The sequence below is a fragment of the Heterodontus francisci genome, chromosome 18 (assembly GCF_036365525.1).
Source record: "Heterodontus francisci isolate sHetFra1 chromosome 18, sHetFra1.hap1, whole genome shotgun sequence".
Classification (NCBI taxonomy): Eukaryota; Metazoa; Chordata; class Chondrichthyes; order Heterodontiformes; family Heterodontidae; genus Heterodontus; species Heterodontus francisci.
The window spans coordinates 6,186,030-6,300,386 of NC_090388.1; the positions used below are offsets into that span (position 1 = coordinate 6,186,030).

General features: G+C 43.3%; 4 protein-coding genes across 5 annotated transcripts in view; 1 reads left to right on the top strand and 3 right to left on the bottom strand.

Annotated features, from left to right (window-relative positions):
• Nucleotides 1–16,588, bottom strand: part of LOC137379403 (serine/threonine-protein kinase 38-like) — a 106,575-nt gene extending 89,987 nt beyond the window's left edge. Inside the window, exon 1 of the mRNA XM_068050167.1 lies at nucleotides 16,541–16,588. Within this exon, the coding sequence (XP_067906268.1) occupies nucleotides 16,541–16,573 (33 nt within the window). The 5' untranslated portion in view covers nucleotides 16,574–16,588. The remainder of the gene's footprint in view (nucleotides 1–16,540) is intronic.
• On the bottom strand, nucleotides 13–15,778 carry LOC137379778 (uncharacterized). 2 transcript variants are annotated; one of them, XM_068051145.1, is made up of 2 exons: nucleotides 15,731–15,778; nucleotides 13–2,269 (listed from the first exon to the last, which is right to left on the bottom strand). In XM_068051145.1, the coding sequence occupies exon 2, from the start codon at nucleotides 1,965–1,967 to the stop codon at nucleotides 1,344–1,346; it is 624 nt and encodes a 207-aa protein (XP_067907246.1). In that variant the 5' UTR covers nucleotides 1,968–2,269; nucleotides 15,731–15,778; the 3' UTR covers nucleotides 13–1,343. The 2 variants fall into 2 exon arrangements, with proteins under 2 accessions (XP_067907246.1, XP_067907247.1); XM_068051146.1 differs by lacking the exon at nucleotides 15,731–15,778 and adding an exon at nucleotides 3,011–3,093.
• Nucleotides 16,589–33,908: 17,320 nt separating the features above from the next.
• On the bottom strand, nucleotides 33,909–65,740 carry med21 (mediator complex subunit 21). The gene is made up of 4 exons (XM_068050170.1): nucleotides 65,637–65,740; nucleotides 64,457–64,571; nucleotides 62,696–62,796; nucleotides 33,909–34,473 (listed from the first exon to the last, which is right to left on the bottom strand). The coding sequence occupies exons 1-4, from the start codon at nucleotides 65,676–65,678 to the stop codon at nucleotides 34,297–34,299; spliced, it is 435 nt and encodes a 144-aa protein (XP_067906271.1). The 5' UTR covers nucleotides 65,679–65,740; the 3' UTR covers nucleotides 33,909–34,296.
• A 4,995-nt stretch (nucleotides 65,741–70,735) lies between these two features.
• Nucleotides 70,736–113,981, top strand: tm7sf3 (transmembrane 7 superfamily member 3). Its single transcript, XM_068050168.1, has 12 exons — nucleotides 70,736–71,823; nucleotides 86,232–86,383; nucleotides 88,607–88,754; nucleotides 94,445–94,562; nucleotides 98,592–98,763; nucleotides 100,199–100,376; nucleotides 104,583–104,669; nucleotides 105,441–105,521; nucleotides 107,313–107,465; nucleotides 107,697–107,794; nucleotides 108,444–108,606; nucleotides 112,461–113,981. The coding sequence occupies exons 1-12, from the start codon at nucleotides 71,739–71,741 to the stop codon at nucleotides 112,721–112,723; spliced, it is 1,698 nt and encodes a 565-aa protein (XP_067906269.1). The 5' UTR covers nucleotides 70,736–71,738; the 3' UTR covers nucleotides 112,724–113,981.
• Nucleotides 113,982–114,357: the final 376 nt, after the last annotated feature.

Genomic DNA, 114,357 nt, shown 5'->3' on the forward strand with positions numbered 1-114,357 from the left:
AGCAGGCTCAAGGGGCCGAGTGGCCTACTCCTGCTCCTAATTCATATGTTTGTGTGTAATTCTTTTATTATTTACAAAACACTATTTACACTCTCCTCAAACCTCTTTCGCTAGCACCCTATGTGCTGTGACTCACTTCTTCCAAGCCCAGCACCAAGTGACTGTTGCATCATTACCCTTACAGTGGGAGGGGTTGCTCACCCTTTCTCCGGCATTAACCCTTACATGCCCTTATACTAAATCTCCCCCCCAAGTTTTTATCCAACATTTTCTTAAACATATATACATTCTTGATTTTCTCTACTACCCTTTCTCCCCCCAAGTCTCTGACTTCACAGATTTAGTTTGTTAGGAGGTTTCACGACTCTCCCCGATCTGGTTCTAGTCTGACTGGGATGATCAGTAGCCTTCCTTGTAAATCTGGATTGCTAATTTGGTTGTTCTTTACTAAAGATTGTAGTGTGCTGTTTGATTTGGATTTGTTCATCTTCATCTGGGTCTTCTGAATAAATGATTGACTGTTGCTTCTGGGGGATAGGGATGATGTTTCTCCTATTTCGATGTATGTTTCCTTCAGTTGTGTGTATGACCTATGATCTCTGATAGTTTTCATCTCTGTGGATTACAGTACCTTCCCTTTCTAGGTCATGTAGCCATTATTCAGCTTTGGCAAGTCTCTGGCATGAAATGTTTTGTTGTAATTTCAAGTTTGTTGCCTTCTATAAGAATTTTCCTGGTCTCTTACTCTCTCGTAGTCAAGGACATTCAAGCCTGGAAGCAATTTTTTAGGCAACACCGGAATTTGTGTTCTTATCTTCCTGCCCATCAGTAACTCTGCAGGTGATAGTCCACACATCAACAGTGTAGATCGATAAATTAGAAGTGAGTTTGGAAGATCTTCATTCTTCTTCAAGAAGGACTTTATGATTCTTACACCTCTCTCTACTTCACCATTCCACTGTGGATACCATGGTGAACTTGTGAGATGCTGAAATCCCATTCTTGTCGCAAACTGTGTGAAATATTCATTTGCAAACTGTGGTCTGTTGTCTGACAATACTCGTCAGGGATACCGCGTGTCACGAAGATGCCTTGTACGACTCTTATAACTGCTTCAATTGTAGTTGAATGTAGCCTTCTCACTTCTATCTACCTTGAGATATAATCACTGATGATTATGTAGGATTTCCTGTTGAACATGAATAAATCCATACCGAGACGTTTCCGAGGTCTGGTCAGAAATTGAGTAGTTGCAGAGATCTGAGAGTTTTGGGTCAGATTTTTGACGTCTTTGGATATTCCTGGCCACCACACTGATGATTGTGCCCTTGCTCTTTACTTCCTTATTCCCACATGGCCTTGATGTAGACGTTCGAGTGAAGTATCTTTCTGGGTGTAAATATAAACACTGGCCTGGCATTGTCCTTAAGTGTGATTCTATACTCTGTTTTGAGTCTTCTGAGACCTGTGAAAAGTTTTGGATAGTCTGCTTGAAATCGCCTGTTTACCTGTAGCTGTTTGACTTCCTCAATCTTCTTGATCATCTGCCGGTCTAAGCGCGCTCTTCTGCTTAGGAGGGAAAATTCCTGGTTTTGCAAGAGGTATAAGATTTCGATAATTTGTCTCCCTCTATATTGGAGAGTTGCTTGAAGCTTACCCTTCACTTTCAGTTGAGTTCTGCCTGGACCATGCAACCGTGTGTCCGCTGGTTGTAGGCAATATCTCATCAACCATGGTTTTTGGTCTGACAGAACTGTGACTCTAGCACCTGTGTCCAGTTTAAAATTCATCAGGTGTCCGTTTACGTAGATATCCACCATCCAAAATCCTTGATTTCGGTCATTAATTTCTCCTAGGAACTCTCCTGGTTCCCTTTCTTCTGGAAGTTTATACACTTCATTCACTGCTCTTTGTGCGAAGGTCTTCTGCTTCACGACTTTAAGTGAAGGGGTCTTGCTCTGGCACATTTTTCCATAATGCCCAGTCTTGTTAAAGATGAAGCATTCCGCTTTACTAGCAGGACACTGCTCCCGTCTATGGGTCTTCCTGGCTCCACAGCGCTGGCACAGTTTCCTGGTGTCATGCAGCTTCTCACCTGTCTGTGTGTCTCCTTCTCTACAGAAGTCTTTGGCTTCAAGACCTGTACAGTTATTGGATTTCCTCTAATCCAAGGCTTCTCTTCAGCCCACAGAAAGGCTCTGTTTTGTTTACAGACTTCAGCCTGTCGTACGATCGGAATTGCCTTCTCGAGTGTAAGCTCCTCTTTTGACTGTAAAAGATTTGACAAAGATTTATCAGTTATCCCGACAACTACTCAGTCCCTTATCAGTTCCATCTTTAATTCTCCATAGTCACATCCCTCAGCCAATCTGTACAGATCATTTATAAAAGAATCTTCGGATTCGTCTATCTGCTGGATTCTCGTCAAATTTTGCTCTTTCCAGAATTTTGTTGCTGCGTAAATTGAAATATTTGTCAAAGGCTCGAAGCACATCCTCAAATTTATCCGAAGCCTCATTTATCCCTTGCCTCACAATCAGGTCATCCATGATTGAACCCAAAGAATAAAAGGGTATTTACTTGTTCCGTTTCTGATCTATTATGGAGCTGCAAAGCAATCTGAAATTGTAGGAATCTTTTTCTCCATAAGGACCAATTTTGTATCTGATTGGGTCCTTCCTGATCATAGAAGCTTTCAGGCCTTCCCAATTTCTGATCCATTTTTCTTCCCTAGGCTTTGTTCAGCTTTTATTTTCCTTTATTTTTATTTTAGGGTATTCCCCTGTCTCTTTAAGTGGTTGAGGCTTTGCTGGAGGTGTTTGCCATCTTTCTGGGGATTTCCTATGCTTTCTGACTGTTCCCTTGCTTTCTCTCCATGGTCTGGTTGAGTAATGGCTGCCGACTGCGCCCGACTCCCAAATCGCCTTATCGCCCGATCGACCTCTCTCCCTGCTTTTTTCCTGACCCAGTGTGCCGTTAGTCAAGAATGGCCCCTTTGAAATTCTCTCACCTGATCTTGGACTCGCTGGACCCGGGTGTTTTGTTGCAGAGCACCACATTTCTGTGCTGCAGTTTGAAAGCCTGCACGGCTGACTCACTGGCTGCCTCTTCTTCGGGTGCGGAACAGCTCTGGAGCTTGTTGCAGTCCCCCGACGAGATCTGCTGTTCTCTTGGTGAGGTGCTTTTTCATATTTTCTGGTCATTTTCACCAAAAACTCAAGCAAGTTAGTTAAACACTATTTGCCCTTTACAAATCCATGCTGGCTTTCATTTATTAATCTGCATTTTTCTAAATCATTGTTAATTCTGTTCTGAATTATCATTTCTAAAAGCTTTCCAAACACTGAGGTTAAACTTACGGTCTTTAGTTGCAGGGCTTATCCTTACACACTTTTTTGAACAAGGATGTAACATTTGCAATTCTCCAGTCCTCTGGTACTACTCCTGTATCGAAGGAGGATTGGAAGATTATGACCAGTGTCTCCACAAATTCTACCTTATTTCTCTCAGTATCCCCAGATGCGTCTCATCCGGTCCTGGTGACTTACCAACTTTAAATACAGCCAGCCTATCTAATACCTCCACTTTATCAATTTTCAGCCCATCTTGACTACCTTCTCTTTCATTATATTTTCAGCAGCATCTTCTTCCTTGGTAAAGACAGATGCAAATTACCCATTTAATACCTCAGCCATGCTCCCTTTTTAGTCCCTAATCAGCCCCAGTCCTCCTTTTACCACAATTTTACTAGTTATGTGCCTATAGAAGACTTCTGGATTTCCTTTTAAGTTAGCTGCCAGTCTCTTCTCATACTCTCCCTTCGCGCTGAATTTTCTTCTTCCACCACCAGGAGCGACGTCAGCTGAAAAAAATGGCGGCCTGCACCATGTGGGCTGCGTGCTGCCATGATCTACCACGCAGGGGCTCAAGATAATACGCCAGTCAGGCAGCAACCACTTCCCACCATGTGGTGAGAGCAGGCTCAATGACACTGGCAACGGCATCAGCTGCCTCTGGGCAGGTGCTGGCGCTGGCACCATTTTTAAAGAGCAGCCAGACCTGCTGCTAAATTTAAATATTTAAACCGGTACCCTTCCCAGTACACCACAAAAAAAATCACCCCCTTCCCACCCCGCCCCCCACCACCAATTACACTTACATATAATAGTTGCTCTTTCTGCGCCCCAAAGCACTTACCTGGAAGATTTGACCTTCCAGCCTTCAATGGTTCAAAGTGCAGAGGGCACCCCTTACCCCGCTCCCCTACACTAGAAATGCACATTTCACCCCGTACCCACCCCACCCCCTCACAACAATGAAAATCCTAAGTACACCCATTCCCCTCCTCAGTGGCGGCAGCTTTCCCTGGACGGGAAAGTGAAGGTGCACGAGTGCCGGCCGCCACTCAGAAGATCCCGGGCAGCCAGTAAGGTAGCTGTGAATTTTATTTAAATTTATTCAGGTACTTCATTTAAATATTTAAACTCAGGTCCCGTCGCCGAGTGGTGGGGGGCTACCATGGAGCCTTGCCGCCGCTGGGAAGATCAGGCCCGGCACTCCCGGCATCAGCCTCCGTAGCGGGCCACTGCCGGTACAATCTTCCAGCGTCCCCCCCGGCCACGGATCACACGTCAGGGCCTCAACAAAATCCAGCCCTTTGTTTCTCCTATTTTTTCATCTCTGAACCTTCTATTTACACCCTGGTTCTCAATTGTATCATCCACCTGACATCTGTCATATGCACCCTTTTTCTGCTTCATCTTACTCTCTATCTCTTTCTTCATCCAGGGAGGTCTGGCTTTGTTTGTCCCACCTTTTCCCCTCATGGGAATATACCTCAACTGTGAACAAGCTATCTCTTTTTTAAAGGCAACCCATTATTCTGTTACAGTTTTGCTTGCCAATCTTTGATTCCAATTAACCTGGGCCATATCTGTTCTCCCCACATTGAAGTTGGCCCTCCCCAGTAATTACTGTTACTCTGGATTTTTCCTTATTCAGAAACTGTTCCCCCTCTCTGCCTTTTACACTAGTACTATCCCTGCCTATATGAGGATAATTTGCGTCTCCCTTAATAACTAATTCTTGCACCTCTCTGTAATTGTTTCTTAACTCTAACCAAATAGGTTCTGTCCTTGATCCCTCTAGAACAACCTGTCTCTCCCCAGCACTGCAATGCTCTCCTTAATCAATACTGCTACCCCCTCCTCCTTTCTTTCCTTCCCTATCTTGAAGAGGAGGAGTTTAAAACTAAGGGTTTTGATAAAAAGTTGTCAATCTGAAACACTAACTCTGTTTCTCTCTCCACCGATCTGCCAAACATCTTGACTGTTTACAGCATTTTCTTTGTTTATTTCAAATCTAATCTACAGAAACAATATTTCAGTCAGCAAGTCGTCAATCTATGGAACAGATTCCCTCTGGAGATGGTGAAAGCAGTTAGTATTGACTCATTCAAATGCAAATTAGAGAGATTTCTTCCACAAAATAACATTAAGGGATCCAGTTTAAGAGTAATTTGCGACATGACGTGTGGAGAGTGTAGCGTGTTTGGGAGGAACAGGTGACTTTGAACCTCTGGTTCCCAAAGCTCTCCAGCACTGGGGGTTTTCCTCACCTCATGTCTGAGTCTGTTGTAGACTCATTGATAGAGATTGATCGCTGTGATTGGTCAACAACTCCATTATCATTGTATCATGTGACTACCAGGATGACAGAAGGTGAACGAAATGAACCTTGGTTAATTTTTGTCTAGCAATTCCTATGTTCCAATAAAAGGGGCGGCACAGTGGCACAGCCGTTAGCACCGCAGCCTCACAGCTCCAGCGACCCAGGTTCAGTTTTGGGTACTGCCTGTGTGGAGTTTGCAAGTTCTCCCTGTGACCGCGTGGGTTTTCACCAGGTGCTCCGGTTTCCTCTCACAGCCAAAGACTTGTGGGTTGATAGGTAAATTGGCCATTATAAATTGCCCCTAGTGTAGGTAGGTGGTAGGAGAATTGAGGGGAGGTGGGGATGGGAGAGGGAAATGGGATTAATGTAGGATTAGTATAAATGGGTGGTTGATGGTTGGCATAGACTCGGTGGGCCAAAGGGCCTGTTTCAGTGCTGTATCTCTCTCTATGACTCTAAAAACATGTTGTATGTTGAATAATAATGCATTGCTGTGAGAAGCTGAAAATTAGATGAATTTGGATAAACCTAGTAATAGATTACAGATAGAACATTTTGTTGTTCTTTTGCCAACATTTTTCAAGCGTCATAATGATGCTTTGCAGAATAGGAAAAACACATTCAAATAATTACTCACCTTGTGAGATTCTAATCCGATTCTTCCAATAACTTGATCCTGTGGAGAAACAGGCGCTCCTCAATCTAACTTTTATTAATAAAACAAACCTAACTCTGTCTTTGCTTCAGTGTTTTAGCGTGTGTTCAGAATGGCTCATTAGCTCATTTGATTCACCCAAAATGCAAGATCTTTAAAAGAATTAAATAATCTCCAGTGGGATTGAGGGGCAAAACGTTTGAGGAATTGGTGCTTTTTTTGTTAGTGAAAGTTAATCATTGCTGTCTTATTTTTTCCATCCTCAAGGTAAAAGGACAGAGAGAACTGGTCACAGTATCAAAATAGATTACCAGCATTAGAAAAAGAATCTGATAGAACCACTGCTATTGTATAAGGCACCCATCCAAACATACAATAATTCTATCCGTATTCCTATAATAGTTTCCAGCATTACAACAGTGACTTGCACTGCGATCCTGCACTGCAGTGAGACAATCCATCAGCAATGCTTTCGTCACATCTTCCGGATTCAATGGGAGGATCGTTGAGCAAATGCTAGTTTCCTTCTTGAAGCCAGATTCACAAGCATTCAGGCAAAACTCCTGCAAAAATCAACTCCAATGGACTGGCCACTGTGTCCGCATGGCTGAAAACCGTTTCCCCCCCTAGATCCTGTTTTCACAACTCTCAAATGGTCAATGTTCAAAGGGAGCACAAAGACATTGAAACTTCCTTGAAGTGCAGCTGCATTGACCTTAACAACCGGTAGGAGCTTGCTGCCCGTCGTTCAGAATGGCGACAACGTGTCCACCAAGCTGCATCACACTTCGAGTCCCAACACCTTAATGGTGGGGCAATGTGACAGCAGAGAAGGAAAGAATGGGAAGCAAATCCTGCACCCTGGATCCCACTACCCCATGGGATGTCCTGCCTCAAGTTCCCAAAAATCTGCTGGTCAAAAACCAGCCAGCTCAGTCACAGGAGGATCCATGGCGGAAACTCATGACCTTGATTAGCTATTGTCCTCGAATCAAGGGACAGTAGACGGACAACAGTGATTATACCTCAAATGTATTTACAGCCATTCATTGCCCTTGGGACATCCTGAAGTTGTGGAAGGCACTATATAAATGCAAGTCTTTCTTTCCTTTCTAACAATATTTGTTTTTCTTTGACACACTACAAAGTCACTTCCTCAAATACATAATAGGCACTATTAAAATTGCAACAGCTCTATTGACAGTATTGGGTGTTACATTGTCATGTGACTGAATCTGTCAAAATACCTACACCGAGACATGCAAATTTCAGGATGAACACAACCCTTCAGGATTGGGTGAGGAACAATTTGGGCCCTAACGTCTTTCATCAGCTGTGGTAAAATCCCAGAAACTGATTAAGCTTGTGGTGTGAAAGATGTGTCTGAATTGGTCTCATCCTGGTTCCAAATTCCCTTGGCATGCAACATAAGGAACAGGAGGAGACCATTCAGCCCCCGCAAGCCTGCTCCAACATTCTATAATCATGGCTGACCCCTACTAACCCACCTTTACTCCATGCCATTTGATTCCCTTACCCAACAAAAATCTATTGATCTCCGTCTTGAAAGCTCCAATTGACCCCAGCATCCACAGCCTTTTAGGGGGAGAGAGTTCCAGATTTCCACCACCCTTTCTGTGAAAAAAGTGCTTCCTGATTTCACTCCAGAATAATCTAACTCTAATTTTACAAACATAGAATCTGACAACACAGAAAGAGGCCATTCAGCCCATCGTGCCAGTGACAGGTCTCTGAAAGAGCTATCCAATTAGTCTCACTCATCTGCTCTTTCCCCATAGTCCTGTAAATCTTTCCTTTTCAAGTATTTATCCAGTTCCTTTTTGCAAGTTATTACTGAATCTGCTTCCTCCGCCCTTTCAGGCAGCGCGTTCCAGATCACAACAACAACTTGCTACTTAAGAAAACCTATCTCCTCTCTGAAGTAAAAACAGAAAGTGATGGAAATACTCAGCAGGTCTGGCAGCATCTGTGGAGAGAGAAGCAAAGTTAACATTTCAGGTCCGTGACCTTTTATCAGAACAGTCCACATTAGACCCTGGCTTACCGAGAATACCTGCACCCCTGGAAGGTCACCAACCAGGAACTTCACGGACCTCCACGCCCACCCTCTGGCAGCCTTCACATCCCTTCTTTGAACTGAAATATACAAAATTCTGAAAGGGCTTGACAGGGTAGATGCTGAGAAAATGTTTCCCTTGGTTGGTGAATCTAGAACAATGGGGTCACAGTCTCAGAATAAGGAGTAGCCATTTAGGACTGAGATGAGGAGAAATTTCTTCACTCAAAGGGTGGATCTTTTGAATTCTCTACCCCAGAGGACTGTGGATGATCAGTCATTGAGTATATCAAGACAGAGATCGATAGATTTTTGGGTACCAAGGAAATTAAGGGATATGGGACTAATGTAAGAAAGTGGAATTGAGGTAGAAAATCAGCCAAGACTGTACTGAGTGGTGGAACAAGCTCAAAGATTCAAATGGCCTAATCCTGCTGCTATTTCTTATGTTCCTGTCAAGCTTTGAACACAGTGGCCATTGATACAGCTGCTGCTAAATAGGTAATTACACAAGCAAGCAATTAGGAAGGCTAATGGTATGTTAGCCTTTATCACAAGAGGATTTGAGTACAGGAGTAGTGAGGACTTACTTCAATTGTATGGAACCTTGGTTAGACTGCACCTGGAGTACTGTATGCAGTTTTGGGCCCCTTACCTTAGGAAGGATATTATTGCCATAGAGGGAGTGCAAAGGTTCACCAGACTTGTTCCAGGGATGGCAAGACTGTCCGATGAAGAGAGATTGGGGAAACTGGGCCTGGGCGGCACAGTGGCGCAGTGGTTAGCACCGCAGCCTCACAGCTCCAGGGACCCGGGTTCGATTCCGGGTACTGCCTGTGTGGAGTTTGCAAGTTCTCCCTGTGTCTGCGTGGGTTTTCTCCGGGTGCTCCGGTTTCCTCCCACAAGCCAAAAGACTTGCAGGTTGATAGGTAAATTGGCCATTATAAATTGTCACTAGTATAGGTAGGTGGTAGGGAAATATAGGGACAGGTGGGGATGTTTGGTAGGAATATGGGATTAGTGTAGGATTAGTATAAATGGGTGGTTGATGTTCGGCACAGACTCGGTGGGCCGAAGGGCCTGTTTCAGTGCTGTATCTCTAATCTAATCTTTATGGGGCGGCACAGTGGCGCAGTGGTTAGCACCGCAGCCTCACAGCTCCAGGGACCCGGGTTCGATTCTGGGTACTGCCTGTGCGGAGTTTGCAAGTTCTCCCTGTGTCTGCGTGGGTTTCCTCCGGGTGCTCCGGTTTCCTCCCACATGCCAAAAGACTTGCAGGTTGATAGGTTAATTGACCATTATAAATTGTCACTAGTATAGGTAGATGGTAGGGAAATATATAGAGACAGTTGGGGATGTGACAGGAATATGGGATTAGTGTAGGATTTGTATAAAATGGGTGGTTAATGGTCGGCACAGACTCGGTGGGCCGAAGGGCCTGTTTCAGTGCTGTATCTCTAAAACTAAAAACTATTCTCTAGAGTTTTGAAGAATGAGAGGTGATCTCATTGAAACCTACAAAATACTTAAAGGGATAGACAGGGTAGATGCAGATAAGATGTTTCCCCTGGTTGGGGGGTCTAGAACCAGGGGACACAATTTCAAAACAAGGGGAAAGCCACTTAGGACAGAGATGAGGAGAAATGTCTTGACTCAGAGGGTTGTGAATCTTTGGAATTCTCTACCCCAGAGGGCTGTGGAAGCTCAGTCATTGAGTATGTTTAAAGTACAGATTGACAGATCTCTAAATGCAAATGACATAAGGGGATATGAGGATAGTGTGGGAAAAAGGCATTGAAGTGGTTGATCAGCCATGATCATACTGAGTGGCGGGGCAGGCTTGATGGGCTGAATGGCCTACTCCTGTTCCTTTGTTCCTAAACCCGCCCACAAACCTGAGTTCCAACAAGGAGTTTGCCGGAGTCTTGATTTTGCTGCCCACAGTTGCAGAAACAAAGAAAGCAGAGGTGAAGGAGCATATAGGCTCGTACACGTAGAGAGAGAGCGAGAGGCACATGAAGGGGAAAGGAGGACAGAAGTTGCAGGAGCTTCTGATGCCATGATCCAAAGTTCCAAGTAATGCAAAGATCTTTATAAAACTTGTTAGGCCTCATCTGGAGTATGGTGTTCAATTCTGGGCACCACACTTTAGAAAGGATGTCAAGACCTTAGAGAGGGTGCAGACGAGATTTATTAGAATGGTACCAGGGATAAGGGACTTAAGTTTTGTGGAGAAACAGGAGAAGTTGGGGTTGTTCTCCTTAGAGCAAAGAAGGGTAAGGGGATATTTGATAGAGGCGTTCAAAATTCTGAATGGTGTTGCTAGACTAAATTAGGAGAAGCTGTTTCCAGTGGCAGAAGGGTCGGTCACCAGAGGACACAGATTTAACATCATTAACAAAGGAAACAGAGGGAAGGTGAGGAGACATCTTTTTACACAGTGAGTTGTTGCAATCTGGAATGTGCTGCCTGGAAGGACAATGGAAGCAGATTCAATAGTAACTTTCAAAAGAGAACTGGATAAATATTATGGTGAAAGAGTAGGAGAGTGGGATTAATTCGATAACTCTCAAAGAGAGTATCACAGACACGATGGGCCAAATAGCCTCCTTCTGTCTCTATCAATCTATGATTAAGGAATTTCATGTAGCTTTTAATCTCCTGCACTCAACAACAATTTACTTGCATGTAGTCCACTCATGGCCCAATCCACTTTCTCGAGAAGAATGGACATGTCTGATTTATGTCAGGGAACATTTTGTGTTCGACATTTCCTTGACATCAAAGATTTTGGCATATGTTACATCTTTGATGCTGAAGTTTTAATGTTTGGATATTGTTGTTTCCTCCATTCCTTTCTCTTAACGGTTTCATCAGTGAGAGAGATTAGAATCTCTCCTTTGTTTTATTAATTCTCAGCATACGGGCATCACTGGCAACGCCAGCATTTATTGCCATCCCTAACTGCCCTTGAGAAGATTGTGGTGAGCCCCCTTCTTGAATACAACTGAGTGGCTTCCTTGGCCATGATCTACACAAGTCAACCACATTGCTGTGGCTCTAGAGTCACGTGTAGGACAGCAGATTTCCTTCCCTGAAAGGGATCAGTGAACCAGATGGGTTTTTATGACAATCTGGTAGCTACATGGTCACCACTACTGATACTAACTTTTTATTTCAGATTTGTTTAATTAATTGAATTTAAATTTCCCAGCTGCCACAGTGGGATTTGAACTCATGCCACTGGATCCTCAATCCAGTTCTCAGGATTACTCGTCCTATAACATAACCTCTATGGTACCATCCCTATAGCATGATGGGACAATTATTAACATCTCAAATCAGTGTTTCCAGTAATCAAGCAACTTTTTGATTTAAGGGGAGGCGGTGGCGTAGTGGTAATGTCACTAGACTAGTAACCCAGAGGCCCAGGCTAATGCTCTGGGGACATGGGTTCGAACCCCATGGCAGATGGTGGAATTTGAATTCAATTAATAAATCTGGAATTAAAAGGCGAGTCTAGTGGTGATCATGAAACCATTGTCCGTTAACCCATCTGGCTCATTAATGCCCTTTAGGGAAGGAAATCTGCCGTCCTTACCTGGTCTGGCCTTCATGTGACTCCAGACCCACAACAATGTGGTTGACTCTTAACTGCCCTCTGAAATGGCCTAGCAAGCCACTCAGTTGTATCAAACAGCTACAAAGTCTAAGAAGAGAAATGGAACTGGACGGTCCACCCGGCATCGACCAAGGCACCAGAAACGACAATGGCAAACCTTGCAAAATCCTCCTTAATAACACCTGGGGGTTTGTGCCAAAATTGACTAGTCAAGCAACAGCCTGACATAGTCATACTCATGGAATCATACCTTGCAGACAATGTCCCAGACACCACCATCACCATCCCTGGGTACGTCCTGTCCCACCGGCAGGACTGACCCACCAGAGGTGGCGGCACAGTGGTATACAGTCGGGAGGGAGTTGCCCTGGGAATCCTCAACATTGACTCTGGAACCCATGAAGTCTCATGGCATCAGGTCAAACATGGGCAAGGAAACCTCCTGCTGATTACCATCTACCGTCCCCCACCATCCCGCCCCCTTCCCCCTCCCCCCACAGCTGATGAATCAGTACATCACCAAGAGTGGCTCAGTAGCACCACTACTGACCAAGCTGGCCGAGTCCTAAAGGACATAGCTGCTAGACTGAGTCTGAGGGAACCAACAAGAGGGAAAAACCTACTTGACCTCATCCTTGCCAATCTACCTGTCGTAGATGCATCTGTCCGTGACAGTATTGGTAGGAGTGACCACTGCACAGTCCTCATGGAGACGAAGTCCCATCTTCATGCTGAGGGTACCCACCATCGTGTTGTGTGGCACTACCGCCGTGCTAAATGCGATAAATTTTGAACAGATCTAGCAACTCACAACTGGGCATCCATGAGGCGCTGTGGGCCATCAGCAGCAGCAGAATTGTATTCAACCACAATCTGTAATGTTACAACCGAGGCGGGAGGAGCGAACTGTTTTTCTAGTTTCAGTTCTCCACAGGTCACAACATATATTTACCGTTTCTCCCAGTTACCGATACGGTCAACCATAGTCTCTATTTTAATCCCAACACAGACACTCACACACACACACAGACACACACCCCCACCCCCCCAAAAAAAGAGATTTACTCCTTAGAGCTCTATTACAAAAAAAAGACAAAAAGAATACTTGCTAAATCTTGAAGAAAAAAAGGGAAGATATGGAAAGATGTCAGATGTCCTTTGTTTTGTTTTGGTGTCCCAAATACATGTAAATGGCTGTCACTGGGATCTTTCTAGAACAGTTCATGTCAAGCAATGTTGAAGATCAGTTTGGGCAGGCTTTCCAGGCAAAATGCAGCAACAGTTTCAGTCTGTTTCTTATGCTTGCTTCTTAGCACTTCTTAAAGGGATGGAAAAGTTGGCCAGCATTTTAAAAGACATGGAACAAGCTGAGTTGGGGTTTGCTCCCTTGGCAAGTTTTCTCCAACTGTCTTTTTTAACACTGTCCATGTTCCAACTCACTGTTCAAAGTGAAATCAAAAACAATGTCACAAGAGTCAAGCCTCTGGACCCCTATATATCTTGACCTGTCACTTCTTTGTAAACATCTTGCCTCCAATCAAAAAAATCCCTGCTGAGTAATTATCTGAAGACAGGTGACTTCCATTAGTTGCTTGTTTTTCGCACTCCTTGATTCTTCGAATAACTGTTTGTTTACAAGCTCAGTCCAAAAGACCTGTTGATAATCTCTTTTATAAAAAACACAAAGTTCCAGCATCGATGGAATCCTTTTCAGTTTTAAAACCCAAGTCCTCTAAAAAAAATTAACAAAAAAATGGAAGCAGTCTTAACAGTAACCTCATGGCCCGGCATATCCCGCACTCTACCATTACCATGGGGGGGACCAACCCTGGTTCAATGAAGAGTGCAGGAGGGCATGCCAGGAGGAGGACTAGGCATACCGCAAAATGAGGTGTCAGCCTGGTGAAGCTACAACCCAGGACTACATGCATGCTAAACAGTGGAAGCAGTGTGCAATTGACAGGGCTAAGCAATCCCAAATCAACAGATCAGATCTGAGCTCTGCCGTCCTGTCACGTCCAGTTGTGAATGGTGGTGGACAATTAAACAACTAACAGGAGGAGGAGGCTCCACAAATATCCTCATCCTCAACAATGGGGGAGCCCAGCACATCAATGCAAAAGACAAGGCTGAAGTATTTCCAACCATCTTCAGCCAGACGTGCTGTGTGGATGATTCAATTTGGCCTCCTCCTGAGGTCCCCAGCATCACACATGCCAGTCTTCAACCAATCTGATTCACTCCACGTGATATCAAGAAATGGCCGAATGTACTGGATACTGCAAAGGCTATGGGTCCTGACAACATTCTGGCAACAGCACTAAAGACCTGTGCTCCAGAACTTGCTGCGCCCCTAGCCAAGCTGTTCTAGTGCAACTACAACACTGGCATCTACCCGGCAATGTGGAAAATTGCCCAGGTATGTCCTGTTCACAAAAAGGACAAATCCAACCCGAGCAATTACTGCCCTATCAGTCTACTCCTAATCATGAGCAAAGTGATGGAAGAGGTCGCCGACAGTGCCATCAAGCGGCACTTGCTTAGCAATAACCAGCTCAGTGATGCTCAGTTTGGGTTCCACCAGGGCCATTCAGCTCCTGACCTCATTACAGCCTTGGTTCAAACATGGACAAAAGAGCTGAACTCAGGAGGTGAGATGAGAGTGACTGACCTTGACATCAAGGCAGCATTTGACAGAGTATGGCATCAAGGAACCCTAGCAAAACTGGAGTCAATGGGAATGAGGGGAAAACTCTCTGCCAATTTGAGTCATACCTAGCACAAAGGAAGATGGTTGTGGTTGTTGGAGGTCAATCATCTCAGTCCCAGGATATCACTGCAGGGGTTCCTCACGGTTAGTCGTAGGCCCAATCATCTTCAGCTGCTACATCAATGACCTTCCTTCAATCATAAGGTGAGACGTGGGATGTTCGCTGATGATTGCACAATGTTCAGCACCATTCGCGACTCCTCAGATACTGAAGCACTCCATATCCATATGCAACAAGACCTGGACAATATCCAGGCTTGGGTTGATAAGTGGCAAGTAACATTTGCGCCACACAAGTGCCAGGCAATGACTATCTCAAACAAGAGAGAATCTAACCATCTCCCCTTGATGTTCAATGGCATTACCATTGCTGAATCCCCCAGCATCAACATCCTGGGGGTCACCATGGACAAGAAACTGAACTGGACCAGTCACATAAATGCTGTGGCTACAAGAGCAGGTCAGAGGCTGGGAATTCTGCAGCGAGTAACTCACCTCTTGTCTCTCCAGTGTCTGTCCACCATCTACAAGTTACAGGTCAGGAGTGTGATGGAATACTCTCCACTTGCCTGGATGGGTGCAGCTCCAACAACACTCAAGAAGCTCAACACCATCCAGGACAAAGCAGCCCGCTTGATTGGCACCCCATCCACAAACATTCACTCCCCCCACCACCGACACATAGTGGCAGCAGTGTGTACCATCTATGAGATGCACAGCAGCATTGCACCAAGGCTCCTTCGACAGCACCTTCCAAACCCACGACCTCGATCACCTAGAAGGACAAGGGCAGCAGATGCAAAGGGAACACCACCACCTGCATGTTCCCCTCCAAGCCACACACCATCCTGCTTTGGAACTATATCACTGTTCCTTCACTGTCGCTGGGTCAATATCCTGTAACTCCCTTCCTAACAGCACTATGGGTGTACCTACCCCACATGAACTGCAGCAGTTGAAGAAGGCAGCTCACCACCATCTTCTCAAGCGCAATTAGGGATGGGCAATAAATGCTGGCTTAGCCAGTGACACCCATATCCTCCGAACGAATTTAAAAAAATGGTTTTGAAACAAAACCACTGTAGCAGGAAAGAAAGCCCTTGAGGTCAGAAATTTCTCAATGGCTTGGTCTGATTGCATGCAGCCAATTACGTACCTTAATCATCCTGTACCAACAAAGGGCACCGCCCAGCCACACAGCTGGCTGCAGTCAGTATTAAAATCAGATTTGCCCCATCCAACATCACATCAAACGTACAGAGATCTCAGTTTGTCGCACAGGGAGACTGGTTTAGAGAGTTGTAAGGCTGTGGAATTCACTTCTAGGGTTAGTGGGTGAGGCAGGCTCTATGTCAACATTGAAGATTAGTTTGGACTGGAGGCTGAAGGGAAAGGGGTTGAAGTGATATGGGAACAGAGCAGATAAGTGAGATTATGTGTACTTGCTTATGTGTACTGGTTGGGCCGATAGGCTCGTTTCCCTATTGTAAATTCTGTGTATAAGTTTATAATTCATTCAATTACACAGTGGTTAGCAAATTCTGCTTCCTTGGGTCCACGGTGACGGACAATCTGTCCCTTGATGCACAGCTCGATACATACATAGGGAAAGCAGCTACCACCTTTAGCTGACTTGCGAAACGCACATGGGATAACACCAAGCTGACCCTTAGGACCAAGCTGATGGTTTATAAGGCCTGTGTTCTCAGCACCTTGCTGAATGGCTGTGAAACATGGGCGACTTACAGCTACCAGGAAAAGAAGCTCAATAATTTCCATCTTCACTGTCTCCGCCACATTATGGGTATATTCTGGCAAGAAAAAAAAAATCACAAAATTAGGCAGTCCTCTCAAAGGCAGAGCTCCCAAGTACATTGGCACTAATCAAACAGAGGTGGCTACGGTGGATCAGACATGTCCGCAGAATGGAAAATGGTCACATACCCAGGGACCTTCTGTATGGTGAGGTAGCCAGGGCCAGATGGCCAGTCGGACACCCAAAGCTCCAAGGATATTTGCAAGCTATGACATGAAGGCCCTAAATGTCGGCCATCAGACTTGGGAGTCACTAGCTGGTGAAAGAGGAAAATGACAACACATCTTGTTGACTGGTGTTACGATCGCAGCAGGAGCAACGCACTGTTAATTCAGTCCCGTCACTCCACAGGTCACAGCATATTTATTAATTTTTACCAAAATCAGAAAAACTGCCAAATTAAACACTCCAGTTTCCCCAGAATGAAACAAACCGAACCAGGTATCTTTAGACAACAAGAAGTTAACTATTTATTTAAAAAACTAAATCTTAAACACTATGTCTAAAGATCTTATAACTGCTTAAATTAATCTAACTCCCGCATTCATGCACACACATTTAAAAAGAACAGTGGTCCGGTTTTAAAGGTAGAGTTTTTTAAAATTAGCTGTCTCTTGAGAATAAAATAAATAGGTTTTTTGCGTTTTATGTTCCTGGTGACCGAGGCCTTCTGATGTGAAGATAATCAAAGTTCACTTGAAGTATTCACTTGGATTTAATGAAAAATACTCAGTTCTTGATAGGCAGATAGTTCGGCTGCAGTAGCATTAACAGTTCCTTCCACGATAAGCACAGCAATACAAATAATGTGTTAAGAAAAGCTTTTCTTATTTACTTAGGAATTAATTTGGTTTGTAGCCTTGTAGAATTTTTCTTGAGAGAGAGAACAGAACAACTTCTTTCTCCAGATGGCCACGCTGGAAAAGCTCACAGAACCAACTGCTTCAAACCGGTTTCTACCAGTTCCCCACATAGTCAAAATGGACACACCATAACATGTGACCTCTCTCTCTCTCTGCTGCTGTTGGGCGGTAACCAAAATTCAGCTGTGGTACACTGTTTCTCCAGAATGTTCTCCGCCCTTAAAGGTGCACTCATATTCGCATGCCTTATGCATCTGAACTTTAACCTTTTTGTTTTATTGCTAAGATAAGGCAAAAAGCAGCATGTGTGTGTGTTTGCGAGTGCTTTAATTCCTTGGTTAATTAATGGCAACAGATGTTTGTTAAGTAAATTTACATGGGTGAAGTACATTTACCTGTATTGTGTAAGTGTATATGAAACGTTTCCTACCAAAATTAGTGTATGTGGCTAAAACAGTGTCAGTGCAGTTACACCTGTAGCTAGTCAGAAATTTCTACTAAACAACACTGCTGTAGAGAAGTGTACAGAGGACAAAGGTTTGCTAGACTCGCAGTTTGGTGTTCTTTGTCAGGTTCTTGTTGTTCCACACTCTCTTACTCAGCTTGGACATAACAGCTACAGCTTTTGCAATGTGTGCGTTGATTTCATCATCAAATAACAGATTGCTAGCAATTGTGAAGCCTAGATAGGTGAAGCTAACAACCTTCCAGCACCACATTATTAATAAGAAATAGGAGCAGGAGTTGGCCATTCAGCTCCTCGAGCCTGCTTCACCATTCAATGAGATCAAGGCTGATCTGATTGTGGCCATAACTCCACTTTCCTGCCAACTGCCATACTCCTTGACTCCCTTGGAGATCAAAAATCTGTCTAACTCAGCCTTGAACATATTCAATGACCCAGCCTCCACTGCTCTCTGGGGAAGAGAATTCCAAAGATTAACGACCCTCTAAGAGAAGAAATTCCTCCTCATCTCCATCTTAAACGGGAGACCCCTTATTCTGAAATTGTGGCCCCTAGTTCTAGATTCCCGCAGGAGGGGAAACATCCTCTCAGCATCTACCCTGTCAAGCCCCCTCAGAATCATTTATATTTCATTAAGATCACCTCTCATTCTTCTAAACTCCAGAGTATAGGCCCAACCTGCTCAACCTTTCCTCATTAGACAACCCTTTATTCCAAGAATCAACCTAGTGAACCTTTTATGAACTGCTTCTAATGCAAGTATATCCCTCCTTAAGTAAGGAGACTAAAACTGTATGCAGTACTCTAGGTGCAGTCTCACCAGTGCCCTATGCAGCTTTTTAAAAAATTCATTCATGGGATGTGGGCATCACTAGTTAGGCCAGCATTTAATCCCCATCCCTAATTGCCCCTTGAGAAATTGGTGATGAGCTGCCTTCTTAAACCACCACAGTCCATGTGGGGTAGGTACACCCACAGTGCCGTTAGGAAGGGAGTTCCAGAATTTTGACCCAGCGACAGTGAATGAACGGCGATATAGTTCCAAGTCAGGATGGTGTGTGACTTGGAGGGGAACTTGCAGGCGGTGGTGTTCCCATACATTTTCAGCCCTTGTCCTTTTAGTTGGTAGAGGTCACGGGTTTGGAAGGTGCTGTCTAAAGAGCCTTGGTGCATTGCTGCTGTGCATCTTGCAGATGGTACACACTGCTGCCACTGTGCGTCAGTGGTGGAGGGAGTGAATATTTGTGGATGGGGTGCCAGTCAAGCAGGCTGCTTTGTCCTGGATGGTGTCAAGCTTCTTGAGTGTTGCTGGAGCTGCACCCATCCAGGCAAGTGGAGAGTATTCCATCATACTCGTTACTTGTGCCTTGTAGATGGTGTAGCAAGACTTCTCTACTTTTATACTCCATCCCACTTGCAATAAAGGCCAACATTCCATTTGCCTTCCTAATTACTCACTGTACCTACATGCTAACTTTTTGTGATTCACATAGCAGGATACCCAGATCCCTCCATACCGCAGCCAAAGTTTTGCCCACTCACTTAACCTATCTATATCCCTTTGCAGACACTTTGTGTCCTCCTCGTAACTTGCTTTCTTACCTATCTTTATAACATCAGCAAACTTGGCTACAATACACTCGGTCCCTTTATCCAATTCATTAATATAGATTGTAAATAGTTAAGGACACAGCACTGATTCCTGTGGCATTCCACTCGTTACAGTTTGCCAACCTAAAAATGCCCCACTTATCCCAACTCTCTGTTTCCCGTTAGTTAGCCAATCCTCTATCAATGCTAATATATTACCTATGAACTCTTATCTTGTGTGATAACCTTTTATGTGGTGCCTTATTGAATGCCTTTTGGAAATCCAAATACACTACATCTACTGGTTCCCCTTTATCCACCCTGTTTGTTACATCCTCAAAGAAATCTAATAAATTTGCCAAACACGATTTCCCTTTCATAAAACCACGTTGACTCTGTCTGATTGTATTATGATTTTTTAAATGTCCTGCTACTACTTCCTTAATAATGGATTCTAGCATTTTTCCAATGCCAGAATGGTAGGCTAACGGGCCTACAGTTTTCTGCTTTCTATCTCCCTCCTTTCTTGAACAGAGGTGTTACGTTTGCAGTTTTGCAACCGTTGGCACCTTTCCAGAATCTAGGGAATTTTTGAAGATTACAACCAATGCATCCATTATCTCTATAGCTACTTCTTTTAAGAGCCAGGGGTGTAGGCCATCAGGTCCAAGGGACTTGTCAGCCTTCAGTCCCTTTAGTTTTCTGGGTATCTAGTATCCTAATGCCGATTGATGTACGATATGGCAACGTCCTGGACCATCTTCCTGATCCTGATAGTCAAACCAAACTCTTTACAGGTGTCAGAGAGCCTCTGAAGGTGTTCCTCTGTATGGAATGCTAGTACGCCATGATTTGCACATTTATCTTGGATCTCAGGCAGGCAAGGCTGAACAGCTTTCTGTCAGTTCTGGTATGTAAGTAGACACCCTTTGTAGATGAATTGAAGGCATATGACAGATCTTTATGTCGTCATTGTTGACAGGAATAGTGCCGGAAGACTGGAGGATAGCAAATGTTGTCCCCTTGTTCAAGAAGGGGAGTAGAGACAGCCCTGGTAATTATAGACCTGTGAGCCTTACTTCGGTTGTGGGTAAAATGTTGGAAAAGGTTATAAGAGACAGGATTTATAATCATCTTGAAAAGAATAAGTTCATTAGTGATAGTCAGCACGGTTTTGTGAAGGGTAGGTCGTGCCTCACAAACCTTATTGAGTTTTTCGAGAAGGTGACCAAACAGGTGGATGAGGGTAAAGCAGTGGATGTGGTGTATATGGATTTCAGTAAGGCGTTTGATAAGGTTCCCCATGGTAGGCTATTGCAGAAAATACGGAAGTATGGGGTTGAAGGTGATTTAGAGCTTTGGATCAGAAATTGGCTAGCTGAAAGAAGACAGAGGGTGGTGGTTGATGGCAAATGTTCATCCTGGAGTTTAGTTTCTAGTGGTGTACCGCAAGGATCTGTTTTGGGGCCACTGCTGTTTGTCATTTTTATAAATGACCTGGATGAAGGTGTAGAAGGGTGGGTTAGTAAATTTGCGGATGACACTAAGGTCGGTGGAGTTGTGGATAGTGCCGAAGGATGTTGTAGGGTACAGAGGGACATAGATAGGCTGCAGAGCTGGGCTGAGAGATGGCAAATGGAGTTTAATGCGGAAAAGTGTGAGGTGATTCACTTTGGAAGGAGTAACAGGAATGCAGAGTACTGGGCTAATGGGAAGATTCTTGGTAGTGTAGATGAACAGAGAGATCTTGGTGTCCAGGTACATAAATCCCTGAAAGTTGCTACCCAGGTTAATAGGGCTGTTAAGAAGGCATATGGTGTGTTAGCTTTTATTAGTAGGGGGATCGAGTTTCGGAGCCACGAGGTCATGCTGCAGCTGTACAAAACTCTGGTGAGACCGCACCTGGAGTATTGCGTGCAGTTCTGGTCATCGCATTATAGGAAGGATGTGGAAGCTTTGGAAAGGGTGCAGAGGAGATTTACTAGGATGTTGCCTGGTATGGAGGGAAGGTCTTACGAGGAAAGGCTGAGGGACTTGAGGTTGTTTTCGTTGGAGAGAAGGAGGAGGAGAGGTGACTTAATAGAGACATATAAGATAATCAGTAGGGTGGATAGTGAGAGTCTTTTTCCTCGGATGGTGATGGCAAACACGAGGGGACATAGCTTTAAGTTGAGGGGTGATAGATATAGGACAGATGTTAGAGGTAGTTTCTTTACTCAGAGAGTAGTAGGGGCGTGGAACGCCCTGCCTGCAACAGTAGTAGACTCGCCAACTTTAAGGGCATTTAAGTGGTCATTGGATAGACATATGGATGAAAATGGAATAGTGTAGGTCAGATGGTTTCACAGGTCGGCGCAACATCGAGGGCCGAAGGGCCTGTACTGCGCTGTAATGTTCTAATTCTAATTCTAATATGTCAAACGATATCGGTGCCAGAACGCAATCCTGTTTGACCCCAAAGGGTTCCGAAGTTGCCCCATCATTGCTTACTTCACCCCTCATGCTGTCATGGAAAGAGGAGATCACCTTGAGCAGCTTCAGTGGACAGCCAAGTTTCCTCAGCAGTTTAAATAGATCACCTCTGCTCATATGGTCAGATGCCTTGGTGAGGTCAATGAAGGCAATATATAATGGTCTCCTTTGTGCATGGTGTTTCTCTTGCAGCTGCCAGACTGAGAAAATCATGTCGATTGTGGACCCCCTGATTCTGAAACCACACTGGGATTAGGGACAGATACCTTCAGCTAAGATCTGCTGGCAAATACCTTTCCCACAATGCTCAGCAGGGAGATGCCTCGATAGATGTTGCAATTGCTGTGGTCACCCTTGTTCTTGAACAGGATCATGATCACGCATATCCTGGGCACTGTCCCCTCCCTCCAGCAGAGACAGAGATATTTGTGCATATCCTGTCAGAGTGATAGCATCATCAGCTGGAGCTTTGCCAATGGCAAACGAGTCAATAGCTTTGTTAACCTCCTCCACTGTGGGTTCAATATCCAGCTCTTCCATGCCAAGCTGGCTGTCTATGGTGTCCAGAGTTTAGAGTCATAGAGAGATACAGCATTGAAACAGGCCCTTCGGCCAACTGAGTCTGTGCCGACCAACAACCACCCATTTATACTACTTCTACATTAATCCCATATTCCCTACCACATCCCCATCATTCTCCTACCATCTACCTACACTAGGGGCAATTTACAATGGCCAATTTGCCTATCAACCTGCAAGTCTTTGGCTGTGGGAGGAAACCACAGCACCTGGCATACACCCACACGGTCACAGGGAGAACTTGCAAACTCCACACAGGCAGTACCCAGAACCAAACCCGGGTTGCTGGTGCTGTGAGGCTGTGGTGCTAACCACTGCACCACTTTGCCGCCCTCGATGATGCTTTCCCTGGTACAACTCAAGGTGGTGTTCCACCCATCTCTCCAACTGTTTATTGAACTCTCCTGCCTTTGGTTTCAAAGGAACTGTCTTCTTTGCTGACGGACCTGTTGCCTTTTTTGATCCTATCATACAAGCCTCTAGCGTTCCCTGTGTCGTAAGATGGCTGGATATTCTGGCAAAGTTGTAACCCAGCAGTCATTGTTTCAGTGTCTACCAGTCCGCTGGACTTTACTTTGAGCAGCCCTTAGTGCATTCAGATCTTCTTGCTCAGATTTATCTTGTAATTAATGAGAACGGATTGCTTGACTTCAACAACATTCTATTACAGCAATGTTAGCCTTGAAACAGTCAGTGTTTCTCTGATATTTTGCTTCCCATATGTTGAGAATGCAGTATGGTAAATGGTGTCTTGAAGTATGTTCCATTTTGCTTCTCCACTCTGTGCAGCGCATGTTCAATGGAGTCGAGGAACTGTTGGTTCTTATCTGAGTAGTCAGAATGGCTGACATTGATACAATTCTGCTTTGAATGGAAAAGCTTCAAGAGTTGCAGCCTGACCCTAGTGCACACCAGAGAGTGATGTGTCACAGTCAGTGCTATGGTAACGACGTTTGTTGAGGATGCTGTTTGGCACTGGCCAGGCTGCAGGGGTTTAGGCATCAGTCTGCCTTTGGGCTCCACTGCAGATTCGTTTTGTCAGGATTTACTTCCTTAATTTTCATCACCCCTAAAATCAACGCTGGCTCAGTTGGTAGCACTCTTGCCTTTCAGTCAGAAGGTTGTGGATTCAAGTCTCACTCTAGGACTCGAGCACAAAAATCAGTGCTGCCTGTTTAATTATAGTAAGTACAATTGTTGAGATTTCTTTACTCTTATACTCAAATCCCTTTGTAGCAAAAGCTAACATACCATTTACCTCAACTTGATTAATTTACAGGTTCGGCATTAGTGTGCATAAACACGAGTAGAACTACTTGCTTGAATAGAGTAAATACCAACATGGTCTGTTTCCATGTTGTAACTTCCTGGCCAATATTTATCCCTCAACCAAAATCACAAACAGATTATCTGTTCATTATCTCATTGCTGTTTGTGGACCTTTCTCTGTGCAAATTGACTACCAGGTTTCCAACATTATAACAGTGACTACATCTCAAAAAGTTCTTCAATAACTGTGACAGGTGCTGGTCTTTCTTTCTCAGTATCAATTGAAAGACAATTATTGTATTGTTCATTGGCCAAAATGAATACACACCCAAATTTAATGGTTTCATGTGTTAATAAGTAGCTCATAAGTCCAGGCACACAAAGCTGAGGTTTAAGTGTACTGTATTTCCTACTCAATGATTTGCCCATGTGGCTCAGGAGCTTTGCAAAGAGCTTTCAGCAGTGCTGCCTCATTGGTGCATAAATCCTAAACCAAAACTCCCAGTGCCTGTTAGCATAAATCTGAAAATTAATGAGAATGTTGATTGCCTATCAATTAGATGGTCCACAGTGTTGGAGGCAAAGACAAAAAGCTTGGGCACTAAGGAAATAGAGCTGTGCAGATTCTATTCCATATAAACCTACTGGCAGATAAATAATTAAACTGCAAACTCAAAAGCAGCATGAGCAAATCTTTATAGATGTGAAAAGTACAGAATTCAGCATCCATTTTAAGTGCCTTTAAATGGACTTAAACCTCATTAGTACAGTTCCAGAAGCTGGCAAAAAAGTATCATTTGCAGTTTAGGTTAATAGATATGAGTAGCTTAAAGAATAAACTTTAAAAAGATCTTGGAGAAATTAGTCAAATGAAACAAAAGGTTTAGTTGCTCACAGCTCCAGCGACGCAGCGATTCTGGGTACTGCCTGTGTGGAGTTTGCAAGTTCTCCCTGTGACCGCATGGGTTTCCGCCGGGTGCTCTGGTTTCCTCCCACAGCCAAAGACTTGCAGGTTGATAGGTAAATTTCCCCTTATAAATTGCCCCTAGTATAGGTAGGTGGTAGGGAAATATAGGGACAGGTGGGGATGTGGTAGGAATATGGGATTAGTGTAGGATTAGTATAAAATGGGTGGTTGATGGTCAGCACAGACTCGGTGGGCCGAAGGGCCTGTTTCAGTGCTGTATCTCTAAATAAAATAAATAAATAGAATGTATTCTGTTGCGCAAAATGCGCAAATAACAGCAATTCATTTTTTAAAAATTCTCAATGTTTGTTCCCAACACAGACATGATGGGCCAAATGCCCTCCTTCTGTGTTGCAACATTCCATGGCCAGCATTTATTGCCCATTCCTAAATGCCCTGAGGTGCTAGTCGACCTTTATCTTGAACCCCCATGTGGTGCTGGTGCTCCCACAGGTAAGGAATTCTAGGATTACAACCCAGCAATGGTGAAGGAATGGCAATAATTGGCCAAGTCAGGAGGTGATGATGTTCCCACACTGTTGCTGCTCTGGTTCTCTTTGACAACAGAGGTCACAGGGAGGGAGGTGCTGTTGAAATAAACTTAGTGAGTGGCTGTAGCTTTATAGATAGACACACTACAGCCACGCTGCACTGCTGGTGGGCTGGTGCATAGAGAGTCCAGTAACTCAGGGACTGATCGAGTGAACGGCTTTGTTCCTGGATGACATTGAGCTTCTTGTGAGGTAGTATAGCTGCCTCCAGACAAGGTGATGATTATTCCATTGCACTCTGACTTGAGCCTGGTAGCTGCTGGAGCAGCATTAATTGGTCAAAGGGTAAATCACTCCTCCCAACTGTGGTAGAATTCAACCACGTGGTTGTGGTGCTGGAATCACATGGACACCAGACTGCATAGGGCAGCAGGTTCTTGTCTTTACAAAGGGCACCTTAAACCAGTTGGGCGTTTATGACAATTTAGCAGCTTTCGGAGGTACAGGCCACAGGTTACTCAATTCCTTCTTCTTAACGTCATATCTTACCATCGTGGGATTGGAACGCTATCTGGATTTGCTAGTTTAGCTCCATAATCCCTAGGCTACTGTGTGCATTATTAAACCCCATCTCAGATTTGCAATCAAATTTAACTAGACTACACAATGGAAATAAAACTGAGTGTTTCATATGTGGCGAGACTAGAGAAGCTGGGATTTGATAAAGGTGTTCAAAATCATGAATGCTTTTGATAGAGCAGATAGGGAGAAACTGTTTCCAGTGGCAGAAGTATGACACAGAGTTAAGGTGATTGGCAAAAAAAAGTGGTAATATAAAAAAAGATTTTTTTTTAAAAAACAGCAAGTTATGATAATCTGGAACTCACTGCCTAAAGGATGGTGAAAGCAGATTCAATGGCAAATTTCAATAGGGAATTGAATAAGAACTTAGAGAAAAAATTCTGTAACTATGGGGAAAGAGCAGAGGAGTAGGAGTAATTATATAGGTCTTTCAAAGATGCTATGATTCCAAAACCAAGACTGGCAGATTCATCTCAACAACAGTTTGCACTTATATAGCATCCTTAATGTAGTAATGTAATGCAGCGAAGTATTTTACAATTCTTACAGGATAAATTTTCAGGATGGAAACATCTTTCTTCATTTCAAGGAGTGCCTGAAGAAAAAGCCCATAAATATCCCAAAGATCTGGGGTCGTTTTTTGATGAAACCCTTACACAGATGTTGCATTGGCAAATACCATAGACAGCTTGCACAGAACAAAACAATAGACAGGAAATGGCCATTAAATTCAACATCCCACCCACAGAAATACTCCCCTTGCTGTATTTCATTCTCTCTTTCGACAAATGCATCCGTTTCTCTCAGGAACCAATTTATACTGTCCATTGCACCGATAACTTGTGCAAACTCCGGTATCTTGCAGATGAGAAACTGTCACTAACTTTCCTTGTAGGATCTCCCTAATGTTTTTAAAACATGTGCACCATGGTAATTGTACGCATTAATATTGTGTCAATTCCCTTCGGAATACTGAAAACTTCAATTAGATCATCACTTCCCCGAAGAAAATTTCCTTAACCTTTCCTCATTCTTTAAAGTTTTTTACCCCCTTAAAAAAAAAACCCTGCTCCCTTCTGTACCCTCTCAGGGATAATTATAGACATGGCTAATAGGTTTATATTTTCATTTGCGCATTATACCTTCATCATGCAGTTAAAACTTTTATTCCTTCAAGGCAATACAAAATTGGCACATGAAATCCTATTAGAAGGCGACTCTAAACTAGAAGATAGGATGTAAATTATCCAGTTACATCCATCATCACACTGCTGTCTACGCCAACTCAAGCTAATGCTTAAAGTCCAGTGAATTCCCACACTATTACAGCTCACTTAGCTCCTAACTGCTAAGCTGTTTCTTTTTCTCCTGAATGGAAAGATTGACAGACAAATCCCAGCATTATTTACATAAAAGGAACTGCTGTTAGGAAGCTGACATTGTGATTAAATCCAATTAACCTTTTCAAAAGAACTGTGATGAAATCACTTTTCTATTCATGGCTGAGATATTACTGTACAAATAAAATCCATAAAATAAGTCTGCAGATTTCATGGAGTGCTATTTGCGTATGAACAATCCAGCAGCATTTATGCTGATCAGTGAACTTCTCAAATAAAAACAAAAAGTTCTAGAAATACTCAGCAGGTCTGGCAACATCTGTGGAGATAGAAGCAGAGTTAACATTTCAGGTCAGTGATCTTTCATCAGAACTTATTCTACTCCTCTCTCCACAGATGCTGCCAGACCTTCTGAGTATTTCCAGCACTTTTTGTTTTTATTTCAGATTTCCAGCATCTGCAATATTTTGCTTTTAGCGAACTTCTCAAACTGCTCGACAATAAACTTACCAGTCCATCACCCACAAAGTGGCAAGGTTTTGGGAGAAATTAAATTTTTCCTGCAACCATCACTGTTCATCTCCTGAGGCTTTGGTTTAACATTTCACCTGAAGGATGGGAGCTTTGGCACCGTAACAGCCCCTTGGCATTGCGCTGAAGTATCCACCTAGATTATGTCAAGTGTGTCAGCTGTGATTCATTGGGTAGCACTCTTGTCTCTAATTCACAAGGTTATGAGGTCAAGTCCCACTCCAGCATTTGAGCACAAAAACAAGACTGGCACTACAGCACAGTACTGAGGGGACTCCTTTCAGATGAGACGTTAAACTGAGTCTCCATCTGCTCTCTCGGGTGAATGTAAAAGACCCCCATGGCAATATTTCAAAGAGGAGCAGGGCTGCTGTCCTTGCCACTATTTATCCCTCAATTATCAACGAAAATTATCTGGTCATGATCACATTGCTGTGTGCAAATTGGCTGTCGTGTTCCCTCCATTACAACAGTGGCTATATTTCTAAAGTGTTTCATTGACCGTAAAAGCACTTTGGGACAGCTGGCTGTTATGAAAGGTGCTATATAAATGCAAGTCTTTCTTTTCAGTATTAGTAGTAGGGTTTGAACACTTGACCTTCTGCCTCTGAGAAGAGTGTGCTACCAACTGAGCTACTTTTAAAGTCATAAACCAACTCCTGTATTAAACTAGTAAGGGTTCACAGAATAATACAGTGCAGAAGAGGCCCTTCGGCCCATCGAGTCTGCACCGATGCATTAAAGACACCTGACCTGTCTACCTAATCCCATTTGCCAGCACTTGGCCCATAGCCTTGAATGTTATGACTTGCCAAGTGCTCATCCAGGTACTTTTTAAAGGATGTGAGGCAACCTGCCTCAACCACCCTCCCAGGCAGGGCATTCCAGACCATCACCACCCTCTGGGTAAAAAAGTTCTCCCTCAAATCCCCCTTAAACCTCCTGCCCCTCACCTTAAACTTGTGTCCCCTCGTAACTGACCCTTCAACTAAGGGGAACAGCTGCTCCCTATCCACCCTGTCCATGCTCCTCATAATCTTGTACACCTCGATCAGGTCACCCCTCAGTCTTCTCTGCTCCAGTGAAAACAACCCAAGCCTATCCAACCTCTCTTCATAGCTTAAATGTTCAATCCCAGGCAACATCCTGGTGAATCACCTCTGCACCCCCTCCAATCCAGCTGTGGCCTTACTAAAGTTCTATACAACTCCAACATGACCTCCCTGCTTTTGTAATCTATGCCTCGATTGATAAAGGCAAGTGTCCCATATGCCTTTTTCACCACCCTATTAACCTGCCCTTCTGCCTTCAGAGATCTATGGACAAACACGCCAAGGTCCCTTTGTTCCTCGGAACTTCCCAGTGTCAGGCCATTCATTGAATACTTCCGCGTCACATTACTCCTTCCAAAGTATATCACCTCACACTTTTCAGGGTTAAATTCCATCTGCCACTTTTCTGCCCATTTGACCATCCCGTCTATATCTTCCTGTAACCCAAGACACTCAACCTCACTGTTAACCACTCGGCCAAGCTTTGTGTCATCCGCGAACTTACTGATCCTACCCCCCACATAGTCATCTGTCGTTTATATAAATGACGAACAATAAGGGACACATCACAGATCCCTGTGGTACGCCACTGGACACTGGCTTCCAGTCACTAAAACAGCCGTCTATCATCACACTCTGTCTCCTACAGCTAAGCCAATTTTGAATCCACCTTATCAAGTTACCCTGTATCCCATGTGCATTTGCTTTCTTGATAAGTCTCCCATGTGGGACCTTGTCAAAGGTTTTGCTGAAATCCATGGAAACTACATCAACTGCACTACCCTCATCTACACACCTGTCACATGCTCATAAAATTCAATCAAATGTGTTGGGCATAACCTCCCTCTGACAAAGCTATGCTGACTATTCCTAATCAAATTTTGCCTCTCCAAGTGGAGATAGATTCTCTCCTTCAGAATTTTCTCCAATAGTTTCCCAACCACTGAAGTGAGACTCACTGGTCTGTAGTTCCCTGGCTTATCTCTACAACCTTTCTTAAATAGTGGGACCATATTAGCTGTTCTCCAGTCCTCTGGCACCTCCCCCGTGGCCAGAGAGGAATTAAAAATTTGGGCCAGAGCCCCTGCAATCTCCCACCCTCACCTCCCACAGCATCCTGGGACACAAAACATCCAGACCTGGAGATTTGTCCACTTTTAAGCCTTCCAACACCTCAATACCTTGTCACTCCCTATGACAATTTGCTCAAGAACCTCACAATCTCTGTCTGAGTTCCATATCTACATCCTCATTCCCTTGGGTGAAGACAGATGTGAAGTATTCGTTCAACACCCTACCAATGTCCTCTGGCTCCACCCACAGATTTCCCCCTTGGTCCCTAATGGGTCCTACTCTTTCCCTGGTTATCCTCTTCCCATTGATATACTTATAGAATATCTTGGGATTTTCCCTACTTTTACCAGCCAGAGCTTTCTCATATCCCCTCTTTGCTCTCCTAATTGCTTTTTTGAGCTCCATCCTACACTTTCTGAACTCAACTAATGCTGTTCTTTGCAACATAGCTGACACTGGTACAGTAGCGTTTATCCATCACTAGTTGCCATAGGACATTAACTCAACCCTGTAGTATGAACTGAAAAGAAACTCATTTATATAGCACCTTTCACAATCTCAGGATATCCCAAAGCACTTCACAGCCAAAAATTACTTGAAGTGTAGTCACTATTGTGACATAGGAAACATGGCAGCCAATTTGCGCACAGCAAGCTCCCACAAATAGCAATGTGATAACCAATATTAACAAACATTGCTTAAGTGTTAGTGGAGACAGTGTCGCAGTGGCAAGGTCACTGAACTAGTAATCCAGAGGCCCAGGCTAATACCCTGGGGACAGGTTCAAATCCTAAGGCAGGTGGTGGAATTTAAGTTCAATTAATTAAAAAAAAAATCAATCGATGACTCAAATATCTGGAATTGAAAGCTAGTGCCAGTAATGGTGCCATGAAATCATTGATTGTCTGAAAAACCCATCTGCTTCATTAATTTCCTTTTGAGAAGGAAATGTGCCTCTTTACCCGGTCTGGCCTATATGTGACACCATATATAGTCAGTCGTCAAAGGCAGTTAGGGATGGGCAACAAATGCAGTCCTTGCTAGCATTGTCACATCCCATGAAAGAATACAATTAAAATTGGGCAGGACATCAGAGAGAACGCTCCTTTGAAATCTTGTACATCCACCCAAGATGGCGTGCGCACACACACACACACAGAGACACAGAGTTGGCAAAAAAAAGAGGGGGAATGGGGAGAAACTTTTTCAGAGGGTTGTTAACATCTGGAATGCACTGCCTTAAAGGGTGGTGGAATCAGATTCCATAGAAACCTTCAAAAGACAGTTGGACATGCACTTGAGGAGAATGGTTGTGGGGAATAAGCTGGGACATAGGACTAAACTGGACAGCTCTTTCAAAGAGCTGGCACAGGCTCGACAGGCCAAATGGCCTCTTCCTGTACTGTAAGAGTTTATGACTCCAACTAGCAATGACAGAGAGAACATTAAAATAAAAGCAAAATACTGCAGATGCTGGAAATCTGAAATAAAAACAAAGTGCTGGAAAATACTCAGCAGGTCTGGCAGCATCTGTGGAGAGAGAAGCAAAGTTAACATTTCAGATCAGTGACCCTTCATCAGAACGATCAGGATATCATGGTTCTGATGAAAGGTCACTGACCTGAAACGTTAACTCTGCTTCTCTCTCCACAGATGCTGCCGGACCTGCTGAGTATTTCCAGCACTTTCTGTTTTTATTGCAGAGAGAACAGTAGTCCACTTCACTCTGGACCAGACACTAAACTTGGGAGCTTAAAGCAGTCAGGTGCAGTTTTAAGATTACACTGGATCTAACTATTTGCAGGCCCAAAAGTTCCACAGACACTGCTCAAATGTGCAAGATTTCCCTGTTTCAAACTTGTACTGCAGGAATCTTCACACAAATTCAAATCAGCACACATATCAAAATATCCTGCAGGCATGAAAGAGTCCTTTGTTCTTTCTGAATAATTACTCAGATAATTGTGCAAACACCCACACATTAGAAACAGGTGTTCTCTGCTTAAAGTGAAACTGTGAATGGGAGAGGGAGCCTGTAAGTTTAGCAAGACATATCCTAGTACGTACCTTAGAGAAAAGTCAGTAAGTCAGATACAGCTTAAATAAAGGCAGCTCTCCATACAGCAGCAAACAAAGACACCACCTGTTAATGCAACTAAGAGACCAGAATGATTCCAGGTTCAATCCCTGGTGTAGGCAGAGTTAGCTGCTCGCAATTATAACACCATTGGTCTCCATCATGAATAAAGAAGCAAGCACTCAATCCAGAATAGCATCTGTACACAACTGTACTGCATTACACCTTATCCTTACTTAACAAAAATATATCAACCCCAGTTTTGGGATTTTCAATTGACTCCCAGCCTCAGTAGAGGGGCAAAGGGTTCCAGATTTCCACTACCCTGAACGGCCTGGCGCTAATTTTAAGGTTATGCCCCCTTGGTCTGGACTTCCCCCTCCAGAGAAAATAGTTTCTATCTACCCCATGAACCCCTTTAATCGTCTTAAACACCTCAATTAGATTACCACTGAATCTTATATATTCAAGGAAATACAAGCCTAATCCACACAACCCGTCCTCATAATTTAACCCTTTTAGCCCCAGGACCATTCTAGTGAAACTCTGCTGCAAATTCAAACCACTTCATAATGTGACAAACCTCTATCAAGTCTAGAGCAAAAAGCCTCAGCCTGCTCAATCTTTCCTGATAGGGGAACCCTCTTGGGTCAGGTATTATGCTTACGATTTTTTTTTTTTTTTTGCACTTTTTCCAGTGGCTCGAAACCCTTTTCATAATATGGCAACCAGAAATGTGCACAGCGCTCCAAGTGTGGTCTAACCATGGTGCTATACAGGTTTAACATAACTTCTCTGCTTTTGAATTATTTTCCTCTAGAATATCTCTTGACGCATGAAAGTAGAAAGGTTGGGTTCAAAACAAGACTATTTATAGCAGTGGAGAAGAAAAGAATCTGTTCAATCTTTCACATGGACAATGCTTCCCATTTCCTCCCCATTTATTGCCAGATTATTTGCATCTGGAAGTTGAACAAATAAACGTGGGCACATATAGTATTGAGAGCCATGCACAACGACTTCTATATTGTGGAGCTGAACCTATCTGGTCGTGTGAATGCAGGAAAGAACAAACATTTTTGTGCCATCAATGGCCATCCTATAAAACCCACGTGTCAAGTGTAATTGATTGTGTTGCGCAATTTCTTTAATCTTTAACTTGTATTCTCTTCAACAAAATGTCAACGTGCCACAAATGCTTAACCATGTATAACCATGGAATATAGAACATTATTCATGTGTGCAGTGTAACCTAACTGGAACTAGTCCATGAGCTAACCCTGTGGGAAGGGAGGAGGAGTAAGATTCAAAGCAGCTGCATAGTCACATCAACTGCGAGTGTAACTCCTCCCTCCCACTGCACATTCACAACTTTATTAAACTAAAAAACTCAACCACTAAATCAGCAAGACCATTTCAAACAAAATACAAAGCGTGCAAATGGAAGAGTGGACTGGTAGTGGAGATACAATCTGGGTTCTGCTGGTGGAGAAGACTTACAGCACTGTTTATGGCACTCGGGTCACCAGCTCCTGTAGCGCGTGGGCCTCTATCAGCCCGAGGGAGACCCATTTTTGCCAGCAGTGGGAACAGGTTTCACGGAGGACGTGGGGATGCAGGGGTTGCACTGTTATCTCCTCGTTGACGCACTATATTGCCCATAGTGTCACTGGAGGCTTCATATATGATCGATAGCCCCCCACCTACAGCACAGCTGGTATTCAGGAAAACCATTAGACAACAGAACATGGGACAGTCAGTTAGCTGCAAATTTAAAGCCGTTTATAACGACATGGTCACAGCCACTTTTAGCATTGGATTCCTATACAGTGCTTTACAGAACACAGGGATAAATGTTACCCATTGAGCGGCATCCAGTTTCAAAACTGAGAATGCAACATCTGGAAGGACACCTTTCAGGATGAAATTAGAGAAGACCACACAGTATGGAAGCACTGAATTTATTCATTAACACAGATCCCAAAGCAGTGGAGACACCTTCAACCCAACATGCATCTTTGAATTTAAAAAACTGAGCACAGAGGAAAACTGGTGGGGGGAGGGGCTGGGAGAAGGGTAAGAATACTCCAGATTTACTCCGACATTAAATTGCATCACCAGATTATGTCACACAACCAAAGTGTTTACTCTTTTCAAGCTCCTTGGAAAACACCAATAAATGTTAAACATCAGCACTGAGGTTAAAAATTTTACGAAAACCCTTTTCTCTCCTTTTCCCCTCCTTCCGCTCCACAGAAAAAAAGCTGCAGTTGTTTTTGCATAAGAGTGTGGTTTGCACCACCAGTTTTTGAGCAGCACACTGCCTCCTGCTGCTAGGAATCGGGGGCATGCTGACTCCGACTATTGCTTCTTGTCCCAAGCTGTGACTGGGCAATGTCCGCTAATGCACTCTGTATCTTCTCCAACAGCACGTCTCCCCGGTAAACAACTTCTTCCAGCCGAGCTGCAGCCTCATGGTTCTCCTCTTCCAGTTGACGCAAGCTCGCAGCCTAGATGTTGGGAGACACAGGGTTATCCCAGTATGGCAGGAATGTATACTGAATGCATTTACTCTATGAAAATATTTTAAAACCAGATGACTACACTCAAGCAGACACAAATTCAGGCTCCTCTATTAAACATAGCAAGTCAAGCTGGCATGGACTCGATGGGCTGAATGACCTCCTTCTGTGCTGTGAATGACTCTAAATAAGTGACTAAGTAGCACTCAGGGAGTGCTGCATTGTGGTGGTGCCGTTAGTTGAATGAGAGGTTAAACCAAGGCTCCTTCTGCCCTCTTAGGTGGTGATAAAATGATTCCACGGGACAAAGTAGGGAAGCTCTCAGTGTCCTGACCAATACTTATCCCTTAACCAACAAACTGCTGTTTGTGGGATCTTGATGCGTGCAAAACGGTTGCTGTATTTTCCACATTACAACAGTGACTACACTTCAAAAGTTCAATGGTGACATCCTGAAGTTGTGAAAGATGCTTTATAAATAGAAGTTCTTGCCTTCTGCGTTTCTTATTGTATTAACCTTTCTCCTGCAAGTGAAGTGGTTCGTTTCTGACATAATACAGCAATGGAAGTTGCATAATTTTAACTTTCACAACTTTTCTGCTTGGTTCCTTTTATGCAAAAATATTTCATTTATTGCATTTATATAATATTTAATGAAATATTTAATTTATTTATGGCAGTAGAGCTTGCAATTTATATAACATTATTTCTTGCATACTTACAATCCTCCTTGATCAATCTACAACCAGCTTATGGAAGTGCCTGGAACTTGCTGCCGGGGGAGGTGGTGGAAGCAGGAACGATAGAGACGTTTAAGAGGCATCTTGACAAATACATGAATAGGATGGGAATAGAGGGATACGGTCCCCGGAAATGCAGAAGGTTTTAGTTTAGGCAGGCATCAAGATTGGCGCAGGCTTGGAGGGCCGAATGACCTGTTCCTGTACTGTTCTTTGTTCTATACTGAACACATGCAGAACTGCCATAGCATTGCTAATATTCAGTCTGCTGTCCTTGTTGGTCCCACATTTAAACTTCAGCTTATCTGAAACGCTGCTGCCCATAGCATAATTTGCAACAAGTCCTGTTCACCCTTTACCTATGTTAGCGCCCAGTCCAGGAAAACCTCAATTTTAAAATACTCTTCCTAGTTTTCAAAACCTTCCATGGCTTCAATGAAAATTTTTTTTTAAAAACTTGTAAAAAATGCCATGATTTTTCACCTGATTTTCTTGCAGCAGTGCCCTGGAGATTAATCTTTAACTCTTGGAGACTTAAGGGCAGTCCCACAAAATTGACAATGATTTTTTTGTCATTCTTTCATGGGTTGTGGGCATCGCCAGCAAGGACAGCATTTATTACCCATCCCCAATTGCCCTTGAGAAGGTGGTGGTGAGCTGCCTTCTTGAACAGCTGCAGTCCATGTGGGGTAGGTACACCCACAGTGCTGTTAGGAAGGGAGTTCCAGGATTTTGACCCAGCAACAGCGAAGGAACGGCAATATAGTGTCATCAGGATGGTGAGAGACTTACAGGGGGAACTGCAGGTTGTGGTGTTCCCATGCATCTGCTGCCCTTGTCCTTCTAATTACCTAGAGTAGATTCTCTGTGCAAACAGGAGTTCAAGACTATTCAAAACACGACTTCCTGAATCATGGACCAGAATAGGGTTAATTTCTACAAGCTATGACAAAACTGTTTTCTTTTAAAGGCATAGTTACCAAGTTTCTGTAAAAAACTAAAATTTAGACAGCCGTTTTAATTGCCTCAAATAAAAGAGCACTCTGCAGGCTGTGAAGGGTGCGAAATAGATTTCGGTCTCCCATGCTGTCATACATTTTCCTAACTGACACCTCAGTAACAGCACAGATTGCTCTGTAATCCAAACTATTTAACAGGAAAATAATTTACAGTTTCCATGGCAAATAAGTAAATATTTGTGGTACTGAGACTCTAAACTGATCATCAGTTTACAAGTGATAATCAATTACAATCTAGCACATTAATAAAAGGCACTTGTAAGTGTTTTATTGGGTGATTCAAGGAAGAACCTATTTATATATAGCACCTTGAATCAGGTCTAAAAAGTCACAGAGCACTTTTGAAGTGCAGTAACAATTACCATGTAGGTACGGGTCAGTGATTTTGCTCACACCAAGGTCCCACAATCAGGTAATTTACTTTTTTTGGTGGCAGTCGGATAGAACAAATTGAGCACTTGATGCAATGAATTACTTTTGGGGCACAGTGACTGCTATCAGCAATGACAGGAGCCATTCCATAACAACAAAACTCCAGTCCCTGCACAGAGAGCCAACAGGAGCTAGTACTTTTGTTTCATTCTTTTTCTCAAGAACCACACAGAATCAGGCTAGAGAGCATCCTGTTTCTCTTCAGTTACTGGCACAAGATCTTTGAACATCCACTGAACAAGTGGACAGAAGCTTGGTTTATACAACTTAGCTGAAGAGACTGTCATGGTACAAATACTTTTTTGTAAAATTTGTGCCTTTTCCCAAAATAAATCACCATCTTACAAAATCATTCTTAATTTTACACAATGTTATGTCGATAACGGTAGTAAGTGGAGGCATGGGGCCTATTAGGGATAGAGAGGACAATATCTGCTTAGAGGTGCAGGGCAAGGCTAATACACTTAATGAGTACTTTGTATCAGTGCTCATTAAGGAAATGGAGGCTGACAAAGTATCAGTAGAAGCTGGGAGAGTAGAGGCAATGGATAGGATAAAAAGGAGGGGGTTGGGGGGAGGGGTAGGTAGTAAAATGGCTGGCTATGCTTAGGGTAGATATGTTACCTGCCTGGATCGTTTGCATCCCAGCTTGCTAAAGGAAGTGCAGATGGAGATAGCAGAAGGGCTTGCCATAATCTTCCAATCTTCCCTGGATACAGGGGAGGTACCAGAGGATTGGAGAGCAGCAAGTAGAGTTATAAAGCACAGAAACAGGCTCTTCGACCCACAGTGTCCATGCCGGCCATCAAGCACCTATCTATTCTAATCCCATTTTCTAGCACTTGGCCCATTGCCTTGTATGCTATGGCGTTTCAAGTGCTCATCTAAATGCTACTCAAATGTTGTGAGGGTTGCTACCTCTACCATCCCTTCAGGCAGTGTGTTCCAGATTCCAGCCATCCACTAGGTGAAATTTTTTTTCCTCAAATCCCCTCTAAACCTCCTGCCCCTTACCTTAAATCGATGCCCCCTGGTTAATGACCCCTCTGCTAAGGGAAAAAGTTTCTTCCTATCTATCCTATCAATGCCCTTCATAATTTTGTATACGTCAATCAGGTCTCCCCTCAGCCTTTACTGCTCTAAGGAAAACAACCCCAGCCAATCCAGTCTCAACTGAGATGCTCAAGCCCAGGCAACATCCTGGTGAATATCCTCTGCACCCTCTCCAGTGCAATCACATCCTTCCTATAGTGTGACAACCAGAACTGTACCCAGTACTCCAGCTGTGGCCTAACTAGCGTTTTATACAGCTCCATCATAACCTCTAAAATAAAAGCAAAATACTGCGGATGCTGGAAATCTGAAACAAAAACAAGAAATGCTGGAATCACTCAGCAGGTCTGGCAGCATCTGTGGAAAGAGAAGCAGAGTTAACGTTTCGGGTCAGTGACCCTTCCCAGAGTTCCGAAGAAGGGTCACTGACCCGAAACGTTAACTCTGCTTCTCTTTCCACAGATGCTGCCAGACCTGCTGAGTGATTCCAGCATTTTGTGTTTTGGTCCATCATAACCTCCCTGCTCTTATATTCTATGCCTCAGCTAATAAAGGCAAATATCCCACATGCCTTCCTAACCACCTTATCTACTTGTGCTGCTGCCTTCAGTGATCTATGGACAAGTAAACCAAGGTCCCTCTGAACTTCCTAGGGTCCTACCATCCATTGTATATTCCCTTGCCTTGTTAATCCTCCCAAAATGCATCACCTCACACTTCTCAGGATTAAATTCCATTTGTCACTGCTCTGCTCATCTTACCAGACCATCCATATCGCCCTGTAATCTAAGGCTTTCCTCCTCACTATCTGCGACACCACCAATTTTCGTGTCATCTGCGAACTTACTGATCATACCTCCTATATTCACGTCTAAATCATTAATGTACACTACAAACAGCAGGGGTCCCAGCACCAATCCCTGCGGTCCACCACTGGTCACAGGCTTCCACTCGCAAAAACAACTCTCGACCATCACCCTTTGCCTCCTACCACTAAGCCAATTTTGGATCCAATTTGCCAAATTGCCCTGAATCCCATGGGCTCTTACCTTCTTAACCAATCTCCCATGCGGGACCTTATCAAAAGCCATACTGAAGTCCATGTAGACTACATCAACTGATTTACCCTCATCTACACACCTAGTCACCTCCTCAAAAAATTCAATCATCAAGTTAGTTAGACATGATCTCCCCCTGACAAAGCCATGCTGACTGTCCCTGATTAATCCCTGCCTCTCCAAGTGGAGATTAATCCTGTCCCTCAGAAATTTTTCCAATAGTTTCCCTACCACTAATGTTAGACTCATTGGCCTGTAATTACCTGCTTTATCCCTGCTACCCTTCTTGAATAATGGTACCACATTCGTTGTCCTGCAGTCCTCTGGCACTTCTCCTGTGGCCAGAGAGGATTTGAAAATTTGTGTCAGAGCCCCTGCTATAATTTATCCACTTTTAAACCTGCTAAAACCACTAATACCTCCTCCCTTTCAATACCAATTTGTTCAAGTACATCACAATCCCCCTCCCTGACCTCTACACCTACATCGTCCTTCTCTATAGGGAACACAGATGAAAAACAATCATTTAAAACCTCACCTGCACCCTCCAGCTCCACATACAGATTGACACTTTGGTCCTTAATGGGTCCTACTCTTTCCCTTAATATACTTATAAAACGCCTTGGGATTTTCCTTTATCTTGCCCACCAGAGTTTTTCATGCCCCCTCTTCGCTTTCCTAATTACTTTAAGTACCCCCCTAAACTTTCGAAACTCTTCAAAGGCCTTTGCTGTTTTCAGCACTCTGAATCTGCCAGCAGGTTCCTTTTTTTTCCTTTCTGCTCCTCTCTATCCCTTGACATCCAGGGTTCCCTGGACTTGTTGGTCCTACCCTTCACCTTTACGGGAACATGTTGGCCCTGAACTCCATTTCCTGACTCCCACTGGTCTGATATAGACTGTCCTACAAGTAGCTGCTCGCAGTCCACTTTGGCCAGATCCTGTTTTATCATATTGAAATCTTTATTTCCAGTCCATCTTTGTCCTTTTCCATAACTACCTTAAATCTTAGTTATGGTCACTATCCCCAAAATGCTCCCCTACTGACATTTCTACCACTTGTCTGGCTTCATTTCCTAAGATTAAGTCCAGTACTGCCCCTTCTCTTGTAGGACTTTCTCCGTACTGGCTCAAAAAGCTCTCACGGATGCACTTGAAGAATTCCGCCCCCTTTAAGCCTTTTGCATTAAGACTATCCCAGTTAATATTGGGGAAGTTGAAGTGCCCAACTATCATTACCCAATTATTTTTACACCTTTCAGATTTGCCTACATATCTGCACCTCTATCTCTCCCAGACTGGAGGCCTGCAGTACACTCCCAAAGTTTTACCCATATATCCTTATTTGAGGAACCCAAGATATCATCCCTCCTTACTGCAGTAATTGACTCCTTGATCAATAGTGCAAAGCCACATCCTCTTTTACACAGCACCCCCCATCACGCCTGAAGATTCTATACCCTGGATTAAGCTGCTAGTCCTGCCCTTCCCTCAACCATGTCTCTGACAGCAATATTATTATATTCCCATGTATTAATGCCCTCAATTCATCTGCCTTACCTGCAAGACTCTTTGCGTCAAAATAGAGGCAGTCCAGACTTGTATTATTCGCTTGTGCTTCAACAGGTCTACATTTGCTCTGCCTTCCAGACTGACTTGGTTTCTCTTCTATACTTGGCTGAGCATCACCCCCTATTGTACCTCCACTCTGTATCCCAACCCCCTGCCAAATTAGTTTAAATCCCCCCCCCCCCCACTCCCCCCCAACAGAACAAGCAAGCCTCCCTGTAAGGATGTTGGTCCAGTTCTGGTTCAGGTGCAACTCATCTGACTTGTACAGGTCCCACCTTCGCAAGAAACAGAACCAGTGATCCAGGAAACTAAAGCCTTTCCTCCTGCACCATCTCTTCAGCCACACATTCATCTGCTCTATCCTCCTATTCCTATATTCACTCACACATGGCACCAGGAGTAATTCAGAGATTACAACCTTTGAGGTCCTGCTTTTTAATCTGCTACCTAGCTCCCCAAATTCTTGTTGTAGGCCCTCATCCCTCTTTCTACCCATGTCATTGGTACCAATGTGAACCACGACCTCTGACTGTTCACCCTCCCCCTTCAGAATGTCCTGCAGCCACTCAGTGACATCCTTGACCCTAGCACCAGGGAGGCAACATACCATCCTGGAGTTACATCTGCAGCCACAGAAACGCCTATCTGTACCCCTTACGATAGAATCCCCTATCACTATAGTTCTCCCATTCTTTTTCCTCCCTTCCTGTGCAGCTGAGCCACCCTTGGTGCCACAGACTTGGCTCTTGCTGCATTCCCGAGAAGCTGCCTCCCCCAAAGGTATTCAAAGCAGAAAATCTGTTAGAAAGGGAGATGGACCCAGGGGACTCCTGCACTACCTGCCTAGTTCTTTTACTCTGCCTCGTGGTCATCCATTCCCTTTCTGCCTGAGCAGTCTTTACCTGCAGTGTGACCACCTCCCTGTACATGCTATCTACGATGATCTCAGCCTCGCGATACTCCAGCATCCCCAGCCACTGCTCCAGATCTGAAATGCGGATTTTGAGTAGCTGCAGCTGGAGACACTTCCTGCACACTTGTTCGCCCTGGACACTGGAAGTATCCCCGATTTCCCACAAATATGACACCCTTATCCAAGAAATAGTGTAAGGACAGTCACAAGAACACAAGAAATAGAAGTAGACCACATGGCCCATTGAACATGCTCTACCATTCAATACAATCATGGTTGATCTTGGGCTTCAATTCCACTTTCCTGCCCGCTCCCCATATCCTTTAATTCCCTGTGAGACAAAAAAAAATCTATCCCAGTCTTAAATGTATTCAATGATGGAGCATTCACAACCCTCTGGGATAGAGAATTACAAAGATTCACTACCCTCTGAGTGTAGTAATTTCTCCTCATCTCAGTCCTGAATGATTGGCCCCTTATCCTGAGACTGTGCCCTCCTGTTCTAGAGTTCCTGACCAGTGGGAACAATCTCTCAGCTTCTACCCTATCAAGCCCTTTCAGAATCTTGCATGTCTCAATTAGATCGCCTCTCATTCTTCAAAACTCCAGAGAATATTGGCCCAATTTACTCAGCCTCTCATCACAGGACAATCCCCTCATCCCAGGGACCAATTTAGTAAATCTTCACTGCACCACCTCCAGTGCAAATATATCCTTTCTTAAATGTGGAGACTAAAACTGCACACAGTATTTTAGGCGTGGTATCACCAATGCCCTGTACAATTTTAGTAAGACTTCTTTATTCCTGTACTCCAATCCCCTTGCAATAAAGGCCAACATGCCATTTGCCTTCCTAATAACCTGCTGCACCTGCAGGTTAACTTTCTGCATTCCTTGTAAGAGTACCCCCAAATCTCTCTGATCAACACTTACCAGTCTCACACCTTTAAAATATTCTGCTTTTCTATTTTTACAATCAAATTGAACAAATTCAAACACATGGGATCCAGGGTGAGCTAGCAAACTGGATATAAAATTGGCTTGGTGATAGGAGGCGGAGGGTGGTAGCAGAGGGTTGTTTTTCAGATTGGAGGCCGGTGACCAGCGGTGTGCCGCAGGGATCGGTGCTGGGCTCTCTGTTGTTTGTCATATATACTAATGACTTGGATGTGAATGTAGGGGGCATGATTAGTAAGCTTGCAGATGAACACCAAAACTGGTGGTATACTGGACAGTGAAGAAGGTTGTCTAAGGTTACAACAGGATATAGATAAACTGGGAAAGTGGGCAAGGGATTGGCAAATGGAATTTAATGTAGACAAGTGTGAAGTGATGCATTTTGGGAAGTTAAACCAGGGCAGGACATATACAGTGAATGGCAGGGCACTGGGGAGTGTTGTTGAGCAGAGAGACCTTGGGGTGCAAGTACATAGTTCCCTGAAAGTGGCAACACAGGTAGACAGGGTGGTGAAGAAGGCATATGGCATGCTTGCCTTCATCGGCCGAGGCATTGAGTACAAGAGTTGGGACGTCATGTTACAGTTGTGCATAACGTTGGTTAGGCCGCATTTGGGGTACTGTGTGCAGTTCTGGTCGCCGCACCACAGCAAAGATGTGATTAAGCTAGAGAGGGTGCAGAAACGATTCACAAGGATGTTGCCTGGTTTGGAGGGCTTGAGTTATAAAGAGAGATTGGATCGGCTGGGTCTGTTTTCCCTGGAGCGAAGGAGGCCGAGAGGAGACATGATAGAGATATATAAAATTATGAGAGGCATAGATAGGGTAGATAGCCAGAGTCTGTTTCCCATGGTAGGAGTGACTAAAACTAGAGGGCATAGATTTAAAGTGAGAGGGAGGAGGTTTAAAGGGGATCAAAGGGGTACATTTTTCACACAAAGAATGGTGGTATCTGGAATGAGCTGCCTGACGAGGTGGTGGAGGCAGGAACAGTAGCAACATTTAAGAGGCATCTGGACAGGTACTTGAATGAGCAAGGCATAGAGGGATATAGAATTAATGCAGGTAGGTGGGATTAATATAGATAGGCATTATGCTCGGCATGAATGCGGTGGGCCGAAGGGCCTGTTTCTCTGCTGTATGACTAACTTCACACTTCCCTGCATCATACTCCATTTGCCGTCTTGTTGCCCACTCACTTAACCGGTCTATATCTTTGCATCCTCCCCACAGCTCACCTTTCCACTGAAGTTTGTATCTAAGTTTGCTGATGATACATTGCTTTCTGTCTCTCTTCCTCCAAGTCATTAATATGGAATGTAAATAGCTGAGACCCCACCACTGATCCTTGCAGCACCCCACTATACACTGCCTGCCAACTTAAAAATGCCCCATTTATGCCCACTCTCTGCTTCCTGTCTGTTAATCAATCCTCTATCCACGCGATATATTATCCCCAACACCTTATCTTGCCCATTAATCTTTCGTGCAGCACCTTGCCGAATGCCTTTTGAAAATCCAGGTATACTACATTGTTACGACCGACCGCTCAAGACAAAACCTCCAATCAAAATATGTGATTCTGATAGTGCATTTCTCCTACTAGTCAATTCAGTCTCGTCCTTCCACAGATCGCCTAACATATCACTTTAAACTTTCCAAATTAAAAGAAAACCACAGACAAATTGAACCATCTATTAACTCCTGAATGAGCCTAACCAAACCAGGTGTCTTTAGATCAACAAATTAACTGTTTAATTAGAAAGACTAAATTCTTAAACACTACTAAGATATAAATAACATTTAAAAAAAAAGTTCTTGCAGATTTTCACTCCTGAAGTGGAATCTTCCAACGTGGAACAGTCCAAGGTTGCTTGTCGTCCTCGCAGCCCCATCCGATGGGGAAAAAAAGGTTCTCCAACTGGAGGACAGTTCAACGACGAACACAGCAATTACAGTTCAGTAGTTAAAGTAATTGGTTATTTTCCTTTCAAGAAATTAATCTGGCTTGACTTGTCAGAATTCTGAGAGTATAATAAATAGGGTTTAAAACAGACAGAAGGAGAGCTCTCTCTTATTTCCTTCAGTATATGCTGGCAGACAATCTGTGTGTCTCTGTCTGTTAGACAGTCTGTTTCCACTAAAAGCCAGTTCAAAAATGTAATGGCAACATTGTATATTTTATCCTTGATCTCCAAATGACTGTTGCCGGGTAACCAGGATGTATTCTTTGAAGCTGGTTGGTTCCCTCTCCGTATGGATGTATCCAACAGCAACCAAAATGCATCATCTTAATAATTCCTGAGGCTTGCTAGCTAGTTCTTAAAACAGTACTGATCCTTTAACAGCCTTAAAGGCACACCGGATACTTCCCAGAAAAGAAAAAAAAACTACAGGATCATAACATCTACTAGTTCCCCTTTATCTACCGTACTAGTTACATCCTCAAAATACTCTAATACATTTGTCAAACAGGGTCTCCCTTTAGTAAAACCATGCTGACTTGTTCTAATAATACCAAGCTTTTCCAAGTGCAATGTTAAGACCTCTTTGATCATAGTTGCCAACATCTTCCTAACGACTGACGTTAGGCTAACTAGCCTACAGTTCACAGTTTTCTCTCTACTTTTTTTTTAGTTTCGGTGACTGCAGCTTTGATAGCAACGGAGGTGCGTGAACGGGCTTACAGCTGTGAAGTCAATTTCAGTGTAAGTTTAAAAGTGAATTCCCTTTTGTTTTCGGAGGACCAGGGGACTGCTGGGCAAGGAAAAAGGTATATATTTGCGTGGTTCAAAATCTCTTTCTTTTAGTTTTGGTGACTGCAGCTTTGATAGCAACGGAGGTGCGTGAACGGGCTTACAGCTGTGAAGTCAATTTCAGTTTTCGGTGACTGCAGCTTTGATAGCAACGGAGGTGCATGAACGGGCTTACAGCTGTGAAGTCAATTTCAGTTTTCGGTGACTGCAGCTTTGATAGCAACGGAGGTGCATGAACGGGCTTACAGCTGTGAAGTCAATTTCAGTTTTCGGTGACTGCAGCTTTGATAGCAACGGAGGTGCGTGAACGGGCTTACTGCTGTGAAGTCAATTTCAGTGTAAGTTTAAAAGTGAATTCCCTTTTGTTTTCGGAGGATCAGGGGACTGCTGGGTAAGGAAAAAGGTATATATTTGTGTGGTGGCTGTACCCGAGACACTACACGTGTAGTGTCTCCCACCCACCCTCCTCCTCTAACCAAAAAAAAGGATTCTGGTGTGTTGATAAGGTAAGCTTTTTATTTAGGAAGTTCTGTCCGTTGGATTGCTAACCTAACAAGTTTTGACTTTTTGTTTTTTTGGTTTTTCAGTAGATTTGTTGGGAATTTGGAATAGTGGGAATGGAGGTTAAGGCAGTTGTATGTTCCTCCTGCAGAATGTGGGAGGTAAGGGTCGCCAAGAGTGTCCCTGCTGACTGCATCTGTGGGAAGTGCACCCAACTCCAGCTCCTCGAGAACCGCGTTAGGGAACTGGAGCTGGAGCTGGATGAACTTCGGATCATTCGGGAGGCGGAGGAGGTTATTGAGAGGAGTTATGGGGAGGTAGTCACACCTCAGGTAAAAGAAGTAGGTAGATGGGTTACCGTCAGGGGAAGGAGAGGGAACCAGCAGGCAGTGCAGGGATCCCCTGTGGCCGTTTCCCTCAACAACAGGTATACCGTTTTGGATACTGTTGCGGGGGACGGCTTACCAGGGGTAAGCAATGGGGTACAGGTATCTGGCACAGATTCTGTCCCTGTTGCTCAGAAGGGAAGGGGGAAGAGGAGCAGAACATTAGTCATTGGGGACTCCATAGTTAGGGGAACTAACTGTTCTGTGGGAACGAGAGAGACTCACGGTTGGTATGTTGCCTCCCAGGTGCCAGGGTTCGTGATGTCTCGGATCGTGTTTTTGGGATCCTTAATGGGGAGGGGGAGCAGCCCCAAGTCGTGGTCCACATAGGCACCAACGACATAGGTAGGAAGAGAGATGGGGATTTAAGACAGAAATTCAGGGAGCTAGGGTGGAAGCTTAGAGCGAGAACAATCAGAGTTGTTATCTCTGGGTTGTTGCCCGTGCCACGTGATAGCGAAGCGAGGAATAGGGAGAGAGAGGAGTTGAACACGTGGCTGCAGGGATGGTGCAGGAGGGAGGGTTTTGGTTTCCTGGATAATTGGGGCTCTTTCTGGGGTAGGTGGGACCTCTACAAACAGGATAGTCTTCACCTGAACCAGAGGGGTACCAATATCTTGGGGGGGAGGTTTGCTAGTGCTCTTCGGGGGGGTTTAAACTAATTCAGCAGGGGAATGGGAACCTAAATTGTAGTGCCAGTGTACAGGATGTTGAGAGTAGTGAGGTCAGGGATATGGTTACAAGGACGCAAGAGGGCACTGGCAAGCAAGAACCTGGTTTAAAGTGTGTCTATTTCAACGCCAGGAGCATTCGGAATAAGGTGGGTGAGCTTGCAGCATGGGTTGGTACCTGGGATCTCGATGTTGTGGCCACTTCGGAGACATGGGTAGAGCAGGGGCAGGAATGGATGTTGCAGATTCCGGGATTTAGATGTTTCAGTAAGAACAGAGAAGATGGTAAAAGAGGGGGGGGTGTGGCATTGTTAATCAAGGAGAGTATTACAGCGACAGAAAGGACGTTTGAGGACTCGTCTACTGAGGTAGTATGGGCCGAGGTTAGAAACAGGAGAGGTGAGGTCACCCTGTTGGGAGTCTTTTATAGACCTCCGAATAGTTCCAGAGATGTAGAGGAAAGGATAGCGAAGATGATTCTCGACAGGGGCGAGAGTAACAGGGTAGTTGTTATGGGGGACTTTAACTTTCCAAATATCGACTGGAAATACAAAAGTTCGAGTACTTTAGATGGGTCAGTTTTTGTCCAGTGTGTGCAGGAGGGTTTTCTGACACAGTATGTAGACAGGCCAACCAGGGGCGATGCCACATTGGATTTGGTACTGGGAAATGAACCCGGCCAGGTGTTAGATTTAGATGTAGGTGAGCACTTTGGTGATAGTGATCACAATTCGGTTAGGTTTACCTTAGCGATGGGCAGGGACAGGTATATACCGCAGGGCAAGAATTATAACTGGGGGAAAGGAAATTATGATGCGATTAGGCAAGATTTAGGATGCGTAGGATGGGGAAGGAAACTGCAGGGGATGGGAACAATCGAAATGTGGAGCTTATTCAAGGAGCAGCTACTGCGTGTCCTTGATAAGTATGTACCTGTGAGGCAAGGAGGAAGTTGTCGTGCGAGGGAGCCGTGGTTTACTAAAGAAGTTGAAGCGCTTGTCAAGAGGAAGAAGGCGGCTTATGTTAGGATGAGACGTGAAGGCTCAGTTAGGGCGCTTGAGAGCTACAAGCTAGCCAGGAAGGATCTAAAGGGAGAGCTAAGAAGAGCAAGGAGAGGACACGAGAAGTCATTGGTGGATAGGATCAGGGAAAACCCTAAGGCTTTCTATAGGTATATCAGGAATAAAAGAATGACTAGAGTTAGATTAGGGCCAATCAAGGATAGTAGTGGGAAGTTGTGTGTGGAATCAGAGGAGATAGGGGAAGTGTTAAATGAATATTTTGCATCAGTATTTACAGTAGAGAAAGAAAATGTTGTTGAGAAGACCGAGATTCAGGCTACGAGGCTAGATGGGATTGAGGTTCAAAAGGAGGAGGTGTTAGCAATTTTGGAAAGTGTGAAAATAGATAAGTCCCCTGGGCCAGATGGGATTTATCCTAGGATTCTCTGGGAAGCTAGGGAGGAGATTGCAGAGCCTTTGTCCTTGATCTTTATGTCGTCATTGTCGACAGGAATAGTGCCGGAAGACTGGAGGATCGCAAATGTTGTCCCCTTGTTCAAGAAGGAGAGTAGAGACAGCCCTGGTAATTATAGACCGGTGAGCCTTACTTCGGTTGTGGGTAAAATGTTGGAAAAGGTTATAAGAGATAGGATTTATAATCATCTTGAAAAGAATAAGTTCATTAGAGATAGTCAGCACGGTTTTGTGACGGGTAGGTCGTGCCTCACAAACCTTATTGAGTTTTTCGAGAAGGTGACCAAACAGGTGGATGAGGGTAAAGCAGTGGATGAGGGTAAAGCAGTGGATGTGGTGTATATGGATTTCAGTAAGGCGTTTGATAAGGTTCCCCACGGTAGGCTATTGCAGAAAATACGGAAGTATGGGGTTGAAGGTGATTTAGAGCTTTGGATCAGAAATTGGCTAGCTGAAAGAAGACAGAGGGTGGTGGTTGATGGCAAATGTTCATCCTGGAGTTTAGTTACTAGTGGTGTACCGCAAGGATCTGTTTTGGGGCCACTGCTGTTTGTCATTTTTATAAATGACCTGGAAGAGGGTGTAGAAGGGTGGGTTAGTAAATTTGCAGATGACACTAAGGTCGGTGGAGTTGTGGATAGTGCCGAAGGATGTTGTAGGGTACAGAGGGACATAGATAGGCTGCAGAGCTGGGCTGAGAGATGGCAAATGGAGTTTAATGCGGAAAAGTGTGAGGTGATTCACTTTGGAAGGAGTAACAGGAATGCAGAGTACTGGGCTAATGGGAAGATTCTTGGTAGTGTAGATGAACAGAGAGATCTTGGTGTCTATGTGCATAAATCCCTGAAGGTTGCTACCCAGGTTAATAGGGCTGTTAAGAAGGCATATGGTGTGTTAGCTTTTATTAGTAGGGGGGTCGAGTTTCGGAGCCACGAGGTCATGCTGCAGCTGTACAAAACTCTGGTGAGACTGCACCTGGAGTATTGCGTGCAGTTCTGGTCACCGCATTATAGGAAGGATGTGGAAGCTATGGAAAGGGTGCAGAGGAGATTTACTAGGATGTTGCCTGGTATGGAGGGAAGGTCTTACGAGGAAAGGCTGAGGGACTTGAGGTTGTTTTCGTTGGAGAGAAGGAGGAGGAGAGGTGACTTAATAGAGACATATAAGATAATCAGAGGGTTAGATAGGGTGGATAGTGAGCGTCTTTTTCCTCGGATGGTGATGGCAAACACGAGGGGACATAGCTTCAAGTTGAGGGGTGATAGATATAGGACAGATGTGAGAGGTGGTTTCTTTACTCAGAGAGTAGTAAGGGCGTGGAACGCCCTGCCTGCAACAGTAGTAGACTCGCCAACTTTAAGGGCATTTAAGTGGACATTGGATAGACATATGGATGAAAATGGAATAGTGTAGGTCAGATGGTTTCACAGGTCGGCGCAACATCGAGGGCCGAAGGGCCTGTACTGCGCTGTAATGTTCTAATTCTAATTCTCTACCTCCTTTCTTGAAAAGTGGCGTAACATTTACCAACTTCCAATTTGACGGGACCATTCCTGAATCTAAGAAATTCTGGAAAATCATAGCCAGTGCATCCACTGTCTCTGCAGCTATCTCTTTTAGAACTCTTGGATGTAGGCCATCTGGTCCTGGGAACTTGTCAGATTTTAGTCCCTCAAGTTTCTCCAATACTTTTTCTCAGCTGATATCAATATCCTTAATTTCCTCACTGTTTCTAGCCCCTAGGTTACTGCCCATTTCTGGTATGGACAGTCCTAGCAACTACAGGCCAGTTAGTTTATCATTGGTGGGTAAGATTTTAGAAAATATAATCAGGGAAAATATTAATGGACACTTAGAGAGGTTTGAGTTAAAGATAGTCAGCATGGATTTGTAAAAGACAGATCATGTTTGACTAATATCATTGAATTTTTTTGATGAAGTAACAGCGAAGGTTGATGAAGGGAATGCAGTGGATGTTGTTTATGTGGATTTTAAGAAAGCGTTTGATAAGGTATTATATAAAAGGCTGGTTAACAAAACTGAGGCTCATGGAATAGGAGGATCAGTGTCAAATTGGATAAAAGAAATTGGCTTATGGACAGAAAACAGTGAGTCATAGTAAATGGTTGCTTTTCAGACTGGGGGATAGTAGACAGTGGTGTTCCCAAGGCGGAGTGCTGGGACCATTGCTTTTTCTGCTATATATAAATGATTTGGATCTTGGAATACAGAGTAGAATCTCAAATTTTTCTGACAACACCAAACTTGAAGGTGCAGCAAACAGTGAGGACGATATGAACTGCCTGCAACAGGACACAGATAGTCTAGCAGAATGGGCAGAGAGGTGGCAGATGGAATTGAATACCGAGAAGTGTGAGGTAATGCATTTTAGCAGAAGGGATAGGGAAAGGTAATTTACAACTGTGCCATTAAGTAAATTAGAGTGTACAGGAACAAAGGGACCTGGGGATGTATGTGCATTGATCTTTGAAGGTGGCAGGACATATTGAGAGAGTAGTTAACAAAGCATATGGGATCTTGGGCTTCATAAATAAAGGCATAGAGTATAAAAGCAGGGAAGTTATGCTGAACCTTTATAAAGCTCTGGTTAGGCTCCAACTGGAGTACTGCGTCCAGTTATGGTCAGCAAACTTCAGTAAGGATGCGAGGGCCTTTGAGAGGCTGCAGAGGAGGTTTACCAGTGTTTCCAGGGATGGAGGATCTTAGTTACAAAGTTAGATTGAAAAAGCTGGGTTTGTTCTCCTTAGAACAAAGATTGAGGGGAGATTTAATAGAAGTGTACAGGCTTATGGCAGGCTTAGATAAGTTAGACAAGGAAAAGCTGTTTCCATTAACAAATGGTACAAGATCTAGGGGCACAGATTGAAGATTTTGGTCAAAAGATACAGGGGGAATAATGAGGAAGCACTTTTTTTTTTTAAGCAGTGGATAGTAATGACCTGGAACTTGATGCCCACGGTGGAGCAGAAACAATCAATGACTTCAAGAGGAGGTTGGATGGCCACCTTTGAGAAAGAGACTTGCCGGGGTACAGGGATCGAGTGGGGGTACATGACTGACTGCATAGCTCCAAGAGCAGCCGGCATGGACTCGGTGGACTGAAAGTCATTTATGGCACAGAAGAAAGCCAATGACTCTATATTGAGTTAGAATTTTCAGCACAGAAGTCAGCCATTTGGCCAGTGTTTATACTCCACGTGAGCCTCCTCTCAGCCCATCAGCATAACCTTCTATTCATTTCTCCCTTTTGTGTTTATCTAGCTTCCCCTTAAATGCATCTATACTATTCACCTCAACCACCCACTGTGGCAGTGAGTTCCACATTCTCACCACCCTCTGGGTAAAGAAATTTCCCCTGAATTCCCTATTGATTATCAGTGACTGTCTTATATTTATGACCTCTAATGTTGGTCTCCCCTACAAGTGGAAACATCTTCTCTACGTCTATCCTATCAAATCCTTTCATAACTCTAATGCCCAACAGGCCACCCCCAGCCTTCTTTATTTAAAAAAAAAAATTTTATAAAGCAAAAAATGCCCCAGCCTGTTCAGTCTTTCCTGATAAGGTGTGACCCTGAGCTTCTTGCAACTTTAATTCCCTCTGCTATTCACACTCTGATATGTTCTGCAACCATTTTACTTTCTCTTCACACCTTTAGCCAAGGGAGGATGAATGGTTTGCAGGGAAGCAGTGCCATGCAGTGGTTTAGTCAGGATGTGGCAAGACTTCACACTCTCGCTATTTCAGACAACCTCTGATGGGATAAAAATCCATTCAGGCAGACGTAAATGCAATCATCTCTTGACCATGAATTATTTGAATTTGATTTTAAAAGCAGGGCTAATAAGAGTGAGGTGACTGTTAGAAACCAGGAGAAAAATCATGCAAAGTTGAGACATCTCCTTCTGCTGTTCTCATTTGGGTTCAAATTTCATGCTGTTTTTACAATTCTTACCGCCCCGATCTGCTGAGTTTTCAATCTCCCACCACGCAAAAACAGAATTCTACTCTTTCAGCCCCCTCCCAAACATGGTCACTTGCTTTCCTTCTCTCCTTTCCACATAACACAACTGTACATGTACCCCACTCTCCCATTATAAAATTAAAGTTACCTGCATACTTCCTGCTGCCTCATGTTCTCCTTTCCTCCCCCATTTAGGTTTTAAAAAAAAAAAAGAACTGCAAAATGAGCGATGCGTTTTTGAATATTTTAAGAATGGGTAGAGGAGGAAAAAGCATTAGAATCCTACAAGAAACACCTAGATTCTGTGAAGGAACTTTCCTCTCCAATTGACAAATAGGCTTTCCTCATCCATATTCATTTTTTTGGATGGCTTAATATAAAAATACACCTACCTGCCACATATGCATACATTTTTAAAAATGTAGATGACTGTTAAAAGATCAATACAATTGTTCACTTATATGCAAGTGATGGAAAAAAAGGCTTGCATTTATATAGCACCTTTAACAACCACAGGATTCCCCCAAGCATTTTACAGCCAATGAAGTACTTCTGAGATGCAGTCACTGTTGTTGGAAATGTGGGCAGCCAATTTTTACACAGCAAGGCCCCACTAACAAATATAACAAGACAATCTGTTTTTAGTGATGCTGCTGAAGGGATAAATATTGGCCAGGCAGGGAGAACTCCCCTGCTCTTCTTTGAAATACTGGCGTGGGATCTTTTATGCCCACTTCAGAGGACAGATGGGGCCTCGGACAGTGCAGCGTTCCTTCAGTACTGCACTGGAGTATCAGTCTAGATTACATGCTCAGGTCTCTGGAGTGGGACTTGAACCCATGACCTTCTGCCTTAGACGAACGTGCTGCCCACCGACAAGATGTGCTGCAGACTGCCAGCTCAGTAACAGGTCATGGAAGGACCACAGCAAGATGTCAGGCAAGCATCAATACAGGTAGAAACTGAAGCGGATATTTTTTTTTTTTTATAAACGGCATGGTTGGGTGTGAGGACAGTGAGAGTGCTAAACGGATGGGCGCAGGATGTTCCTACTCAGGAAGTGAGCAAGAGCGAAACAGAGATCTAAACAACCAGAGTACGACAAAGCCAACACTAAACTTTTTTTTTGCAGAAAGTATCCTTACTCGGAAATTGTTTCTGCTCTCTCAGGTGGAAATAAAAGATCACTATTTTGAAGAGATGCCATCTCCCCTTTGTCCTGGGTCCAATGTTTATCCCTGAACCAATATCAGATTATTTGGCCAATATCTCATTTGTGTTTGTGGGAGCTTGCTGTGCACAAATTGGCTGCTGTGTTTCCTACATTACAACAGGTGAGGCGAGAGTGACTGCCCTTGACATCAACGCAGCATTTGAGAGAGTATGGCATCAAGGAGCCCTACCAAAACTGGAGTCAATGGGAATAAGGGGGAAAACTCTCCGCTGGTTGGAGTCACATCCAGCACAAAGGAAGATGGTTGTGGTTGTTGGAGGTCAATCATCTCAGTCCCAAGACATCACTGCAGGAGCTCCTCAGGGTAGTGTCCTAGGCCCAATCATCTTCAGTTGCTTCATCAATGACCTTCCTTCAATCATAAGGTCAGAAGTGGGGATGTTCGCTGATGATTGCACAATGTTCAGCACCATTCGCGACTCTTGAAATACTGAAGCAGCCCATATCCAGATGCAGCAAGACCTGGACAACATCCAGGCTTAGGCTGATAAGTGGCAAATAACATTCATGCCACAGAAGTGCCTGGCAATGGCCATCTCAAACAAGAGAGAATCTAACCATCTCTCCTTGACATTCAACGGCATTACCATTGCTGAACCCCCCACTATTAATATCCAGGGGGTCACCATTGATCAGAAACTGAACTGGACCAGCCACATAAATGCTGTGGCTACAAGAACAGGTCAGAGGCTGGGACTTCTGCAGAGAGTAGCTCACCTCCTGTCTCCCCAGTGCCTGTCCTCCATCTACAAGACACAAGTAAGGAGTGTGATGGAATACTCTCCACTTGCCTGGATGGGTGCAGCTCCAACGACACTCAAGAAGCTCGACGTCATCCAGGATATAGCAATCCAGGACAGTCACCCCATCCACCACGTTCAACATTCAATCCCTTCACTACCGATGCACAATGGCAGCAGTGTGTACCATCTACAAGATGCACTGCAGCAACTCACCAAGGCTACTTCAACAGCACTTTCCAAACCCACGACCTCTACCACCTCGAAGGACAAGGGCAGCAGATGCATGGGAACACCACCACCTGCAAGTTCCCCTCCAAGCCACACACCATTCTGACTTGGAACTATATCACCGTTCCTTCACTGTCACTGGGTCAAAATTCTGGATCTCCCTTCCTAACAGCACTGTGGGTGCACCTACCCCACATGGACTGCAGCGGTTCAAGAAGGCAGCTCACCACCACCTTCTCAAGGGCAATCAGGGATTGGCAATAAATGCTGGCCTAGGCAGCAACACCAACATCCCACGAACGAATAAAACAAAACTTCAAAAATAATCATTGGCTGTAAAGCACTTTGGGACATTGACAGATCATGAAAGGCTCTATATAAATGCAAGTTCTTTCTTTTAGTACAGGGAGGCAGAGAAAGATACTGTTCATACTTTTGTTGTTACTGACCTGGCCACTTGGTGGTGCACTGAGACAGAACACAAAATAGCAGCAAAAGCTGCATCACAATGCAGAAACTGGTGACAACTAGGTTACAGTGAAGAGCTCACCCTGAAGTCTGGCAAGGTCTGCAAACATCACTACCTTAAGTGACCTTTAGGGGTGGGGGGGGGGGGGGGGGGGGGGAAAGCACAAAAAAAACAAACATATATGCTGCCACGTTATAGCACAGCAGGAGCCACACACAAAAAACAAATCAAAATACTGCAGATACGGGGTTTTGGGGGTGGTGGGGAGGGGGGGGGGAGGGAGTAGAAAACGTTAGTAACACTGAGTCAGACATCTGTGCAGAAAGAAGAACAGTTTCAAGTAGAATTTCTAATGAGAGATTAATGTATAATCCACTTCATTAAGTGATATGAATATCATTCTTGTATTTTTTTTTTTTAATTCCTATATAGGATTATCACAGAAACAGTCCATTCAGTCCAACCAGTCTATACTGGGGTATATGCATCACACGAGCCTCCCCTCACTCTATATACTTATAACCTCAGTAACATATCCTTCTATTCCTTTCTCCAGTCATGTTGTTTATCAGGCTTCCCCTTAAAGATATCTATGCCATTCGCCTCGACTATTCCCTGTGGTAGCGAGTTCCACATTCTCACCACTCACTGGGTAAAGAAGTTTCCCTGAATTCTATCTTCTATTTATGGCCCCTAATTTTGGTCTCCCACACCAGCAGAAACATCTTTGCAGGGTTACAGAGCCAAGGTGAGGGAATGGCACTAGGTGAATTGTGCATTCGGAGAGCCGGTGCAGACTCGATGGGCAGAATGGCCTCCCTCTGTGCTGCAATAATTCTGTGATTCTGTGACCTCTATGTCTACCCTATCGAACCCTTTCATAATTTTCAAGTTCTCCATCAGGTCTCCCCCTCAGTCTGCTATTTTCGAGAGAAGAGTGCCCCAGCCCATTCTGTTTTTTTCTGATTGCAGAAAACAGAAGTTATAACCTATGTTTCTACTCTATAGAAAGACTGCACAACCTTATTAGTGGGAATAAAGCTGGGGTCCAGTCCTCCAACAAAACTGACTTGAACAATGCACAATGTACTTCTGGCTCTTTAATTCACTGGCACTTGCCATCACAATATCATTTTAACACTGCATATAAATTGAAATGTACTAACTGGCTTCAGTTCCTTGGTTGACCCAGTGATGCTAACCATAGTCAGCGACATCCAGCACCAGGTAGTCACCCTGTTTGTCACAGACAGCTGCTGATCATGAACTGGGCAGTTTCTTCAAGCAAAGAAAGTAACTAATCCCACAGAGGAAATGGTCACCAGACTGCTTGTGTAGCTCCTAAGCAGGAGACTCAGGTCAGCACTGGCACAGACGTACAAACACCAGGCTTTTCTGTGCTGGGTGAGAAGTGAGAACACAAGCAGCAGCAAACAGTTGGGCTGAATGGCTGATTTCTGTACTGTAGACTTGATGCTATTCTATGTAAAAGAATGGGATGGGAACGTTCAAAAAATGTCAATAATATATACATAGGCACATGGATCATATCATGTCGGCAATTGGCATGTGCATAGGGCCGATAACAATTAAAATGACATGGTGCATCTGACGTACAAAGGGCGGTGAGCAGTAGCAACAGCTTGCAGAAGTCACCAAAGCAGGAATTAAGCGAGGCTTTGAGGTGTTTTTTTTTAAGGCTGCAGAGAGGTACAAAGGTGGATGGGGAAGGGGGTTCCAGACTGCAGATCTCAGATGGCTAATTGTTCGGGCACTGATAGCAGGATGGGTGGAGGAGGATTTAAAGAGATATGAAGACTCCGAGAAGAGCACAGGGATGAATGAATCTGCAGAGATAGGATGGGGCAAGAGATTAGTACATAAGAAATCCGAATACAATGTGCTATGGGTCTAGGAAACAATGCAAGTTGGCAGCGACAAGAGCAATGGGGGAGCGAGACATAGTGCAGGCAGGATGTGGAGTGAAGGCTGCAACAAAAGCTATATATATCTAACATGATGTTCTTTGCTTGAGATAGGATGTGGCTTGGTATCTATTAAGCCAAAGCTTCTTTGGCAGCACCTCCCAAACCCCACATCTCCACCACCTAGAAGGGCAAGCACTGGTACAGTCAAAAATCTTGGAACACCTGAGCCGTAGAATTGTGGCAGTAACTTCACCACATGGACTGCAGAAGCTCACCACAATCTTCAAGGGCAATGAGGGATGGGTAATAAATGTCAGCCTTGACAACACCACCCACATCCAGAGAATAAAAACCCCCAAGAGCATTCCTGCTCTTGATTTTGTTTGACCAGGCCAAGGATCTGAGGGGTTTTTCAGGCTGCTCCTTACTTACCATCACATAGTAAAAGCACACATGCACCCTAGCTTTAAAACAAAAACTATATTTATATTGTACCTTTCATGACATCAGGATGCCCCAAAGAGCTTTACAGCCAATTAAGTACTTATTTTTAAAAAAGCATAGTGACTGCTCTAATGCTGGAAACACAGCAAGCTCCCACAAACAGCAATATGTTAATGACCAGATAATCTGTTTTAATGTTGGTTCAGCGTTAAAGATTGACCAGGACACCAGGGAGAATCCCCCTCTACTCTTCTTCCAAACAAATCTTTTACAACCACCCAAGAGGGCAGACGGAGCCTTGGTTTAGCCTCCTATCTGAAAGACGGCACCTACGACAGTGCAGCACTCCCTCGATACTGCATTGGAAGTGTCAGCTGAGCTTTTGTGCTCAAGTTTCTGGACTAGGACTTGAAGCTACAACCTCCTGACTCAGAGACAAGAGGGCTGCACAATGAGCCAAGGCTGACACCTCTATGTACAATCACATTTAAAGTTCTGGGTTTACAAGGCAAACCAGTAATGTGCGCACAAGGGTGACAAGAGCGTGTCATTTATATGGTGCCTCTAGTCAAATAGAATAATGGTAGCTCCATTAACCAGATAAAAAGAGCTTCCCTACTCAACTATAAAACAAGAGAAGGCGTAAGAATTATTGGGAGGCTGTGCCACACTAGTGCAGTAACATGCATTAGGCTGCAATAGAAAGAGACACAAACACACACAAGCTCTTTGATAAGTTTCTTTTCATAAAGAGAAAAATATTTCTTCCCCGCACCACACACCCCCACCCCCCATCAGCCGAGAGTTAATTCTGTTAACACTGCATTGCACATGTCAACCACAGTGTTGAACTGTTATGCAACAGGATGCACTTTTTCAACTGTTTTTTTTTAACAGCCACGACTAAAGGAAGCTCACATGGGGGGGGGGGGGGGGGGGTCATGCATTTGACATTTTCTATTTACCTATCTGCCACACTGCTGTATTTTTCCCCGATCATAATTCACCCTTTGGTATCTAACATTTCACATCAAAAGTGCCCAAAAACTAAAAATTCACATTTTGCATATGGCATTTTAAGTTTTGCCACATCCAGCACAAAATATTCAACATATATTACAAAGATAATGTAAAGATAGTGTAAAGACAAATTATGCAATGAAACAAAATGTATTCTCTCCTCACATTTTACTGATGTAATCATCCTCTAAGTCAGCGTCACCAATCTGAAAGTTGCCATTACAAGGCACACAAGTGACCCAGATCCGCGTGATCCAGACACAACTGCCTGTCCAGCTGCCTCCACCCACAACCAAGAGTCTGGTTGCTGCTCCATGCCTACCCACAAAGGTACTGCTGAGACTCATAGCACACATGGTGGAAGCTGGGGCAATGAATATCATGGACCCTGATTCTACACAGTATCATTTTCTTTTCAGAGCTGTGGAAGAGTTCACCTACCTAGGCTCAACTATCACCAGTAACCTGTCTCTAGATGCAGAAATCAACAAGCGCATGGGAAAGGCTTCCACTGCTATGTCCAGACTGGCCAAGAGAGTGTGGGAAAATGGCGCACTGACATGGAACACAAAAGTCCGAGTGCATCAGGCCTGTGTCCTCCGTACCTTGCTCTATGGCAGCGAGGCCTGGACAATGTATGTCAGCCAAGAGCGACGTCTCAATTCATTCCATCTTCGCTGCCTCCGGAGAATCCTTGGCATCAGGTGGCAGGACCGTATCTCCAACACAGAAGTCCTCGAGGCGGCCAACATCCCCAGCTTATACACACTACTGAGTCAGCGGCGCTTGAGATGGCTTGGCCATGTGAGCCGCATGGAAGATGGCAGGATCCCCAAAGACACATTGTACAGCGAGCTCGCCACTGGTATCAGACCCACCGGCCGTCCATGTCTCCACTTTAAAGACATCTGCAAACGCGACGTGATATCCTGTGACATTGATCACAAGTCGTGGGAGTCAGTTGCCAGCATTCGCCAGAGTTGGCGGGCAGCCATAAAGACGGGGCTAAAGTGCGGCGAGTCGAAGAGACTTAGTAGTTGGCAGGAAAAAAGACAGAGGCGCAAGGGGAGAGCCAACTGTGTAACAGCCCCGACAAACAAATTTCTCTGCAGCACCTGTGGAAGAGCCTGTCACTCTAGAATTGGCCTTTATAGCCACTCCAGGTGCTGCTTCACAAACCACTGACCACCTCCAGGCACTTATCCATTGTCTCTCGAGATAAGGAGGCCAAAGAGGAGAAGATTCTACACAGAGCTTCTTTTCAGAGCTGTGCTGTCACCCAGGGAAGGTGCCTCCGACAAAAAGAATCAACTAAGGGCAATACAGAAAGACTTGAAAGTCTTGAAATGGGTTCATGCACAAGATAAGAGCCCACGGTATAGGGAGGAAATATATTAGCATGGATAGAGGATTTGATAACGAATAGGAAGCAGAGAGTAGGGATAAATGGGGCATTTTCAGGTTGGCAAGCTGTAATTAATGGAGTGCCACAGGGATCAGTGCTGGGGCCTCAACTATTTACAATCCATATCAATGTTTTGGATGAAGGGACATGATGTATGGTAGCTAAATTTGCTGATGACACTAAGATAGGTAGGAGGGCAAGTTGTGAACAGGACATAAATAGTCTGCAAAAGGAATATAGCTAGCTTAAGTGAGTGAGCAGAAATTTGATGCAGTATAATGTGAGAAAGTGTGAACTTGTCCACTTTGGCATAAAGAATAGAAAAGCAGTATATTATTTAAATGGACAGAGATTGCAGAACTCAGATGCAGCAGGATCTGGGTGTCCTGGTACATGATTCTCCATCAGTTAGTATACAGGTACTGCAAGTGATTAGGAAGGGAAAATGGAATGTTGTCATTTATGGCAAGGGGAATGGAATTTAAAATTCAGGACATTTTGTTACAGTTGTTCAGGGCGTTGGTGAGATCACATCTGGAGTACTACGTACAGTTTTGGTCCCCTTATTTAAAGGATATAATTACATTAGCAGTTCACAGAAGGTTCACTCAACTGATTCCTGGGATGAGAGGGTTATCTTATGGAGGAAAAGTTGGACAGGTTGGGCCTGTATCCACTGAAGTTTAGAAGAATGTGAGGTGATCTTATTGAAACATACAAGATCCTGAGGGGCCTTGACACAGTGGATACTGAGAGGATGTTTTCCTTATGGGAGAGACTAAAACTAGGGGACAGAGTTTAAAAATTAGGGGTCGCTCATTTAAGATAGAGATGAGGAGGAATTTCTTCTGAGGGTTGTTAGTCTGAGGAATTCTCTTCCCCAGAGTGCAGTGGAGGCAGGGTCATTGAATATTTTTAAGGCTGAGTTAGATAAATTCTTGATTGACAAGGAAGTCAAAGGTTATGGCAGGTAGACAGGAAAGTACAGTTGATGCCGCAATCAGATTGGTCATGATGTTACTGACTGGCAGAGCAGGCTCAAGGAGCCAAATGGCCTACTCCTACTCTTATGTTCATTGGTACAGCACCTTTCATGACCTTCAGGACATAGCATAGGCAGCTTGTATTTTATATAGCACCTTTAACATAATAAAATGCCCCAAAGCGCTTCACAGGAGCATTATCAAACAGAGTTTGACACTGGGCCACAAAATGAGATCTTACGACAGGTGACCAACAACTTGGTCAAAGAGATAGGTTTTAAGGAGTTAGCAGTAGAGAGGGAATTCCAAAGTTTAGAGCCTTGGCAGATGAAGGCACAGGCACCAATGGTGGAGTGATTAAAATTAGGAAATGCTGAAAAGACAGAATTCGAAAGACACATAACTCAAAAGACTTTAGGGCTAGAGGAGGTTTGAGATAGGGAGCGGCAAGGCCATGGAGGGATTTGAAAACAAGGATGAGAATTTTGAAAGCGAGGCATTGCTTAACCTGGAGGCAATATAGGTCAGAAAGTACAGGGGTGATGAGCAAACAGGACTTGGCGTGAGTAAGGATATGCACAGCAGAGTTTTGGATGAGCACAAGTTCATGTAAGGTGGAAGATGGGAGGCTGGCCAGGAGTGCATTGGAATAGTCAAGCCTAGAGGCAACAAAGGCATAAACGAGGGTTTCAGCAGATGAGCTGAGACAGGGTTGGAGTCGGGTGATATGACGGAGGTGGAAGTAGGCGGTCTTGGTGACGGAGTGGATATGTGGTCAGAAATTCATCTTGGGATCAAACACAACCCGAGTCTATGAATGGCCTGGCTCATCTTCAGACAGTTGGCAGCGAAAGGGATGGAAACGCTGGCTAGGGAGCAGATTTTGTAGCAGGGTCAGAAAACAATGGCAGTCTTCTGAACGCTTAGCTGGAGGAAATTGCTGCTCACCCAATACTAGATGTCAGACAAGCAACGAGACAAATCAAATGGTGAGGGGTCAATAGAGATGGTGGTGAGATAGAGCTGAGTGCAGTCAGCAAACACATGGAACTTGTGTTTTTGAATGATGTCACCAAGGGGCAGCACGTAGACAAGAAATACAAAGGGCTATGGCTACATCATTGGGGGACGTCAGAGGCAATGGTGCAGGAATGAGAAGAGAAGCTATTGCAGGTGATCCTCTGGCTACAATTCAATCGATAATAATGGAACCAGGTGAGTGCAGTTCCACCCAGCTGGACAACAGAGGACAAGCGCCAGGGGAGGATGGTGCAGTCAACTGCGTGGAAGGCTCCAGATAGGTCAAGGAGGTTGATGAGGGACTGGTTACCACAGTCAGTGATATGTCACTTATGACTTTGATGAGGGCAAAAACTCAGTCACAAATATAAGACAGTCACTAATAAATCCAATAGGGAAATCAGGAGGAACTTCTTTATCCAGAGTGGTGAAAATATGGAACTTGCTACCACAGGGAGACGTGGAAGTGAATAGTAGATGCATTAAAGAGGAAGCTGAATAAACATGAGGAAGAGAGGAATCGATGGATATGATGATATGGTGAGATGAAGAGGGGTGGGAAGAGGCTTCTGTGGAGCATAAACATAAGCATGGACTTGTTGGGCCCAATGGCCTGTTTCTATGCCATAAATACTTTGTAACTTTGTCAAACAATCATCTATCTCAGTACCTACAATTCAAGATGGGCATTCGCAAATCCATTGTACAACCTGTTGCCGAAAACTTGCCAGAATGTGCTAAATAGGTCATTCCCACAAACACCACCCCTGCCAAGGGGAGGCAGTGGCATACTGGTACTGTCACTGGACTAGTAACCCAGAGCCCCAGGTATTGGTCTGGGGACATGGGTTCAAATCCCACCACAGCAGAAGGTGCAATTTGAATTCAATTAATAAAAATCTGGAATTTAAAGCTAGTCTAATGATGGCCATGAACCATTGTCGATTGTTGTAAAAACCCATCTGGTTCACTAATGTCCTTTAGGGAAGGAAATCTGCCGTCCTTACCTGGTCTGGCCTACATGTGACTCCACAGCAATGTGGTTGACTCTTACATGCCCTCGAAATGGCCTAGCAAGCCACTCAGTTCAAGGGCAATTAGGGATGGGCAATAAATGCTGGCCTGGCCTGCGACGCCCACATCCCATGAAAGAATAAATTGCCTCATCACTTACCTGCTTTCAATGACAGAATTTCACAGGTAGCCCTTCACTCTTACCTGCAACACTGCTGTTGATTCTTCACTTGGCAGTGAGTCAACTAACACGTCGATGTCTTTAGCAGTCCGTGCGATCAGCGCAGCAAAAAGCTGTGCATACTCTGTGGGAAAAATATGGGGCCAGGTGAGAACAGGAGAAAGTATTTCAAAAACAGCCTGACATGAAAGGACCAATAAAGGGAAAAGAAAACTTGCATTAACAAAATGCCCCATCATGTCATCCCAAAGCTCTTAACAAGCAATGGGTTACTTATTGGGTAAATGTGACAACCAACTATGTAGAATCTTACAGCACAGAAGGCAGCCATTTGGCCCACTGTGCCTGTGCTGGCTCTTTGAAACACTATCCAATTAGTTCAACTACACTGCGCTTTCCCCATGACCCTATAATTGTTTTCCCTTCAAGTATTTATCCATCACGCTTTCCGGCAGTGCATTCCAGATCATAGTAACTCCCTGTATTAAGAAAGAAAGAATCATCTTCCCTCTCGTTCTTTTACCAATTACTCTTACTGACCAAACCTGCAATCTTCTACATCTGACTTTGACAGATGGGCCTCGATTTATCGTCTCCTCTGACCTGACCATACAACCCTTTGACTTGGAGGCAAACGCATCTACCATGACATTAATGTTCTTATCTTTAGCATTTACACAGAAGACAATTCAGCAATATTCAGCAATGTAATAACTTGTATTTTTATGGAGTAAACATCTCAGGTGCTACAGAAGAGTAACAAGAGTTATGGTAGGCAAGCAAAAGGTTGAGAAAGTAAGTTTTAGGAAGGCAAATTGTATGTTGGCCTTCATTTCAGGAGAATTTGAGTACAGAAACAAGGATGTCTTACTGCAGTTATACAGGGCCTTGGTGAGACCACATCTGGAGTATTGTGTGCCGTTTTGGTCTCCTTATCTGAGGATGGATGTTCTCGCCATGGAGGGAGTGCAAAGAAGATTTACTAGACCGATTCCTGGGATGGCAGGATTAACGTATGAGGAGAGACTGGGTCGACTGGGCCTATATTCACAAGTTTAGAAGAATGAGAGGGGAACTCATAGAAACCTATAAAATTCTAACAGGACTAGACAGGCTAGATGCAGGAAGAATGTTCCCGATGGCTGGGGAGTCCAGAACCAGGGGTCACAGACTCAGGATACTGGGGAGGCCATTTAAAACCGAGATGAGGAGAAATTTCTTCACTCAGAGGGTGGTGAACCTGTAGAAACCTCTACCACAGAAGGCAATGGAGGCCAAGTCATTAAATATATTCAAGTAGGAGATAGATATATTTCTTAATGCCAAAGGGATATGGGGAGAAAGCAGGAACAGGGTACTGAATTAGATGATCAGCCATGAACTTTTTTGAATGGTGGAGCAGGTTCGAAGGGCTGAATGGCCAACTCCAGCTATTTTCAAAGTTTCAATGTTTAAAGGGAGGTCATTGGGATGGGATCAACGAGAAGGGTCAAAGGGAGACTGCTTTGGGCACTAGGACTGTTACTGAGAGTTCTCCAACAACTTGCATTTATATAGTGCCTTTAACATAAAGCATCCCAAGGCACTTTAAAGGAGCCTAACCAAAGTTTGGCACCAAGTCACGTAAGGAGATATTACGATAGGTGAGCCAACGTAGGTCAGCAAGCACAGCTTGAACCAGACTTCATTGGGCCGTGTCGATTATAGAGGCTTGATTTCAAAACAATTCTAATAACGTTTTTGAAAAAAGCAGACTCCAGACATCCAAACACAGTAGCGCTTACCTTCAGTTGGATTAGATGGCTGGTCTTTGTTTATGGCAGTTTGGATGTTTGTAAATGACGCAGGAGGAGCACACTGCTGTAAGACACCGATGGCGTTACAGAACTGATCTGCTAGCTAGAGAAGAAAACAAGAAGATTAAATTAAAATCAAACGGCTATTTTTGTTAGACTAGGGTCTATAGTTACAAAACCAAGGCAGGTAAATGGAGTTAAGCTATAGATCAGTCATATTCCTTCACTTGTCCCATTACTACCCCCTTTTGGCTTACCCCATCATCACTCCTGCCTTCCAGCCTATCACAGACTTTTTGTTTTATTCCTCCCCTCTCCCCACCTCTATAACTGCTTAAAACCCATTACATCGCGAACGTTTGATAGTTCTGACAAAAGATCATCGTTTCAATCGTGGCTTTCAAAAGGGAACTGGATGATTAACTGAAGAGAAAAAATATACAGGTCTGTAAGAAAAAGGCAGGGGTGTGGGGCTAGGTGAATTGCTCTGGGAGAAAGCCACCATGGACATGACGAATTGTGCCTTCTGTGCTGTAACCATTCTACAATAAAGGCACTATATAAATGCAAATTGTTGTTATAAACATATCCCACTGAGGTGGTCAGCCATGGCTCAGTTGGGAGCACTCGCCACTCTGAGGCAGAAGATTGTGGGTTCAAGTCCCAGTCCAGAGACTCGAGCACAAAACCAAGGCTGATATTTCACTGCTGCGCTGAAGCAGTGCCGCCCTGCCCAAGGTACTGCCTTTCAGACGAGACATAAAAGAGCCCTCAGCCACTATTTCAAACAAGAGGTGGGGGGGGGGGGGGAAAGAGTTCTCCCTGGTCTCCTGCCCAATATTTAATCCTCGACCAACATCACCAAAACACATTAGCGGATTATCACATTGCTGTTTGTGGGATCTTGCTGTGTATAAATTTGCTGCCACGTTTCCTGCAACAGTAACTACATTTCCAAAGTACTTAATTGGCTGTAAAGCCCTTTGGGATGTCCTGGGGATGTGAAAGGCGCTATATAAATGCAAATTCCATCTTGCAACAATTGGGATTCCGCCTGCAGCCGACGTCAGGTCGGGACGGGGAGGCGGTTAGCGGAGCCACTACAAACACCAGACCGGGGCTGGAGCTGCCCCCGGTTAGAGCTGGAGTTCTAGCCTCTCAGACCCACCGAGTTCACCGCATCCTGCAGCTGTGTGAGTCGGTCCGCCATCTTCCAGCAGCAACAAGCCACGCCACCATTGGAGGAAGCACATAGCAACGACCAACCTATCAGCGCTCGCGTTAGTTCAATGTGATGGCGTCGGCCAGTCGCAGGCACCCAATCAGAATTACATCCAGCCATCCAATCAGAAATATATCCAACCAACCAATCAGAATTACAGCCAGCCATCCAATCAGAATTATATCCATCCAATTAGAGTGAGAAGGAGAGACCTTACCCAATCATACGGAGAGAATGCAAAAGAGTTACCCAATCAATCACCCAAGAGGAATCATCCAATCAGAGTTGCATTAAAATAACCAATTAGAAACAGCCAAAACAAGCAATCACCCAATCAGAACCACAATCAGTCACAGCCTCAGATTGTGACCTCTTCACTGACCTCCTATTTAAATCTTTTGGTTAATCAATAAGGATAATAGGGAACAATTGGGAACATTCAAAGCAAAAGTGCCCCTTTTTAAAGGGGAGTAAACAATAAATTCCAAATTACGATAAAGCTAACATAAAAACTTTTCAAATTATAATTTTGTTCACTGTATCCACTATGCACTCCACTCCCTCCTGTCACAGAGAGCCTCAAATGTTCCAGGAGACACTTCACGCTCCCTCTCCAGAGATATCTGACCTTTCCTCTGTCCCCATGCGAAGCCCCTGAGCTACCAGCTGGTTTCCACTTCAATCCCCACTCTGACTCCGATCCCCAGCCACCAACTCTATCTCTTGCCCTGGCCGCTGTCTGAGGCTGCATCAGACTGTTCGCAGTCTTACTGTCCTACTATCCCTGAGCTGAGGTTCCGTCCCCATATCCTCTCCATCACCAAGATCGTCTACTTTCACCTCCATAACGTCTCTGCCCGACCCCAGCTCATCTGCTGCTGAAACACGCATCCATGCCTTTGTTACCTCTAGACTTGACTATTCTAATGCTCTCCTGCCCAACCTCGCATCTTCCACCCACCGTAAACTTCATCTCATCCAAAACGCTGCTGCCCTAATTCGCAGCAATCTCTGTTCACCCATCACCCCCCTGTTCGATGACTTACATTGGCTCCTGGTCCAGCAACACCTCAAACTTTCATCCTTGTGTTCAAATCCCTCCATACACCTGCTTGTCTAATTCTATAACCTCCTCCAACCCTACAAACCCCTGATAACACACCTGTGAATCATTTTGGAACCTTTCACTATGTTAAAGTTGCCACAAAAATGCAAGTCGATGTTGGAATCTGGAACACACTTCCTGAAGGGGTGATAGAAGCAGGAGCCCTCACAACATTTAAGAAGTATTTAGATGAGCGCTTGAAACGCCATAGCATATGAGGCTACGGGCCAAGTGCTGGAAAATGGGATTAGAATAAATAGGCTTGATGGCTGATGCAGATATGATGGGCCAGATGGCCTGTTTCTGTGCTGTATAACTCTGACTCCATGACCCTATGGTCATGGAAAAAAGGAAAGAAGGTACCAGCCCTTCGCTTTGCAAGCTGGAACGTCAGAACTATGTGTCCTGGCCTGTCGGAAGACCTTACACAAATCAACGATTCTCGGAAGACCGCCATCATTAACAACGAGCTCAGTAGATTCAATGTGGACATTGCAGCACTTCAGGAGACTCGCCTCCCCGCGAGTGGCTCTCTAGCAGAGCAAGACTACACCTTCTTCTGGCAGGGTAGGGATCCTGAAGAACCAAGACAGCATGGAGTGGGCTTCGCCATCAGAAACTCCTTGCTCAGCATGATAGAGCCTCCCTCAAATGGCTCGGAACGCATACTGTCCATCCGACTGCTCACCACCTCTGGTCCAGTACACCTACTCAGCATCTATGCTCCAACACTCTGCTCCCCACCTGAAGCTAAAGACCAGTTCTATGAACAACTCCATGACATCATTAGCAGCATCCCCAACACCGAACACCTATTCCTGCTGGGGGACTTTAATGCCAGGGTTGGGGCCGACCATGACTCATGGCCCTCCTGCCTTGGGCGCTATGGCATTGGAAGGATGAATGAGAATGGACAGAGACTGCTTGAGTTGTGTACCTATCATAACCTCTGCATCACCAACTCGTTCTTTCACACTAAACCCTGTCACCAGGTTTCATGGAGGCACCCAAGATCACGTCGTTGGCACCAGCTAGACCTCATTGTCACAAGGCGAGCCTCTTTAAACAGTGTTCAAATCACACGCAGCTTCCACAGTGCGGACTGCGACACCGACCACTCCCTGGTGTGCAGCAAGGTTAGACTCAGACCAAAGAAGTTGCATCATTCCAAGCAGAAGGGCCACCCGCGCATCAACACGAGCAGAATTTCTCACCCACAGCTGTTACAAAAATTTCTAAATTCACTTGTAACAGCCCTTCAAAACACTCCCACAGGGGATGCTGAGACCAAGTGGGCCCACATCAGAGACGCCATCTAAGAGTCAGCTTTGACCACCTACGGCAAAAGTGCGAAGAGAAATGCAGACTGGTTTCAATCTCATAATGAAGAGCTGGAACCTGTCATAGCCGCTAAGCGCATTGCACTTTTGAACTACAAGAAAGCCTCCAGCGATTTAACATCCGCAGCACTTAAAGCAGCCAGAAGTACTGCACAAAGAACAGCTAGGCGTTGCGCAAACGACTACTGGCAACACCTATGCAGTCATATTCAGCTGGCCTCAGACACCGGAAACATCAGAGGAATGTATGATGGCATGAAGAGAGCTCTTGGGCCAACCATCAAGAAGATCGCCCCCCTCAAATCTAAATCGGGGGACATAATCACTGACCAACGCAAACAGATGGACCGCTGGGTTGAGCACTACCTAGAATGCTGTCACTGAGACTGCCCTCAATGCAGCCCAGCCTCTACCAGTCATGGATGAGCTGGGACATACAGCCAACCAAATCGGAACTCAGTGATGCCATTGATTCCCTAGCCAGCGGAAAAGCCCCTGGGAAGGACAGCATTACCCCTGAAATAATCAAGAGTGCCAAGCCTGCTATACTCTCAGCACTACATGAACTGCTATGCCTGTGCTGGGACGAGGGAGCAGTACCCCAGGACATGCGCGATGCCAACATCATCACCCTCTATAAAAACAAAGGTGACCGCGGTGACTGCAACAACTACCGTGGAATCTCCCTGCTCAGCATAGTGGGGAAAGTCTTTGCTCGAGTCGCTCTGAACAGGCTCCAGAAGCTGGCCGAGCGCGTCTACCCTGAGGCACAGTGTGGCTTTCGTGCAGAGAGATCGACTATTGACATGCTGTTCTCCCTTCGTCAGATACAGGAGAAATGCCGTGAACAACAGATGCCCCTCTACATTGCTTTCATTGATCTCACCAAAGCCTTTGACCTCGTCAGCAGACGTGGTCTCTTCAGACTACTAGAAAAGATCGGATGTCCACCAAAGCTACTAAGTATCATCACCTCATTCCATGACAATATGAAAGGCACAATTCAACATGGTGGCTCCTCATCAGAGCCCTTTCCTATCCTGAGTGGTGTGAAACAGGGCTGTGTTCTCGCACCCACACTTTTTGGGATTTTCTTCTCCCTGCTGCTTTCACATGCGTTCAAATCCTCTGAAGAAGGAATTTTCCTCCACACAAGATCAGGGGGCAGGTTGTTCAACCTTGCCCGTCTAAGAGCGAAGTCCAAAGTACGGAAAGTCCTCATCAGAGAACTCCTCTTTGCTGACGATGCTGCTTTAACATCTCACACTGAAGAATGCCTGCAGAGTCTCATCGACAGGTTTGCGTCTGCCTGCAATGAATTTGGCCTAACCATCAGCCTCAAGAAAACGAACATCATGGGGCAGGATGTCAGAAATGCTCCATCCATCAATATTGGCGACCACGCTCTGGAAGTGGTTCAAGAGTTCACCTACCTAGGCTCAACTATCACCAGTAACCTGTCTCTAGATGCAGAAATCAACAAGCGCATGGGTAAGGCTTCCACTGTTATGTCCAGACTGGCCAAGAGAGTGTGGGAAAATGGCGCACTGACACGGAACACAAAAGTCCGAGTGTATCAGGCCTGTGTCCTCAGTACCTTGCTCTACGGCAGCGAGGCCTGGACAACGTATGCCAGCCAAGAGCGACGTCTCAATTCATTCCATCTTCGCTGCCTTCGGAGAATACTTGGCATCAGGTGGCAGGACTATATCTCCAACACAGAAGTCCTTGAAGCGGCCAACACCCCCAGCTTATACACACTACTGAGTCAGCGGCGCTTGAGATGGCTTGGCCATGTGAGCCGCATGGAAGATAGCAGGATCCCCAAAGACACATTGTACAGCGAGCTCGCCACTGGTATCAGTTGTTGCAGCCACCGGCCGTCCAAGTCTCCGTTATAAAGACGTCTGCAAACGCGACATGAAATCGTGTGACATTGATCACAAGTCGTGGGAGTCAGTTGCCAGCATTCGCCAGAGCTGGCGGGCAGCCATAAAGACAGGGCTAAATTGTGGCGAGTCGAAGAGACTTAGTAGTTGGCAGGAAAAAAGACAGAGGCGCAAGGGGAGAGCCAACTGTGCAACAGCCCCAACAAACAAATTTCTCTGCAGCACCTGTGGAAGAGCCTGTCACTCTAGAATTGGCCTTTATAGCCACTCCAGGCGCTGCTTCACAAACCACTGACCACCTCCAGGCGCGTATCCATTGTCTCTCGAGATAAGGAGGCCCAAAAGAAATAACTCTGACTCCATGACCCTATGGTTAAAGAAAGAATTTGTATTTATATAGCACCTTTCACATTTTCAGGACATCCCAAAGTGTTTTACAGTCAATGAAGTACTTTTGAGAAGTTCTACTGTAATGTAAGAAACACGGCAGCCAATTTACACACAGCAAGCTCCTACGAACAGCAATGAAATAAACAATCAGATCATCTGTCTTTTAGGGGTTGGTTGGCCAGAACACCAGGGAGAACTTCTTTGCTCTTCTTCAAAATAGTGCTATGAAATCTTCTACATCCTCCTAAGAGGTCAGGTGGGGCCTTGGTTTGACAAAGATGACACCTCTGGCAGTGCAGCACTCCCTCAGTGCTACACTGGGATTGTCAGCCTAAATCATGTGCTCAAGTCTCTGGAGTAGTACTTGAACCTACAGTCCGATTGAGAGGCGAGAGTACTACCCACTGAAGGATGACGAACAGGGAAATGGGACATCAGCAGACTGCTCCAGTTAAGGAGATGAAGCCCACACAAACACAAAGGGCTGAATGGCCTCTTACAGTAATATCCTATGATAACCAGGTTGCATTTTAAATATTACGCTGTGACGGTAAAATAAACAAAAGCTGCAGCTTGTTTTGGGATTAGAAGTTCATGGACAGTCCAGAGTGGATGCAAGGAATACTGAGGAGTTTGCAAGGGCAGATGGGAAATGCGACATTGTCAGCAAATCAAACCAAACATAATTAAAGTTATAAAAGTTACATAACAGGGAGAGTGGAGAGGAGGAGATTGATGGGGTGAGTGATTAAGACAGGCTGCTGGTTAAACTGTGGCTAGTTAAGTCTACTGATTAAATTTAATCCAGCAGAGATTGTTTAAACCAGGAGGAGACTGGCTCCTTAAACAGAAAGATAGAAAAATGACCTCTTTTCAGAGGGACACAACTGATTAACGCTGCCATAAAAATATTTACATACACTTAGATAGCACCTTCAATGTAATAAAATGCCCCAAAGTGTTGCCTTGGTTAAAGATAATTTGGCTGGAGCTGGTTAAGGGTTAATCCAGCTGGAGCTGATTAAAGTTAGTCACACTGAGGCTGGTTAAGAGTTTACATCACCAGTAACTGCAATCAGGAGATAGTAGACACCGGATATTCGGGTGCTGTTAGTTTAGGGAGTCAGTACTCAGCCTGGGGAGTAGTGAGTTTCTGTTTGTCTGCGAAGAGTGAGGGTCTGGAGCCGGGGGTAAAGTTTCAGCTGCATCTGTGACTGTGCTCGGACAGCGAGAATTAGAGCCGCGGACCAGCAGTATTCCGAACCTGGGAGAGCAGCGTAGGATGAGCCAATAACCCCGAGAGAGAGAGAAGCTGCACTGGGACATGTCCTCCCCTGGGGTGAAGTGTGTGTGTTGGGTCGCTCCCTTCCTCCTGTTCCTACATCTCGCTCTGTCCCAGTCCCCTGCAGGTGAGTCTCTTATATTTACCCAGGTGGGTTCTGCAGGGTTTATTCTTTGCATTCTAATGTTCTGAGCTGTTTTTTTTTAATGTGACCACTGATTTTGAATAAAGATAAGTTGCGCTACATTTTATATTGAAAGGTTGTTGTATTGTTTAACGTGATGTTTTTAAAATAAACTTCACATTCCTGAACCTTGTCTCTCGCTCCTCTTATTGATAGCTTAGTTTTATAGTCAATAAATCCAATAAAGAATTCAGGAGAGACTCCTTTACCCAGAGAATAGAGCTTGTCACAAGTAGTAACCTTTTGTCATTCGCATAATTACAGATGTTGGCGTTCCTGTTCAACTTGGCAAAGGAGGTTGGATATAAGAAACACTTTATCTTCTGTTCTAATCTGTTTTTGAAATTAAAAGGCCTGAAGTATGTAAGCTAGCAAAACGTATGATGTCTAATAAAAGATCTCCTCCTAAATAGGATGCTACAGCAGAGGGACCTGGGGGTTATATATGCACAAATAGTTGAAGTTGGCAGGGCAGATTGAGAAAGTAGCTGATAAAACACACAAGATGCTGGACTTTATAAATAGAGGCATAGAGTATCAAAGCAAGGAAGGTATGGTTTGGCCTCAACTGGAGTATTATGTTCCATTCTGGGCACTGCACTTTAGGAAGGATGTGAAGACTTCAGAAAGGGTGCAGAAAAGATTTACAAGAATGGTTCCAGGGAGGAGCCTTCAGTTACAGGGATAGATTGGAGAAGTTGGGGCTGCTCTTAGAGTAGAGAAGGTTGAGAGGAGATTTGTTAGAGGTGCTCAAAGTTATAAGGTGTCTGGACAGAGCAGATAGAGAAACTCTTCCCATTGGCAGAAGAGCCAAGAACCCAGCGGATGCTGATTTAAGGTGATTGGCAAAAGAAACAATGGTGACATGAGGCAAATCCTTTTTTTTTTAAAGTAGTGAGTGGTTAGGATCTGTGTGCATGCTGGTCTTGAGTTCAGTATTGAGGGCATATTGTACTATTGGAAGTGTTCTTTAGGTCCGATTACAAACCAAGATCCTGCCTGTTTGGACATAAATCGCACGAGGCCATTCAGCCCATTGTCTGTGCTAACTCTTTACAAGAACTATCAGATAGTCCTGCTCCTTTCCCTACAGCCCTGACAATTTTCTTTTTCAATTATTTATCTAATTTCCCCTTTGAAAGTCACCATTGAATCTGTTTCCCTGATGCTTTCAAACAGTGCATTCCAGATCACAATTTGCAATTTCCCATTTTAAAAGAAATAAAAATTGTTTTTTTCTGCAGCTAGAACAAAAAACAGTGCAGCACAGGAACAGGCCATTTGGCCCTCTAAGCCTGCGCCGATCTTGATGCCTGTCTAAACTAAAACCTTCTGCACTTCCGGGGACCGTATCCCTCTATTCCCATCCTATTCATGTATTTGTCAAGATGCCTCTTAAACGACGCTATCGTACCTGCTTCCACCACCTCCCCCAGCAACAAGTTCCAGGCACTCACCACCCTCTGTGTAAAGAACTTGCCTCGCGCATCTCCTCAACTTTGCCCCTCCCACCTTAAACCTATGTCCCCTAGTAACTGACTCTTCCACCCTGGGGAAAAAGCTTCTGACTATCCACTCTGTCCATGCCGTTCATAACTTTGTAAACCTCTATCATGTCGCCCCTCCACCTCCGTCGTTCCAGTGAAAACAATCTGAGTTTTTCCAACCTCTCCTCATAGCCAATGCCCTCCAGACCAGGCAACATCCTGGTAATCCCCTTCTGTACTCTCTCCAAAGCCTCCACGTCCTTCTGGTAGTGTGGCGACCAGAATTGCACGCAATATTCTAAGTGTGGCCTAACTAAGGTTCTGTACAGCTGCAGCATAACTTGCCAATTTTTATACTCTATGCCCCGACCGATGAAGGCAAGCATGCCGTATGCCTTCTTGACTACATTATCCACCTGCGTTGCCACTTTCAGTGACCTGTGGACCTGTACGCCCAGATCTCTACCTGTCAATACTCCTAAGGGTTCTGCCATTTACTGTATACTTCCCACCTGTATTAGATCTTCCAAAATGCATTACCTCACATTTGTCTGGATGAAACTTCATCTGCCATTTCTCCGCCCAAGTCTCCAACTGATCTATATCCTGTTGTATCCTCTGACAATTCTCATCACTATCTGCAACTCCAGCAACCTTTGTCGTCCGCAAACTTACTAATCAGACCAGCTACATTTTCCTCCAAATCATTTATATATACTACAAAGAGCAAAGGTCCCAGCACTGATCCCTGCGGAACACCACTAGTCACATCCCTCCATTCAGAAAAGCACCCATCCACTACTACCCTCTGTCTTCTATGACAGAGCCAGTTCTGTATCCATCTTGCCAGCTCACCTCTGATCCCGTGTGACTTCACCTTTTGTACCAGTCTGCCATGAGGGAGCTTGTGAAAGACTTTACTGAAGTCCATATAAATAACATCCACTGCCCTTCCTTCATCAATCATCTTCGTCACTTCCTCAAAAAACTCAATCAAATTAGTGAGACACGACCTCCCCTTCACAAAACCATGCTGCCTCTTGCTGATAAGTTTTTAGTTTCCAAGTGGGAGTAAATCCTGTCCCGAAGCCAGTGATGTTTTTGAAGGGTCACTGTATGATTTCTGGTCTGGATGCAAAGAACCAAGTCCTATTGAAAAAGGTTGTGATGTCTGCACTAAGTTAAGTGTGTTTGGAGAATGCAAGACTAGGTTCAGGCATTTGAGGTATCACTAGAACTCCTGTCGTCTGTGTGTGTGTGTGTGTGTGTGTGTATATATATATATTTTTTTAAATCAATTCAGGGGTGAAGTGGGGAGGGAGGGGGAAAGAGAATATAAATCCATATAGTTGGTGTCACCAATTCAAATGATGCCTTTCCTTTCACCTCTTGTCCTGTTCTTGGTAAGAGTTCTTGGTATCTTGATCAGGTTGAAGCCATTGCATGTTGGCTTTTTTGATTTTTAAATCTTCTAGTTTATTTCCATTTAGTGAAATGGTACCTGGGTGATGGATTTGTTTTTATGTGGAGAATTTGGTGTTATCCTTGGAGCAGAGAAGATGAGAGACGATTTGTCAGATAAATGAGAAACTGTTTCCAGTGGCAGGGTTGGTAACCAGAGGAGACAAATTTCAGCTGATTAGGCACATGCTGTTAGTTGTTTTCCTATAGTTCTTTTTAGCATGGGAAATATCCCAAGGTATTTCAGAGCAATTATCATGGACACTGAGTGACCAATGGGGATATTGGGGGCGATGACCAAAAGCTTGGTGAAATGGGTTTTGAGGATGTCTTAAAGAAGGGTAATGAGGTGAAGTTCAGGGAGAGAATTCCAGAGCTTCGAGTCCAGGCATCTGAAGGTAACTTGAGAAAACATTTCGCAACTCTGAATTGTGATCTAGAATGCACTGTCTGAGGGGGCTGGAAGAATCACTTTCAAAATTGTATCATATTAGAATTAGAACATTACAGCGCAGTACAGGCCCTTCGGCCCTCGATGTTGCACCGACCTGTGAAACCATCTGACTTATACTATTCCATTTTCATCCATATGTCTATCCAATGACCACTTAAATGCCCTTAAAGTTGGCGAGTCTACTACTGTTGCAGGCAGGGCGTTCCACGCCTCTACTACTGAGTAAAGAAACTACCTCTGACATCTGTCCTATATCTATCACCCCTCAACTTAAAGCTATGTCCCCTCATGTTTGCCATCACCATCCGAGGAAAAGGACTCTCACTATCCACCCTATCTAACCCTCTGATTATCTTGTATGTCTCTATTAAGTCACCTCTCCTCCTCCTTCTCTCCAACGAAAACAACCTCAAGTCCCTCAGCCTTTCCTCATAAGACCTTCCCTCCATACCAGGCAACATCCTAGTAAATCTCCTCTGCACCCTTTCCATAGCTTCCACGTCCTTCCTATAATGCGGTGACCAGAACTGCACGCAATACTCCAGGTGCGGTCTCACCAGAGTTTTGTACAGCTGCAGCACAACTTCATGGCTCCGAAACTCGATCCCCCTACTAATAAAAGCTAACACACCATATGCCTTCTTAACAGCCCTATTAACCTGGGTAGCAACCTTCAGGGATTTATGCACCTGGACACCAAGATCTGTTCATCTACACTACCAAGAATCTTCCCATTAGCCCAGTAATCTGCATTCCTGTTACTCCTTCCAAAGTGAATCACCTCACACTTTTCCGCATTAAACTCCATTTGCCATCTCAGCCCAGCTCTGCAGCCTATCTATGTCCCTCTGTACCCTACAACATCCTTCGGCACTATCCACAACTCCACCGACCTTAGTGTCATCCGCAAATTTACGAACCCACCCTTCTACACCCTCTTCCAGGTCATTTATAAAAATGACAAACAGCAGTGGCCCCAAAACAGATCCTTGTGGTACACCACTAGTAACTAAACTCCAGGATGAACATTTGCCATCAACCACCACCCTCTGTCTTCTTTCAGCTAGCCAATTTCTGATCCAAAGCTCTAAATCACCTTCAACCCCATACTTCTGTATTTTCTGCAATAGCCTACCGTGGGGAACCTTATCAAACGCCTTACTGAAATCCATATACACCACATCCACTGCTTTACCCTCATCCACCTGTTTGGTCACCTTCTCAAAAAACTCTAAGGTTTGTGAGGCATGATCTACCCGTCACAAAACCGTGCTGACTATCGCTAATGAACTTATTCTTTTCAAGATGATTATAAATCCTATCTCTTATAACCTTTTCCAACATTTTACCCACAACCGAAGTAAGGCTCACAGGTCAATAATTACCAGGGCTGTCTCTACTCCCCTTCTTGAACAAGGGGACAACATTTGCTATCCTCCAGTCTTCCGGCACTATTCCTGTCGACAATGATGACATAAAGATCAAGGACAAAGGCTCTGCAATCTCCTCCCTAGCTTCCCAGAGAATCCTAGGATAAATCCCATCTGGCCCAGGGGACTTATCTATTTTCACACTTTCCAAAATTGATAACACCTCCTCCTTGTGAACCTCAATCCCATCTAGCCTAGTAGTCTGAATCTCAGTATTCTCCTCGACAACATTTTCTTTACTGTAAATACTGACACAAAATATTCATTTAACACTTCCCCTATCTCCTCTGATTCCACACACAACTTCTCACTACTATCTTTGATTGGCCCTAATCTAACTCTAGTCATTCTTTTATTCCTGATATACCTATAGAAAGCCTTAGGGTTTTCCCTGATCCTATCCGCCAATGACTTCTCGTGTCCTCTCCTTGCTCTTAGCTCTCCCTTTAGATCCTTCCTGGCTAGCTTGTAACTCTCAAGCGCCCTAACTGAGCCTTCACGTCTCATCCTAACATAAGCCGCCTTCTTCCTCTTGACAAGCGCTTCAACTTCTTTAGTAAACCACGGCTCCCTCGCCTGACAACTTCCTCCCTGCCTCACAGGTACATACTTATCAAGGAAACGCAGTAGCTGCTCCTTGAATAAGCTCCACATTTCGATTGTTTCCTTCCCCATCCTACGCATCCTAAATCTTGCCTAATCGCATCATAATTTCCTTTCCCTCATTCTTTTATAATTGTAATTTAACAGAAGTGTGAAGTGATATCAGCTTTCTGTCTGCACATTTCACCAGCCTGTCTGTCACTGTTCTCATTGTTTTGTCATCTGTTCACTTTGAAATTGTGTCCTGTATATCCAAGTCCAAGTCATTAACATATAATCACAATCACAGAATTGTTACAGTACAGAAGGAGGCCATCCGGCCCATGTCCACACTGGTGCTCAAAGAGCAACCCTCTCAGCTCCATTCCCCTGCCTTCTCCCCGTAACCCTGCACATTCTTCCTTTTCATTTAACTGTAATTCCCTTTTGAATGCCTCAATTGAACCTGCCTCCACCACGTTCTCAGGCAGCGCATTCCAGACCTTAAACTTTTTCACGCAGCGAGTGGTTTTCATATCACTTTTGCTTAACAAAAATATTTAAGTCTGTGCCCCCTCATTCTTGATCCTTTTGTGTGGGAACAGTTTCTGTCTACTCTGTCCAGACCCCTCATGATTTTGTATACCTCTATCAAATCAACCCTCAGCCTTCTCCAAGGACAACAGTCCTAACTTCTCCAATCTATCTTCATAACTGAAATTCCTCTTCCCTGGAGCCATTCTTGTGAATCTTTTCTGCACTTTCTCCAATGCCCTCATGTCTTTCCTTAAGTGCAGCACCTAGAATTGGACACAGTGCTCCAGCTGAGGCCAAACTAGTGTCTCATACAAGTTCACCAAAACTTCCTTGCTCTTGTATTCTATGCCCCTATTAATAAAGCCCAGGCTACTGTATGCTTTATTAACCGTGCTCTCAATCTGTTCTGCCACTTTCAGTGACTTATGCACATATACACCCAGGTCCCTTTGCTCCTGCACCTACTTTGGAATTGTGCCCTTTATTTCATGTTGTCTGTCCGTGCTTTCAAAATGAATCCCTTCACATTTCTCTGCATTGAACTTCATCTGCCACTTGTCTGTCCATTCCACAAATTTGTCTGTCCTCTTGATGTTCTACACTATTCTCACAGTTCACAATGCTTCCAAATTTTGCTTCACCTGCAAACTTTGAAATTGTTCCCTGTACACCAAGGTCTAGGTCATTAATATATATCGGGAAAAGCAAGGGTCCCAATGCTGACTCCTGGGGAGCTCCACTACAAGCCTTCCTCCAGCCCAAAAAACATGCATTAACCACAACTTTTGTTTCCTGTCTCACAGCCAATTTCGTATCCAAGTTGCTACTTTTATTCCATGAGCTACAAGTTTGCTCACAAGTCTGTTGTGTGGCACTGTATCAAACGCCTTTTGAAAGTTCATGTACACCTCATCAACCTTCTTCTCTTACCACCTCAAAATAAAAAAGTTAAACATGATTTTCTCAAGAAATCCATGTTGGTTTTCCTTAATTAACTCAAATTTGTCCATGTGACTATATTGATCTTGTCCCAAACTATTTTTTCTATAAGTTTTCCCATCACTGAAGTTAAACTGGCCTGTAGTTGCTGGGCTTATCTTTACTCCCTTTTTTGAACAGGGATGTGACACTTACAATTCTCCAGTCCTCTGGCACCACCCCCGAGTCTAAGGAAGACTGAAAAATGATGGTCATAAGCATGTTTAAAGATGTACATTTTTGGCTGCAAATGTGGAGTTGGTCACTCTACATCAAAGTGAAGGCTGGAAATGGATGGGAGGGTTACCAGATTCTCCTCTAACCCTTCAATTAAATTTTAATCCATTAAAGGTCACTTCCCTTTTTTTTGGTATAATTAGCATTTTTTTTCCTCCTTCCACACTGGAGAAAGTTAATCTCAGTGCAATGTGATCTAGCGGAGCCACCAGGAAAGACTGAACAGGCTCTGGCTCTTCTCAAAGAGAGGGCGACCTGATAGAGGTCTTTAAGATTATGAAAGGGTTTGAGAGGTAGATGCAGAGATGTTTTCACTTGTGGAGGTGACTAGAATGACATGCCATGAGATATGATGGTCATTAAATCCAGTAGGGAATTCAAGAGAAACTTCTTTGAGCAGAGAGTGGTGGGAATGTGGAACTCGCTATCACATGCAGTGGTTGAAGTGAATAGCAGAGGCATTTTGAGGGGCAGCTAGATAAATGCTGAATTAGAGAGGATGCTCATGTGGAATCTAGACTTGCTGGGCTGAGTGGTCTTTTTCTCTGCAGTAAAATTCTATAACCATGTAACTGATGTCTGGCGTTAAGCTGCAACTTTATCCAGTATAACCAGTTCCTATCCATTTGTACTTTAACACTTTGTAACTTGGTGATTTTTATATCTAGCTGAACACTGAACAAGCCTCAAGTATCAAGATTTTGATCACTTGAAGCAATGGCCTTGGTCATGGATTTTTGAGATTGTCCTTTTTTTTAGTTTTTTTTTTTGAAACCAGCTTTTGAATTTGGGGTATGCATGTACTTTGATCAATGACGGTTGAGAGAACTTTGAACATTTTGCTGTTTACAGGATCTTGCTGTGCACAGCTGACTGCATTTACACAGGCCTCTGTTTGATCTGGAAGACAGCTCCTCTGACAGTGCAGCACTCCCTCAATTCTAGACTGGAAGTCAGTTAAGATTTTGTACAGGAGTCTGTGCAGTCAGACTTAAACCCACAACCTTCTGACTTGGACGAGAGCGCTACCCGTGACTGACACTTGATGCTGCAATTACACTTAAAATGGAGTTTGAACCTGGAGGCTGAGTCTCGTTTGACTAGGAGGTGCCAATAACTTCTGGAGATGGTTAAGACATATTTTGTTTACTGTAAATGTAAAACTACTTCACACCAATGCTAAATTTGTAAAAGCACTGTGACCTGTATATAATGCATCCCATTGTGTAGGTTTCCCCAAACTGCATATGACATGGCATCATACGACTTGTGATATTTTGGCTGTAATTGGTCTAGATTACAAACAGCATTCCACAATCCTGAGACAAGGGTGTTTGCTTTGTATAAATCAAATTGAGATGTGAAGATGCCGTGAAGTTTGATCATGTGTAAATTTATCATGAGTTGATTACCTTAGTTTAGAATTCTCTCTCCTCGTGAATTCTGCCTCGAGGGCATGTCGATATGGCATTGATACTGAGCTGCTGTTCGTTGCTACCTGTTTATAAAGAAAATTCTGTACTCCTGGACTGACTATTCAAAATTTAACTTGAGGTTCAAGGATCACATTCTCTTCCCTCCCCCAACCAAAACATTAATTATTTGGCTATTTAAAAACCCAATACCTGGTCTAAATTTATGAATTCCATTGGCAAAATTGAACTTTTCCTTTTGGAACCAGGTCGATGCCCATTAAATGAACTTCTGTTCAACCTAGTTGGATAACTGGGTCAGTTTCTTTGGCCGTTTGACTGTTGAAATTGTGTAAAGTTACTTAACCAAATGTCAGACCTGATAACTCTGCTAATAACCTAACTGGGAGTGCCACAAGCTTACTGATGCAAAAGTGAAATACTGCAGATACTGGAAATCTGAAATCTATATACACAATGCTGGAAATACTTAGCAGGTCAGGCAGCATCTGTGGAGAGAGAAACTATTGACATTTCAGCTCTGACCTTTCATCAGTTCTGAAAGTTTATTAATGCTCTTGTTGAATGGGAGTGAAGGGAGGGTTTAACAATCTGGTAGCATCTGCAAATGCTCACTTTATCCCCCCACTTCATGTAATTTGTACCCTGATATAAAATCACTTTGAGATTTTAAAATCTCAAATTGGTGAGAGCTGCATTTACTGAGTGTCACCAGCTCAAGAATATTCAGTCAAAATAACAAAAGCAATACTAGAAATTGCTACAAGGTGCTAACTCCCATCAAGAGCCTCCTGAATGTCCAGTTAACAACTCTTGTGTGTGTTCTAATACTGCGAGGATGTCTGCAAGTTGTGAAGTAGTGATATGTCTACTGCAAATCACTATTTTAAGACATTATTGGACACTGTCCTCTTAGTAAACTCTTCAGGAGTGTTGCCATGTTGGATGTTGTAGGATATTTACATATCAAATATACTGCAATTTACTGGGGGGTGGGGAACAGCATTGTGGTAATGTTCCTGGACCAGTAATCCAGAGGTCCAACCTAATGCTTCAGACATGAGTTCGAATCCCACCATGGCAGTTAGGGGAATTTTAAATTCAGTTAAATCTGGATTAAAGATCTAATCTCAGTAATGGTGATCATGAAACTACTGGATTTGGTAAAACCCATCTGTTTCATTAATGTCCTTCAGGGAAAGAAATCTGCTGTCCTTACCTGGTCTGGCCTACATGTGACTCTTGATCCGTAGCAATGTGGTTGATTCTTAACTGCCCTCAGAAATGGCCTAGCAAGCCACTCCATTCTAGGTCAATTGGGGATGGGCAATAAATGTTGGCCTTGTCAGCAACACTCATCCCAAGCGCACAAAAATTGTAATTTTTTTTTTAAAACTCAGTGGTTCCTTTTGCGTTATTCAGGATTTGTTTTCAAAATGTAACCATTAAATGGGCCCAAAATTTTACCAAGCTTTAGCAAGGAGTTTTATGCTTCCATCTCCCTATACTGCTATTCTTGGATGACACCATGGGAGAGTAGACAGGGCTTCTAGAAGGACAGACTTACACTTGTATAGCACCTCTCAATGACTGGGCATCTCAAAATGCTTTACAGCCAATGAAGCACTTTTTGAAGTGTCACTAATGCAGGAAATGTGACAGCCAATTGTGCTTAGCAAGCTCCCACAAAGTGATAATGACCAGATAAGCTGTTTTTGAGAGGTTGGGTTGAGGGATAAATATTGGCCAGGACACACAACTCTCCTGCTCTTTGAAATAGTGCATGGTATCTTTTATGTCCACCTGAGGACTGACAGGGCCATGGTTTAACATCTCGTCCAAAAGATAGCACCTCTGACAATGCAGCACTTCCTCAGTACTGCACTCGAGTGTCAGCCTAGATTGTTGTGCTCAAGTCCTGGAGTGGGAGTTGAGCCCACAAACTTGTGATTCAGAGGCAAGAGTGCTACCCACTGAGTCACTGCTGACACTTTCTGTTTAATGTCACATCCAAAAAACTGCACCTCTGAAGTATCTGCCCTGGTTGTGCTCAATTCTCTAAACGTGGCTCTGAAACCACAGCTGCCTTTCCCCACCTACAGTGAGACTGTTAGCTTGAGCCAAGCCTAACGCTATCTCTGGTTTTTGAAATTCAAATAATTGAGTCCAGTAAACACTGCTTAAACTTCACCTTTTTTTTGTTTTATAATGAATGTGATAATTTAATAAAGATGATTGTGTCTAGGTGTATCAATGAGTGGACTATTTAATGAAGAATTTGGATCCTGCAATGTCTACCAAGGACTCTGTATAATCATTGATCTCCTGTGTTGTAAGAGTGTTTCAGCCCATTGTGTACTGGTTCTTTGAAAGCTGTCCAAGTAGTCCCACTCCTCTGCTCTTTCCCCATGGCTCTGCAAATGTTTCTTTTTTTCAAGTATTTATCCAATTACTTTCTGAAAGTTTCTATCGAATCTGCTTCTACTGTCCTTTTAGGCAGCACATTCCAATTTTTGTACTGCCACTGGTTCTTTTCACCAATTACTGAAAGTACCTGATGGTAAAACACACAGGAAATATTGACCCTGAAGTGCCAAGATTTGTGAAGTATGCTCTGAGCAAGATTTTTTTTTTTTTTTTTAGATGCACCACTTGCACCTTCAGAATCCAAAACAAGTGGGTATAACCTTTTATAATTTAGACCTAGGCTGTACATTGGGTGACGTCCAAACCCTGCCCCCAGTAAAAAGGAGCATGGATATTAAGGTCATGAAATTTCAAACTGGAATTAGTGGGTTTTTTTTGGTTGGGAAAGGGTATTGGAACAAAGGCAGGTAAATGGAATTGAGATAGAGCAGCCATGATCTAATTAAATAGCAGACCAGTCAAGGCTGAATGGCCTCCTTCTATTCCTACATTCATGCTAGTTACTGAATTTTTGAAATTCATTGTAACTTTCAGTACTAGTGATTTTTTTTTTCTGATTGACATTTAGTGTTTGCAACCTAATAGTTTCAAAATTGCTGTGTATTTGTGGTGCAGAACTTTTTTTTTTAAAGTGACATTCAGGTCTTCAATCTCCATAGTCTTGCAGGGGAATCTTGTAGGTAATGGGAAGGAGAAAAAGTGTGCATTTATATAGCACCTTCAATATCCACAAGATATACCAGAGTGCATTGCAACCAATGAAGCACTTTGGAAGTAGTCATTTAATAGTACAGAAATTGAGAATTGCTGAAAATAGAGACATTGTCTAAGCTTTTTGTCTTGCACTCATCAGGACAATCTGCAAGAATAACCAATGTAAGGGAAAACATCTTGAACTGCATGACAAGAGTGCTGATTGGTTGGCAACTGAACTCTAGTAGAGGCGTTGCCATGTAGAATGCACCAGCTTACGGTGATGGACTGCTGTTAACCTGTTAAGTGTGATTGAAGGATAAATGATGGCCAGGACACAGACCCATCCTGCTGATCTTGTAGTGTGAAGGGAACCAACTGAGAAGGGTAGATGTGACCTTGGTGCAAGTTCAACCCTCGTTAACTGTAAAGTTAGATTGGCTTTCGATGGATTCTTTATCTCAATAAAATTACACAGCTCTTACTGTTAAAGCACCTGATCTAATTTACCAATATCTGATTTGCACAATGCATTAATCTTTCAAACTTTGTTTTTATTTGAGCTTGTAGAATTTATGGATAGATTGTTGCAGTGTGAGCCTTAATATTGAGATTGGAAATTGAAAAAGTTTAAAATCCATTTCAGTAGTGAATTTTAGACAAACAGCACTCATACTTATCCCAAATTGAATTAAGGGCCAGGTTTGTGATCCATTGCTTCACTCATGGTTGTTTCACTGTTCCATATTACAACTAATCACAAGTCACTGGTCTACAATGCAAATTATTTTGCAGCTTGAAACCTAAACTCGACCAGGTTGAACTTTTGGTTCCTCACCGGTAATTGGTGAAGCTAGTCTGTTTCAAGGAGATGGTTCCACTATGCAGAGCAATCCATAATTTCCACTTGGGGAAAGTGGAAAATTTAAAACTTTTTTTTAACCTTTTTCAGATTGAAGATGCAGTGAAGTAGGAAGTTATGCTGTTTTGTTGTACATTCTGGGAGTGATTCATGTGATACTGATTCAAAAAAGTACTTCCATTTTAAACTTCAGGGAAAGGGCGGCACAGTGGCGCAGTGGTTAGCACCGCAGCCTCACAGCTCCAGGGACCCAGGTTCGATTCTGGGTCCTGCCTGTGTGGAGTTTGCAAGTTCTCCCTGTGTCTGTGTGGGTTTTCTCCGGGTGCTCCAGTTTCCTCCCACATACCAAAGACTTGCAGGTTGATAGGTGAATTGGCCATTATAAATTGCCCCTAGTATAGGTAGGTGGTAGGGAAATATAGGGACAGGTGGGGATGTGGTAGGAATATGGGATTAGTGTAGGATTAGTATAAATGGGTGGTTGATGGTTGGCACAGACTCAGTGGGCCGAAGGGCCTGTTTCAGTGCTGTATCTCTAATCTACTACAGTTTTACAGTAGGCATTAAGAGGCAAAACACCAGTGATATAATCTGATCATGATTTCACTTATTTGGACACTTTCTATTCCTGATTCCATACTTTGATAACTTCTGAAAACAGAATTAAAATTTGTTCTTGCAATTCCTGCTCTTCCAATAGTTTCTCTTGGCACCAACCTGCTGAATCCTTCTTTTTAAAAAGGATTATAGCCCTAGAATCTCCAGGAATGGAAGCTTTATTTACTGGACACTGCAAGTAGGTGAAAAGCATAAGGATAACTTTTGAATGTTTTCACAAATATTGGAGCTGGTTAGATGATTCTGCAGAAGACAATGAATCTGTTTTCCAATTGTCCTTGAAGACAGAGCCACAATGGTGTGTGGGGGCAGGGCAATTAGAGGCAGGAGATGATGGGGCGAAACTTCTAGGAATACATTCAACTAGAGTTGGCAACCCTAGCCCCTTATCTCAAATTGAAGTTGCTTTCTTTGTTTTTTTACAAATGTCTTCAAGTATGATTGCTCATTATACAGAGCAACACTTGACATTTCGAGGCATCTTTTATAAATCTGACAGGATAGTCACCATGCAGAAGGAAACTTGTGCTTGGTGGGGGGTGGGGGGAGGGGGGCGGTGTGCAGGGAAAGCTGGTAGCAGTATCACTGAACAAGTGAAGCATTCAAAGATTTTTGACTTGTACTGTGCCTTTTGCAACCTCTGCCTGTAAAGCACTGCCTTTCAAAAGTACTTCATTGTTCCAGTCATTGTTGTGATGTAGGAAACATGGTCAATTAGCACACAGCAATGTGACCATTTAATCTAATCTTGTGATAGTGATTAAAAAGTAAGTGTTGACCAGACCATCTGCCATAATTAAATTGTGAAATTCTAGTGTTGGTTGAAGTACAGAATCAAGGCTGAGACTCTAGTTTGGTCAAGCCCTGTCTTGCCCTTTCAAATGGTTAAAATATCATACCACTTGCACAAGTTCTCCCTGGTGTCCTGGCCAATATTTATCCCTCAGCCAACACCATTAAAACAGATTATCTAATTAATTATCTCATCTGTGGGAGCTTGTATTTCTACGTTTACTATGACTTCAATTCAAAAGGATTTCATTGGCTGTGGCTGTAAAGTAATGGTATGTCCTGAGGTGGCGAAAGATGCGAACTAAATATCTGTCTGTATCGCAAGTTATAGCTATAGTGTAATTCTCCCCCCTTGTGCAGGTCGAATTGAATTTAAACTTGGAAGATTTCAAGAAATAGTATTATTCGCGAACAAGTCACTTGATGCCTTTTTGTGGAACATTCCTGCGAACGTAACATTCATCATCATTCAAGTGCACACCAAATATGTTAATGCAACTCTATCTTTTAAGGTATGTGATCAGTTTAGATAACCACTGAAAATGCAACTTTCAATTGCATTCAAACTTGTTCTGTAGCTTGGATTACTAGTTTAATATGTCTTAATCGCCACCTCTTTTCTATACCTTCTCCCTGCACGTTCTGGTTGCCATTTCAACGCCCCCCACCCCCTGCCACTGGGCTCTGATGTGCACATCTGTCCAGGGCCTGCTGCACATTTCAAGTGAACATCAATGTAAGCTCAAGGAACTGCACCTCATTTTCTGATTAGGCACTCTACAGCCTTCTGGACTAAATATTGAATTCAATAATTTCAGAGCATGACTGGCCCTTATTTGATTCTGTTGTTTTTTTTTAAACCATGTGCCTGTCTACTTTTTTCATGTGTGCTTTTGGCCACAGGTGTTTGTTGTTCTGTCATTAACACTCCCTCTGCACTAATGCTTTGTATTTCATAACACCATTAGCACACTCTTTGCCTTTGTCCCATGACCTTGTCAGTTAATCTCTCCAGCCCTCTGTCCTATCACACCTTCCCTTTTTGTTCATTCTCCTCACCCCCCACCCAAACCTTGACTTGTTTAAAATCTATTGCATTGCTAACCTTTTCAGTTCTGATGAAAGGTCACAGACCTGAAACGTTAACTCTGCTTCTCTCCACAGATGCTGCTGGATCTGCAGTTTTTCCAGCACTTTTTTTTGTTATACATTTTACTGGTTGCTCACTAGTTTGTTTTTATTCAAAACTGTGCCTGTATCCTAACTTGTAGTCCCATTCACCTGTTACCCCTGTGCTCTTTGACCTACATTTGTCTCCTGATCCAGTAACACAATTTATCTTTTTTTTAAAAACTCATCGTTTTTCATATTCACTCCATAGCCTCTCCCCTTCCCTTCCCTATCACTATCACTAATCTCCAATTCTGGCCTATCGTGCACTCCTGATTTACATCACTCCATTGTTGGCAGTGATTGCCTTCTGCAGCCGAAGCCCCAGGTTCTCTAATTTCCTCCCTAAATCTTTTTTTTTTTTCCTTCACCTTTTTAAGATGCTCCTTATCTCTTTTGTGGGTCTTGGTCAAATTTTATCTCTGCTCCTGTGAAGTGTCTTGGGGATACTTTGTTAAAGGCCCTATATAAGTGAGAAGTTAATGTCAATAACTGGCTAATTGTGGGTGGAAGGGACATGCACTAGGAAGCACTGATCAGTTGAAGCATGTTGCTTCAGTTAGTGACTTTGTTTAAAACCTGTTAAATGTCAACTGGAGTTGAGATGTTCAATTCTCCAAATTTGCTTCTGTATCTAGATCACTATTGAGGTGTGAAGTCACACTATTCTGGTACGTTTGGCCACATAACTTAAAACTGAGCTTGCTCAAGTGGGAATGAAACCACATGTGCCTTTCTATAGCGCTTTTTACCACCTCTAATGTCCCAAAGCACTTTATAGCCAATGACTTACTCTTGAATTGTCACTTATGTAGGTAGTGTGAATCGGTAAATGGTGTTTGTTTTTGTGCATAATGTTCTTTTCTATCAAGGAAAACAAAACTACTTCTGTAACACTTCTGCTTTACTCTTTCCTTATCTATCTACAGTGGCTGATTTGATCTTGGCACATATTCTTTCTACAAGTAAATCAACTGCAATGTTAACACCAGTTTGGTCTGGTGTTCAGCTAAGTCATGCAACTTGAAATTTTAGCTGGACATAAGGGGAACAAGCTTGCAAAAGTAAAGTGCAATTTGATTCAAAAAAAACTTCCACAATCTTTTTAAGTCTGTGGATAATAAAGAAGTCATTGCTTTATTGTTGGACTATGGATTGGTGCTTGAAACTGCCCCTTGGGTTCTAGTCCTGCCAGATGCATCTGGTACAGTGGGTGACCTTTGGCCCCTCTGAGGTCCTTTAGTTTGTCGATCAGGTTTCCTGATTCCCACTTGCAGCTTGTACAGTTTTTAAAAGGTATTTGTTGTATTTAATGACCACGTAACCAGTTGGACTGTTGGGAAAATTGAAAGCAACAAATTGGAAGAAATCTTTCTACAACCAAAGGCTAAAAGAATATGAACACCTACATTGATCCTTATGTCAACTCAGTTGGGATAATTTCCTAACTTGCCAATTTTAAGTCAAAACAGACTAGTATTCATTCAGGCTTTTTCTTGTCAAGTTGCAATCCTACTATTTGTTTTTTCCATTGCTTTCAAAACTTTACTTGCTTTCCATGTCAGATTCCAACAGGAAAAATATCAACAGCTGGTCAAGATCCTGGCTTGTTGCGAAGTCTAAAGCCAAAGGAAAATGCATCAATGTGGCATCTACAATCACTGACTGAAGACACCTCTGCAACGTCTGTCATTCTCTCGTACAATGCAAGAGGTTGGGGTGCCTTGTTCTTGTGTAGTTCTAGTGATATTTTGAATGTATTTTAAAATGAGCAGTTTATGCCCACAAACACCTTTCCCATTACTTTATATTCTTGATGTGATCGGCTAATGAATCTTTCTCTAATTCCCACAAACTAATCTGCTTTCTGCATCACTAAGCTCTGATGTTTTGGACTTTTTAAAACTATTTTTGACCAAGGTGGGAGTAATGCACTGTTAATTCAGTCCCACTACTCCACAGGTCATGGCATATTAAAGTTTCCCACCTACTGAAAAATAGCCAAATTAAATACTTTGTCCCCCAGAATAAAACTAAGTCTTAAACAATGTGAACTCTATTGAAAGGATTATTTTCAAACTTATTCTTCCTAACCCTCATGCACACATTCAAAAAACAGTTAACTGGGGGTTGAAAAGATGTTTTCGATTACAACTGTTTTATTCCTTAAGAATAATGAAACAATTAGGTTGTAATATTCTGGTAGGATATTTATGGGTCAGTGAAGTGTCCCAGAGTCAAATAGTTGGATGCCACTTGAAGTGTCTCTAGGTGTGGTTGAACGGTCTGATAGGTAGGCATTCATGGCACTTCATCTGCAGCAGGCATAACATCTTTCAGCGTGTGTAGCAATAGGCCTACTTCAATTATGAAATAGCAGTCCAGCAATGGAAGCTTTCTTGAGATTTCAGGTTGTCTCCAAACAAGAGGCAACAGGAATCACTTGAGGCTTTTTCAGAGACTGGAGGCAATAGGAATTTGCTACCTTGAAAAATGCAGGGCTTCTTGGCAAAGCAGCCAACCTCCACAGAAGTCGTTTTTTTTTTTCTCTCTCCAGTCAGACCACGGCCACTACTGCAAAGGTAGAATTTCTGTTTACGAGAGGCGCAGGCCTTTTCAGAAGAGGTCTTTTTCTCTGGTCTACAAAAATAGGTCCCAGTCAGTTTGTTCTGCCTCTGTCCAGTTTACTGGTCTCCACAATGCAAAGGTGAAACAATCCAGTCATGTGACCTGTCATTTCCCTTGCTGTTTTGGAACAGGTGTCTCGCAGTCTGTCCAACTCAGTCCAAACATCAAGTTTCAGCATTCAATGTTCGGAATCCTTTTTCTCAGTCTTGTAAAAGCACACACAATTCTAAATTTTCAATAAAAAAAGACAAATCTTGTGATAACTTGAATACTTTGAACTGCTGGGGTCTAGTAGTGCCTGTTAATGTCTGAAATGGAGCTTTGAAGGAATAATCTGTGCATGAAGGATAGCAATATGAGCTATTAAACAGTTCCAAAAATCAGTGCAATTCTTATACATGATTGCAGATCTGTGACATCTTTAGCTTGAAAACTAGTCTTACAAATTTATAACTGACATGCACTAATTTCTTGGCTATGTTTCCCTGACTACATTCAACATCAATTTGCATTTATCTAGTACCTATTAATGTAGAAAAATGCCCCAAAATAATTGAGTCATTGTTATACAGCACAGCAACAGGCCCTTTGGCCCATCATGTCTGTGTTGTCCATCAAGCACCCATTTATACTAATCCTGCATTAAACCCATATTCCTACCACATCCCCAGCTGTCCCTATATTTCCCTACCACCTACCTATACTAGGGGCAATTTATAATGGCCAATTAACCTATCAACCAGCAAGCCTTTGGCATGTGGGAGGAAACCGGAGCACCCGGAGGAAACCCACGCAGACACGGGGAGAACTTGCAAACTCCACGCAGGCAGTACCCAGGATTGAACCCGGGTCGCTGGAGCTGTGAGGCTGCGGTGCTAACCACTGCGCCACTGTGCCGCCCATATGTAATCAGACACATGATGGATGCTGAGCTAAAGGTGATTGTTTTTTCTGTTATTAAAAAAAAAAAGTTTTCAGTTCTGAAACTGTTTCTCTCCACAGATGCTGGCAGACCTGAGTATTTCCACCACTTTCTGTCTTATTTCAGATTTCCTGCATCTGTAGTATTTTTTGCTTTTGCAATATTAGTGATGCCCAAAAGCCTGGCTTAAGCATTTTAAGTTTTTAAGGAGAGTTTCTAACCAGAGGTTGAGGGAGGAATTTCCCAAATTTCAAGCCAAAATGACTGAAGGTATGGGATTGTGGGCTAAAGGAAGTGGGAATGCAGAGAGTTGTAAAGCTGGCAAAGATTTGAGATGGGGAAGGTGAGGCCATGACTTTACCAGGATGAGAATTTTAAGTGTGTGGGACCTGATTTAAGATATGGACAGCTGGACTTTGGGTGGGTTAGTTTGTGAAGGATAGGAGGCTGGCCAGGAGAACACTGGAGTAACTGTCTGGAGCTGACCAGTATATGAAATAACTACCCCCGCTTCAATGATACAGTGGAAGTGGGTGATCATGGGATATGAGGCAAGAACCTTAGCACAGGGTCAAATAGGACAGCAAGGTTATGAACAGTCTGGTTCAAGTCCTAATGGCCAATAACTTCAGTCTTTCCGGTGTGGAGGAAATTGGTGCTCGGTCAAGATTGAATGTTGGACATGCAGTGTGATGACTGAGTGAGAGTGTAGAGGATCTGAGCAGTGAAACTGTATTGGCATCTATGCAGAAGCTGAACCCTGGTCTGTGGATGATGCCAAGGGCCAACAGTTGGATGAAAAAGGGAGTGAAAGTAGAGTACCCCCTCCCCAAGAATCTATCCATGCAAAGTGGAGAAACCATTACCAGAAATGTTCTATCAAAAGGCATTTATACACCTTTTTTTCAGGGTGGCCTGACCACAGCTAACAAAGTACTTTTGAACTGTACTCACTATTGTAAGGTAGGAAACACTGCAATCAATTTGTTCAAGATCTCAAATGACAATGTGCTAATGACCTGATCTGTCAGTTGAGGAATAGATATTGGCCAGGAAACTGAAGAGAACTGCTGTTTCTCTTTTAAAATAGTGCTGTAGGATCTTAACATCCACCTCCGAGCAGATGGGGCCTTTGTTTAACAGCTCATCTGAAAGACCTTTGATAGTGTAATACTCACTCTCTCAATGCTGTGCTGGAGTGTCAACCTGGATTTTGTGCTCTAGTCTTGAGTGGGGCTTAAACCCCGAACCTGCTGACTGAAGGAGAGAGTACTGTCAACTCTGGGGACCAAGCTTACTTGACAATGGTGGAGGGTGGTGTGTTTAACTACATCAAAAGCTACGGACAGGTATAAACGATAAGGATGCCAGTCATATGTCACTTGTAACTTTGATTTAGGATCATTTCAGTGCTTTGGCAGGGTTGGAGAGATTAAAACATGAAATGGTGGGACAGATGGGCACAGATGTGTATGGCTTACATAGACAGTGACTGGGTGGATGATTTTTTTTGGGGGGGGAAAGGGGTCACTATTTGAGAAAAAGACCGTTTGCCATGGGACTTGGAAGGGAAGCTGAGCAGCAATCTAGTTCAAATAAGTTCGAGATTAAGAGGTGAGTCTTGCAAGGGCAAAAAGGAAGTTGGAGGTGGGCTTGAGACTAGAACAGGGGGAGAACTTTGAGGGGTTTGGCTTGGTGGGAGGAGGCAGATGCAGCAGAGATACTCTAAGCTGCTTCCTGCCAAAATTGGGTCTATAATGCACAAAACTTGTAGCAGTGGTGTTGGGATACGTGTATACTGACATCCCTGATGTCTATTTACCTTTCATGGCACAGAATTGTAATGGTTTCTCTCTTTGGGAGGAAGTGATTGTTAACCAATTGGTCATATGCCCAAAGATCTGGGTCTGAGTGACCAGTTTTAAAAATTGATCATCAACAGCCACTATTTCCCTCAACTTTTATAGTTTATTCACTTTAAACTGGGGCTTGCCTATGTAAAATAGATATAACAGCATAGAAATAGGAGGAAGCCATTCAGCCCCTTGAACCTGTTTGGCCATTTAATGAGATCATGTCTATTCTGATCAAACTCCATATACCAACCTTCACTCCATAATCCCATAATTATTTTTTTGACCAAATCTATCCATCTCTGATTTTAAAATTAACAATTGATCCAGCATCAATTGCCATTTCAGGAGACTTCAAACTCCCACCCTTGTGTAGAATTCCTGAAAGGTCGGGCTCTAATCTTTTGACTCTGCCCCCAGTCCTAGACTCCAACTAGAGAAAATAAGGTAGATCAGGGAGAAACTCTGTTCCAACCCCTAGTTGATGTAATTACTATTTAATTACAAATTCAATCTATTATGTAAATTACTAAATTGCTTATTTGATAAACTGTTGATTAAGCCTAAAATGCTCCGTTATCTGGTGCAATCTTAATACTAATTTATAATATCAGGAGCTCGACATGTTTCTGGCATGCTTTCGGTTTTTTGAAATTGTTGATCAATAGTAATCCTCAAATACTCCAGTCAGACAGGACCTGTGGCAAGTGTTTCAGGTCTCTGACCTCAATTGGGTCATCAGAATAGTAATCCTTTCCCTTTCCCCAGATGCTGCCTAACTGAGTTTCTCCAGCATTTTTTGTTTTTATCGCAGATTTCCAACATCTACAGTATTTTGCATCTGTAGTAATCCAGTGATGTATAGCCCAGTGATCACTTCAAGTGGCTACATGTCTGGCAAGATGTGTCTAATGTGGATCAACCTGTTTCTGCCCATCATCCCTGTTCCCTAAAAAAAAAAGGCAGTCACATGACTAACTGAAAACCATTAGATGCTGGCAACCATCTGTCAGGAAAGACTGAACTAGCTGGGGCTCAAGTAGAAAAGTGACCTGATAAACCCTTTCATTAAAAAGAACTCTAATAAACCGTGAAGATGTTTCTACTTGACAAAAACTAGGGTTCATAAATGAGTCATTAACAAATCCAGTAGGGAAGTCGGGAGAAACCTTTCCGTGGTGAGAAAGTGGAACTCTCTCCCACAAGGAGTGGGTGAGGTGAATAGTAGAGATCCATTTAAGGGGAAGCTGGATAAGCATGAGGGAAAAAGAACATATCCTACTCTTCCTATGAAGGAGGTTGGGAGGAGATTTGTGTGGAGCATAAATACTAGCATGAGTTAGCTGAGCTGAATGACCTGTCGTTCTATGTAAGTACTTAGACCTGTACTTTTTCCTGACCTGGAGTCTCCTTGCCATCAGACACACTACCTGGGGGAATTGCATTGACCTTGGACTATAATCACTTGCTACTGTCTAGAGTCTGACCTTTTCATATTCAGGACTTCCTTTTAAATAGGTTTTATTGGATTATTTGTGTAATGCCACAAACTGTCACTTTTTTGTGATTTGGGTTCTGGACCTCCTGGCCGTTTAAACTGAAGTTTGTTCCCATTTCAAAGCTTTCAGTATTTTACTGGTGTCTTGGATTGCATTTAATAATTCTTGGCAGATTTTAAATCTATTTTCATAACTTTCCAACACTGGCTTGCGTCAGAACGTTATAGGTACAAGTCTCTCTCTGACTTGAGCCCATAATCCAGGCTTCTAAAGCTTTACAAGGTTATAATAACTGCTCTACAATCTAATGGGCAATACCTAACTGTATATAACATTGAACCTTACAAATTCAAGTGCCTTAGATTTGACCCCCCCCCCCCCCCCCCCCCCCAAAATGTATTGATGCTGTTCTTGACTGTGCAGGGATGTCAACAATACTGGTTTGTTAATACAGAAATGTCAGGTGTTAACTCTTGCACTAACTACATTCCTCTCTGGCAGATCCTGTACCAGGTGGATGCAATCTGGAGTCTGATTTGACTGATGCGAATATATACTTGCAGTACAACCTGTATGAAGCCACAATAAGTTTTGCACCAGCCAATGTTGGATATGCAAGGTACAGTAAAAAGCAACTATTCTCCATTCAGTTTTTGCTTACCTTTTTTTAAATTTGAGTTTAGGATCAATGCTGCTCTTTTGTGAAGGAACTTGCATTTATATAGTGCCTTTCATGACCTCAAGATGTCCTAAAGCACTTCAGCCAATTTGCATACAGCAACATCCCACAAACAGATGAGATGACGAATTTGATGTTGGTTGAAGGATAAACATTTGCCAGGCCACCAGGCATAACTCACCTGCTCCTCAAAATAGTGCAATAGGATCTTTTTAATCTGCCCATCAGAGAGGGGGCAGACAGGTCCTCCGTTTAATGTCTCTTCTGAAAGACAGCGCCTCTGAAGTGTGGCACTTTCTCAGTACTACACTTGTGCTCAGGTCTCGGGAGTGGGGCCTGAACCCACAACCTCCTGTCTGAGGTGAGTGTGCTACCCACTGAGTTGTGGGTGACGCCCTTTCTGTTGGTTCTGGATCCAAAAGGTGTTGGTTTTTCTTTTAAACAAAGAATCTGATTAAACCAAAACCAGTCTCTTGGTTTTAAACTCCAGTTCCTCTCTGATCCCTTGCCTGATGGTGCAAGTGTTAAAATCCAGTGCTTCCACCACTGCAAGAGGGAAACACTTAGAAGGACAGGGAGTGGAAATGAATACATTTTTTTAAAGTTTCCTTTCTCCATGAGTTGTAAAGGAAGGCATTGATGAGACTACATCTGGAGCACTGTGTACAGTATTGGTCTCCATATTTAAGGAAGGATGTAAATGCATTGGAAGCAGTTTAGAGGTTTACTAGACTATGTGGAATGTGTGGGTTGTCTTTGAGGTAAGGTTGTACAAGCTAGGTTTGTATCTGTTGGAGTTTAGATGAGAGGTGACTTGATTGTAACAAGATCCTGAGGGGTCTTGATAGGGTGGATGTGGAAAGGATGTTTCCTCTTGTAGGAGAATCTAGAACTAGGGGCCACTGTTTAAAAATAAGTTGTTGCCTATTTAAGACAGATGAGAAATTTTCTGAGGGTCGTGAGTCTTTGGAACTCTGTCCCTCAAAAGGTGGTGGAAGCTAAGCCTTTGAATATTTTTAAGGCTGAAGTAGATAGATTCTTGATAACCTTTCATCCCCTTTCTTATCGGGTAAACAGGAATGTGGAGTTGCAGTTGCAATCAGATCCGCCATGATGATGATTAGTGGAGTGGGGCCGAGTGGCCCACTCATTTTTCATACTCTCATATTAAATAAGAGACCTACGGGCCTGGGGCTCATGATTGACGAGTTTAAATTGTGATCTGAACACCAGGAAACTAGCTTTCTCAACCTTGAATATTTTCAGATAATTAAGGAGCATTGTGAGTGAGAGCAAATATTATACCAGTGTTTAAATATTGATGGAAATGTGGGTGGCAGCAAGGTCCGATGTTCTGAAATGATTCATCTCTTGGGAATGCAACTTTCATTATTTCCTAGGCTTCAACACTAATCCTGGAGGTGTAAAAAGTTTTATTTTTAAAGAAACACTTGGCACTCCAGATGACTTTATTGAATGTTTCAGTTTACCTGTAGCCAGCTTCCCTAGTGACTTGCAGCATGGGCTCAGAATAGCTCCTTGGTATGTGTTAATGAACTTTGGTATTGCCATTGGCCTCACCTCCTGGAGGTTATCAAGAGGATAAGATGGCTTTGATCCAAGCAGTGGTAACTGTAACCTTCTGGAATTGTGTTGTTCATACTACAATGGGCTTAACCTGTGATGTCTTTTGCAGTTAAATAGCCAGCTGAGGTTTGGAAAGGGACAATGTATGTGTAGAGGCTGGTAGGGGTATACTTGAGGCTATGGCAGGCTTGCAATGAAAGCCAGCAGAGTTGAGAATTTGCCAATCTTGAAGCTGTTTATCATCAACCATCTCTGGACCAGTCTCTGACTTTTTTTGAAATCATCTGATCAGATTATCCACTGAACATTCAGCTGTGGCACAGCGAATGCATCTCCCTTAAGCCAGAAGGTTGAGTTCAAATCTCAAGACTTGAGTACAAAATCCATGCTGAAGTACCCAGTGCAATACTGAGGGAGTGCTGCATTCAGAGGTGCTGTTTTTTGGATGAGATATTAAACCGGAGGTCCTGTCCACTCCTGCAGGTGGATACAAAAGGTCCAAGGTACTATTGAGCAGGGGGAGTTCTCTCCTGGTTTCTTGACCAATATTTATCCCTCAACCAACATCACTTTTATATAAACAAAAAAAAAAAAAACTGGTCATTCCCACGTGTCTGCTTGTGGGACATTGCTGTGTGCTATTGGCTGCTGCTTCCTATATTACGATAGTGTCTATACTTCAAAGGTACACAATTGTAAACTGCTTGGGATGTGAAAGGTGCTATATAAATGCAAATGTCTTACTCCAGCCTTCATTTAGTAATGTTTGGGATTACCCTTTGATCCCTCATGCTGACACTGAACTTCAAGGCAAAGAAAACTGCTTCACTCTACTGCCAGAGGAAGTCTCCACTGTCCAAACATACCCTGATCCCACCTTCCCTCAATGGCAATCGCTGTCTATATTGGTGGAAACATAACTTCAAACAGGCTGTAATTGGCTTGTTATCTTGTGTTCATGGAATGTGAGCATCACTGGCAAAACTACCATTTATTGCCCAACCCTAATTGTCTGAAGGTGGCATTGTGCTGCCTTCTTGAACTGCTGCAGTCCAAATATCCACAGTGCTGTTAGGAAGGGAGTTCCAGGATTTTGACCCAGTGACAAGTGAAGGAACGGCGATATAGTTCCAAGTCTGGATGGTGTGTGACTTGGAGGGAAACTTGCAGGTGGTGTTGCCATGTGTCTGCTGCCTATATCCTCCTAAGTGGTAGAGGTTGAGAGTTTGGAAGGTGCTGTTGAAGGAGGTGTTGAGTTAGTTTAGTTTAGAGATACAGCACTGAAACAGGCCCTTCGGCCCACTGAGTCTGTGCCGACCATCAACCACCCATCTATACTAATCCTACACTAATCCCATATTCCTACCACATCCCCACCTGTCCCTATATTTCCCTACCTATACTAGGGGCAATTTATAATGGCCAATTAACCTAGCAACCTGCAAGTCTTTGGCATATGGGAGGAAACCGGAGCACCCGGAGGAAACCCACGCAGACACAGGGAGAACTTGCAAACTCCACACAGGCAGTACCCAGAATTGAACCCGGGTCGCTGGAGCTGAGAGGCTGCGGTGCTACCCACTGCGCCACTGTGCTGCCCTTTTGCTGCAGTGCATCTTGTATATGGTACACACTGTAGCTACTATGTGCCAGTGGTGGAGGGAGTGAATGTTTGTAGATGGGCTGCTAATCAAGTGGGCTGCTTTGTCCTGGATGGTGTCTAGCTTCTTGAGTGTTGGAGCTGGACCCATCCAGGCAAGTGGTGAGTATTCCATCACACACCTACATCTACAAGGTGAAGTTAGGACAGGCTTTGTGCAGTCAGAAGGTGTTACTGGCCAACAATTCCCAGCCTCTGACCTCCTTCCAGCCACAGTTTATAAGGCTAGTCCAGTGAACTTTCTGGTCAGTGGTGACCCCAGGTTGATTTTTGATTAGCACATTGCCATGTAACTTTCATCATGGAGTGCAATGAAAACTGAATTCAAATACCAAAGTCATTGTCTATCTGGTTAATTTCGATCTCAAACTGGCTTCCCTGTTCTGTCATTTATCAGTTACTCCCAAATGTATCTTTAAAGATGAATGGAAGAGTAGTAAAGACATTGTGGCCTAATCCTGGTCTTAAATAATTTGTAACTCTTAGCTTAAGTAAATACAGGAATATCACATCAAACAAAACCTGGCTCTGCAACTTGTTGCAAATGACAACTGGTGGGTCAATGGCCTAATGTTGTATTGTCTGGAGTGGATCCTCATTTAGCCTGAAGTTTTGTGCTTCAGAGCAGTGACCCACATTTTTTTAAATGAGACAATAAAATGGTTGAAGTTTTTTGGATTGGAGGCAAGGCAATGAATTCAGTGGCTGTCTTTGTATTGCAGGGAAACAGTTCCACCCTCATGTGACTTTGATGCTGGTGAACAGCCCAGATGGCGACTTAGATATGACATCTATCAGTATTTTTTACCGGAGAGTGACCTGACTGAAAAGGTCCTCTTTGTCTCTCTCCAGAAGATGGCTGAGGTACAGCAAGTGGAAGCAAATGGAATCAAGGTATGAAAAGTGTAACTTGTGTCTTTCCCTCCCCTCCCTTTTGTGAAGTGAATGGATTTTTGTCACTGATATTGAAGATTTGGTGAATAATTCAACAGTTTTGGTGTGTATTTGGATGATTTAGCATGTGTAACCATTGACCTGCCTATGGACCAGCCCAAGGTTTATAATTCTCTGGATAGAAAGTTCATGAACTTTTGGTACAAAATACATATTGGATGTTTATGAAGTTGACTTGGTGTATCCTGCACAGATTTCTCCAGCAGCCTTTCAACCATAGGAGCAAGGACATAACTTTCGTGATCCAATTTTAAACTGAGATTTTAAAAACTGATGTATGTAGAATTTATAGTTCATAAACTGGCCATTTAGCCCAACAGGTCTATGCTAGTACTTATACTGCAAGGTTCCTCCTACCCTACTTCATCTAACCCCCCCATCAGGATATCATTCTATTCCATAAGGTTGTATATATTGCTTTGGATTCTAGTTTTGGATTCTCCCACAAGTGGGGACATTAGGATGTACAGTAGGAATGATCCAAATTACTGATTTTGGGATAGTCCAAAGACCGATTTTAAAGCCTGTAATTCTCCAGAGGGAGTTTCCAAACATTTTGGTACCAAATGACTGACTAATGCTTTGCTTTAAAAGCATGCACAAACTTGTCTGGTCACCATCTTCCCCATCTCCAACCTTGCGCGCGCACAAAACTTCAGGCTTGTAATTCTGATCAGAGTGGAGTTACTGTGTCGGGATTGGCATGCCTGAGGGTGGGAGTGAGGCTTGTCAATGTTCACTGTGGGGGGGTGGGAAAATGTTGTGGGAGGAAGGCCAATGTAATTTTTCTTTTGCTGAGTCAGTCTGTCCCATGACTCCCAATGTTAGCATCACATTGAAAGGCTTGTTTCTGTACAGGATGCATGAGGAAAAACTGCCCAGTAATCCCTGCCCCATTTCTCATGACTCAAATCTGCTATCTTGCACCCACTTCATCCTTCACTTCCTTGAAATTAAAGGATCCTTTGTATATCTAACAGAACTCATGGCTTCCCAGGGCCTCAAGTCCAATTCCGTTTCTAAAACTTACAGTAAGTTTTCATCCACAGCTACCCTGTTGTGGAAAGAAATAACCAGATGAATAGTCCCAGAATTAGGGTTAGACCCACCCTAGAGTACTACCAGTCCAGCCAAGCTAACTGAATTTTAGAATAATTTGGGCAGTTTAATAGAGTAAAAACAAATGTATTTTTTCTGAATATTTTAAGTGCTTTTAAATTGAGTTTTTTTTTAAAATTGAGTTAACCATCTGCTTTACTCAACAGTTGAAGTTTTTGTGTAGGAGAGTCTTATCTTCCTGATGGGGAAATGAGGTTTACTTGTGGTTGGAGTCTGTACTGTGACCTATTTTAACAGAATTCTATTTTGTTTTCAGCTTTTCAGCCTGGGTGCACAAGATAAGGCCAGTGTAGCTGTATCCTCCATACCTGGTCAAGGGGTGATTTATAATGTTATTGTTAAGGATCCAGAGAGGAACACATCAGCAGCTTATACTCCTGCTCATACATATGGCTGTAGCTTCACTGACAAACTGGACAATTGCTACACACCCAGTAAGTATCCGATTCTTTACCTCCCCAAAATTGGTTTGAACAGCTTTTCAATGTTCAATTGAATCTCTAGCTGGCTGTAACCAACTATCTCTCTCTAGTTGAGAGAGAAGATGATCTAGATTCCTGTCCTCTCCTTTCCCACTTTTCCTTCTTGCTGGAGTTCTGAAAGGCTTGTACGTATAGAATCCCTTTCAGCACCCCTTGTCCTGAAGTACTTTTTTGAACTGTACTTTGTGTTGCAATGTAGGAAATGTTGCAGCCAATTTTCATACAACAAGGTCCTAAACTACACTCTTCCTTTTCATCCCTGTCCTCTGCCCCCTTTCCTTTTCTTGTTTGTGGATACTGGTCTCCCTGCAGACTAGCTCAGTTTAGGGATCTCAACAGCTGCTTTGCCTGTTAACTTCCTGTAAGCATTTCTGGGCTGGCATCTTTCCACATTGAGGTGAAGTGAGCTGAGCTTCAAAAACCCTTTCGGCTTGAAAAGGATGAAATCTACAAGATAATTTGCACCTTGTTGATATGCACTTTTACTCACTGAACATCTGAGTGGTGAATTGTATTGATAGTGGTCCTGGGAATTGGTTTTACCCAGTTTAAAACATGGGCAGTTCAAGTGAACCACACACTGAAAATAAAATCCATGTGAATATTGACATTTTCAGGAGTCCCATGTCCTAATTTCCAAAAACGTTCCATGTTCTTAAAACCCTGTCCATGGCCCTTGTTTGCTTAAGGTTTTGCCAGTGTTAATGCTGTAGTTATTGATACTATGGCATGTTTGTAGAGATTATGGGTTTGGAAGGTGCCTTGCTGAGTTACTGGATGGTACAGTGGCCACTGCCAGTGTTGGAGGAAGTTAATGGTTGGGTTGCCGATCAACCTCTTTAGCTTGTCCTACCATTCATCTGCCTGTGCTCCATCAATCCCTAATATCCTTGCCTAACAACCTAGCATATACTTTCATAATTAAGCCAAGATGAAACTTGCAACTTTTTAAACAGAGTCTTACTGAAACATGCAGATTACAGTGTTGATTCAACTCAGGATTTGGATTGCAAACTACTAGTTAATATAGCAAGTTGATCAACACTTGAATAACTCCAGAGCTAATCTGTAGTTTTAAAATGTGTCCAGTATGCTGTCTGATCTGTTACGGTTCAGTGCTCAACATAACCATTCTTTTTTTGATTTGATGTGTGATTTGTCTTGCACTGAGCAGCAGCTTGGAAATCAGACAATTTCATTTGCCAGAAGGGCCATTGGTGGACTAAGTGGTAAGATAACTGTTCTGTTTTTGGTTTGTTTCTGCGAAGGTTTTAAGTGTTCAGCTTTGTTCTACCTGCCAGCACTGCCTCTTGAGGTTGAAGGTCCTGATATTTGAGTATTGTACTAGACTAACTCTCAGTGCTGAATTACAAAGAAATGCAAGTAAAAATATTTGCCTGTCCTGTTGGTTCGGTTGAATGTTTGATACTGTGGTGTTTGAAAAGCGCTGAGTTCTTGGTGCCTTGATGAATGTTCTCGATCAATGTTCCCAAAACTAATAATCTGCTCATTGATTCCTTGCTGTTTGTGGGACATTATATGCAAAATGACCACTATATATATTTACTTGTTTGTGGGATGAGTATTGCTGGCAAGATCAGCATTTATTGCCCTCGAGCAGTTGGTGAACTGCCTTTTTGAACTTAGTCTGTCAGGTGTAGGTACACCCAGTGCTGTTGAGTAGGGAGTTCCAGGATTTTGACCAGTTAGGAAGGAATGGCAATAGACCTCCAAGTCAAGATGGTGTGTGGCTTGGAGGGAATTTTTTTTTAATTTGCTCATGGGATGTGCCTATCCCTAACTGCTCTTGAAGGTGCTAGTGAACTGCCTTAAACCACTGCAGTCCATGTGGGGTAGGTACACTTAGTGCTATCAACCTTGTAGCAGTTTGATGCAACTGAGTGGCTTTCTAGGGCATGTAAGAGTCAACCACATTTCTGTGGGTCTTGAATCACATGTAGGCCAGACCAGGTAAGGACAGCAGATTTCTTTCCCTAAAGTACATTAGTAAACCAGATGGGTTTTTACAACAATTGACAATGGTTTCATGGTTGCCATTAGACAAGCTTTTAATTCCAGATTTATTAATTGAATTCAAATTCCACCAACTGCTGTGGTGGGATTTTAACCCATGTCCCCAGAGCAATACCCTGGGACTCTGCATTACTAGTCCAGTGACAATACCATGATGCCACTGCCTTCCCAACATGCAGGTGGTATTCCCATGCATCTGCTGCCCTTGCTGTTCTAGGTGGTAGAGGTTGTGTTTGGAAGGTGCTGTTGAAGGAGCCTTGGTGTTACTGCTACTGTGCATTTGTGGTGAAGGGAGTGAATGATGATGGATGGGGTGCCAATCAAATGGGCTGCTTTGTCCAGGATGGTGTTGAGCTTGAGTGTTGTTGTAGCTGCACCCGTCCAGGCAAGTGGAAGGTATTGCATCACACTCCTGACTTGTGCCTTGTAGATGATGGTTAGGCTTTAGGGAGTCAGGTGAGTTACTCACTACAGAATTCCCAGCCCTAACCTGCTGTTGTAACCACTATTTTTTATATGGCTTCTCCAGTTCAGTTTCTGGTCAATGGTAGCCCCTAGGATTCAGTGATGTCCACCTGTAGTAATTTGAATCAAATTGCCTTGTCATGAAGTCACCAGTGCTCACCAGAAGGTAACTTGCATCAAATCAGCTGCTGACTAAATTTTATATTTCCAATTGGGGGGGAAAAGTAGCCACAAAAGATGTGATCATCCCTGGAAATGATTTGATTTATTGACTAAATATATTTTGTGGAATTGAATCACTCTTGGCACAGTTCGATTCCCCTTGTTATGGTCTGCAGATGAGGCTCATTAGATTGTCAGTTTTGAAGATTGCTTCATTTTCCAATGCTCCGTAGTGCTAGATTCTTTTAACTGCTATGAAACTTTTCCAAAAAATGGAAGTGCTTTACATGGTGTAATGGTTCAAAGGCTCCTTCAGCATTGTAGCAGAGGCTGGCTGGCCACAGATTATATTACTGCACATAAGACTGATTCCTTGGTCCTGCTCCCTATTTAAACTCTACCCCAAGGAACAAGACTTGTACTGCTGCCAGTAGGGTTATGATTCCAGTTAATTACAATCTGTGCATTTAGCATTAGTGGAATATTAAATTTGCAAATGCACAAGCTCTACAAAATAGAAATTTAAATAAGTCAATTATAATAGCCAAAAATGTTAAGGGACCTAGTAGGTATCTTGCGTTCTTTCACCATTTGTTAGCTTCAGTTAGCATGGTGGAGTCTGGAAGGTTCTCCTGGAAGTCCAGTGTGAAATGAGCAGCTGTTGGTGGTTGGCTGGTGTCTGCCAGGTCAGTAAGAACTGTTAATTGGCACATATCTTGCTATCGCATATCTGAAACTGTTGAGCTTGCACTAGAGATGGTGTGGCAATTCTAAACTGGACAGTATGGGGGAAGCTCAACGAGAGCTTGCATTTATATAGTGCCTTTCAACATGTCCCATGATGCTTCACAGAAGCATTGTCAAATATTAGTCACCTGTGCTAATATCCTTTTTGTAGATCAATGTCTAACAGCTTGGGTCAGAGGTAGGTTTTAAGGAGGGAGAGATTTAGGGAATGAATGCCAGAGCTTGGGGCATAGACAGCTGAAGGCATGGCCACCAATGGCAGAGCAATTAAAATCTGATGTGTAAGAATCCAGAATTGGAGAATACAGATGAGGATTGTAGAATGTTGGGGGAAGGGCAAAGCCATGGAGTGATTTGTCGGCAAATTGAGAATTTTAAAATGAATAAGGGGCTTCTGGTCCAGCATATGTAGCTGAGTTTGGGGTGAATAGGAATTGGTGCAATTAGGATACAGGCAGCAGATTTTTAAATGAGCTCCAGTTTATGTAGTGTGAAAAATGGGAGGCCCGCCAGGAGAGTTGGAATGGTTGGGTATGGAGGTAATAAAGACATGATTGAGGGTTTTGCCATGCGATGGACTCGACCCTGTTCAGTTCACTCTGGTTAGTAGCAGCATCCAGTTTGGTTTGAACTGGAGACCAGGTGCCTCATCTATCTGAGGCTGGCATTATAACCAACGAGTGGTTAGCATGGGGCGGAGAGTGCTGCTGTGTGTTAATCCTCATTAGGATTTTTGGTTTTTTTTTTCAGAAAGAATTTCAACAAGAATATTTTTTGTTTCTGTCGGGCTCGTTGGATTATTTATTTGCTTCTTTGGGCATAGATACCTAAAAACAGGTGAGTTTTCATTCTGTAAAAAGTGGAGTCCATTCCAGTGGTTCTGTAAGGGTTGACACGTGCAGTACTGTTACTATAAAAGTTTGCTGATTGAAGTTATGATGCAAACATTCTCCTGTAGAAGCAAATGAGGTAACTAATCTAGAGTGCCCTTCACTTCTAGTTTTATTTTACTCATAGTAATCAGTTTTGGGCACTGCATCCTGGGAAGGAGATATTGGTCTTGAAGGAGGTGCAGTGCAGATTCATCAATGACACTGGGGCTAAAAGAACTGGTGGCATAGATGAGGCTTGTATTCCCTGAATATAAAAGATTAACAAGGTGATCTAACTGAAATGTTTGATTTAAAGCAGTTGATTAAGTAGAGAGAAATTGTTTCATCTGGTGGGGCATAGCTTTAAAATTAGAGCTCGACCCTTCAAGGATGATGTCAGCAAACACTTCTGTCATGGAAATCTGGAATTCTATCCCCCAGAAAGCTGTTAACACTCTTGTGTTTGTTCCTGTATGGGGGCAGGATAGGAGAAGGTTACATTCCACACAAACCACTATACATGGCTATTTCTCTCCTGCAAATACGAATTCTACCAACTGCAAGACCATAAACTTTAAACAGATTAAATGCAGATTTATTTTTTTAGAGCATTGTATACAAGTCACATTACCAACTTTTCACCAGACAATATTGAGCAGAAAAGGCACTGTTCACAACAGGCAGCAGTGACCATAATCTTGGGTCTCTTGGTAAATACCTTTTTTGTGTATTGCAGAATTGTTCTTCATAGGATTCATTTTCCTGGGATTTCTGTTCTTCATTCTGATTGTACGAACAACAGTGCTGGATTATGATGGTAAGTGGGTTGGTAAATGAGTGGACTTCTGTTTTGCCTGCAACACGGCTGGTTTATACAAAACTGAATATGGATGGGCAAACCACACTTTTGGTAGGTGGAAGATAATATAAACTAAATGGTACAGCTCTAAAGAGGATACAGGAACAGAGCTAGATGTATTTACACAAACCTTTGAAAGTGGCAGGACCAGTTGAAAGGCTTTTTTTTTTTTTAAAAGAGCATACAATTCTTCCTTTTTTTTTTATTAAAGTAAAAAAGTAAGTTGTTGCCAAACCTTTATGAAACTGGTTAGACCTCAGCTGGAGTATTGTCTCCAATTTTGGATACCACACGTTGGGAAGCCTTAGAGGGCGCAGAAGAGATTTACTAGAATGGTACCAGGATGAGGGACTTGAGTTATGTGGAGAAACTGGGGTTATTCTTAGAGCAGAGAAGGTTGAGATTATGAAGGATTTTGATGAGAGTAAATAAGGGGAAACTTTTTCCACTAACAGAAGGGTCATTAACCAGAGGACACAAGCTTAAGGTGGTTGACAAAAGGAATCAGAGGTGAGGTGGAGAAACATTTTTGTTTTATACCATGAGTTCTGATCTGGGATGCACTGACTGAATGGGCAGTGGAAGCAGATTCAATAGTAACTTTCAAAAGAGAATGGGATAAATACTTGAAGGGGATTTACAAAAAAAAGACAGGGCTCTGAGTGGGCAAGCTGGATTAATGGCTAGCTCTAAGAGCTGGCACAATGGGCCGAATGGCCACCTTTTGAAGACCCAATCTTCAAAATGTTTTAATGGTGGTATCTCTAAAGTGCACATAAGTTAGTTGAAAAGCTTTTCAACCTGTTGTGCAGTAGTTTAAAGTGGCTGCAAGCTAAAATGAAACCTTGTGTTCAATGTTGGTCATTTATGGCACAGAAGGAGACCATAGTCCATGCAGCAATCCAGTAACCCAATCAGTCCCACTTTTCTACCCCGCACACCCCCACCCCCAAAAGAAACACAATCCCTGTAGCCTGAAGAACAGCTAGTTAATCTGGGGTGAGTTGGTGGTTTTATTTGAAGCTGACATTCAGTTTATGCCGGCAGATTTTGATTTTCAAACCGGATCAGGCTGCATTTGCTGTCTGGCTGGAACACAATTTAGAAATGCTTGAATGGTCTTTGTGGGCCACTTTGCCTATATGGATTCCTGTCTGAAGAATTAAATTGCCAAATTGAAGGAATTTGTATTTCTGTAAAACTTTCCATTGTACTTCCTGGCCCCTTCATTTCTCAAATTCAGACAATGTGGGAGAAATCTTTCAGCCCCTTGAGCCTGCTGTCCCATTCAATTAGATCATGGCTGATCTTTATCTTAATCCAATTTACCCGATTTAAAAATGCACATTAGTGTTCAAAAGAGCATGAGTGATTCATTTTGTTTTGTCCTTTTTTTATATCTAAGACTCCTTGATCTCGTCCATGAGGAAACTTGAGCTTGCCTGTTTCATTGTAGCCTTGTATGAAGAGGGTGCTGTAATTTGCAGAATTCTGTCTTGCAGAGAGCAAAAACCTTTTTTTTTGAGTGCATCAGTCTAGAATGGGTTCCTGAAGTTAAACTGAAGCCCAAACTATTTACTTCCCCCAACTTCTTCCCTGCAGCCTCCCACCCCACCCCCCCCAAACAAAAACATCATTTGAACCTGATGTTTTATTTCACAATAAAAACACTGTTAACAGCTGCATAATTAGCTAAGTTATGAAATTGGTGTGTAGTCTTCTAAGGACCCTTTTTTCTTGTCTCCTCAGTGGTTTTGAGTCTAGTGGCAATCGTGGGCTGTGTTGGTGGCAGCTTGCTCGTGATCTGCTGGTGGCGATTTGGCACTGTTGCATTCTGCATGCTAATTGTTGGGCTGGTGCTGGGATTTTTGTTGTCCTCTTTGATCATCTTCACACCATTGGGTGAGTAATTGAATCATCTAGTAACCAGTCCACAAAAGCTTGATCTTCATTTGATTCAAAATTTGATGTTGGATCTTGCTAAACATTTTGAAGTGCAAATTTGGAAAATCTTTTTTGCTTCTGACTTCTATATTAAAATTTACATTAATATTGGAACTTCCACAGCAGTTTTCATTAAAATATATAATTTATTCACTGGGGCTTGATGCTGATTTTTTTTTTGTCTTTCAGGAAACCTTAAAGTCTTCAATGATGATGTTGTTTTCTGGGTGTCATTTACAAGTGTGACTTTACTTGTACCTCTGATATTTTTCAGCTGTCCAAGAGCAGTGAGTTCCCCATGTTCTACTAGGCAGTGACTTTAGCATCCCATGTTGACTTAACAATGCCCAGTTTTGTTAAAAGAAAATTTACCAATTATGGCCAACAAACTTGAGTTGCAACTTTCATTAAGTGGGAGGGAGGGTGAAGAGAAGTAGTTATAAAGTCTTCAGTTTCTCCTGATTTTATAGACTAAATAACAGATCAATGGTCTCTGACCTGCTGACCAATGTTCTGTCTGGTGTCTCAAAGTGGCTATTCTGAAATACTTGAATCTTGGCAAGATATCATAAAGACATTCTCTCCCCTATTCCCTCTCCTTCTCTTCCCTTTTTCTCCTCCTCTCTTTCTCCCCCCCCCCCCCCCCACCACCACCCACAACCCCTGGCCCAGAGTTGTCAGTCTACAACAGACCCAGACATGAGGTGAAAAAAACTCCAGTGCTGGAGAGCTTTGGGAACCATAGGTCCAAAGTTACCTGTTCCTCCCAAACATGCTACACTTTCCACACATGGTCTCAAATTGTTCATACAATACCCCAGTAGATTTTCTAAAGGAATTGTACCAGCATGTGTTGTCATATCACATTGGTGGAAATTAAGTTTTTAAATGCTTTGCACATTTTGGTGTTTAATTGTCTTTTCCTGTTTTTTTTAGTTGAATATAACGACCTGTGGATTTGTTGGTTCTTACGCAGTGATTCTAGCAGTCCATAACTTTGTGTACACCAGCCTCGCCTACATCACACTAAATATTCTCAAACGAGCACTCAACGACAACCTCAACACTGCCTACACTAATGTTCCCTTCCAAATGAATGGTAAGTCCACAAAAACATTATGGAGATCCTACTTACATGGAGAACTGCTGTTGTAAGGTCATACAGTTGCAAAAACCTTTTTTACCGGTTGGTCACATTCTGATGGAACAGAAGAATTACCAAGGTCTGTCCAGTTTGTTGTCTATATATCTTGGTAGTCTTGTGATTTGGCTTTTCAGTCTGTTCTGAATACTGTAATTTCCTACTGGTGCCCCAGTGAATAAATAGCATTTATGTTTAAGTTCCATTTTATATAACATTTTTAAACTTGATGCAAAAAACATTCCAAGGAGCTTGAGAGGGTAAGAAACAGTGGATTTTGAGCTTTTGTTTCAGTTGGAGCAGGTAACAAAGCTTGGTTGAAGCAATAGGCTTTGAGAAGGCTTATAAAGGTGTGATCATGGTATATTTGGGGGGAGGGATTCAGAAGGGAGTTTGTTGGGCTAAGGTGGATGAAGACTTGACCATCAAAAGTAAGGGTGGGTGGGGGTTGGAAAGTGCAGAGAAGTTTTAGGCCAGCAATCCAATATACTTCTGGTGGTAATTCAATCAATGCGTAGCACTGAGTCAGAAGGTTGTGATCAAGTCCCACTGTAGAGACCTGAACATATAACCTGGGCTGACACTGCAATATAGTACTGGGGAGTGCTATATTGGTGCCGTCTTACAGATATGAAATCAAGACCCCATCTGCCCTTGGATGGACATGCGAGGAGGCTCTGGTGCTTGGGTACAAACTAGACACATTCCCAGGAGTTCTGAGTACAATCTTCATTGGCCTCCTTGTCTCGAGAGACAATGGGTAAGCACCTAGAGGTGGTCATACCATTTCCAAAGCAAGTATATCCTTCCTTTTAAATATGGAGACCAAAACTGCACACAGCACTCCTGGTGTGTCTTAATAAAAGCAGATACAATTGTAGCAAGGTGGCTTTGGAAAGATAAGTGAGACTAGGTTCCCAGATGTAAGATTTCCTTTAATAAAGGAAATGTACATTATTGGTAGGCTTGAGGGACAGTTGAGTATGAATCTCTTTTGGGGGGGAAAGGGGTAGGAAGAGAATAGGATTTAAATGGAGGCTTTGATAGAAGGATTATTAAAATTAAATTTGGTGGCAGTCCAATTTTGGGCTTCCAGAAAGGATGTTGAGAATAATAGCAATTGGCATTTTCTTTAATTTTGCTCCTTTTTTATTTAAAAAAAAAATTGAAAACTTGGGGCAGGAGAATGAGAAATCCTTGGGAGTAGCACAGGTGTGAAGGGTTGAATGACTACCTGAATGAAACAACTGGTTTTCCTCGTTGATGGTGCTGTGGAACCTGAGGTGAGCCACCCTCTGACAAGAGTGTGGGTTTATAATAAAAACAAGAAATGCTGGAACCACTCAGCAGGTCTGGCAGCATCTGTGAAAAGAGAAGCAGAGTTAACGTTTCGGGTCAGTGACCCTTCTTTGGAACTGACAAATATTAGAAAAGTCAAAGATTATAAGCAAGTGAGGTGGGGGTGGGGCAAGAGATAACAAAGGAGAATTGGACAAGGCCACATAGCTGACCAAAAGGTCATGGAGCAAAGGCAAACAATATGTTAATGGTGTGTTGAAAGACAAAGCATTATTACAGAAAGGGTGTTAACAGACTGAAGATTGAACAGCAAGTGCAAACCTGAAAAAAAAACAGTGGCTAAGCAAACTGAACAAACTAAGATGAAATGAAATAAATGCAAAAAAAAAATTGTAAGAAAGAAAAAAAAAAATAGCTAAAAATGAAAGTAAAATGGGGGGCTGTCATGCTCTGAAATTATTGAACTCAATGTTCAGTCCGGCAGGCTGTAGTGTGCCTAATCGGTAAATGAGATGCTGTTCCTCGAGCTTGCATTGATGTTCACTGGAACACTGCAGCAATCCCAGGACAGATGTGAGCATGAGAGCAGGGGGGAGTGTTGAAATGGCAAGCAACTGGAAGCTCAGGGTCCTGCTTGCGGACTGAGCGGAGGTGTTCCGCAAAGCAGTCACCCAGTCTGCGCTTGGTCGCCCCAATGTAGAGGAGACCACATTGTGAACAGCGAATACAGTATACTACATTGAAAGAAGTACAAGTAAATCGCTGCTTCACCTGAAAGGAGTGTTTGGGGCCTGGGATAGTGAGGAGAGAGGAGGTAAATGGGCAGGTATTACACCACCTGCAATTCCAGGGGAAGGTGCCCCGGGACAGGGATTGCCTGGTCAGTATGTTTCTCACGTTAACTGTTCCTTGGGAATGTGTCATGTCTGGGTGATGAGTGTTGTTGAAGCATAATGTCTCTTTGTTATTGCACTGTACCAGCTGCAAGGCCAATGGTGAGTTAGATATGTAAACAAAGGATTGAAAATTACTATCTTATTCGTTTAGAGCAAAAACTGAATTGTAATATTGGTGCTTTAGAATGCAGATTAAGGATTGAACTATTGTAAGATTATTGGTTGCAGAATAGTATAATTGCCATTGTTTTACTGAAATTCTTCAGAACATCGCACTGAGTCTCAATGTGAGCTCTACTGTTTATTCTCGTGCACAAGTTAATAAAAGTCGGTTGCGAGTGCTCCCCGTGCCAAGTCTGATCCACAACAGTGCCACCTATTGTTCAGACACTCAGTGCATGATATTGGAAGCTCATCCCTCCTGCAATGGAATTGGATAATTTCTAACTATAGATGGAGTTCAACCAAGTGCTAGTACTGTCTGAATGCAGAATTAAACTGCAGATGTACAGATTTAATGTAATTGGTAAAAGACAGAAGTGAGAATTTTTTTACTGAATTGTGGTTTGGAATTCACTGTCTGAAAGGCCAGTTGAAACAGATTCAATAATAATTGAGGTGGGAGGTGTGCACTGTTTTTCTGGTTCCACTTCTCCACAGGTCACAACATATATTTTTAAATAATACAACAATCAGGCTTCTTTAAACCAACAGTTTTCAGTATTGTGAAACAACTTATCCAGTAATTATGCAAAGCATAAACAAATTGAAGTATAAAAATTCCCTTTTTTAACCTTGGCCACACATGCATCAGTTAACAAGAGATTTACTCTTAGAGTTCTCTTACAAAAAAAAGCAAAAAGAACCTTTAGTCAAATACTTGCTAATTCTTGAAGGAAAGATGTCAAATGTCCTTTTTTGTTTTGGTTTGGCATCCCAAATAAGCATAGACAGCTGTCAGTGGGATCTTCCCAGAACTGTTCTTGTCGGGCAATGTTGAAGATCAGTTTGGGCAGGCTTTCCAGGAAAAGTGCAGCAATGGGTTTCGGGGACTTTCTTGCACTTGCTGCTTTATAGATGAAGAGATGGCAGGCTTTTTGAGATGAATGAGCTGAGTTGGGGTTTCCTTCTCAATTTTTCTCCTGTTTTTTTTTTCAACACTGGCCATATCCCAACTGCCTGTCCAAAGCAACACAATAAACAATGTCCAGAGTCAAGCCCCCTGATGTCTATAAATTTTGACCTGTCATCACTACTTTGAAAATGTCTTGTCCCAAGTCAAAAAAAACCCTGCTGGATAATTATCTGAAGACTTTCAGTAAGGGCTTGTTTTTAGCACTCCTTGACTTTTTTCCAGTAACTGTTTACAAGCTCAGTCCAAAAGACCTTCTGATTATTTTTAAAGTCCCAGCATCTATGGAATCCTTCAGTTTTAAAACCCAAGTCCTAAAAAAAAATAAAAATAAAATGGAAGGACTCAACACTTTCAAAAGGGAATTAAATATTTGAAGGGGATAAAATTTGTAGGGCTATGGGTAAAGAGCTGGCACAGGCAGGAGAGGCCAAATGGATTTTGTGCTGTTGATGTGTATAGTAAATATCTGTTCTAATTCACAGACTATATTTTGATATCTGTATGGGTGGTCTTGCTGGTAAGTGGAATGGTTTTCCAGTTTCATCGTGAGAAAGACCAGCCCACCTTCCCATCTAATCCATATCACACCTGGAAACGAGATAGGGAGCGCCGTCAGACCAACATCTTGGACCCCAGTCACCATGTTCCACCCATCAAGGATCGGATGAAGAGTGTACTAACTGATGTCAAACAGCTCTTCACAAAACAGCAGCCAGCAGGTGAACAGACCCCATTGCTCCTCTAAGCTGCAGACCACTTCTAGTGAGGAAGGACATGGCTCTTTTCTGTTTTATATATGACCAATCAGGATTGTTTGTACTCTGACCTGCCAGTTCACTTTTCGCATTGGGTATCCAAATGGCAGACTGCTAATATTGCAAGAAGTTTATTTTGAGTCTTTACAATGTGCTAAAATCTATTGGAATGCCAAACGATTGATGTCCTGTCTAGTAACCTGATATTAGTCTAAACTGGCTGGTTAGTGGGCATGAAACCTGTACTAATTCTGTTTGAATGGACTGTCAACAAGTTCTTGGGAAATGGGGGACCAATTATTGTGGTGTAGGCATATATGGAACTTGTACTAGATGATTCTCTTTGGTTATTTGCACATAGGTATGGTTACTATTTTAAAAAAAAAGTACCTAGTATATCGAGGAAAAGTTGGTCCTTCTAAGGATTCACATTTGGCAGTTCCAAAAACCAGAGATTTCCAAACACTTTCGAACTATTTTTATGTAGTCAAAAAAAATTCAAGACTTGCACAGTGCATTGCACATTTAAACACCTCTTGTATTCTAGAACAATATGTCTGATCTAGAAATTAAACATTGTTTACAACATTCAGTTTTTTGAAGTTTAAAAGCTATTTTCTAAATTATAAACTTCCACAATATTCACCTTCAGTGCTAATGGGTTGTATTTTCTGGAAGACTATCAACATGTGACTTGTATGAAACATTTTGGTACAAGAGTTTTCATAATTTACTGCAGCCAAAATTAGCTCAATCATGCAATAGTTTTATTCAACTCAAGATTACTGTGCCACAGAACTGAGCAAGTGATCCACTTGTAGCCTGCTACTTATCCAGTGTTTTAACTTGTCAAGTATAAGGTCACAACTAAATAGTTTTGTTTTCCTCCCCTCTAGTAGCTTGGCTTGGCACTATCCAAGATTAATTGCATGGGGAAGGAGATAATTTTACAAATGATGCATCTTAACTTTAATCTCCACTGAAATGATTGAAAAGGTTTCTGTTCTCAATGATTGAGTCCCAGCTGGAGAGGGATCCTGAAATAAAGGGCATTCATTATGCTCTGTGAATCTGGGCTATAATCAAGCAAGGCTGTGGTACTGATCTAGAATTACGGAATGGACACATTGGTGTACAGTGAATGTTACAGGAGGATTTTTTTTATTTGTAACATTTAACACTTGAAATAACGGCTTGTATTTTGTATACATTTTATACTGCACAGATGTGATAAAATATTTGATACAATTTTGTGGTTTCTTTGTCTCCTTTACAAAGAAATAACTTGCACTTTGCATCTTTCATAACCATATCCCAAGTACTTTTAAGTAATTCATTGTAATGTCAGAAAATGTAGCAGCCAATTTGTGCACAGTAAGGTCCTGCAAGCAGTAGTGATACAATGACCAGCTAATTTAATGGCTGGTTCAAGAAATAATGCTTGGGACATGATCCCTTTTATCCTTGTTGAAATAGCATCATGGGATCTTGTGTGCCCACCAGCCGGGTCTGAATTATGGGTTCCAGTTTCTGGGGTGCTTGACATCCCATAATCATTCTGGGATCATATTCATTAGTTGCCAGGTCTTTATGTTGGAGCCTGTGAAAGGATGGCCCAGGTGGC

Excerpts from the sequence above, each read along its gene's own strand:
- LOC137379778 (XM_068051145.1), bottom strand. The coding sequence starts at position 1,967 with ATGTGCCAGAGCAAGACCCCTTCACTTAAAGTCGTGAAGCAGAAGACC.
- med21 (XM_068050170.1), bottom strand. The coding sequence starts at position 65,678 with ATGGCGGACCGACTCACACAGCTGCAGGATGCGGTGAACTCG. Across the intron at positions 62,797-64,456 it reads GCCATCTAATCCAACTGAAG|AGTATGCACAGCTTTTTGCT; the intron begins GTAAGCGCTACT and ends TTTTTCCCACAG. Across the intron at positions 34,474-62,695 it reads AATCAACAGCAGTGTTGCAG|GCTGCGAGCTTGCGTCAACT; the intron begins GTAAGAGTGAAG and ends CCCAACATCTAG.
- tm7sf3 (XM_068050168.1), top strand. The coding sequence starts at position 71,739 with ATGTCCTCCCCTGGGGTGAAGTGTGTGTGTTGGGTCGCTCCCTTCCTC. Across the intron at positions 94,563-98,591 it reads GCCAATGTTGGATATGCAAG|GGAAACAGTTCCACCCTCAT; the intron begins GTACAGTAAAAA and ends TTTGTATTGCAG. Across the intron at positions 105,522-107,312 it reads AACAGTGCTGGATTATGATG|TGGTTTTGAGTCTAGTGGCA; the intron begins GTAAGTGGGTTG and ends TTGTCTCCTCAG.